Source organism: Trichomycterus rosablanca, chromosome 12 (assembly GCF_030014385.1).
Source record: "Trichomycterus rosablanca isolate fTriRos1 chromosome 12, fTriRos1.hap1, whole genome shotgun sequence".
NCBI classification, from domain to species: domain Eukaryota; kingdom Metazoa; phylum Chordata; class Actinopteri; order Siluriformes; family Trichomycteridae; genus Trichomycterus; species Trichomycterus rosablanca.
Genome location: NC_085999.1, coordinates 6,226,312 through 6,347,467, shown reverse-complemented (window position 1 = coordinate 6,347,467; position 121,156 = coordinate 6,226,312). Strand labels below are relative to the sequence as shown.

At 38.8% G+C, this 121,156-nt stretch overlaps 1 protein-coding gene across 1 annotated transcript; it reads right to left on the bottom strand.

Moving 5' to 3' along the window:
- Positions 1 to 5,636: 5,636 nt before the first annotated feature.
- LOC134323874 (potassium voltage-gated channel subfamily H member 7-like) lies at positions 5,637 to 77,498 on the bottom strand. Its single transcript, XM_063005435.1, has 17 exons — positions 77,423 to 77,498; positions 71,195 to 71,425; positions 53,020 to 53,181; positions 41,960 to 42,394; positions 41,148 to 41,168; positions 37,718 to 37,932; positions 31,637 to 32,062; positions 23,372 to 23,771; positions 23,052 to 23,251; positions 22,181 to 22,183; positions 20,681 to 20,933; positions 16,828 to 17,033; positions 16,565 to 16,649; positions 14,757 to 14,972; positions 9,954 to 10,119; positions 6,769 to 6,928; positions 5,637 to 5,834 (listed from the first exon to the last, which is right to left on the bottom strand). Exons 1-17 carry the CDS (start codon positions 77,496 to 77,498, stop codon positions 5,637 to 5,639), a joined length of 3,453 nt encoding a protein of 1,150 aa, XP_062861505.1.
- Positions 77,499 to 121,156: the final 43,658 nt, after the last annotated feature.

The following is a 121,156-nucleotide window of genomic DNA, read 5'->3' as shown; positions in this document are numbered from 1 at the left end:
CTCGCACTTACGTCACACGTAACCTGGTGTCGCGATCTCGTCACCATGACTACCATTACCTCAGTTCGGAGCAACTCCATCGTGTCATTAAGGGAAAAGCCATTCAGTCATCGTAGTAATCAGGATAAATTAGCAACTTAAGAATTAGGGCCACCCAGACCAAATTTAAACATCAAGCATCTACAAAGGGGAGAAATCATATAAGTTACAAGTAAGTAATGTAATTTTTTAATTGTGATTGCAATTATTGTATCTCCCAAATTGTTTAATTGTACTTCTTTATTCATTGCACATCAGCCCTGATGATCTTTATTCTGGATCTGCTGCACCTAAAATAAAATGCTATCTGATGAAGACTGAATTGAATTGTTAGTGTGAAGGCTTTACTTCATTTTATGATCAATGGTAAAGCTGGTTTCTCTCCATGTTCAAAGTTATTTGTAAGGGCAAACTGACAGATGACTTAAGATGTTAATTATTTAAGCTTTAATTTACCCATTAAACGGGTCACCTTGGCCATCATCACAACAATTGCCCCCCCTGAGAGATTTGGCAGGAGCTGCCACTGCTCTACGGTGGTGGGGAAAACCCTCCAAGTGTAACCTTCTACTGAAAAGAACTTAAATATATACACGTAATCCAGGTACCACAAAAATAGCTTTGCCATAATTTAGAAGCTAAAAGAACACAGGTGAGAATGTCCACAAACAGGTTTCAGATAAGTCGTAAGGCGAGGGTGATGATAAACCAAGTATTCCACACCCAAATGCTTAAGAAAACTAAATCTCAAAACAGCAACAACACAATCAATGTGTGATTGACAGAAGAAAGAGAGAAATAAATATTCAGAGCAGAGGTCATGTTCATTCCACAAGAAGCCGATAACGCTGATCTGGCTGCGAATAAAAGGAGGCAAGTATCCCCACAAATAAACGCGATCAGCCCTCGGTCATCCTACACTAATCACGGTCATGATTCTTCTAACAGATTAATAAGTAACTTATTTAAACTTATTTTTTCTTTGCGCAAAACCGATCATCTAGCTTACCGGCTACGTGAATGTAAAACTTAAACACAACAGCGATCGCGGTCAAATCCCACGCTTAAATAGTGCTGGTGCAGGTGAAGCTAGTGAACTTTGATGAGCGCTGTGGGAAATGTAGTTCATTTAGAACTACAACGCGTCGATCAGCGCCTCCTGTTGGTGAAAGCTGTGGAAACAGGCCGTTCCATCAACATGAATTTAACAGTGACATAAAACACAGTTTATATTGGTTAAAATTAAGCTTCTGGAATATTTGGGAAATAAGGTTGGCTCTGTGGTTTGTAGAGCTGGGCGGTTCCTGAATCACCCGGGTTATTATTATTATTATCAGTAGTAGTGGTATAGATTAGTAATGCAGTATATCTTTTTGTAAGCAAAACAACAAATATATTATTATTAAAATGCAAATGCTAATAATAATTAGCATTGTTAATTATGCTAATTATAATGCTAACCCCCCCTTGTCCCTATCCCCCATGATCAACATTCCACTTAGAAAAAAGTGTCAACTTGTCACTGACAAGAGAAGTGTGAGGTGCCAAGAGAATTAGGAGAGAGGGATTTATTTATAGACGATGAGTGCACGGAAGACAAGTCAATCCAGATGTCAGTACAAGTGACTCAAGTGACTCAAGTGAACCAGATCACATTATATATATTATATTTTATATATATATATATATTTTATATATATTATATTATTATATATATTATATTATATATATACATTATATATATTATATTATAATATTATATATTATATTATATATATACAGTATATATATATATATATATATACTGTATATTATATTTTATACATATGAGTGACTCAGAGTCCATAAAATGAACCAAATTTACCAAGTTTGGTGGGAAGTGCTGTCGCCTCACAGCAGGAAGGTCCTGGGTTCAATCTCCAGGCGGACTGCACCGGGTCCTTTCTGTGTGGAGTGTGCATGTTCTCTCTGTGTCTGTGTGGGCCCCCTCCGGGAGCACTGGTCTTGCACAGTAAAAAGACAGAGCTACCAAATTTTCCCAAGATGTGTGTGTGTGGCTGCCCTGTGATGGACTGGTGACCTGTCCAGGGTGTTTCCTACCTTTCATCCAGTGACTTGTACCCACTGTGACCCTGAATAAAATAAAGCAGTGGTAAAACAGACAATAAATTAATATTTGGAAATAAAACAAAATGAAACAGTAGATAGTTACCATTCTTTTTATTTGCTTGATAATTTATACCATTCTTCAAAAAGTATTCTCCTAAAACAAACGTGCTATATACATTACATATTTGTATTAATTTAAGTTCAAATAATCTGTATATTGTAGTGTATAAAATATATGACGCCAAACATTAAAAATACATACAAAAAATAAATAAATAAAATAAAACAACCTGTGAAACACACATGGGTAAAAGTGTCTGTCTTGTACAAGTTTGGAGAATATGTGCAAAGGTTTGCAGTATTTTGTAACATGTAAGTTAGCGAACAAAGTTCTCTGAGCTAGCCCACTTACTCTCAGTAGACTATACATTCCAACTTTTATATAGTGTGCATTGTCACATGAATGGAGAGAGTATGACAGAAGTCTTAAATATGTGTGCTTTTACTCTATAGCAGTGGTATTTAATTTTTTTTTTTTTTTTTTTTGCAGAAAGCCCAGCCCCCCTCTCCCCATGCATAAACATCACTACCTTCATATTTATACTGGGTATAAATTACAAGAGTCAAATCTATTTATTGTATTATTCAGGTAAAGGAACATTCAAGCTAAGTGTTTGTCTCCGTCTTCATGACTTTACATAAAATTTCCCAGGGTTCTCTAATAGATGTAATATAACAGGGCATTCACTAAATGACCGCAAGTCCAAAGACATGCAGTCAGGCCAACTGGAGCTACTAAAAATCGTTGATAATAAATCCGACCCACTAGGACCCTGACCAAAAAAAACAAAAACAACAATGTGGTAAAACAATGTTTGAATGAATTAATATTGCTAATAGGTGAATAAAATAAAACAAATGATACACTTTTGTGTCAACAGTTTAGAGAATGTCTTTTCCTGTTCCTGTATAACTTCTGTATGCTGTAAGGTTGACAATAAATTATATGAAAGTATATGAATCGTAGTGTAGACAACTCCACACACAGAATGTACTGTAAAACATGCTTTAGTATAATTAAGCAAGATGATGTTAAGACTTACAAAGTCTTGTTGAAGCATATAAATCCAATACGAGTGGATAAAATAAATAAACAAATAGTTAAATACATGTTATGTATAAGTAATGTAAAATGTTTATTGCTGCCTTAATTTTTCAGTGGAAGCTACAAATGTAAATGTCCCATGTAACTCATTATTTTCAGCAAAAATCTGGTTCGGAAAACAAAATGACTGTTGCTTTGGAAACTAAATAGACATTCACATTGTGTGTGTGTGTGCGCATATAAACTTTTAGAGCTACATATGTGGTGCCAAAGCTTTGGTCATTTAAAATTGTTCCAGGCATTCTAAAGCCTGGCTTATGTGCAAAAACATGACTAATAAAAAGTACAAATTTGGTAAAACATACAAGAATCATACTCGCTTTCCAGTATGTTGCAGAAAACATGCAACGGATAATGCTTTCATGCACTTTTCTACAGACAGGCTCACCACATGCTGCTTGACCTTTAAAACTGGAATGTTCTGTATCATATATGATAATTACATGTGATAAAATCTTAACATACATATAATTTTACTGTCTTTTACTGTCTTCTGATTTATTTAGATTGAGAAAGAGAGGGCTGTCTTAGTATAAACAGCAAAAGCTTGCTAGTGTTCGACACTTGCAGTAGTGCTGTTGATTTCCAAAATAATTATACAGTAACTAGAGTGTACCATAGTGTTACTCAGGGGTGCAATAAGGTCTGCTTTGGAAGATTTGTAGTAGCCTTTAAGGTGGTTACCAAGTACAAGGTACACACACACATTTATGGTGCGCCTCTCAATCATCACGCATAGGTAATCATTCATTTTTTACTGAGAGCGTCATCCTGGTCAGATTTGCAGTGGGTCCAGCTACCCCCTTAAACACTGCCCCAGGACCTTAATAAATGTTATTATAAAAAAAAGTTCAAATTTGAATTGCTGGTGCTGAATTACGCAATGTGGTGTCAGTGACAGTTTTCACTTTATATTATATAATATTTGGTAACTAGATGGCAAAGAATAACAATAGGTGCCACTTAGTCGATCAAGTGTATTTTTAGTTTTTGTAAAGGTACCAGGATCAGAAATGTAATGCTTACTACTACTACCACTTTTTCATACCACTAAATTACCAAAAACTGAAAAAATTAAGTTGGTTTCATTTTTGATCCAGGTACGCAGTGGCATCAGATCAACCCCAATGCGTGACACTTGAAAGTATTGCTTTTATTAGGGGCAGAATTTGTACGGTTGGATCTACACGGCAAACCAATCATAAAAATCCAAACATGATTTTTTCTAGACCTACATTTAAAATTTGTGAAATTTTTTGATAGATATTATTGAAGATAAGTAACATTTTAGTAATACATTTTTCTGTATATTGATTTTAAAAGCAAGTGAGTTTTACTAGAGGCAAATGATGATAGTGGATTAGATAAGGTCCAGTCTAACTGAAGCGTCAATTAACTAAAAACGGTAATGCCAAAGACTATAGTAAAACTGACCACACATAAACCATTGTTGAAATGCCCTCTGTAAGTTATTTCCAGGCATAACAATAACATACTTAACATTAACATTTGACATAAGTTGTATGGTTTGTGTTTTGAGTCCATATAACATAAATATATATTTTTAGGTTGTTTTAAGTTTTGTTTCTCTGAAGTTAGGGAGTCTTATTGAAGTTTATTAAAGTTTAAACTGAAGCTGAAGTGTAAGAACATGGTAGACTGGCTTTTAAGGGTTAAATGGCTGGAACTTATCCCTTTTATCCCTAAATGCCAGTATTACACTATATCCCTATTATATTTCTAATGCTAATGGAAACCAAACAACTCCAGTTCCTAATACATGCCTGACTTATATTAGCTTATTTTCTTCATTTTTTTTTTTTTTACCAACCAAGTTTATCTTGGGTGTACCCCAGAAGCACTGAAATCTCTGTGCGCCACATATATTGCATACCCCTTAGTTGCGCCCCTGGTGCTACTGGCAGCCTCAAATCTGCAGAATTTTCCAGTGCTCTGCAGAAAATATAAAATACAGCAGTAGAATCTAAAAAAGAAGGCTCATAGAATGAAGATGTGATTCCACCCAACACTATGCATTTAGTAATGTAGTTACAAACCAGACCCTGAGTCCTTAAAGGAGGTTACTGATTCACTTCCAGCAGGCCAGCACGGAGCGAAAGCTACCGAGAAGGTCAGAGCAGAGACATCAAGATATGTGACTCTGACAAAAACAACAAACAGACAGAATATTCAAGTTTCACCCAAACAAATCAAAATTCTAGCTCCGAGGAGTCGACCTTTAGAATTCAAGTTTTTCCTGGCCTTGATTATTATTATTCTTACAGAAACAAGTCTGATGTCCTTGAAAGTAAAAACCTTATAGTCATGGATGAGAGTCTGTGCTACTGCTTGGAAGTCCAGGGTCAGATAGAGGCCTTTGGAGTCCTGCAGCTACAGTACTGCTGACGGGCGCTTCAGTGGGCGAGAAGACGTGGATTGGAAGAAGTGATTTAGAATTTTGGTGTCTGAAGAGAACAGTCTGGTTTGATGTAGAGCTGTAAGGCTGAGACGTCCCCTGACTCTGTTAAAAGAGATAAAGAATTAAGACCAACATACATAAAGGCTTTGTCATTTAGCATGCTACACTACATAGTGAAAAGTATGTGGACACCTGACAGTCAGCATGTTGGACATCATAATCTAAAACCATGGGAGCTTTAACAGTATACATTATTTTTGGAAAGACTTTGTACATTGACATTTGTCCAAATACTCTTGGACATACTTAAATGTCTTATTCCATTTCACATGCTGTTTAAGTAATGTTAATAATCAGGGTTCACCATAATAAATGAGTCAACCTCCAAGTAAGATCCTTTGCATAAAAATGACCAATAAGTGATTTCGGGCTGAAATAACCATGACCAAGGTATGATTGATGAAAGCCTTGTTCTGGCTAGTAGCCACCCACATATGGATGTGAAGCCTGGACACTGAAGAGCGGAAAACAATGACTCATTCAGGCTTTTGAGAGCAAGTGCATCAGAAAACTGCTGAAAAACTCATGGTAGAAGACAATGACCAATGAGTATGTTTACAAGATGGCCAAGACAGAAAAGGAGCTACTGAACCACTTTAAATTCTACAGGTTACATTACTTTGGGTGTGTGATGAGGCACCCACATTATAACACTGATGGCAGAGTTATGACAAGAATTGTTGGAAAACTCAATAGAAAAAGGACACCAAGAATAAGCTGGATTGACATAATCACAACGGTGATTGCATTATCAGGGGCTAGTCAGCTACAAACAACACAAGATAAAGTCATTGGGAAAAGCTGACCCATCTGTGCAGCCAACCATTGCAAAGCGATGATGAAGGGGTAGTGACGTGACAGGAACATTAATTATAATAATCATCTCCTTTGCTTTGACATCAACATCTAGAAACAAGGATTTAGTGTTTATTTTTCCTGCTGATGTGTAATATTTGTAAGGGCTCTTGTGTGTTACCTCTGGGGCAGGTGGAGTAGTTGGCCTTTGGCTAGTGTTGGCTGCTTTCTTGTAGTCCTGGCTTGCAGTGACAGCACTGTACGTAGGTGGGTATGTGGATGACTGTCTCTGCAGTAAGCACAGTATTGCCTTGATATCTGATGTCATCTGAGACTCCAGTCTGGAAAAAAACAGCTCCGAATGAGACACTGGAACATTAAAATAACTTGAAAGTAAATAAAAAATGACACTAACAGACGATTAATCACTACTTTCGGAAAATGAGAGTGTTCAATTATTTAAAATACATTTAGGAAAGTAACGCATCATTAATAAAGCAATGTGTTGTACTAACTGAAATACAAGTAAAATATAAGTTCCCTCATGGTCATCTTTTTAAATAAACCCTGTTGTTAATTAATTGTTTGATATTAACAGGGACACCAAAAGTTTATCTGATGGGTGGCCCTAGATCTTTTTGGAAAACACTAACACAGTCTGTTTCAATAATACCATTATTTGGTACTTATTTTGCCCAGATGGTGCAGTGATAAACTATGCTTGCTTAACACTGTAGTGCTATTTGCCAGTCAGGACCAGACACATTTAGCTATTTTAGCTATTTTACTCAAAAATGGAGAGACCAAATTGAGTGGTGTCACAGGCCTGGTGAGCTGCTTAACAAACCTAATTGCTCATGTCTTTGGCAAAGAAAACCCGACTGGGGATTCACCTCTTTGCCACAACTTCTACTGTCTGGATAATATGCTGGCATAAGTGGTGGAGGAATACAGAGTGCAAGGCATGATCCTCTAAACGTATTAAGATTCTCTGTAGAAATCTACCAATATTGGGTAATAAAAGGGTTTGAGGCATGTACCATTCTGCAGCTCTCCTTAATCATGGTGTGTAATGCATGCTGTAGAGAAATTGCAACATGTAATTGCAAATCAATACACTGTGTTCGGCAGCACAGGTATAATTTTGTGTGTGCTTGTGTGTTACTGTGTGTGCATCTTGTCCCTAGCGTCTGACCACCCTCTTCGTAACAGGACATGCTATGTTTATACAGCAGCAAAATAAATGTAAAGTAGGGTGGGTAAGCATAAAAGTGAGAGGGAGAGATAGAAAGACAAAAAAGAATTATGGTGGTCTGGGACTCTAATAGAGATCAGAGACATGAGGCTCAGCTGCTGAAGGATTTCTACACCCTGATGCCTTTTTTTTCTCTCAGCTAAAAATACCGCCTGCTGTTAGTCGGCATAGACGGCTGTCTGCTAGTGTAAATGAGTGTGACTGTGTGTGTGTAATGATACAACTGCTCTGTCTGAGTCAGGTTTTTACATGTACGCTTGTGAGCATTAACACTGTTCATTTATAATACCTAGATAAATTTAATGTGTAGGAGAAGTGTGAATATGTATTAATATGAAATATTAAAATAAGGGCCTTCACTAGTGGAAACCAACTGCTTTGTGAAACCCTGTTGAAGTTTTTGACCTTTTCACACAGATGAAAAAGGTGTGATTAGGTGGATAAGGGTGTAGATTTGGTTGAAGTTTGCTGTTTTGAATATCAATATACAAACAAATACAGCCCTTCCCTTTACTGTTCCCTTCAAAGTCATGGTTGAAAATACCTCCAATTGTTTTTTTGCATATGTTTACTGACAGCTGCTTGAATAAGTAAATCAGTGTAAACATCACCTTTGAAAGACCCTACAAAAGTCAGCTTAAACAAATGATCCATTAAACCAGTAGTTTGTGTTTAGTATTATCATGCATTTGATAATATAAATATAGTTTTCTGGCGGTACGGTGGCTTAGTGGGTAGCACTATCGCTTCACAGCAAGAAGGACCTGGGTTTGATCCCCTGCAGAGTTTGCATGTTCTCCCCGTGTCTGTGTGGGTTTCCTCCCACAGTCCAAAAACATGCAGTCAGGTTAATTGGAGACACTGAATTGCCCTATAAGTGAATGGGTGTGTGTATGTGTGTGTGTCTGCCCTGCGACAGACTGGTGCCTCGTCCAGGGTGTTACTGTGTGCCTTGCGCCCATTGAAAAGCTGGGATAGGCTCCAGCTACCCCCCCTCCCGTGACCCTAATTGGATAAGCGGATAAGAAAATGAATGAGTGAATAAATATATTGTTTTCATTTGTCTAAAGAAAGTCATAATCATGTTCAGCAGTTAATGTGACTACAATAAATATTTACTTGCTAATATTCATTTAAAGCAATTACTAAAAATATTTTAGGCAAAGATTATGCTTTCTTTGTAACAACCTTGTCCACAAAAGCCTGGATTGTTAATATTTTGCTGAAGTGTTGGGTTTCATTATTGTGTCAAAGTAGGAATTGATTTATTATAATATTGCTTTAAATGCTTTCATCAAATTACCCACTCATATGTTCAAAATTCACCCTTCAAGAGAAGAGAAGGTTACATACACCGACCAGGCATAACATTATGACCACTAACAGGTGAAGTGAATAACATTGATCATCTCTTCATCATGGCACCTGTTAGTGAATGGGGTATATTAGGCAGCAAGTGAACATTTTATCCTCAAAGTTGATGTTAGAAGTGGGAAAAATAGGCAAGCGTAAGGATTTGAGAGAGTTTAACAAGGGCCAAATTGTGATGGCTAGACGACTGGGTCAGAGGATCTTCAAAACTGCAGCTCTTGTGGGGTGTTCCCAGTCTGCAGTCATCAGTATCTGTCAAAAGTGATCCAAGAACGGAACAGTGGTAAACTGGCGACAGGGTCATGGGCAACCAAGGCTCAGTAATGCACGAGGGGAGCGAAGGCTGGTTTGTGTGGTCCGATCCAACAGACGAGCTACTGTAGCTCAAATTGCTGAAGAACTTAATGCTGGTTCTGATAGAAAGGTGTCAGAATACACAGTGCATCACAGTTGCAGGGCTGTTTTGGCAGCAAAAGGGGGATCAACACAATATTAGGAAGGTGGTCATAATGTTATGCCTCATCGTTGTATGCAACAGTGGTTTCACGACCAAGTGAAATACTTCCAGATGGCATTACAGACCCTAGTTCATACAGCCTGAAGCACACTGCCATCTGCTGGTACTAAGGACGGAATTACATGTACATTTTTTTAAATCATTTGAGACGTACCTAAATACATACTTGGCATTTTTAAATACAGGAAGTGTTAAGTGTGTTAATGTGTAAAACCCTTGAGACCTGTTTAGATGCTCCTGCAGGTGATCCAATCTCTGCTGCACTTCTCCATATGTAATATCACTCTCTAGATCCTCATCTTCCTCTTCCCTCAGCTCACATGACTGTGCTTGTGAGTTATCTGTTGAATTTCTTTGCCTCACACTCTCCCAGTCATCGTTATGCCTGTCTAAATACACACAGACATACACACACATCACATTTTATACACTTACAAATCTTTCTATCCTTTATTTTTTTGTACAGAAAAGATGATAATCACAAAGAAACCTAAACAGAGCACTGTTATCCCTCCTCCTGTGGGTCTGTTGAGAGCTTTACTGCTTTTCTTCTGCTTATTGCGCTCCTATCTTTGAACAGCAGGCCTAACAGACAGACACCTCAGACAAAGGTTATCTTTTATGGCCACCTGCATATGCAAAACACCAGGCAGAGTTGCTGCTTCAAACTGATCTGAAATCAGACACTGGGGTCAGATGTGAGGTGAGTCATGCTATTTAATTAGATTGTTCCAGTTAAAATGCCACTTGTAGCTGCATACACTGTACTGGAAATGTAGTGCACTGCATGAAGTGCTCTGATTTCACATACAGTATTAAATGCTTATGTAGTATTAAAAACAGTGGTATCTTGGTTATATATGTTTTATTCTTTTGTTTTTATTTAAAGTTTAGTTGTATTTAGTGGTTACTGTTATTTTAATCCATTTTATATGCAATACAGTGGACCCTTGACTTACGAATTTAATTGGTTCCGAAGGACTGTTCTTAAGTCAAAATGTTTGTTAGTTAAACCTATTTTTCCCATAAGAAATAATGTAAATAGAATTAATCTGTGCCAGACCTCCCAAACCCGCCCTTTACCTAACCTTTCTAATGTCTTAAATTGTCTTTTTTGTTATAAATACAAGTATATTTTTCCTTAAATCTTAAATTATAGAATAGACATTACTGTAATAAACAATAATAAACAACAATACGCAGTAATAGTACTGTACTATACATAAAAAAAACACACCACATTTTAGTACAGTACGTGTGCAGTACCATACACCATAATAAATTTCCTTTTTTTTTAATAAAATGTATCTGCCAGAAACAACAATAACTCTCATATTTCTCTATTATTTTCTTCTTTTTTTCAGTAGTGTTGTATTTTGTAGGTGTAATTGCACAAAATACTTTACTAAGCCGAATTTCTTCTCCTCTCTCTTACTCACTGTCCCCTCTGTCTGATACACAGTGACAGCTACTGGCAGGAGTAATTATACAACAAATAGTAATAGATTTTTTCATTTTCTCAACGCTGCGCTTTCTTTGCACATTCTTTTGGGACATTTTAATATTGAATTTTACAAAATATAAAGAAAACACCGGAAAAACACAGTCCACTGTCCGAATGTTTGCTCACTGTATATATACTGTATATACAGTGCCTTGCAAAAGTATTCAGCCCCCTTGAACTTTTCAACCTTTTGCCACATTTCAGGCTTCAAACATAACGATATGAAATTGTAATTTTTTGTGAAAAATCAACAACAAGTGGGACACAATCGTGAAGTAGAACGAAATTTATTGGATATTTTAAACTTTTTTTAGAAATAAAAAACTAAAAAGTAGGGCGTGCAATATTATTCAGCCCCTTTACTTTCAGTGCAGCAAACTCACTCCAGAAGTTTAGTGAGGATCTCTGAATGATCCAATGTTGACCTAAATGACTGATGGTGATAAATAGAATCCACCTGTGTGTAATCAAGTCTCCGTATAAATGCACCTGCTCTGTGACAGTCTCAGAGTTCTGTTTAAAGCGCAGAGAGCATCATGAAGACCAAGGAACACACCAGGCAGGTCCGAGATACTGTTGTGGAGAAGTTTAAAGCCGGATTTGGATACAAAAAGATTTCCCAAGCTTTAAACATCTCAAGGAGCACTGTGCAAGCGATCATATTGAAATGGAAGGAGTATCAGACCACTGCAAATCTACCAAGACCCGGCCGTCCCTCTAAACTTTCAGCTCAAACAAGGAGAAGACTGATCAGAGATGCAGCCAAGAGGCCCATGATCACTCTGAATGAACTGCAGAGATCTACAGCTGAGGTGGGAGACTCTGTCCATAGGACACAATCAGTCGTACACTGCACAAATCTGGCCTTTATGGAAGAGTGGCAAGAAGAAAGCCATTTCTCAAAGATATCTATAAAAAGTCACCTGGGAGACACACCAAACATGTGGAAGAAGGTGCTCTGGTCAGATGAAACCAAAATCGAACTTTTTGGCCACAATGCAAAACGTTATGTTTGGCGTAAAAGCAACACAGCTCATCACCCTGAACACACCATCCCCACTGTCAAACATGGTGGTGGCAGCATCATGGTTTGGGCCTGCTTTTCTTCAGCAGGGACAGGGAAGATGGTTAAAATTGATGGGAAGATGGATGGAGCCAAATACAGGACCATTCTGGAAGAAAACCTGTTGCAGTCTGCAAAAGACCTGAGACTGGGACGGAGATTTATCTTCCAACAAGACAATGATCCAAAACATAAAGCAAAATCTACAATGGAATGGTTCACCAATAAACGTATCCAGGTGTTAGAATGGCCAAGTCAAAGTCCAGACCTGAATCCCATCGAGAATCTGTGGAAAGAGCTGAAAACTGCTGTTCACAAACGCTCTCCATCCAACCTCACTGAGCTCGAGCTGTTTTGCAAGGAAGAATGGGCAAAAATTTCTGTCTCTCGATGTGCAAAACTGATAGAGACATACCCCAAGCGACTTGCAGCTGTAATCGCAGCAAAAGGTGGCGCTACAAAGTATTAACGCAAGGGGGCTGAATAATATTGCACGCCCCAATTTTCAGTTTTTTATTTCTAAAAAAAGTTTAAAATATCCAATAAATTTCGTTCCACTTCACGATTGTGTCCCACTTGTTGTTGATTCTTCACAAAAAATTACAATTTCATATCGTTATGTTTGAAGCCTGAAATGTGGCAAAAGGTTGAAAAGTTCAAGGGGGCTGAATACTTTTGCAAGGCACTGTATATATATATATATATATATATATATAGAGAGAGAGAGAGAGAGAGAGAGAGAGACGGTCGGAGTCAACTTGTTCTTGACATCACGTGTTTCGCAAATTTCGGTTCATAATCCGAAATTTGTTTGTACATTAAGTTGAAAAAGATCGTTCGTAACCCAAAATGTTCGTATGGTAAACGGTTCATAACTCAAGGGTCTACTGTACTTTAGTATTGGTTTAAATCTTGGTAATTTAATTTTAAGGGACAGATTACATTACGTTTCTAAGTTATTTTTTCCAAAATAATTTTTGAGAAAAAAGTCCAAATACAATCTGCACACTGAAGGCATCACATGTCCACAAAGTCCACGGTTCACCTCTGTGGGGGCTGTCAACTACTCTAAGAGGTGCCTAATTTAAGCCAAATGTACATTGATATACATTGAGATATATGGATACTGGTGTGTGCCTGTTTTACATAAATCATAGGTCATTACCATTAGAAAGCCAAAGGGGAATCCCATTCAAAAGCAGTTGGTTTGTTTAGTCATGTAAGGAAGGGGAGGGCTGCTCCTTAATGGCTTGGTGGTATTAACTTAGTGGGCGGTGGATGAAAGACGTGTGACATTATGTACACATTAAAAAAACAAAAACAATACAATGAGAAGAGCAAACCAGAGTATTTTCCTGTGATCCTGTAAGAGAGCCACACTGTGACCTAAACTTCTCAAAGACTTGCTTCCCTGAGACCTAAATTGCTCCTTATTTCTTTTTTTTTCATATTCTGTCATTCTTTTTTAATAAGGCATGGATTACTTATTCACCCCAATAAAACCACAGTGTGACTGATCTAATTATTTTCTGTTATTGCATTTAAACATAATGTGTAGTTTTTATACATAATGTGTAGTTTTTAGGGCAAATATAAATTAGTTATTTTTTAACAATCAGAGTCAACGCCTGTTCAGGCTAAATGTAATGCATTTTTTAAAAATCATAAGGAATCATTATTCTGCGTTTACTTTAAGGGTTGGCATATACAAAACCAGTCCATATTTATAAAAATCCCACCTGGATGACCCAGAAATTTGCCCCTCCTAAAAGTTGCTGCAAAACAAATAAGCTGCTGCAGTCTAAAGCAATTGCACATCCATGAAATTAGTAAGAGGTCAGGTAAAGTAAAGTCCAGTTGAAATAAAACAGCCAGACCTCTTGTGGACAATTTGGTAAAAAAGGAGAGGGGCACAATATCATAACCAATTCAATTTAATTTAACTTCACTGTCATTACGCTAGTACAGAGTTAGACAATATAATGAAATGCTGTCAAGATACTTCTCCAGTGCAGTGATAGAGAATGAAAAATATTAAGAAGTTTCAAGAAGCTCAAAAATAAGATATATGATATATACATGCATAAGAAAATACACACAATATATACTTAGTGCAAAATGTCCAGGATCTCCAGAATGCCAGATGTGCATATAATATTGTATTAAGTGTTGTGCAATGTTTGGATATGAATTACTGAGTACAAATAATGACAGTATGTGCTAGTATTTAGTATGGTAGAACAGTGAGTGTGCAAACATGGGGACGAACCCCTTGGTTGTTAGTGTTCAAGTGTTCAAGTATTGAAATAACTACAGCACCAATTCACTTTTCACATCAGCTTCAATTTAACTTCACTGTTTTGTCTATTGCCATTGGACACGTGACCCTCAGCGTCTGACCACAAAGGATTTGATCTGAGCCATGGGGGGAAGGCATAAGGACGAAGGTGTCGCCTTACCATTAGAATACTTGTCTCGCTCCAGCTTGCCAATAGATGGGCTGCAGTCACTGGGTGAACTAAAACCTTCTGCAGAGGGATATCCCAGAATTCCTGCTGACAGAGTACTCTGCTCCTCCCTAGAAGCCCTGCATTCATCAGAGCCTCTCTTTAAGCTCAGCCTTGAATCTCGTCGCTCCTTTCTGCTCTCGTTTACCAGGTCCTTGTTGCTTTCCCCTGTGGGACGTCATAATCATATGTGGTTAGAGAAACACTCTGTAGCGAGAGACCCAGTCTCCACAGGGAACCTCCAGAGTAAACAATACTACAACTTTAATTACACACACACACACACACACACACACACACACGCATGCATGTATTAAGATGTAAAAAGACCTATTTAAGATACTAAAGATGGAATATGCAGATAACAGTGTCAGGGAGTAACCTGAACAGACATCTTAGTATTAAAATCCCCAAGTCATGTAATTTATTAATGTTTTGTAGCTAAGCTTTGTCATAATTGTATGAGTAAGGAGAAAACGTTGGGTTATTGTTATCACTATTAAAATTCATAATCTGCATGAGATTAATTAAACAAGCTACTAACAAACGAACACATACAGGCAGTGTGAATCAATGTGGCCTGTGAACACTAGGTAGTTATATGCTTTTAAAATACTTAAGTAATAAAGGTTTTTTTTCCAAAATTAAAACCCTAAACTGTACATATTCTCTGTGCTGTTGCAAATTTTCCTGCTACAATTCACAGCACATGAATTCAGTTGCCAAAATTAAAATTGGGGAGAAAGTCTAAAATGCTACCTGAATGGGAATTTATTTGTTAAGAAATTAGTATAAACTTAATATAGTTATAATATAGATATAATATAACTAGTTATTACATTGCTAAAGTGTACACTTGTGCATATGGCTGTACAGTGGACCCTTGAGTTATGAACCATTTACCATACGAACATTTTGGGTTACGAACGATCTTTTTCAACGTACAAACAAATTCCGGATTGCGAACCGAAATTCGCGAAACATGTGACGTCACCAACAAGTTGACTCCGTGACCGTCTCTCTTTCATTCGTACTAAGTTTTAAGGGAAAATATACTTGTATTTATAACAAAAAAGACCATTTAAGACATTAGAAAGGTTAGGTAAGGGGGGGTTTGGGAGGTCTGGCACAGATTAATTCTATTTACATTATTTCTTATGGGAAAAATAGGTTTAACTAACAAACATTTTGACTTAAGAACAGCCCTTCAGAACCAATTACATTCGTAAGTCAAGGGTCTACTGCAGGGGTGGGGAACCTTTTACCCACTGAGGGCCAGACTAATACTTACATATCTGGTCACGGGCCACAGACTACAATGATGCAACATACAGCCAATAATATAATATAAAGTTTTAACTTTTCTGAAGCTAATATTTTACACATAATTTATACACATCATCATTAATTGCGGGGACAGAGACGCCTGGGCTGCTTTGCTTGCTTTGTTGCTACCGCGACCCTGAATGGATTATGCGGAACAGATGATTATGATGATTAATTGCATGAAGCCCAGACAATAAAATCTAGGAAATATATGGCGGGCCACATTTGATTGAGCGGGGGGCCATATACAGCCCACGGGCCGGAGGTTCCCCATCCCTGGTCTACTGTATTTACAATTGAAGGCTTTATTAGCAATACACATTTCAGGATTTTTAAAGACAAAAAAGTAAAGCTACTGACAGACAAGCAAACATACAATAGTATTAATCCAGCACCTTAAAATACTGAAGTCTCTATAAAATGTGTTGTATTACCTTTGGATGGCTCAAGACTGAAGGAAATCTTCCTCTTGCCTTTATTGTCCTCTTGATCTGTGTCACTGCCATGTGCAAAACTGGCCTTTGTTGAGACAAGTAATATGCTTAACAGTCAGTCTAAAATACACAAAAATACTACAGAATAATTAAACCCCTACCACTAAGCTACAGCTTCATTGGATCTATCAGTAGCCTGGACTTATTTATAATTTAGTAATAATATTTATTAGCACTCTAGCCTGGTGTTGGTAAAGACCTACCTTGGCATTATCATCCCTCAGGTTAAACGTGAGCTCCAGGTTGGTAAGGAAATGGTCAGAAAACTCAGGATACATATCCAGCACTTCCAGTAGATCCTCTCTGGTGATGGTGTGTAGATCACAGTAGCTCAGAGCTCTCACATCTGCATTCGACTTTCCTGGTTTTGCATACAAGTGGATCATCTCTCCGAAGATGTCATCTTTACCTGATGTGAAAACAAAAAGGTCAAATTAGTGACTAATGCAGCTGCTCTCTATATGCCAGACTTTAAAGACTGTGCATCCCACTTTGATCAGAGTCGTAAGATAAAATTACAAAACAAGACTAAAAAAAGACTAAAGGGACATGCAGCCTTTTAACCACCAAAATATGAGGGTTCTTCAAAAAGTTTCTGCACTTTTAAAAACTATTTATTAAGAATTTTAAAAACAAATGACATCACTTTTCTACTTTTTAATGGCATCAGCAAAAAATGTTTTTGGTTGAGCGAGTAGCCACTGATGCAGCACTGCTTTCACATCATCATCACATGAAAATCTTTTTCCCCTTAAAGCTTCTTTGAGCATCCAAAATGGTGGAAATCAGTGTTGCTAAATCCGAACTATAAGCTCTCTCTCAGTCTCTCAGACACAACCAATTACTACTCCTCCCACCCTCACCGTTTCCAATCAAAATATAAAAGTGCGGAGACTTTTTGAAGATCCCTCGTATTTCATTTTCATCCGGAAACACTGGACACAAAGCAGGAAAACCCTTTCTCAGACACAGCCAATCATGTCTTGCCAACAGCCCTGTTGAGATTTAAACCCAAACCCTGGTAGGCTTATAGACTGCAAATTATACTAGGATAAACATGATTTTGCACACAAAATTTGTTACAAAATACTGGTGTGACCGGAGTTTTACTTATGCAGTTTAAACCAATATTTTTAGTAAATGAATAAAGTAAATCCTTTAAGACAGCCTTGACTGCATTGAATAGTTTATGTTTTAAAATGTGCTATTTAATACAGAAAACAACATAAATAAATGATGTCTATAATATAGTGAGGTGCTGTGAAGCTTGCCGTGTTTGTATACGTGATTGCATTTAGTCTGGGTCAATCCAGGCCAAACGGTGCACACAGATTACCAGAGCTCATTCTCTGCTGGGATTATTAGGACAGATCTAGGTCCTGTTTTCCATCAGCATCACAGTATGACAGTAATCAGAAGATAGTACAAAGCATGAGCATGACTCAAACCATTTCATTTGGAAAAATCCAGGTTTCCTATAGTCTTCGTTCTTTTAGTCTCCTGTTTACTCTTATTAATTATTTAAGCACAGACTGACCTCATGCCTCTTCATACTTTGATGTCCACAGACATGCATGCTGTGTTCTTACTTCAAAAGGAATAGGAACACTTTTGAAACCCAGGCTAAATTTATACTAACTGTAAACGCATTTCTATTTTTGCAGAATTATTTACACTGAGCACCACAGAACATCCCAGATTGAAAGAAACTTGCTCTTAGACAATGATGTATGGTGTGATGAAAAAATAGGTCCTAAAATTGTTTTCACAGTACCGGGCCTGAAGAAAATGTCAAGCCCTTAGTGATCTAAAACACTTTGATTTAATCATTAAAATGTTGTTTTTTTTACATAGTTTTAGCCATATTGCTATTAGCTCTGTAATTAGTCCACACTAATATATTTATACATTAATCTTTATCAACATAAAGAGAAACTAGAGCTCAGGGCTAAACCTGTAATGTTGTAGCTGAGATGTCCCAAGTGTACCTAACCACCTGCTGAACCACAATGCTGTCCCTTTATCCATTAAAAACATACATTCATTCATCTCTTGGTCCTGGTCTGGTTGGGATTGCTTCTGAAACTAACTGGACTTACTGGATGCAAAGCAAAAACACCCTAGACAGAGCATCAATTCATCACATTACATGAACAAGCCATTAAAAGCTAATGTATTATCATTTCTGTATTCTTAACCAAAGTGTATAGATCACATTTAATTATATTGGGGGAAACCCACACAGACACGGGAAGAACATGCAAACGTGAACCTTCATGGAGAAAACATAAGTCTCTTCTTTCTCTTCGAAACCCTGTCTGTTTAATCACTGATATATACCACGTCATCAAATGCCTAGAATTGCACATGTTGGCTTTAGTCTTGGTGGTGGCTGCTTAAAAACACAATCTTTAATTCTTCTATTAACTTTAAACCATATTTGTGCAAACATTTTCCCACAGGCCATTAGAAACTAGGTAGCTTGTTATAAAATTAAAAACGGGGTGCTTGTTACCCTGACTTCCATGGCATAAAACCTAGCAGTTTAGCAATAGCAGAACTTACAGCTGACCATCATAGATCATGGCAGAAATTCAGGTAACATCCCAAAAATCATATGTAATTGCTATAAGTTATTTTAGGCTGTTAATTATGATGGTGTGAGGCATATGATAGAGACATTTTTAGCACCTATTATGATTCAGTTTATGTGCACATGTGTTTTCTTATCCACTCAACAGAAGTATATTTTGAGTATCTCATTATCCCAGGTCTGCTTTTTGCACATTTTGTTCTAGTACCAAGCTGAGTTTCCTGCACATGACTTGGCATCGTCAGATGATCATTAGGACAAGTACTCAGTGGTGAAAATAGAACTTTATAGGATGCAGAGCTCCCACCTGGCAGACTCACACTGCGACTCTGACACTGAGGAAACACGTTCACTAATGACAGCTGTCAATAGTGATCTCTAACTGAGAAAGTTAGCATCAGCAGCTGCCTGAAATAGAATAAACAGCTCAATGAAGCTAGTAAATATGGGTCCTCCTGCCAGTTGCTATCTTTGTCATTGTCTGTCTCTCATTCTCACACCCCACTGCCTTCCAAGACAGTCTTTGCTATAAAAAGCTTGTCCAGCTTTATGCACAAATAGCTATTTTCTCTCTGGTCTTGGGCTCAAAAGTCTCATTTAAAACAGACAAGTTGACAGGCCAAATACATAATCCTGCATCTTTATTTTGCAGATTTACTGAGAAATATATAGACATCTCTTCCAGTTTATGGGTACAGCTATATTAGTGCCAAATGGTAGCACAAATGCTAATAGGTTCATAAACCTAATCGTACAGCCGGGCAGTATTACAGTCCACACTCCAATCAAACAGACCTTTCAAAGTAATAATGTATTTAGCAGCACTATTATCTAAATGTCAGACTGGCTAAATAAAATTATACAAAATAGAAAATTAAATATCCATACACAGGCTCTAATGCAAAAAAAGGAAGAACATTTTTAACACAGCATTTATATTAAAACGCACTGTGAATGCCAGACATCACCATTAGTACAAGCTTGCACTTGGTCCGTGCAGAAAGTTTACTTGTGATGGAGTCTTAATTATTGTGCATAAGAAAACCAATTAGAGTAAAAAAAAAGCATGCCAATTACAAACAAAAATGTCCAGGCCTCATTAATTAAATTAAGGCCCAGCCAATTTTAAAACATTGAATTAGAAACTGGCAAAATACATATAATTGGAATTACTGTTAAACTAGTTTGACATTGACTGTGATGCATTTGTTTGCACCTGATGCTACGTACATACAGAATGACAGCAGAATATAAAGTAATTCTGTATTAGAGTGCAGGTAACAGAATCATGCCCACCTGACAAGCCACATAATCTACTGTAGAGCTGTCCAGTTATGAGCAATTAATTCACATTTGGCAGCCAATCAAAAATGTGCATTTTTGAATTAGAAGGGATGTCTCTATACTTTTTGATAAATTTCCTTTTCTCAGCATAAAATATCTGCAATTTAAAACACAATTACCAAGAATGGCCACCACAATGTCGTCCTTCAGGATCTCAATGGAACCTCGGGACAGGAAGTACAGAGCGGTGAGGACATCTCCGGAGTGGACGAGAGTGTCTCCTGGGGGAGCATGGGTTGTGTTAAAGCGCATGGCCAGAGCCCGCAGGCAGCCTTTAGTTGCACCGCGGAATGCTTTACAGCCCTGAAGCAGACTTTGGTTTAGATGGAGACAGATATCTGCCTGCAAGCACTCAGGAAAGCCTTTTAACACCTAAATAAAGAGGAAATAAAGAGAATCAGTATGCAGTCAGGATCTTCTGTTTAAAGTCATACAAATATGTTCTAGCTACGAAATCACATGCATCTTAATTATCATACAACAATATTTATTTAGAAAAAATAAGTCTGTATATTCATCTGTTTTTTAAAAATCTAAAGCTCATAGAACTTATAAAAAATGTAAAATGTTTAATTGCTAGGCAAACAGATAAGAGTGAACATCACTATGTTATGACTAGTAAACAGTTGTAAACCTAGCTTGTACATATTGTAAATGGCTATTTAACAGGCACATCTACCATAAAGGGACTACCATAAGGTTTAGTAGTGTATTTAATTATTTATTTTAACTTATTATTGTTTGGAGGGTGGTTAGCCCAGCACCACACCAAATTACTAGAAAAGAATACACACTCTTGACAGGGTGGCAATTCATCACAGAGCAATATACAATCTACACTCAGTGTGGTGACCCCTGAATATGGGAGTTTATTAGAGAATATTGGAATCTGTATTTCTTCATAGTTACAAGCCACTTGTGGTGGAATTACATTTTTCTGCACTGTTATTATTATTATTATTACATACATTATTATTACAATATTTCGTTAAGTAAAATATTAAAATAAGTAAAAGACAATTAAATATCAGAATACATGTATCTATCAGCATAGATACACCCCCATATATATATATATATATATATATATATATATATATATATATATATACAGTATATATACTGTATATATATACTGTATATATATAAAGGTGCCCACAATTTTTTTTTGCACTGGGGCCAATGAGCTCCTAGTTACGCCACTGAAAGCAGTAAAACACTTGCCTCTGACTAATTCCCAGAATAAAATCACAGCCATTATGTTTTTTGTGTGCTAGCACTTTCTCTTTCATGTTTTATTGCCTTACTTTATGGTAAATGTACCTGATCAATAAGTACATACAAGGTAGCTGTACCTAACTGGCAAATTATGATGTACAGAAATCAGCAGTGCAAAAACAATCGACAACTCAGCAAAAGATAAGCAACATGAGCCGTATAATACACCAGTAAAGAATATAAATGAAAGCAGATGCAAAGCTAATATACATGTTTATTAAAAACAGAAAATAAGATGAAAGTGTTTGATGAAGGAAAGGTCTGGAGTGCAGGCATGAACAGGCAGTGAAGGGGACATGAATGAAATGATTAAGAAGAATCCTCCACATTTTTATAAATACCTCCTGCTTGTCCCAGGGTGATGAGGTTAATCCATTTCGTATGAGGCAAAATGGAAAAAGACAAGTGTTGCATTCAGTACACACACTTACAAATACATTATGTGATTCATTCGCATACCATACAGGAGCTATATTAAACCAACAGTACACTTGCAATTCTGCAACCATGGTGACATGTTTAGAAGAAAAGTGAGTTCACAAATTCCATCCTGAGTGTCACAATTTGCAAATGAGTCCCATGTAGTGAAGGAATTTGGAATCAGATGTGAGAGATATACTGGTATTTAAGTGAATACTGGTGTGTTGTTGTCCAGTGATGGATATTTTATCATACAATGAATGAATACTGTGATAAACCCAAAAATAATAAACCACCAACAAGTATGACATTGACATAACATTTAAAAGCTTAAATAATTCTAATAAAAGTTATTTTAGCATATAATATTATTCATATTTATCCTGTTATACTTGATAAATGATCACGTAAACAGAAAATGCTAGAAATATAGACAATAACTGCCAATATCATTTTATTATAACAAAAACGCTGACCTAAACAAGACAGAACAACTAAACTGGAATTTCTGGAATTTCTAAAATTTAATGAAATTTGTGTTGTTACAAAATTACTAGAAAAAGAAGATATTTAGAGAACAAGTAAAGAATAATAATACATTTAAAACAATACAATAAAACATTTATTGACATGAAAAATGCATAAACAACATATTTGTATTTGTATTTTATCTTGTTCACTATGATGTTTCATCATCATTATTTGAAAACTAGAAAATGTAATGAAAACTAATTAATATTACCAGCCCCTTTGGGATTTTGCCACTAAATATGTATAAACACGCAAACATACCATGTTCATGTCAATGCCGTTGGTATAGTTCCAAGAGTGCTGAAAGTATTCCTCTAGCCTCTGTCTGAGTGGGTTGGGGATTTGGTGGAAGCGGATAAATTCTTTCACGCGCAGCATCTGTGTGTGATACCGTGCTGTTCCAGAGTACAACCGCTGGATGATGGCAGACACATTTCCGAAAATGCTGGCATACATTAGGGCTAGCCAGGACAGGAACAGAATAAAAATAAATATATGTATAACAAATAAAAGTATAACAGAAGCAATTTATTCATTTATTTAACATCCTTTAAGTAAGTAAATGTTAAGTTTATACTCACATCCGATGAGCATGACACAGATTGAGAAGATCTTCTCAGAGTTGGTATTTGGTGAAACGTTGCCGAAACCCACGCTGGTCAGACTGCTGAATGTGAAATACAGCGCCGTAACATATTTGTCCTTAATGGAGGGTCCAGAACTGAGGTCACTTTGGTTGTAACGCTTTCCAATAGACACACCAAGATTATCCAGCCAGCCAATTTTGTGTTCCAGATAAGGCTTCTCCATGTTACCGATGGCATACCAGATACAGGCCAGCCAGTGGGCGATGAGCGCAAAGATGCACATGAGAAGCATGAGCACCGCTGCACCATACTCAGAGTAACGGTCCAGCTTCCTAGCCACACGGACCAATCGCAGCAGCCGGGCTGTCTTCAGCAGACCAATCAAAGTTGTTGTCTAACATAAGAGACATAAGAGACATTATTTATTAAGGTCAGAAATGTGACACTATAATTAATCTGTGCTTATTGCTACTAAGTATTCACATTAAAGTATTCTGACATAAAAACATCAACCCAGTTTGACAGTACATGTGGCTCTCTGACAAAACTTTGGGTTATGTCAATCAACATTGTACGTTTTCATGTACAACTGAAAAGTAACACAAATGTCTTACACAAATTCTAAGTTTTGTACAGGATAAACAAGTGATTATAATGAACATGTTATGTTTAACATTGCATTGGTTAAGAGTTAAAGATGTAATTCTGTAAACGATAAATTATGTTTGTTGATTAGTTTAGATTGAACCTTTTGTAACTCTTTTTTAATTTATTTTATTTATGCATTTTCTCCCATTTTCTCCCAATTTGGTGTAGTCAATTTATCTTCCGCTGCTGGGGGATCCCCAATATCTGGGTCCTTACACAGCGTTTTGAAGATCCCACCCACATAGTCCAGTCATCCCACCCTAGCAGAACCATGTCTGCTGAAGAGCTAAGGCTGATGGACAGACACGGACAGACCTTTTATGTGAAATAAACAATAAGCAGCAATTAAACTCCTATAATTAGAATTACAGTAAATTAGAAATCATTATAATGGTTTTACATTTTTTAAAGTTTATTTCATGCAAATTCTCTCTAACCAAGCTTCATATATCATCATGTCAGTCTAGATATTGTAACTTTTTTTTTTAATAATTATTAAGATTTAGACTTTTCTAAATATATGAAACCAGTTTTTATAGGGGATTTAAATCATATGATTACAGTTGAAGGTTGCACATATTGAGCAATTTCTGTCTGAGTGGGCAAAACTAAATAGTTCAGTCTGCAAATTTGTGTGAAGTAAGCCAGGGGATCTGTCAAATATAAATAGAGTCAGAGTTTAGAGGTTTTGCCTTAAAAGTGAAAAACTGTCTGGTCTGAGGTTTGGTATGCATTTATATTATTGGAGAAAAAGACTGGGGGAACAAAAGAGAAAAAGCACACCACTGCTGACATCTTGAACTCATGAGTTCAGATCTCAGCTCTGCTACCTATGCGGACAATGATTGGGTTGTCTGCAGGTGGGAATACCTGAGGGGATTCCTCATGATTGCTGCACTTATGACCCCTGCTGGCTGATCGATGGTGCCTGCACAGAGATGGTGGATAATGGAGATCGGTGTGTGACTCTCTGTGTGAGATACGGATCCTCAAATGAACCCGCCTCATGCAGGTGATAAAGAAGCAGTCTGCTACTGGATATGTGTCTGATAGGGGGTGTGTGATAGTCAGCAGCAGTAAAAAAAAAAGGTAAATGTGATTGGGATAATTGGATATGACTAGATTAAGAAGAAAGTTGCTGGAAAAATACAAAAACGAAACGAACAGCAAATGCACTCAGACGTGTTGTATTTTGTTAAATAATGTGCGTAGTGGTCACTTCTTTATTGCCTACTTCCACAGTAATGTCTCAGAACAAATGTTGCACTGATTTGATTAACAGTTTGATAATTATGTGTAATTATGGCCTATTATACAATAATGTCGGAATGTTTTGCCACTCGAGACCAACATCTAACCAGCGTCCAAAAATAAAGCAAGCCACTAAAACAAATTAGCAAATGTGAACTAATTAAGTCTGCTCTGAGCACTTTATTTGAAATATTTTCTGAAAAGCTTGGCATCATCCGCCTGATAGATACAACCCCAAATCAGAAAAAGTTGGGACAGTATGGAAAATTTAAATAAAGTAAAAATGCGTTCCTTACATTTACTTTGACATATTTCATGTTTTACCTGCTCAGCTTTATTTTAATTGTTAATAAACATCATCACCTGCATTTCAGGCCTGCAACACATTCCAAAAAAAGTTGGGACGGGGGCAATTTAGGGCTAGTAATAAAGTGAAAATACTAAATAATGATGTGATTTCAAACAGGTGATGTCAACAGGTGATTGTAATCATGGTTTGGTACAAAAGCAGCATCCAGGAGAGGCTGAGACTTTGATGAGCAAAGATGGCCAGAGGATCTCCAGTTTGTCAACAAATGTGTGAGAAAATTACTGAAATGTTTAAAAACATGTACCTCAAAAAAAAATTGGAGGGGATTAGCATATTTCTCCCTCTACAGTGCATAATATCATTAAACCATTCAAGGAATTGGGAGGAATTTCAGTGCCTAAAGGCCAAGGGCGCAAACTTAAGCTGAACGTCTGTGATCTTCGATCCCTCAGACAGCACTGCATCAAGAACCGCCACTCAACATTAGCTGATATAACCACATGGGTGAGGGATTACTTTGGTAAACCTTTGTCAAGCACTACAATACAGAGTTACATGCACAAATGCCACTTAAAACTTCACTGTGCAAAAAAGAAGCCTTATGTTAACCATGACCAGAAAACTCCTCTGGGCTCGGAGACAAAATAAAAGCTGAAACACGCGGTGCCAAAACGTCTTTTAAGTGTGGTGAAAAGGAACGGCAACATTACAAAGTGATAAATGCTTTACTGTCCCAACTTTGTTTGGAATGTGTTGCAGGCCTGAAATGCAGGAATGGATGTTTATTAATAAATGAAATGAAGTTGACCAGCCAAAACATGAAATATCTCAGGTTCATCCTGTCTGCAATCAAATAAAAGTCAAAGTAAATGTAAGGAGCTCTGTGTTTTTTATTATTTGCATTTTCCATGATGTCCCAACTTTTTCTGATTTGAGGTTGTTTATAGATAGAGACCTACTGCACAAATAACAAATATTTCAATATTTGAAAGACTTTTATTTGGTAAACCCAGCAAATGAGTCTCTTGGAGTTCATACCATGTAAGGTCTCATTTAAAAAGGCTCCTGTGGCACTTTAAACTGGCCCCTGGCAAAATATCATTTGTTTACCTGTCAATTATACACTGGCTCTGCAAAAGAACTGAGAACAGATGGTATTTTTAAAAGCTTTTTTAAATAGCTTAGTCTGCCAAGAAAATGTTGCCTTCATGTCGGTGTTGACAATGTGTTAGCACAAAAAAAGCGTTCTGCTGTTATTCTGGGCTGTGGAGCACAAGCAGACAGAGGATGCTGAATGTCACAGGTAGGCCATTAAAAACTCATTAGCAGTGGACACAGTGCCTGTATAGTGTTATATCTGGACAGGAGGCTGGCAGGCATAAACAGTGTTAGTTTAATCATTTCACACTTATTAGTAGCTTTAATAAATAACAGCTGTATGCAAAATCAAAAGTTTGACCAGCCTGACTGCAGTCCAGATCCTCACACATTGTTTTCACACTGTAAACTGAAAACTGGCCGTTTGGTAGCACCACTAAGATTCATAATAGGTCAGATTTATTCTGTTAATTGTGGGTTTGGGGTTTAGTTTACACTGGGTTTAAAATCTTTGGTCCAACCCCAGATCTGTTTCTGTGCTTGGTTTAGGGACTGCATCATCACGGCAGGATTGTTTTCACACAGATGCAGTTAATCTGAATCATGGTGCGATTGCACAACTCTTTAACATTATGACTACTGCTACTGTTAAATGTTAAATGATCTAAAGAGTTTGACCGGCCTGGCTGCAGTCCAGATCTGTCTCTGTTAAAGGTGTATAGCCATCATGAACAGGAGGATCAGACAACAGCGACTACAGCTCTTGTATAAAGTCTTGTAACAAGAAAAAATTACTGCAACAATTACCCTCAGTTTCCAAATGATAGTGGGTGTGTTCGAAAACCTAGTGCTCTCTCTACATAGACAGCATTTTACATCATCCTACGTGCGCTCCCGAGAAGGAGGCTGTTCGAAATTCTAGATGCCTTAATACCCTCACTAGTAAGGTATCTTAAAATTTCAACGGTATTTGGACTCAAGAATCAGGGAGCATCCGATGCTGCCTTATGCCTAGTTCACACTACACGATTTTTGCCCTGATTTTCGCTCGCCGACTGGTTGCCGCTAGATGTGGCAGCTCGAGAGCAACTCGGCGCTCGCTCTGCGCTATGTGTGAACTACTCAACAACTCGATACAAGCGGCTGAGGAGAGATATCTAGCATGTTGAATATCTGGATCAGTCGGTTGCGACTGGCAATGAGTGTGGTGAGGGGGATAATATAGTTTCTATCAGAATACATCCGCACACAAACAAGTTTTACAATATTTGTGAACTTATCGTCCCCGCCAAAGCATAACACCAACACTGCATTACAAAAATATTTATTAACATCCAACTGCAGAACAATCCCTGCTGGTCGCGTTGCCAAATCCACTCGGATTCATTTATTTTTCTCTTTGATTTTACGCTGCACATCAGCGCACAAACAACTTTGATCGCTCGCTACTTGTTGACGTGCATTTTTGGACGTGGTATCATTAAACCTTTCATCACTTCTCGCGTTTGTTTTCATGACAAAACGTAGTTTGGGAGACCAGAGAAGCTCGCCTGCAATTCCAGTTGGTGATAGACGGTGTAGTGTGAAACCCCCCTATCGCCGATCAGTCGTGTAGTGTGAAAGCCACACCGACTCCCGATTACAAGAGATCTAGTTGTGTAGTGTGAACTGTACAGCAACCTGATGACTTGGAAAGTCGTGTAATGTGAAATTGGCATTAGCGGTGAAGGCGATCCCAGCACTCTTCCCGGCACAGCTTTTCTCACAGAAAAATAAAAAACATGGTGGATGGTGCGGAGAAACAAACTGAGTTATTTTCAAACGTAAATAAATTATTATTGATTTTTAATTTGTCCGTGAATTTAACCCATTTTCAGTACACGGAGGGAGATGTTAGTTGACATGCTAGGGCGTTGTGCCACCCCATCCCATTGGTTTGAATGTCAGAGGCTAACTGTGTTAGCTTAGTTAGCAAAAACTGATGGAATCGCTAAATAGTGCGTTTGAATACCCTGCCTTATAAGTCAATGACTTATTAGAATCCTCTCTTCTTAGGCAGCTGCTTATGTAGGCAGTAAGACAGCAAGGCAGCTCACTAGGTTTTCGAACACACCCAGTGTGATTAACTTATTTAAAAAACAAACCAGAAGATATTTTGGAAACCCAGACGTGTTAGTTTGAGCGTGATACTGTAATAGAATAAAACTATTGCAACATGTCAGGTCATTAAATTTTTTTTCCTCCAGGTGCTAGTGCATAAAAAACCCAAACGCTCTGCTGACTCAGTAACTGCAGAGTTCCAAACCTCCTCTGGCATTAACACCAGCACAAAAACTGCACGTTGGGAGCTTCATGGCATGGGATTTAATGGCTTAGCAGTTGCATGCGAGCCTTACATCAACCAGCACAACCCCAAATACATGGAGTTGTGTAAAGCATGCCACCACTGGACTCTGGAGCAGTGAAAATGCGTTCTGTGGAGTAATTAATCAAATGTATGCTTCCAACTTTGTGGGAACAGTTTGGGGAAGACCCTTTAATGTTACAGCCTGAAGTCCCAGTGCACAAACCAAGATTCAACCTCAACCCCATCGAACACCTTTGGGATGAAGTAGAATGGTACTGTATAAATAGATTGAAGAACAGGCCCTCTTATCCAACATGAGTGTCTGACCTCACATATGCTCTTCTGAATGGATGGGAAAAAATGACCACATATATACTCCTAAAATCTTGTAGAAAGCTTTCCCAAAAGAGTGGAAGCTGTTGTAGCTGCAAAGTGTGGACCAACTCCATACTAACTGCTATGATGACCAGTTCTTGGGTGTGTCATGAAAGAAAGCAAATAGCATTGTGTATGTGTATTTAGGTTTTGGGTGGGCATTTGTAAATTAGAAATGTAGATTAGTCACTTCATGTAAATCTAGTAAATGAGACGAGTCCTGGTGCCACCTGCCATCTGTCTCTCTGTTCTTTACAAACCATGTAACACACACTAGTAACCACAGACTGCACAACAGCCCCATCTGCCTAACCATAGACATTAAAACACAAAACACACACAAACACAATGCAGATATACAGTATGTAAAGCAGTCAAGCAAGGCAAAGCTTTTTAAAAGACAGGCCACTTTAGGTTTAGTTTAGCCCTAGAATGGGATTCTAACTGCACATTATCTAGTACAGTGTAAACATTGAAAAGTGTTTTTTTTTTATAATGGATACTACAGCATATACAAAAGAGCAGGGTTATAGCAACCCCCATTCAAACACATCAAACACACTTCGACTTGAACAATGCACATTAGTAACCTGGCACACTTTCTCACTCTCTACCAGCCATTAAGCAGGCTTTGCTTTTTGGAGAAGACACAGAAAGCAGTGGGTTGGCACAGTATTGCACAAGAAACTAAAGCTCTAGGTTTTTAATGCACTGTAAACAAAAATATGATAGATGATTCTAGCAGTAAGCAGCAGCAGAATCCAGCACCTGGTGCCTGATTTTCTAGCAGGCTCTTAAAACATTAGCCAAATAAAATGCATTACCTCTCTCCAAGTCACGACAGATCCTACTGCTTTTCTCTAAGTTAATCAATAAGCACATTCAAATAGTCTCCAATTAGCTTTTTCGCTGCACCTGGGTCATCTAGTCGCACTACATCGGATATGTTTCAGAAATCCTTACGCCTGAAAACCACTCCACAATGAGAGGTGTGCTGGCACAGAACACTCAGTCTTATTTAATTGGACTTTTACTAATCTTTACTGTTGGAGCTTGGCAAAGCTGAGGAGGTTAACAATATTGTATAATAATATAAATGATATTGTTTTTTATAGGGGAACATTTTTATGATACACAGCATTAACAAGGCTTTCTCACCATTTTTAAGGGTGGAAAAAGCACCTATTTTTTCGAATAGTAAGGACTGCTTCTAGATGTATTGATAACACAGTGTGATTTTTTTTTAATGCATTTTCTTCCCATCCATTCTCCCCCATTGTCTTCCGCTGCTGAGGGATACCCGATTGCATCCGAAGAGAGCACATCACTGTACAAGCCTCTTCTGACATGTACACAGCCCTCCTCTTCTTGCTCCTCCTTACACAGCGTATGAAAACCCACCCACCCACCCACCCACATATAGTTCGGCCCCCACCCTGCAGATACGGTGGCCAATTATGCCCGCCAGATTGGGCCCAGCCAACTGGTGGCAACACCGAGTTTCGAACCGAGGAGTTCAGAATCTCGGTGCTGGTGTGCTAGCGGAACTTCCCGCTGCGCCACCTGGGTCCTAACAGTGTGATTATTGAATCTAAATATCACATTGTATATGGGTGAGTATACAATGCTGCTTGCACTGTCACACACATCCTGACACAGGCAGTTCACTGCTGCTTCTTAGATGACCGACTGTGCCTGACACTGGCCGTTTGGTTCTCACTAAGATTCTTAATCAGTCTGATTTTGTCTGTTATTTGTGGGTTTGGGGTTTAGTTTACACTGGGTTTAAAATCTTGGGTCCACACCCAGAACTGTTTCTGTGCTTGTTAGAGGGACTGCATCATCACTGCAGTATTGTTTTCACACATATGCAGTTAATCCAAACCATGGTGCAAAACGTTTTATAAAAGATAACCATCTTTATTACACAAATAATTTGTGATGTAATCAGTGCATTGCATATTTAATATGTGCTTCTTTACTTTGTTTGACCATTTATGTAAAGCCTGTAGTTTAAAGCTTCATTCTTCATACAAATAAAAACACTGCTATATTCATCAATCAGGCAAAACAATATCTACAAAGATTTGATAAAGGCTTCCAAGGTTGTTATAACTCTGTTTTTGTGGTATTTTTAAAGAAGTGTTTAATAAACCTATGCAATTAACAAGTGAGTTGGCCAGCTGGCCAGTCAGTGTGCTGCAAAAAAACAATAATAGCTATAACTTACTTCATCAGAGCCTGATCCAAAGATGAGCAGGTCAAAGGGAATGGCTGCTACCATGTCTATGAGGAACCAGCCCTTGAAGTAATGCACAGCGATCTTCCCCGGGTGACTCACCACCTCCTCGTTTAAGTTCACGTAAGTTGTGCGGAAGTTTATAAGGATGTCAATGATGAACATGATGTCCACCATTAAGTCAACAACATTGAGGGGACTGCAGGAGTAGCCGCACTTTCTCCTCTGCTGATCGTCACGATCGTTGAGCAGGAAGGCGGCGGAGTACGGTGTGAAGATGGCAGTGTAGATGACCAAAAGCAGGATGAGCCAGTCCCACATGGCTTTGAACGGACTGTAGTGCAGGATGGTGAATTTATCCATCCGTGAAGCCTGGAGCTTGTACTCGGGTAATACATCTGCACCCAGTGACAAGACCTGGACCAGGAAAGAAATTCTGTCAGATAGGAATGTAGTACATTCGAATGTAACACATGTTTTATAAGACTAAAAACTCCTTTATGCTTCTATCTTTAGCAACCATTACTTATACTCATGGTCAAAAGTGGAACAATGTTCCTGTGTGTTAAATACATTTTGTAGGTCACCAGTGAAACTAGTTCCTGTTTATAGTTAGTTTTAGCAAATATAAACGTTTATTTCTTATCACTGTTGCTAGTTTTTGTTCTCTGCAAGACTGAAGGCAGAATTGCCTTGTAGCGTTAAAGCCATGTTTTTATATAAGGCTACATTAAATGATGTAAAGAAAACATTAAATGTGGATAAGTATAATACTGTATACTGTACACTGATCAGCCATAACATTAAAACCACCTCCTTGTTTCTACACTCACTGTCCATTTTATTAGCTCCACTTACCATATAGAAGCACTTTGTAGTTCTAAAATTGCTAACTGTAGTCCACCTATTTTTTTACATACCTTTTTAACCTGCTTTCACCCTGTTTTTCAATGGTCAGGACCTCCACAGGACCACCACAGAGCAGGTATTATTTAGGTGGTGGATCATTCTCAGCACTGCAGTGACACTGCCATGGTGGTGGTGTGTTAGTGTGTGTTGGGCTGGTATGAGTGGATCAGACACAGCAGTGCTGCTGGAGTTTTTAAATACCGTGTCCACTCACTGTCCACTCTATTAGACACTCCTACCTAGTTGGTCCACCCTGTAGATGTAAAGTCAGAGACGATCGCTCATCTGCTGCTGTTTGAGTTGGTAATCTTCTAGGCCTTCATCAGTGGTCAGAGGACGCTGCCCACAGGACGCTGTTGGCTGGATATTTTTGGTTGGTGGACTATTCTCAGTCCAGCAGTGACAGTGAGGTGTATAAAAAGCTCCATCAGCATTGCTGTGTCTGATCCACTCATACCAGCACAACACACACTAACACACCACCACCATGTCATTGTTACTGCAGTGCTGAGAATGATCCACCACTCAAATAATACCTGCTCTGTGGTGGTCCTGTGGGGGCCCTGACCATTGAAGAAGAGCATGAAAGGGGGCTAACAAAGCATGCAGAGAAACAGATGGACTACAGTCAGTTAGTGTAGAACTACAAAGTGCTCCTATATGGTAAGTGGAGCTGATAACATGGACAGTGAGTGTAGAAACAAGAAGATGGTTTTAATGTTATGGCTGACCAGTGTATATACTGTATGTCAGATAGCAGGCACTGACCTATTTGTCAAAATGGTCTGTATAAGTAAAGCGGATGCATGAATGTGAGATGTGTATTTGTGCTAGACAGGCAACAATTTCTTGTTGCCTCTAGGCCAGTAGGATTTGTGCTACTTTTTCTAGGTCTCAACATAACATATTTTACACAGTCAGCAAAGTGACACTTGTTATATTTCAACCTGGAGGGACTGAAACTGCTGCTGTGCACTTTAAATTGACTGGTGTAGACAATCTGTAAGTTTGGTAGTGTGGGACTGGCTAAAGATGCTGAATACACACACATACACTATTGGGACAAGTATTGGGACACCTGCACAATCACAAAAGATCAGATACTCATGTTGGACAAGAAGGTCTGACTTGCAGTCTCTGTTCTAGTTCATCCTGGTGCATTGATAAGATTGAGGTCAGGGCTTTGCGTGGGCCACTTCTTCCACACCAAACTCACCCAATCATGCTGGTTAAGAAAAGGGCCTTCCCCAAACTTTTCCGACAACACTGGAAGCATTCAATATGTCTTGAAGTGTCAAGATTTCCCCTCACTGGAACTAAAGTGCCTAGGCCAACCCTTGTAAAAAACAACGCCTTAGCATTATCCCTCCTCCACCAAACTTTACAGCTGGCACAATGCAGTCAGGCAGGTAACGTTCTCTTGGCATATGCCAAACCCAGACACATCCACCAGCCTGCCAGAAAGAAGCGTGTTTCATCACTCCACAGAACACGAGTCCAGAGGTGGCATGCTTTATACCACTCAAGCTGACTCATGCCATTGTGCTTGGTAAATTAAGTTTGCAGCTGCTCAGCCATGAAAACCCATGCCATGAAACTCCCTGTGCACAGTTTTTGTGCTGATGTTAATGGTCTGTTACTTCATGGCAGAGTAGCTGTGGTTCCTGAACGCTTTCACTTGTCAAGAATACCACTCACAGTTAATCGTGGAATGTCTACAAGGGAAGAAATTTCATGAATTGACTTATTTTAACAGTGACATCTTATAACAGAACCACTCTCACATTCAGAGAGCTCATTAGACTGATTCATTCTTTCACAAATGCTTGTAAAAGCAGACTGCATTGCTAGGTAATGGGACTGAAAACACCTGAATTTGATGCTTAAGAGGTGTGTCCTAGTACTTTTGTCCATACAGTGCATTAACCTAAACATGTGTAAATGTATACACATCCTACATCTTATTATTACTGCTGACAAACAGCAAATAAGACCTCCTGCCTTGATTTATATATCATGAATCATTCCTACAACATGAGCCTGTTTTGTTTTCACATCCCTCTTTGGGATTTTTTTTCTTTGCCCAGCAGGGGATGAACAATAGACCAGTAACTAGTATCTGTATCTCACACACGCAGACAGTCACTATAAGGCAAAGCAAGAATAATTTACACATGACAAATGCAACAAATGTAAGCGAGAAGACTAGAGGCAGACCGGACAGAAGCAGACTGGACTTCCTGGCGTGCACACAAATGAATACAGTACAGAGATTGTGTGTTAAGTACTTCTTATTTCTTCCTAAGGAGGTGGTACTTATGGGAAAGGCTCTTCTCTGATGCCATTTCAGAATAAACAATGAATCTGGCATTACTGGAAAATACTTCCCCACACTTATCTTTGTCTGAATTTAATCATCTGTCTGTGAAAGCTCCTAAATTACATTTTTAAGGTGCCAATGAGAAAAAAACATGAATAAAAAAAACACAATCACTAACAGAAACAACAGAGGGATTATTTGTGCTAACACTTTGTGTCTGCCACGGTACTATTAAGCTCTGTGCCAATATTGGTTTAGACTTCTGGAGAAAGGTATTACAGCAAGTACAACTCATCATTATAAACTAATCTTAATCATTTTTGTTAATCTATTCTTATTTTTAAGAAAACAATCAGAAATTATTTTAAAACTGAGCTGTAATGTGACAAAATATGCTTTAATTTGATTTTATTAGTTTGGAAATGTGTTGCAATTTCTCATGATTTAAGCTTAATTCATTCATTTATTCAGCTATTCATTTGTTCGTTTATTTATTCATCTATTGATTCATTTATTCATTTCCTAATCAGGATTGTGATGGGTCTGATTTATTAGGCAAAAGGCAGAAACTGCTGCTGTCGCCAGTCCATTACAAGGTGCGCACACACACACTTAGGACAGTTTTTGCAATTGGGCTGACTGCATGTCTTTGGACTTGTGGGAGGAAACTGGAGCACCCGGAGGAAACCCACACATGCATTTACATTTACATGCAAATTGTAATATGGCAAGAATGCCCTATATTACCAAAAGTACCTGAACACCTGACTAGAAGCTTGTTCAACATTCCATTCCATTTAATATAATTAAATTGCACTCTGCAGCTATAACAGCCTCCACTCCTCTGAAAACTCACTCATTCACTCACTCACTGTCTTAACCGCGTATCCAATTAGTGTCGCTGGGGGGTGCTGAAGCCTAGCTTTTCAATGGGCACAAGGCACACAGTAACACCCTGGACGGGGCGCCAGTCCATCGCAGGGCAGACACACATACACACATACACACACCCACAGGGCAATTCAGTGTCTCCAATTAGCCTGACTGCATGTTTTTGGACTGTGGGAGGAAACCCACGCAGACACGGGGAGAACATGCAAACTCCGCACAGAAAGGACCCGGACCGCCCCGTCTGGGGATCGAAACCAGGACCTTCTTGCTGTGAGGTGACAGTGCTACCCACCGAGCCACTGTGCCTCCCTCTGAAAAGTTTTTCCACAAAAAGAGTGTGTCTGGTTCATAATTAACAATTTAGATAATTCTAAATTATACAGATGTTGTTCATTCGGGTTGGTCAGGGCTGTTTTCAGGCCCCTAAAATTCATCCAGACCAAACTTGTCAAATTGTGTCTTTTTGGACCTAGCTGAAGACCTTATGCAAATTTTACCACAAAGTTAAAAGTGTATAATTTATTTTATAGAATTAATTTAATGCATGTTAGCAATGGGTGTGGCTAAAACTCTAAACCATTTAGTGTGAGTCAGTACCATAAGTCACATGTAACATTTACATTTCACATGAAGCTATTCTTACTTTTACTGTTTACGATTTTATCATACAGAAAAGACCACAGTATTTACATACAGCATTTAAAATCTGCAGGGTTAAGCCACATTACTATTACATCCAGGATTTGCATACATATTTCTCTTAACCACATTTCTCACCCACTATTGGAGTGAATTTATAGGGGATGATTAACGTGGGAATTTGTAGTGTATGCATTATTTTTCTAATAGTGTAATATTTTCTGTCTCTGGAAAATTTTAGAACTATTTTAACAACATGAAGCACTTAGCACATGTTTAAAAATATATAAAATATATAATATTCCCCTGCGAAATGTACATTTAATTAGTACAAAAATGAGGATCATTTATTCTAAACAAACCAATCAATTCATATCTATAGCAAGAGTAGGTAGGATTAAAATAAAGATTGCATCTTAGTTCAAAACTGCATTTAAATAAACACTTAAGGTCATATTTAAGATAGATTTGCTTTGCAAATTAAACTTTAAACTTACCAGCATGTTAGACATGTGTGAAGGGAAGAGTTCAGTAAAATGAGAAGTGAGCTCCATTCTTTGTGATTTTGAATTTTTCATGTGCCCTAAGTCATGAACAGTCTAGAGCCGATATAAACAATACACACAAGAGATTATGTAAAGACTATGACTTTTTTTCTTAATATTTCTCCCAATGTTGCTGTTGTCACCTCCCCAGTTCTCCTGCCCAGTTGACCTCTATCCCTCAGGCACAGCCAACAGTGCCTGTTTGGAGACCTGAGCTCGATAGAAAAACCTGGGATTTTAACTTGAAATCTTGAGATCTCAGCACTGTTTGACACTTTGACTTTTAGTTGTTTTCTTTACCATGTTAACTTTGATTTCTGCTTAATTTCTACTTTTAGATTGATTTAGAATTACAAATGTCCAATAATTACAGTTGACTTGAAACAAGGGTTTTAAACAAATGCTGAATAAGATTTTGACATACAGATATAGCAGGTACATATAATAGCTTCATATACTTAATGACCCATAGTATTTCATTTACCCTCTAGAAATATCAGTCCTATACATACAGTAAATCTATTTATATAAATATCAGATGATGACATACATTAGCAGAAATATTTGCATAATCAGAATGAGCATCACTTTACACACATGTGAGGTACAAGTTCTGAAAAAGGTCATTTTGCATATCTATTGCTATTTCTTTTATTACTTAAGTTGTCAACTCAAGTCACTATATATCTAAACAAAAACCCTTACTGGATAACACACTTTCAGCTAATCTAACAACTAGATTGTTAAAAGCACCACCATGGATCTTACCTGGGTGACTTTCTCTGTGACATTGTGTGTACGATCTTTAACCTTCGGCGCAATAATGGTCTTCTCAGACCCAGGGGGTGAGGGGGCTTTTCTGTCATTGTTGGTCTCTGAGAAGCTGAGCGCAATAAGAGGGATTTTATTTATGGTGCTGTACTTGTTCAGGTTGGAGTCTGAGGTGGAACCCAGTAGGCTGGATTTGAGGTGGTTAAAAGGACCTGGAGGATAAAAAAAAAGAAATGAAAATGGCTTTAAAACAGTGTAATAAAACACAATATAATGGGCACTGAAGTGTAGCTCATTAAAAGAATTTGACATCTTAAAGGTTGCATTTCCTGTAGAAGCTGTCTGGTGTTTAATAAACACTCTGCATAGAAATGAATGCATGTTACATCACACTGCAATGAACAAGAATACCAGCAAAGCCGGTTATTAAAATGGTTTGGAATACTAAAATTGTACTTTACAAAACATCATTTTGTTGGCATTTTTCATGCAATGGTAAATATAAGGGTAAAACATTCTTAAAGAGGGAAATGATTAGACTGGTTGGTATAAAGAAGCATGCAGAATTTAAAGATAAGGTACAATTAATTTCCTGTAAGAACTGCTAAATCAGTCTTAAGGGGGATGGGGGCTGTCATCAGGTCCCTAGGTAAGGTGTAATTTATCACCCCAAAAAAACCCCAACTTTTAATATGCTCCTACCTTATTTTTTTAACACCAGTAAAATAATTACTTATTATTATTTTCACAACATTGACATCACCCACCAATTTATCATATTATTGAAATGTTACAATATACAGAGAGTTAAGTAATAAAACCATCATATATTGACAATAAAACTGTTGGGCCACCACAAAACAAAAGCGTCAATGCACCTTATCATTGATTGCATCACTAATTGTCTATAAAACACCATATTGGACTCCCTTAGTTGGTGATTTGATAATAAGTGGTAGCAAGCGCTGTCTAACACATCAATAATAAAATCCAATATTTTATTCTAGTGTTTAATTAGGGTGTGAATGAGACTGTGAAGGCCATATAGGATTATGTCGTTATAAGTAACAGTATTTTATTTGTGTCATTTATATTGTCAGTAACAGTACTTATACCTGGTATAATAACATTGCGTTTAATTTAGTCATAATTATAAGTACACAAGTCTTCATTCTCCTTCCTTTATTTGATTTACGGGGGTAGAACATATAAAAAAACCCATAATACTAGAATTATCTGTAAAAAACAAACAAACAAAAACAAAATACTGGTTCAAGCACAGGACTGGAGGAGACACTGAGACCTGGTGGGATTAAAAAGCCAGCCAAAGCTGGACTGGATACTCAAACTAGAGGACCAGCAGGACTAGGGGACAAGGGGGCCGACTGGGACAAAGACAGAACTAGGGGGTAAACTAGAATGGTGACAGAACTAGTGGCTGACTAAGAAGTGGGAACAGGAACTGAGGAAAGAAAACTGTCAACCCCGATGGGCACAGGAAGTGGGCAACATCCGTAACAGGGAGAATGGTGAAGACCACATTACTGAAGGCAGAGTGGGAACCGCAAGGCCATGGGGAGGGACCAATACTGTGACAGTAACAGTACTTTTACTTGTGTTATTATTATTATTATTACTATTATTATTACTATTGTGTCATTCTAGTTATTATAAGTTACAGTACTTACACTTGTGTTGCTAAAAAGGTAAAAAGTACTTTTAACTGTCATTATTTTTATAAGTAACAATGCTTGGACTTATAGCAGTTGTGTTGCTTTTATAAATTACAACACTTTTACTGGTGTCATTATAAGTAATACAGTACAACATGTCATTATCAGTACTGTATATGTCAGTGTATTTACTGGTATAAATATTATTGTAAGTAACAATACTTTACTGGTGCCATTATTATTATAGTAACAGCACTTTACCTGAGTAATATTTCTGACTCTCTACCTACAATAGGTCTGGTAATGCTATAGTAATCTCTCAAACAAAACAGCACAGACTGCTATGATTTCTTAGTTAAAACTAGAGATGGGACGATCGATCGGCTATGAATCGGTATCGGCCGATTTTTAATCAAAATATGCTATCGGCCGATATCTCCTAAAAGTAGCCGATCCGATCGTGTGATATATAAAGATCATGTTAAGTTAACAGCTCAGTGGAATAACATCATTAACTTTGTGCATCATACATACGATGTAATTTTGCTGATTGTAATATTTACTTTAAAAAGATAATTCAACCCGGTCACATCTGAGTCGATTCTATCAGCACGTTATATAAACTCCTGGTTCACTTTGGTAAATCGTAAGCGGTTCTTACTTGTGATGTAGATGAGAACAGAAAATGTTACAGAGCCAATCAGAGGCAAAAGTTTATTCATTAGCAAATTCGTTAGTTCAGGATCATCTGCTGAACTTTTAGCTCCTTAGACGGAACGAGTCTGACGGTCGGTTACAGATCTGTGGTAATAGCAGTTTAATTAAGCTTTTTAATTAAGCTTTTTAATGTAAGAGAGTCACACAAAATGTTCTGTAGTAGCTGGTGTTTATTTAAAACCACGACATTTAATTAATAACAGTAAACACGGAGAGATAACTGAGAAGAGAAACTTACGCTTGGCGAAAAATTAATCGACTCATGAATCAATGAATCACTTATAGCGATACTGTGAACAAAGCGTATCTTCTAAGGGCACACACACACACAAACACACACACACGCGCGCTGCTCCGGTTTATCTTCACTGTGAGGCTCTTTTTAAGTTTATTTATTTTATTTATCGCAATCGGCTATCGGCCGATGTCCCTGAAAGGAGATCGCAGATCGGAATCGGTGCCAAAAACCCCGATCGGCACATCTCTAGTTAAAACAGTAAAAATCTATTAAAATGACAAACACCCACATGCATAGATACTTTATCATATGATGTACCAACAATGCAGGAGGCAAACTACTGGGTGACTGGGTGCAAACCAAAAAAACATTGAGCTTACATGCCGAAGCTAATTTTCTGCAACCTTAACACTAGGACAGAGAGTCCTCAGCCACGTCTCTGGGGACCCATGGTGTTTCCACATACTGTTTTGCCTTTACAACACCAACAATACAACAGAGAATTGATGTTTGTGGACGAGGTGATGTCAAGCAGAAACTGTGAAAGGTTACCCTACAGACTTCAGGGATAACTCAATTTCTAAATCTTCATGATTAGCAGAATGAATGTCTTGAAAAAGATTTAGCATTTTCTATAATGCATCATAATTCCAATAGTATTTAGACGGCATGTGTTATAGTGTATACATATTAACTCCTGTGGCACATCATGAAGGAATCAGACAATCATTGTCCTGCTTTAAAACATGCACCAAGCAATCCAACACAGTAAAACATTCCAGCATTAACACACTGTTACCTTTCAGACTGCGGCCATGGTCTGAAATGCAGAAGAATAGTGATCAGTGCATACAGAAACCAATACTAAAACTACAATGTATTGTTAAAAGTATGTGGTCACTCCTTTCCATTAATGAGTTTGGCTTTTCAGGAACCCACAATGTTATCAGGTTTAATCACACAATCATACCAACTCTATTAACATTGGAAGTAGAATACCTCATACCAAAGAGATTAGTAACTTTCAGAGTGGCACTGGATGCCTGGAGCCTATCCCAGCTTTTCAATGGGCACAAAGCACACAGTAACACAGCGCCAGTCCAGTGCACACACACACACACACACACACACACACACATACACACACCCATTCACCTATAGGGAATTCAGTGTCTCCAATTAACTTGACTACATGTTTTTGGAACATCTCCTGGAGGAAACCCACGCAGACACGGGGAGAACATGCAAACTCCGCACTGAAAGGACCCGGACCTCCCTGCCTGGGGATCAAACCCAGGACCCTCTTGCTGTGAGGCGACAGTGCTACCCACTGAGCCACCGTGCCGCCCATATACTGGACTTATACCTGTATTAGCATAGGATGTTCTAAAATAGTTAAATCAGATTTTTTATAAGAGAGTTTATAAGTAATGTAGGTCTGGATCAGGTGAAGTTGGACTGTGGATGGGACCCTCCATGATTTCTCTTTTGTGCTTTGTTTGTATTTTTAATGTCCCAGATGTATCTCTGTATTTGATTAACTTCAAACTAGTACACTGTACACTGTCCTTCCTTTCAATTCAATTTCATCAGTGAGGGGGGTTCATTTACCTTCACTAGCATGCCGATCCCTTAACCAACGTTTGGAGTTGTTGCTGAGACCCTCAATATCATGCACAGATGAGGCTCGTCTTCTGCTATATACAGTGTCCTTGGATATAGATTGTGCCAGGCAGGTACTGGACTGGGCTTGAGACAGGCTAGGACGATCCCACAGCTGTTTAGGCGATGAGTGGTCGAGGGGTTCGGACGTGCTAACGGGGGATGAGTGGGGACTGGAGCTAATGAGGGCTCTTGTGTCATTGGCATCAGCAGGACTGCAGCTGTCCTTAGTGGGAGAAGGGAAGTCTCTCAAGGGCACAGAGTCGTCACTGGCTCTCGGTGAGTCCACCATCACTGTGTCTGGGTCTTCCTGTGGCAGAGACTGCTTACTTGTACCCAGCAGGTTCAGAGATGGTAGCCGGAATCTAAAAAATCTCCCTTTCCCTGCAGAAGAGAAAGACAAAAATATATATAGGCAATTTTAAGAGGCATAGCTTCTAGGTTTTCACAATTTGCAATCATCCTGAAAGAAAATGGAGATGGATAATAACAACTGCAGTGGAAAATAGGTTTGATATGGAGATGGAACAATAGGAAAATGCCCTTGGCTCTACCCTGGGATATATTTAATATCCTTATAAGGGAAAATCTAAAAGCAGAAATAGGCAATAAAAAGGAAAAAAGAGAATATTACTCTGGGCAAAATAACTTAGGCATTCAAGGTAAACTAATTACCTGTAAAAAAACAAAAACAAAAAAAAACAAAGTACATTCACACTACAGGAGGGAATGAAGGGGGGAACTGTAAAATAAAAATCAATTAGAAAAAAAATCTTGTTATTAACATGGGTAGAACGCTTTCTTAAAATAAAAGTAAAACAGACAAGACAAAGTAACCATTTATTTATTCAACTATTTTTCACCGACATACACTGATCAGCCATAACATTAAAACCACATTCTTGTTTCTACACTCACTGTCCATTTTATCAGCTCCACTTACCATATATAAGTACTTTGAACTTCTACAATTACTTACTGTAGTCCATCTGTTTCTCTGCATGCTTTTTAACCTGCTCTCACCCTGTTCTTCAATGGTCAGGACCACCACAGGACCACCACAGAGCAAGTATTATTTAGGTGGTGAATCATTCTCAGTGACACTGACATGGTGGTGGTGTGTTAGTGTGTGTTGTGCTGGTATGAGTGGATCAGACACAGCAGCGCTGCTGGAGTTTTTAAATACCGTGTCCACTCACTGTCCACTCTATTAGACACTCCTACTTAGTTGGTTCACCTTGTAAATGTAAAGTCAGAGATAATTGCTCATCTATTGCTGCTGTTTGAGTTCTAGACCTTCATCTGTGTACACAGGACGCTGCCCACGGGGGGATATATTTTTGGTTGGTGGACTATTCCCAGTCCAGCAGTGACAGTGAGGTGTTTAAAAACTCCAGCAGCGCTGCTGTGTCTTATCCACTCATACCAGCACAACACACACTAACACATCACCACCATGTCAGTGTCACTGCAGTGCTGAGAATGAGCCACCACCCAAATAATACCTACTCTGTGGTGGTCCTGGGAGAGTCCTGACCATTGAAGAACAGCGTGAAAGGGGGCTAACAAAGCATGCAGAGAAACAGATGGACTACAGTCAGTAATTGTAGAACTACAAAGTGCTCCTATATGGTAAGCGGAGCTGATAAAATGGACAGTGAGTGTAGAAACAAGGAGGTGGTTTTAATGTTATGGCTGATCGGTGTATAATAATTCTTTTCTTAATGCATTGAACACCAGATCCTATTCCAGGAGTTAATTGCATAAACTCTTATACGTGTTTTCTACTTTGCTACTGAGATGTTCCTACTGAATCAGCTATTCTTATAAAGAATGCCCCAATTCTTCAGCTGCTGCAGAAAAATGTGCAGCCTTGTTAAAGAACCCAGAGGCTGCCTCAGTCAATACAACTTCCCAATGTTAACAAGATGATGAATACAGCAGTTTTTAAGTAACAACACATAGAGAACATTTAGTACCCTGGGAGTTGGTGTTTGTGTTTGATCATGTCCTGATAAAGCACATATCATATTAATAAAAGTGTTTAATTAAAAATCATGCTAGCAGTTTTGGTAAGGAGTGAATAATGGGTAAAAGCAGCTCAGGATGTGTAAGTGAACATTTACAGAGACTGTGATCGAGTATAGGTACCACGAAACGTGCCTAAAAATTCAATACTCTAGTGTTTACAGTCTTATTATTTCATTCCCATGAGCATGTATTGTTTTAATAATTAATTTATCACCTTTTGTATCACTTCGTCCTGACATGAGTCACAGCAGAGAAGTCTTTCTCTCTAATCTATGCTTAGATACAGTATACTATAAATTTAAACAAGTAAATAAATAAATATTATATCACTGAGTTAATGAACGTGTAATGGAACCTGCTTGACAGGTTCAGTATCCAGGGTATGTTACGGAGCTCTGACACTGAGTGGAGACTGTTTTCCCTGTATTCATTAATTAATTCATTGTCTATTTTATTTAGACCCACCGTGACCTTGACTAAGATAAAGCGCTGGTAAAACAGTGTAAATGTTAAGCACATTTGAATCATGTTAGTTTAATAAAATCTACAATCAAACATTTACTGAAACTAAATGCACAAGCATTAATCCTATATAAGTCCTATCTGCTTTTGTTGGTGTGTTGAAGTACACACCTTAAAGCATCATTGAGTAACACTGCTTTAAACTGATATTTCAGTGATCTTTTGGCAAAGGTTTGGCAGGTACAGAACATTCAGTCATGATTCACATGGGCTTGTTTTCTTTCCATGTGCCCTTGGTGAGAGGAGTAAATAAAAAAAGGAAAATGAAAGAAATATGGCTTGGTTAAATAATTGAAAAGCACCCTCAGTTTGGACACGAACATAATGAAGTGGAATGTGGAATTTCAGGAGTGCTTTAAATCTTCCACACTATGCTTAGAGACATGATTTATAATGCACTAACTGGTACACTATATAGAAAATCAGGTGTGTTTTAAACATTATACTATGTATTATTATAATGTTTATTATATATTATTATTATTTTATAATTATTATAATTACAATATATTATGCACGTTATAAAATAAAGTTTTTTAAAATACATATTTAGCTTCACCCAAGAGGCGTTTGCTTGTATTACAATGTTACATTAGTCTCCAAATATAAGACATCTGCTAAATAAAGAGGGATCTTCAAAAAAATTTCTGCACTTTTATATTTTGGTTGGAAACAGTGAGGGTGGGAGGAGTGTTCACTGATCGTGTCTGAAAGACTGAGAGAGCTTATAGTCCGGATTTAGCGCCATCCGATTTTCACTGTTTTGGAAGCTCGAAGAAGCTTTAAGGGGAAGAAGATTTTCATGTGATAATGTTGTGAAAGCAGCATAAGTGGCTACATGCTTAACCAAAAACATTTTTTGCTGACAGCATTAAAAAGTTGGTACGACGCTGGGAAAAATGAAGGTGACTGTGTAGAAAAGTGATGTTATTTGTTTTTGAAATTCTTAATAAATAAAGAAAAAAAATGTGGAAACTTTTTTGAAAAACGCTTGTAATATGTTAGTTTTGTACGAAAGTAGCTCAATTAGGAAGTCAAAGAGTTTTCCTGTCAGATTAGTCTGAAGGGTCTAAAAGCCCTTCTAAGCAGGAGTGTACTGTAGGGTGGGTTTTAAAAAAAAATCTAGCTTTGTAAAATACCTGCAGTGTTGTTATGTCAATGATTTGACTCTGAGAAAAACATGATGCCTACGCCTAACAGACCATTTCTCAGAGCTCATTTAAATAAATCATAAAGAAGTGGAAAAATATAAACTTTAAATCCTAAAAATAATAGAATTGCGCTGTATTTTAAATCTCTACCAACCTATTTAGTAGACAACAGCCCCCTATACACTGCAAGACCTAATGCAGCTCTGTGTGACTCTGAATGATATTGACAGAGGACATGCCAAGCTGAGCAGTGGAACTTAATAATGTATTAAGGGATATTAAACCATCTTGCCTGCACATTTTCTTCTTGCTGAATACATCACATCAATTATCACATTCAATCAAGCGCTTTTACATTTAATCTAAAAAGCCTCTATGAAAATACTTATAAAATGCCTGGAATTTGACTTACAAACAAAAACTGTAGAGAAAATACAGTACTAGTGCCAGAGAGCTGTTCATTCCATTGTTGAGAGAACAGTTTGTATAAAAGGAATCAGTTCATATAAAAGGTGTAAGGTTGCCGGAATGGCTAAGCAGCACTATATTTCTGTTGCAACATCATCAAGTCTGCTGGTTAGCTATCTCATTAGCTCCAGATACAGGGTGGTAAAATCTGGTAAAGAATTCACCACAGAGTTATAACATGACTTAAAAGCAAAGCTATTTCAATCATTTCCCTCAGGATAAATAAAGTACATCTATCTAAATAAAATGGAACCAAACTAACACTAAGTAAAAGAGAGAGTTCTGAGTGTAACTGCGACTGTGATCAGCACACCAGCCAATTTGATTTACCAAAGCACCAACTCACAATCACAGTCCAACATGTCTCTTTTGGCACTAAATAAGTTTGAAGAACTGAAATGTAATTCAGTTCACTGATTTGATTCCTCATTCGGCTTGAAATTAAGCAGAAGAAATAGTAATTGCTAAAAAGAATGACTCCAGCGAGGGCACAATAAAGCAAGCTAATGCACACCGGCCATCTACCCTACCGACTGAGGAATAACTCAGTGTTGCCCTGGTGTTTATACTTCCTTTTTATAGTCCTGAGACCAGGTGGAATGAGTTAACTTTGATGAAAATTACAGCTCCTGGGGTCTGTAGTTTTTCTCGAACTACGACAAGTCGATTTACACCTGACTCCTGGTGGAGGGAGGAACAGATGAAGCTAATTAGCCAGTTTCATACTGAGAGTTCTTTGAAAATATTCAAATATATAAAATATATATACAACAACTTGTCAGTTTTAGTGGTGCAAAAAGTGATCTAATGTCACCTTAGCCATTTATAACTTGATGAGTATGATTCCTTACTGCTGATATTTGTGCCCATTTAAAGAGAGCTAATTTGACTGCATTTTGAAATCTGAAAGATTTTCAAACAGGGAATTTATTCTATGGTTGTTTTTCAAGCTAAAATGACAATTCATTTCAGTGTACAATTAAGTAAGAATGAATCCACATTTACTCTAAATGTCTACCCTGACAGAGTTTCACTTCAATTTAATCCACAAACTTAATCAAAAAAACAATTATAAGTCTAGCACATAAAATCTTACTACTGCCCTACTCAAAAATTCTATCAAAAAGCCCATTCTAACACTAACTGACACTATAGCTGCATATACCACAGCAGGCTTTTTTCTCTGTGAAACATTCAGTCAGAGCACATTAGCATCAATGTGCTAAGGAACTTAATTTGATCATTTGCAAGGCAGCCTTGTAATAAGGAATAAAAAATACTGTGAGATGAGGATGACTGACACAATAACTGACCAATATTAGTTAATTAAACAAGCTGACAATCAAATAAAAAAGGAAAACTTTATTAAGATTCCACCACCGACATCTATACTCACAGTCACTGTATTAGGTTTACCTGTCTTGTACAAACATTTATTGGCCATTTTATGAGCTACGCCATACATACGGATATACCTTGTGGTACTTATTACTGACTGAAGCCCATCTCTAGCTCCTTCCACCCCATTCATTATGTAAGAAAGAACCCCATAGGAGACCCACTGACCAATTTTCATTTAAGGTTTTTTTTTCTGCAGTGTATATCCAACAAACTAAACTGTTGCACATCAGGGACTGGTCCTTTAGCAAAATCCTTAATCTTAACTAGGGCTGGCACGTCCGATATTGGCTCAAATCACTGGATCGGATATCAGAAGTAAAAAAACGTGTAATCCGATACTGTTGCTTAATGTAAATAAAACTTAATGTAAATAAGGCCATTGTTTCTGTGTAAAGCAAATAACACACAAAGATACGTTCCAACAGAGTGCCGTTTATTGCCAGCTCACTCGGCAACAGCTATAACAAGGTGCATCTTGATGACATCATTAACATGTGCAGTTTTGCATAGAAATGACAGTCGGTTTGGTATCGGTACCGGTATAAGACATAAAAAGTGGTATCGAGCCAGCCCTAAACTCAACACTATTAAAATTCTGTGGTGAGACCTAAAGATGCTGTACAGCACTGCTTCTCATGTAATCTGACAAAACATTAAATATATATGTATTTAATATATATATATAGTATATTAATATATATAAAATATATATTATACATATTTTTTCTTATATATATATATATATATATATATATATATATATATATATATATATATATATATATACAGTATATATAAGAACAAAGGGCCAAAATGGCTTCATCACTTGAAAAATTGGGAATTAACCCAAAAGATTATTGGCTGTAATTGCTGCCAAAAAAGGACAAATACTGATCATTGAAATTCCAGATTTTTCCTATTTTCTAGTCAAATTAATACAAATGAATGATTTGAATCATACTGTGTATATATGATATACGATTACACTTATATACTGTGGTGTTTAATTACTCTTCTACAATGTTTTACAAAGCAATTTTTATACACCTGTCAGGGGTAAAAGTATTTCTGTTTAGCCTAGAAACCTGAAGTGGATCTACAGAAACTGAAAAGATTAATTTATACAGTATTAATCATATTATATTGTTGCAGTGATACTGTTTGTTGCATCATATGTGCATTAGTTACTGTTATATTGCTGTCTAAGTGGATTTGTAATAAGTTTAATTTGCTGTATGGATGGGGTCTGGCGGGCCACATGTACAGATAGTGGGCACTTAATGATGCACAAATAGCCAAAACTTAAAACAGCTGCCACACACACACTTCTCTAGGAAAGCTTCTCACAAGCTGCAAGTTATAGTGACTGTTATAGCTGTATAAGGGTTGAGGCCAGATGTCCAAATACTTTTGGCCATATAGTGCAAATATACATTTCTATTATAACAGACAGGCGATTTTATTTGGCTCCTAACCCAATGTTTATTTATGCAATATTTAAAACAATAACTGCTCATATGTGGGCTAAATGTTATTACATGGATTATATGGATCATACTCACATCTTACAGAAAGTCATTTAAAAGAAGGTAGACTAAATGAATTGAATCCAGTCTCTTTTGAAGAGGTTTGAAAGGGTTTTTACTCACATCATTACACAATGCTTTAGTTTTGCCTTATCACCCAGAAACATTGGAAGGATCAGCCAAGGTGACACAGTATTTTATCTAAGGAAACCAAGTGTACATCATCGAGTACCTCCTCTTTCCCCTTATGTAAATGAACATGTCCAATCTTTATCAGCACTAAGACCAATTCCCCTTTTGCTATTGCTTTACTGAGTGAGATTGGAATGGTGTCGGTTCACTCACGATCAGGGTGTAATCTCTCTTACAGGCTGATGTCTGATTAGCACACTCGAGAACTGACCTTACACCATGCCACTGCCCTGCTCTGTCAGTGCTCTACACAAGCACACATTAAACCACATCAAGCAGGTTTTCACCCATGGGAATGGACAACAGGCTCAATACAACAGCTACATTAAAATTCACTCTGAGGAACTGTCTATAGAAAGCCCCGGTCCTCTGGGGCTAATGTGTCCTTCCGCAGATTACTCTATAAAAACCTAATCAAGACTGAGGTCACAAGGACAGGTAATGGTACAACTGCAGTGAATGTGCCAGCACAACAGTGTCTACAAAACCTAGATGTGCTTCATAAGAAATGTTTAAAGATCTCTGGGAATCCATAAACTTGGATTTTCTACCTCTTTTTGCTATTTGCCCCATTTTTGGAGCTCAAAATTTGAACAAGCCCACCACAACAATTAGTTTTTTTTCATTTAAGAAATATAAGCAAATTGAGATCTATAGTTTAAATGCTGACCTAGAGATGATTATACATGCTTTTATTTCATCTCGTATTGACTACTGCAATGCCCTGTTTTCTGCTCTTAGTATGTCTGCTTGTGATCGGTTGCAGACAATACAGAATGCCGCTGCTAGATTACTTACTAGCTCAAATAGACGGTGTCACACAACCCCACTGTTAAGATCTCTACACTGGCTTCCTGTGCAGTATAGGATCCAGTTTAAAATTTTGACTTTTACATACAGAGCATTGCATGGTCAAGCTCCCATCTATATATCAGAGCTACTTCACCCATATGTATCGGGGAGCTCTCTTAGGTCTAGCAAGCTGAACTTGCTGTCTGTCCCACGCTCCCACTTAAAGACTCGTGGGGATCGCACGTTGAGGTCAACGCTGCAAAATTATGGAACGCACTACCCAACTTTTTAAGATCTGCAGATTCTGTAGATTCTTTTAAAAAACAACTAAAGACTTATCTTTTCAAGCAGGCATTTGCATAATGTTGAATGAATTATTTATTCATTTTTATTTATTTATTTATTTATTCATTTATTTGTTTTTTATTTATTATTATTATTGTTTAATTTATTTTTGTTGTATTTTATTATGTAGATGAGTGTATATATTTTGTTATGCAATGTTTTTGTAAAGCACTTTGTGATTCTTATCTGTGAAAAGTGCTATATAAATAAATTTTACTTACTTTACTTACTTACACAACTCCACTGTTCATACAATGGGCTTGTACGGCGCAGTATTATAAATAAGCACATATTCCACATCCCAAATGTTACCTAAGTGACATTCTAATTTAAATATTGAAATGCAGTGGCAGGATGCACACACAGATTGTTAGCTGTGTCTGCGGGTGGAAGTGTTTAAATGGGTTCCTCACTGCTCATGCAATTGCAAGTGGGAAATTTCAGGGGGTGGCTGAAACAGCCAAACCATTGGGAGGTGCACTTGTCAGTGCGCTCTCAGTGCTGGTCCCAAGCCCGGATAGAAGTAGGGATGTGTCAGGAAGAAAATCCTGCCTAAACACCAGTCTGTTATGCAGACTAGACCTGCTAGGACGACCCCTTTAAGAGCAGCCAAAAGATAAACAAAATTGTAATCCTGTTACCTCCATCTGTGTTTCTTCTATGACCAAGGATAATATTTATCTGTGGCTTAATTTAAAATTTTGTTTCCCCTGGTAGGGTTACTATATAGGGGCTGGATAATCACTTGCTTAGCAAACAGTAGGTGATTTAGGAGTAGGCCAATGTTTTTAAAAACAGTCATGAGTATAGGCACGTGGGAGACTGCAGATTGCAGTGGGAAACAATGATGACTCCATGCCCTTACATGCCCGTTTGCACTGTAAACTCAATATTCCAACACATTCAAATACAAGCTCTTTGAATATTGAAATTGAAATTTGTCTATAAAACTGCCAACATGAAGCTGCTGTAAAAAAACACAATTCTGTCATTGTGTAAAACAAATCAGTGTCTAGTTTCTTAATGGCCTGTTTGATAAAATCCTTTTTGAAATGTCATCAAGTTCTTAAGGGTTTTTATTCAAAATGTGCATAAGACAGAAAAAATTTGACTTGAAGGTTGTGTTTCAAAAAACACTTAAATTCTTAAAAGCTCCAAAGCTTGGACCTTTGCTGTTTTGATGTAACTTTTATATTAAAATCTATGCTTCAGTGAGTATAAGTGTGGTTACTTTTGCTATGAGCTATGAGCTTTTGCACAAGTCTACTATTAAGCTTATCACTTATACTGATCCAGGGTTATTCAAGTTGGAGTGATACTTGTCTGTTTGGCATCTCCAAACGTCCCCCAACACCTCCAATAAGGACGAAGAAACTATATTTTACAGACATTAATATAATAGTACCATAACACAGATAATATAATATAAAGCATTTGTGGCTTAGACACGTTAACAGTTCTGGTTGTGTTTTCTGATGCTCCTCTGTAGGCTGCATGTGGTTTTAGAGGCCACCCCTGCTCAACACGTTCAAGTTCTCACCACTACCTTACTATGCACGATTCAAAAACACAAAAAAACTGTTGAATGTATTACGTATTTGTTTGATGTCATATGTCCATATTTATTTAAATACAATATTCTAAAAATATCATATTTTATTTAATTGACTAATAAACTAAAGCTTTTACAAGATCTTTTTACAAACTTTTGTAGATCCAAGCAGTAGACAGGTTTTTTTTTTATGCATTTGTTTTCTCTCTTTTTAGCGCATCCAATTGCCCGATTGTGTCATTCTTCCTCTCCACCAATGCCAATACCCACTCTGATTGAGGAGAATGAAGCTAACCCACGCCCCCCTGACACGTGGGCAGCAGCCATATGCATTTTGTCACCTACACTTTGACGAGTACAATGCGGATCAGCACTGTGTATGGAGAGACACACCCTGACAGCACTCTTTTCCCGTCTCTGTGCAGGCGCCATCAGTCAGCCAGCAGAGGTCATAATTGCATTAGTTATGAGAGAGTCCCTTTCCGGCTTTAATATCCCACTAATATGTGGTTTCCCAGCCCAGCCGGCAGGCAGAGCTGAGACTCAATGCGATGAGATCCTAGCTCTGGTGTTCCAGTGTGTGTTTTTACCGCTGCGCCACCTGAGCGGCAGGCAAGGTTTTAAAGGCTAGAAATAAAGTGTAGACTCAGCAGTCTACAGTAATGTTTGAAAAACCTCTCCTCATGATTTAAATGTCATTGGAAAATCCGGGCAAAAAAATCTGGTATGTGTGACGTTTTGTGGCTCCGTGACAGTGAGAAATAAAAAAAGACATAAATCACAAATATCCATAACATTACCTGTCAGTTTATCTCCTCATCATGCTCTGTTATTTGGGTGTTGGGCCAAGAGGGCAGCACACCTTAGTTTTGATGGTGTGCCTTTACTGAGCACTAAAAGGAGGAGCTGTATTTGTTTCAATTTTGAGTTTCAAATGAGCTAGCTTCAGATACCTTCTCCAAAAATCATGCCTACACCCAAAACGTGAGCTCTGTTAAAGACCTTAACTGTTGCCGGAAGATAACTTACTGTCTTCAGTTTTAGCAGAAGGTGTAAGGTTGAGTTTCTCAGGTGAATTGCTCCTTTCCTCTTCCTCCTCCTGAACGTAGTCAAAGTTCAGAATGAACATCATCACCACACCCTCCTCGTTCTTCACCGGGATGATGTGTGTACTGCAGAGGAACTCCGAACCTGGCAAAAGTGAAATAGATAAAGGATGAAGAAATCTCTCAAATCCTGATAAGACATCACCCCGTCCTGCTAATTTCTCCCCAATTCATTTAGACTTTCTTGTGATTCACCATCTGCTGCTGTAATTGAGTGTAGAGTAGATAGGCCTAATGAAATTTCTAGGCAAAATTAAAGGAAACAAATGGAGGGAGGCATTTAGGCAAAAGAGGAATTTGGGCATCCAGCATTGTCATGGTTTAGTCATTGTTATAAAATGGATAGTTCCGGTCCTAAAATCTGATTGGCTGAGCCGCGTTCAAAGCTGTTGTAAAATCCCCAATATACGCACACCTTTGACCACCTCACATCATTCCATATTAATACGCCACTGAAAAGAAAAAGTACAAACTTGGTTGAACACTATTTTAAGTCATGTACTATACATGGAAATGTCCAGATTAATATAAACAGTAATCCTAATCATTAAGCGGGTGTTTCGTCCAAGAAATAGTGTAATAGTGTTTGTGGAGGGATATTTATTGCGAATGTTATGTTCGCCCTCATGTTGCCTAGCAACACTGTTAACGGACTACCTGATTTCACGGAAGAATGCTTTTTGTAAGTGTTTTTGTAAATAAAAACATTTATAAATTGAACATTGTTGTATTTTCTTATATTTTATGTTGACCGCCGTTTTATACAAGCAATAAGCCACGAGAGACCGTGCGTTACTGCTATGATTTTATCACGGGGAAAGATGTTTTAGGCACTCCGCTTCACATCGTGTCAAAACATCCTTCCCCGTGATAAAATCGCAGTAACGCACGGATACTTGCCTTTAATCAGTGTCTATGAGAGGTTTGGTTTGTTCTCTCTATAGCAACCTCACATCTATAATCTGTAAGCTTCAATATTTCCAAAACATGAAAAGAAAAGCTTTGAAATTGTGAAAGTTTGTGTGTTTATGACAGCGGTTTTTAACCTGAGTCTGTTGGACATTTGCAGCCTGTGACGCATGTCATTTTATTTTACTACAGTATTATGCATAAGTGTGAGCAGCAAGACCAAATTTAGTCCACTGATGTGGCTTATTGCAGCCTAACTAAAGGTTAGAGAACACTAGTCTAGCATTTCTTCCCACCTTGCACAGTGTTTAAGTGTCTGCAAACCTGACCGGAATCAAGAGATTGGTAACATTATATAAACATTATATAAAAATAAAGTCAGCAGTAAAATTTACTGGTTAGCCGAGTGTGCCTTCACAACTAAAAACATGTAAAGCGCCTCATAAACCTATCATGTATATCACTCACCCACTCAGGGTTAGCCTTCAAGGTTTCTGGTTTGGCGCAAGTGTATCTTAATTTAGGACACGTCCCAAACTAAAATAACAAATCGATTAAAAGTAAGGGAACGAAATGAGGGTGGTATGTTGGCACAGCAGGGACTCTGGGTGCCACACATTATAGTACTTCTGGTCAATGTTAGTGAGGTTTTGGAGGTGTCTGTGTGGGTTTCTTCTGATTGTATTGGTTTTCTTCCACCTGCCAAAAACATGCTGAAGGTGGGTGGATTGGCTACTTTAAATTGGCTGTAGGTGTAAGCGAGTGAGCAAAAGTTTGGGTGGTTATCTTCTGTGATGGATTGGTACAGGATAGTGAAAACACTTAAATCAATAAATAAATAATAAAGTAAAATTTAGCAATAGTTATATAAAAATGGCCTTTGATGACATTTGGAGTGACACACTATTCCAAGACCATTGGTCTATTTTGTATTGATTTTCGGGATCAGTATGCCCCTAATCATTTAGCAGATGCTTTTATTCAAGTGATTTACAACTTGACGGAGGTGGGGCTTAAACCCGGCAACCATCTGATTACAAATCCAGTTTGTTTGTTTGTTTATTAGGATTGTAACGTCATGTTTACACTTTGGTTACATTCATGACAGGAGCGGTAGTTACTCATTACACAAGGTTCATCAGTTCGCAAGGTTATATTGAACACAGTCATGGACAGTTTTGTATCTCCAGTTCACCTCACTTGCATGTCTTTGGGCTGTGGGTGGAAACCGGAGCACCCGAAGTAAACCCACGCAGACACGGGAAGAACATGCAAACTCCACACAGAAAGGACTAGGACCGCCCCACCTGGAGATCGAATCCAGGACCTTCTTGCTGTGAGGCGACAGTGCTACCCACTTAGCCACCGTGCCACCCACAAATCCAGTACCCGACCCACTGAGCTACCACTGCCCACACCAGTGGTATGTCTGTCTTCTTAACGCAGTGTAAAAACATGCTTACATGTACCAAGCTGATGTATGACAAGCATAATTGCCGATACAAGCAGTAATGTGAACAGAGGTCAGAGATTTTGACCTGTCATGTTTTTTTTCTGTATGTGTAGCCCTTTCTCTCTATCTGCTCACATCTAATGCAACAACATCATACTGCTTCAGGCTCAGAAAAAAACAGAGCACCATGAATCTGTCCCATTTTATGTCATTCTTTCATTGTCTGTTTTACCACTGCTTTGTCCTGTTTAGGGTCATGATGGGTCTGATTCATTGGGTGAAAGGTAGGAGACACCCCAGACAGTTCACCACTCCATCACAGGGCAGACAAGCACACACACACACACTTCTTTGGACTTGTGGGAGGAAACTGAAGCACCCAAAGGAACCCACACTGACAAAGGGAAAACATGCAAACTCTATGCTGAAAGGACCCTGGCTGCCTGGTACAGGAATCAAATTCAGGCCCTTCTTGCTGTGAGGAGACAGGGTAACCCACTGCACCACTGTGCCGCCCCCTTTGACGTCAGTGTTCCTCTTTGTCTTCAGCTGGGTCCAGTCTAATGTCTTTTGTTCATCTGCCTGGCTTTCTCTTAGCAACCTAATTTAGTCTGTTTTATTCAAAGTACCCTTCTGCCGGGCCCCCTAATGAGGATATATTTACAGTCTTGAATGCTTGTAAAGTGTTTAAATGCTTGTGTAAATGCAATACTTTTACGCAATTGACTTTTGGCATAAGATTGAGCTTTCTTTCTAACGTCGCCAAGTGACCACTGTTCCAAGTCATTCTAATATGTCCTATATGAATTTTAACCATGCATATTTTAGAAAAACCCACAAGGCTCCTGAAACAAGGCATTCTATATAATAATGGGCATCACACACTTCTGTGCACTCCTACACAACATTTTGGCAGGTGGAAGGAAACCAGACTATCAAGAGAAACTTAACATAAACAGTAACCTGTTGAACTTGGGTCACTGGATCTGTGCAGCAACAAACTGATATGCTAATGTGCTACAATATATGCTATAAACCATAGCATTGCATGTCAATGTGAATAACAAGAACAGACATACATGTTATCATTCACACCTGCACAATGTACACTAGCCATGGGACTTATATGCATAGTTCTGAAAGATGAGAGAAAACCAAAGTAACTGGAGAAAAAAGTAGGGCATGAAAGAACATGCAAAACCCCACACAAATAGTAACCAAGTGCATTTAGATTGCTAAAGCTGTGTGACACAGCACAAAGTATACAATAGACATACATGTACGTTTATTAATTTCTATATTACTCAATAGTTATTGGTAACTGCTTTAGACTGTCTGGGTCCAGAGTTTTACCCAAAACTCTGTGCCCTTCTGGAAGGACATATGATGTGCAATAAGTGAGAAGATCAAAAAGATTTCTGTACCACACTTCCTGTCTCTGTGTCATGGACACGTGGCTCTCTCACCTCTCTCTCTTCATTAGCACTACACTGGCTGTGCGACTAAATATAACCAGCCGCTGTTGGAGCACATTAGCCTTGTCAGAGCTCAATAGTGAAGAAAAATCTTTTAAACAGAAAGAAACTGCACGGATCTAAAAGCAAGGTGGTGAAAGGTAAAGAAAATGAAAAATGCTGTAGACACTCAACAGTGGAACATCAAATCCAATCTAATCATGGGCATTTAACAGCCTTCACTCTTCTAACAAAATCTTTTTTATTTATTTATCTTCAGCTAACAGAACATTAGATGATAAGTTAGGCACTAATGCTGGGTGATGAGATCTGTCTGGCAAATCATTTTTTGGGATAGGTTAAGGTGAGGTCACTGTCTTTCGGTCAATCTTTATCCTGTTACTACCCTTTTACACTATGAAGCCACCAAACTTGTAAAGAAAGATGTTTTGCCAATGTGTTAAAATAATAAACTCCCAACACACTCGTCTGAGTGCATGTGGGTGTATCTGTCTAGATGTATTCTGTTTTGCAATGCTGCTGGATTTCAGGATGATTGATGACTTATGTTCCTCACAGAGCAGTAAAGAGACGGTCGATCTGGATATTGTTTGTAGCCCTCCAGAGTACTAGAAGTTACTCCAGCCATAGTGTTAGTCGTGTCTGAGGTCCTTTAACAACTGCTCCACACTTGTTTCTGCTCAATTAGGATTTATATTACAAGTATCAGAAAAGAAAAGATTGTTATAGCTCAGAATAGTTCAGAATACATAACATTGTGGGCAATAGATACCATATGGTAGAATCAAAACTGTCATACTGTCATGCATTGTGAATATTTTGTCTGTGCAAAGGTCTAAAAGTGTATGAATGCAGACATAATACTGGGTGGGGGTGTTTGTTTCACCCAGAACTGAGAAAATGTCAAGTGTCAGGCTGCAGGGTGATGCAAATCATGACGACTCTCATTTTTCCACTTGGCTACACCTCTTCTCCTAGGCCATTTAGCATTGTGTACATCAATCCAAAGGAGAAGCAAGCACTTGGCTGTCAAAAGGCTTTCCGTCTTTTTAAAATCCACTCGTCACTGAGCACATCAAACTCAAGCTGTCTTTTACTGTCTTCCTCTGTTTCCTCAAATATTGCACTGCTACTCTTACTACTACAGTTCATTATTCTCAGTCCCATTTACATAGTTTAATGGTTTCCTTTGTTACCTAGTTCAGTATATTAAAGGCTAGATAATTGGCTATATGTGATGACTTAAGTGCCCCAAAATCAATCTACTACTGCAAGGTTAACTAATCAATGTATCCAGTCGTAAGGAAACATATGTAAGGAACACTGAACTAATTAAAGGTCTAAACTGCAAATCTGGCATGACTGAGAGATGAGTTTACGGCTGTACAGATCAAATCCAGCATATTATTGCTTTACCTTCACGGTTTGAGATCCACAGAGCAGAGGCCAGTGATCTGAAGCCTTCTGCCCTTTCAAGATGGTGGAAATTCAATTAGATTCCTATTTCCACCATCAATAATTAAACCGAAGTGACCCATAAAGCCATCAAGTGTCAAGCTTTCACTGATGAAATAATCAAAGAAGTGTTTACTGTTCAGACAGTTATGGTGTCCTTTGGGATACACAGATATTAAATACTGATATCAGAAATGCACCCAATGTCAATTAGAAGTCAAAACACACATTACAAAACACAAAGTCATTTTTTACCAGTTGCATACAACAACTGAAAGTGGCTCTGAGATATCTACAATTCAAATACACTTTCATCTGTTTACATTTGTTAACAAATGTGCATTTTTAAGGAAAAGACTTGGCATCATGTTAATTTTTAATTGATTCATAGCTGAGTCTTACAACACTACAGTATTTGTTTCAACCTTACTCCAGACTCTCTCTCCCATGATGTCTTGCAGTAGTGTAAACAACCTACTAGACAACCCCACAGCCCATAAGCTTACCTGTTTTTTGTTATATATTTATTTTTTTCTAGTGCCACCCAGAAACATAGGGCACAGGGCAGGATTATACCCTGAACATGCCAGTTAATCACAGACTAACACACAATTACCATTTCACTCAGTCACTTACTTACACACTAAAGGGTAAATTAAAGTAGTCAATCCATCTTCTAGATTTGTAAGAGGTAGCAGTAGTACCTGAAGGACACCAGACTACTTGAAGGACACTCACATGGACACAGAGAACATTAGACAGGGACAGTGAACAGAGGTGAGAAACACGGGTCCTCAGTTCTACTGTGCTGTGTAGCGCCCATTCTATAGGTGAAATAATATGAACACTGTTTGCTATCTATTTATATAGGAAACTGGTCTCAGTGTATCCAAATTCAACTTCTATGATAGTAAGGTGCATTAAAAACAGTCTAAATATACCCCAGTCAAATCCATTCAATCAGTGCATGTCAACGTGTTATAAAGTCTCTAATAAAGGTTTTTTTTGTGAATAGTGAGACTTTTTTTTAGTGAATTCTTTTTCTCCAATTTTCTCCCTAATCTAGTCGTATCTAATTACCTTGATTGTGTTACGCTACCCCTCTACCGATACAACCTTCCACAGCTGACTGAGGAGCTTTGCAACTAACACACGCCCCCTCCGACATGTGTGCAGTACTGACTGCATCTTTTTACCTGCACGAGGTGAGTTCATATGCGGATCAGCCTTGTGCACGGAGAGCCACACCCTGATCAGAATTATTCCCCAACTCTGCGCAGGCGCCAACTATCAGCCAGAAGACATCGTAATTGCACCAGTTATGATGGTGCTTATCCCACCCTTTGAACAACAGCCAATCGTTGTTCATGTAGCCGCCCAGCCCAGCCGGATGGCAGAGCTGAGATTCGATATGATGTATTCGAAACCCCAGCTCTGGTGTGCTAGTGTATTTTACCGCTGCTCGACCTGAGCTTTTCTTAAACAGTGGTAGCTCTCCCCTTATGGTACTGGACTGTAGTGATAACTTCATATCACAACTGAGATATATTCCTTTTTTACTGTTCCCAAAGAGATCTGAACACTACTTTAAATAAGCACCATCATAGTCACTTAATCAAATCTTCAAAGCATTTTATTTATAGCTCATTAATACAAAAATAGACAAAATGAAACAAATGATTTTTCTCAGGCATAAACAGTATCTTCAATTTTGGGTTCACTGGACCAGGTTTATTTCTTGCATTTGGGTTAAATGAGTATTTAATTGCTTTAAGGATTGAATTGTAGTTGGACCACACTGGGATTTGCTGGGCAAAGTGGGTTAGGACTGGTTATATTGGTCAATACTTGGTGAGTCTGATTTCTTAAATAGGAACAAACGTGCTTAAATGGGAATTAACACAACAGGGTTTAAAACAGAATATTTTCTGCACATCTGTAATACACTGTAAGCTTTCCATAGCTGCTTAATGTACATGGGTTAGTAACCTGATAAGTTTATAAAGAGTCTGTAGCCTCTGGCACGAGTATCATTTGTTTTGGCAAACTGATTGGAGAGAAAACTTTGAATAATAAAAAATAATGTATTTTTTCAAAGCATAATTGTTCCTGTCTTATTGTTTCAGTCTTTTTTCCTATTAGGCCATGTTGACCCTGCCACAAGTCTCTGCCACATGTTTATGTTCAAGTCTGCCTGAAGATTTGCATGTGCAGCCTTTGCATCAGCACTTTTGGCTTAAGTCTTTTTGCAATTCCATCCTCCACCTGTCAAAAATAAGGTAACTATAGGGCACACAGAGGCCTCCATTCTGCTTAGTCACTGTACAGACTAAAAATGAACATATACTTCTTAATAACCAAGTCCTACATTATGACTACCATAAAAATCATGTATTTAAAAAAAATCGAAATAAAAGCAGTTACATAATGCAATATACAACTATTCAAAATACAACAAAATCATTTTAATCTCAGTGGTGCTATCAGCCAATTGGGCATCTACCAGGCTTTATTAAGGTGTAATGATGTACTGTACAATGTCCACATTAAAGGTTTATAAGTGTTATCACTGGGGAAAAAGTCTGAGGACATGGAACACAACCAGCATGGAACACAACCAGCTGAAGTTGCAGCCCTGTCTCAGAGATTCCTGTACTGAGCCCAGTGTTTTCCAGTGGAACAGCCATGAACATCAAGGCATCTCCCAGGCCTTATTAAGGTGTAATGATGTACAATGTCCACATTAAAGGTTTATAAGTGTTATCACTGGGGAAAAAGTCATGGACATGGAACACAACCAGCTGAAGTTGAAGCCTTGTCTGAGAGATTCCTGTACTGAGCCCAGTGTTTTTCAGTAGAACAGCCATGAACCATGACCAGGATAAAGTGCTGATAACACTGATAAAAAAAAAAAATGTAGTTAGTGGTACATTACACTACTAAAACTTTATTAATTTCAGAATACTAGATGCTCTTTGCATGGTTCCCTAATCAAAGCTGCATCAGCCCCATAAAATGGCACAGGGACTGATAAACAGTTGGATTATAACTGTCTCTAACTGATAATATAAATCCAATGTTTCTTTAAAAGGATGATCTACCTTATAATTCTCAAATGGCAACAAAGACAAAGGAAAACCTGGAACAAAATGTGTCCACAGGGAGGACGTGCCTGGCAGGGGCACTTATTAAACTATTAGCTGCCCAAAAATCTACTGCTACCCAAACTTTTATATATAACCTAATTGGAGTATAAATAAATGAATAAAGCCTGTAAAACCAATAAATGCTTCAGTGGTGCAGTTGTTTATTATTCTAGCCTGTAGGGTGTGGTGTAGATTGATTTTCAAAGCCCTGCGATGGATTGCAGCACTGTCCAGGATATTCCTGTCTTGCATCTAGAGTTTCCCAGTGGAACCAGGCCTGCTGCTACCCTGCACAAAGTGGTTAACGTGAATGATAAAAATGAAATGAAAAAAGAAAAATGCTCACAGTTGTTTTGTGCATCTCCAGGAATAAACTATTGTGTTTCATATGCTGAGAGACTTGCAGGCATTCAAAGCGTTATGGCTAAAAATAGCCCTATTGTAGCTGTTCCCTCTGGAGTGGTTGGCTGGGGTTCGATGGACTACGATCATGCTGAGGGAAAGCTCTCCATTTGACGCTTCACCATACAAAGATAAATCAGTCAGTGGACAAGCCATTAGGACATAACGACTCGGACATAACGCTTGCGGCTAAATGCCCGCCGGACATGCTCTTACGTGTAATTTGATTTGACGAGAACATTTTAATCTTTATCAAAGAACATTGTGTAGATAGTCTTTGTAATAAGCAGCTGATTTCTGAATGAATGGCTTTCATAAGTGCACTCAGACTGAAGGGTACACTAACTTAATCTCCAGCAGATGTTTAAAACCAGTTCTTGTAAACATTGAGCATGTAATGTGCAGCTATCATAATGCAATACAAATGCTTTGACTGCATACAGGACATCAAGCACCTAAACAAATACACGACTGGTTTATATTTAAATACTATATCTCAAAGAACTGACTATGCCCAGGACAGGGGGGTCCCAGTGGTAAGGAACCAGGAGCAAACTTAAATGAAGTAATGATTAAATTTGTCATCCAATGGCAGAGATTTTAGATTAGGCACATCAAGAGAAAAGTGCTATAGGTACTGTTTTTTTGCTCTTTGCAATCGTAGTGCTCTTTCAAAATTTTTGTTATACCAAATTTCAAAAAAAGTTGAATCTTTAGCTCATACTTCAGTCTCAATGGCTGGAATTGAAGTAAAAAAAACAGTCTAAGGCACCCATAGGGTGGCGCAGCGGGATATTTATGGGATTCTGAACTCAGATTTGCTACCGGTCGACTGGGCGCCCTCTAGTGGGCACAGTTTGCAGCAGACAAAATTGGCCACTAGTCTGCTGGGTGGGAAAAGACCAGACTAAAAGGGAAGCGGGGTCTTCAAACGCTGTGCAAGAATCCTGGTTAGCAGCCCGATGCGCCTGTACAGAAGTGAAAGAGCATGGAGATCGGTGTGTGGCTCTCAGTACGTGATATCCGGCCTCTTGTGCGAATCCATTGAAATATGGGCGAATAAAAAGTGGTCGAGAGACTGCGCACGTGCCGGAGGTGGCGTGGGGCAGGTGAATATACCCTCCTCAGATGCATAAGAGTCTAATCACAATACTGATTCTACTAGAATTTGAAGGTTTTTGCATGTTATGGACATGATTATACTGGGCACCCGACACACTGCAGTCTGTGTTTTTTGACTTTGAGCACTTGCTTCTCCAAAGGTCTTCATTACCCTGTTTAGATGGCAAACACAGATATGAGAGGTACACCTGTAGCATTGTCTGTTTTGTGAATGCTTTTTTTAATGCACCACATGGAAGCCTCAACCACTAATGCAATGCAAATTGCAATGTTTTGCCCAAAGATCCATAATAAAACACATAATATCTGAAACAAGCCACTGCAAAATCAGCATCTTGCAGCCGTTCTGTAATTGTTGCAAATGCATGTACTTGGTGTGGCTGAGCACAACATTCTGTTCTTAAATATAAAAATACACTGATAAGCCATAACATTAAAACCACCTCCTTGTTTCTACACTCACTGTCCATTTTATCTGCTCCACTTACCATATAGAAGCACTTTGTAGTTCTACGATTACTAACTGTAGTCCATCTGTTTCTCTGCATGCTTTGTTAGCCCCCTTTCATGCTGTTCTTCAATTGTCAGGACTCTCCCAGGACCACTACAGAGCAGGTATTATTTGGGTGGTGGATGATTCTCAGCACTGCAGTGACACTGACATGGTGGTGGTGTGTTAGTGTGTGTTGTGCTGGTATGAGTGGATCAGACACAGCAATACTGATGGAGTTTTTAAACACTTCACTGTGACTGTTGGACTGAGAATAGTCCACCAACCAAAAACATCCAGCCAACAGCACTCCATGGGCAGCGTCCTGTGACCACTGATGAAGGTCTAAGATGACCAACTCAAACTGCAGCAACAGATGAGCGACCGTCTCTGACTTCTACAAGGTGAACCAACTAGGTAGGAGTGTCTAATAGAGTGGACAGTGAGTGGACACGGTATTTAAAAACTTCAGCAGCGCTGCTGTGTCTGATTCACTCATACCAGCACAACACACACTAACACAGGGGTTTTCAATCTTTTTAGGCATGCGCCCCCCTTCGTGTGCCGACAGCCGCTCGCGCCCCCTCGGGCAAGTACTCGCGCCCCACAGGTTGAAGACCCCTGCACTAACACACCACCACCATGCCAGTGTCACTGCAGTGCTGTGAATGATCCACCACCTAAATAATACCTACTCTGTAGTGGTCCTGGGAGAGTCCTGACCATTGAAGAACAGGGTGAAAGCAGGTTAAAAAGATATGTAGAGAAACAGATGGACTACAGTCAGTAATTGTACAACTACAAAGTACTTCTATATGGTAAGTGGAGCTGATAAAATGGACAGTGAGTGTAAAAACAAGGAGGTGGTTTTAATGTTATGGCTGATCAGTGTATATTATGTGATGCAATCCTTCTTCTGTATGCTAAACTGTTATATCTACACAATCAGGTGGGTAATCCTTCAGCTCGCCTGTGTAAGATGCACCACTGGACGTCTCTTTTATCTATTCTGACAGAATGAGCATTGATTTTGCTAAGGTAAAGCACAACCTCAGAGAATGGACCAATCACATCTTATTGATGGAGCCACTGTAAGGAGGGGGACTAAACCTATTGTCTCTGATCTAATGGCCATGTGGCTCACTCCAGTCTTACCGCTAGCCATTCACTCCAGCCTACTTTCATTTCTAATCAGTATCACTAGAAATCACTGGGTGGTGTGTGAGTGGTCAGTAACGGTGCTGCTGAATTGTGCTTTATTATCCAGACAGCAGAGCAAATGATATCAGGCAAAACCTTGTTTAGTGGTTTCCTAGTGTGAGTGATGATGCACTGCATTCACAGTAACATACCGTGGTTATTTTGTAATGGAGCCGGTAGATTTTTCGCTCTCTCTGTTTTATGTTTGCAGGTTAGTTTCACTGAAGCATGTGAGGCAAATCAGTGATTCATTCATTTTTTCTATATATTTTTTTTTCAATCCACTGTAAATACCAATAAGAAATGCATGGAAGCATGAATCGGGGGTTGTCCCTGACAGAATTGGTAGAACAGATGGTCAGGATGCCTTTGCATAGCTTTCAAGAGGGTGTATCTGAGCTGGCCAATGCTTGCTCATATTCAGAGGTAATGTGACGTTTTGGACATGCAAATGTACTCGATAAGCTGCCCTTTACACAGTCCTGTACATGGGTTCTGTTATACATGCTGACACACAAATACAAGTGATGAATCTCAACCATATTTAAATTTACATTTACTGCATTTAGCAGACGCTTTTATCCAAAGCGACTCACAGTTATCCATGAATACATTTCAAGCAATTGAGGGTCAAGGGCCTTGCTCAGAGGCCCAACAGTGGCAACTTGGTGATGGTGGGGCTTAAACCGGCAACCTCATGATTACTAGTCCAGTACCTTAATCGCTGAGCTATCACTGTCCCTAAATGAAACACAGTATACAGTTCAAATGTATTTCTTTTTAGCCACAGAGTCAGGGTGCATGGGTGGCGCAGTGGTAAAACTTGCTAGCCCACCCACCAGTGCTGTTATCTCAAACTCTTAAGTTTTAATCTCAGCTCTGCTATCAACCAGTCGGGCTTCTACACAAACATACGATTGGCCGTGTGTCTCTGTAGAGGGAAGGACTGGCTGAAAGAGGGATCCTTGTTGCTGGGCAAGCATGAACTCTGCTGATCGGTCAAGGTGCCTACACAGGGGCAGCTGATCACAGATGGCAGTGTGTGGTTCTCCACATGCAATACTGCAGTCTGTAAGACCCCCAAGCAGGTGACAAGAAGCAATCTGGGTGTGAGAACTTTACCCATACATACAACTGAATATTTACTCTTTACTTATCTACAAGTAGTGATCAATCTTAATCCATATAAAGACAAATAAAACTGTTTTCCATACTAACATACTAGCATCTGTCTACACTCTCATTAATGTAGAAGTAATTGCCTAGTTGAATGAATTTAATTCAGACCTTCACTCCTGTCCATCAGTCTTCACTCTCAACATGCTTACCCACTGGCTGAACCAAACAGATAATTGTTTTACAACAGCAGCAGAAGTAACCAAAGAAGCTACACTGCATAAATAAATGATGATGTCTTTTCAGAAGCAACCATCCGGCTTTCAAAAAGCACACCTAGCGTAAACCCCCACAGCTTCTTCACTACCATTAAATGTGGTGGACAGTGGAGGCTGGCACTGTGGGTCCGCCGAAGAGTCCTAAATGAGGGATTACGAAACCCAGCACCCTTGCTCACCACATGTCGTTTCGTCATCAACATAGCCCTGCAATAGCATGGCAGTTGCCAACCCATTATTTTTTTAGCTCCTCCACTTACATAGCTCCGGTATCATTTTCTGCTGTTACAAGACATTATGTACTATTACACACAATGCAACATAGTTACACACACATTAGCCCAATGTCTTTTCAAGTTACACATCAACTATTGTCCATGGCAAAAAACAAAGGTAATAAGAGATAAGGGATTTATATGGTATATATTCAAGGATTGGGTTAGGGTGTTTTTACCACACCTGAGTTCCTCTAACCATTTCAGGTACAGTATTACACTTGGGTTTACAAACAGTTTGACAGGTTTCTAATTAATAATGATCTTTTAATTCCTCATTTTTGTGGGTCCCTCTTTTCATTTGTGTCAGAAGGTATCAAGCAGGATCATCAATAAAGCCACAACACTTAACAGAATCATTAATATCATTTCCAGTTTCTTCTCACTTCACCTTTAATCTGTCTGTCTTTGCTTTTCACCTTCCTATTCCCCAAACTCACCCCTACTTTCATTTCTGGTCTTGACTTTTCCTAAACCGCAGCTGTAATTCATCAGTAATTATCCTGACATATCAAACCTTCTGGCAGCATTCTGATTAAAGAGCCCTAAATCCAGTTCCATTTCTATGATTTCTGTCAAAATAAAGAATATGGAAATGCTTGAAGAATCTCAACTCCAAAAGAAAAACCACAAGGCATATAGGCATATACATATATAGTTATTTTAGGTTTTTATATTTAACAGGACACAGTTCATTTGAGGCAGCTTGGTTATTTGCAATCCAGTGCTGTCTGAGGATGTCTGAAGAACAGCAGTGCAGCGTAAGCAGTGGGGAGCGTCGCTGCGCCTGTACTCGTGAACGACAGTGTGTCACATCTGCATGCTGGTTTGCAAGATCGAGTTAATTCTTTGTGACTTCATCAAGAGCTGCAGGAGGGTCTGTCTATTCACCTCATCACAGCTGAGATGGGCAGAGGAGCATGCCGAGTCCTGTAGAATGACATCCAACAAGAGGAACTCCTCACATACAGTAACCACAGAAAGGATTAAATCTAACTTCCTGAAGCTATGCAGCACCAATACTATTTTTGACAGCACACTTGCACAGTAAGCAAAGGTGCACTAATAAAATAGAAAATTCATTATTAAATTAAGGGTTCAGACCTGAGTCATCCTCTGAGTGTATGGGACATGCCACACATGCTTCTACACTCGAATTTACATGGTAATGAGAATATTATAATAACAAACCTGTTATTTCATTCATATTTTTATGACCAATTGCACAGCTGATAAACGATCCTAAAGAACAGAATGATGCTCTCCGATAATGAACACACTTCACAAGTGTGAAAATATCTTTAGTTTTTGTTTTCACATGTATGAACAGTTTGTTGTTTTTACACCAATCTAGCGATCCTGTTAGGGCTGGCTCGATACCACTTTTTTATGTCCGATACCGATACTGCAAACTGAGTATCTGCCGATACAATCCGATACCATCATTTCTCCTCTCAAACAACTAAGCAGTAATAATACGTCTCACTGCACCATGGTTAAACTAGCTATCTAAATAACAACGCTCAGACTGTGAAACTAATATTCTAAAGGAATAAATACAGAACCGACAACATCACACTTATGCAAAACTGCTGTTTTTATTTTAACTTTTACACAGAACATTTAGCAGCATTTTTGGTTTCACTTCACACGTTCGAGCTGTTGTTCACGTGACACATCTCGTTTTACGGCGTGTCGTCCAAAGTGTCTACAATTGGAAGATGTGGATGTCAATCAAATGTGATGGACCAATTAGAATTGACGCAGAGTTGAGATTTTCCGTTAAAGTTCTGTCACGTTTTTAGATGATTAAACCCTGCTGGATTTTGAAGAGGATGTCTGCGGCTAAACGGAAAATGGTGTAGCTTGTTTTATTTCATAACACTAATGGATTAATCATTGATGATGTGAGATATCTCCAAGCCGGGACACCTTTAGCTCAGGTGAGCGATTTATCATTTATAAAGCAGTTTTTATTGTGTTTAAACAGTGTGTTTAGATGTGGCAGTAGTAGATGATTTTGTGTTTAAACAGTGTTTTTAGATGTGGCAGTAGTAGATGATTTTTTAAAATGCTAAAAGTTGAAGTAGATCAGTGTGTTTTAATTTCTGAATGGCTGTTGCAGATGAGTTGTAGATCAGTGGCACATGTTAATGATGCACCTTGTTACGGCAGTTGCCAAGTGAGTGGCAATAAACGGCACTCTGCTGGAACGTATCTTTGTGTGTTATTTGCTTTACACACAAAAAATGGCCTTATTTACATTAAGTGTTATTTACATTAAGCAACAGTATCGGATCGAATTATAAGTTTTTTTCCTTCCAATATCCGATCCAGTAATTTGGGCCAATATCGGACCGTGCCAGCCCTAGTTTCTGTCAAACCTCTATCGGTTTTGTTATGCTCACTTCAGTATAGACTGAAAAAGACTGAGTGGTAAAATCCATCCCTGAACTCATGAGATGGGGTGTCAGGACCTGCAGATATAATGAGTCAATTATGTCAGCTCAGGACTGACATCTCCATGCTGTACAGCCCTTACTTGTCAGTGGAGCTCATTACACAACAAACATCTTCATTCCTTTAACTTTATTTCAGAGACAGATAAACAAAAGTATCCTCTTTTCACCGGGATGGTTTCACAGGGCGGCTAGCATGAATATTGCATCAGGGCAGATCCAGGAAATTCCGGATTGTGTTTTGCCTTATCAGTGAAGGGTGCAGGGTTTTGTTTTTACTAGGAACTGGCAGTGACCCATGAATTTAAACCTAAAGTGACATAAGGATTCCACTTAAGGTGGCCTAGCAGTTAAAGTACTGGACTAGTAATCGAAATGTCACTGGTTTAAGCCCCACCAATTCCAGGTTGCCACTGTTGGGCCCTTGAGCAAGACAGTTGACACTTAATTGCTTAGACAGTATACTGTCACAGCATTGTAAATCATGGATAAAAGCTTCTGCTAAGTGATGAAAATGTTAAAGTAAAAAATCAATTTGCAGTGTTTCCTTGAAATACATGCTACAACTAAAACCCAGCATCTTAAATAATTCTATCTGTCTATATAAAGATTCACTGCTAAAAGCACTTGTCACCGTTTCTTTAGCCCTGTCTATCTTTATTGAATTCCACTGGACTGAACATTGGATTATTAATCCTCCTCATCCATAATTCATATATTTATTGTAAATAGTCACCACAAGCAGTAAACACTTTTTCAATTGATTGCTTGCTGGAATGCCCGCAAAAATATCCAGCTGCTCTTGTTAGCCACATGGAATTTGTGTATTTTTTCCCTATGAAGATTCAGTACCAGCAGTAACAAAAGCTCCACAGCAAAAATAACTTTCTTTTTTTTCTTATTTCCTTCATCTGTGCTGGATGCTGCTAAATTGCAGTTGTTCAGCTGATAGCTGCTCTACCTGCCCAAGCCAGTGATAATAGTTCCACTATTCTGCACTTCCAGTTTTATTTCCTAGCCTGGCATGATTGTTTAAAAGTTCTCTTGTGCTGTATGGAATGCTCCCTCAGCTATGTATCTCATTATTTATATAAAGTAACCTTCCCCTGAAGCAAAGTTAAGCATGAACTATTAAACAGATGAGCTGTCAATTCAACTGCCAGCAAATGACTGACTTGCCAATAACCCAAGGTCAATCGGCTCAAATAAACTTAAGCAATTAACCAGAATATCAAATAGAACCTGGATTCACATTTCTGGACCCATACCCTGCAGACTAAGGGCAACACTATATGCAATTGTTAATCAATATTTCAGTATGGTAAAAGAAGCAATATACCGTTGCACTTGTGGGAGCTCTGCAGACACCTATGCTAAGAACTGAGAGCTTGCTTATGAAGAGATTCTGAGAACAGATGTGTGTATGCAGTTTGATAGACTTTTAGATGGGTGTGTAAAAATCTAGAGAATGGGGTTGAATCTATTTGAGGATATAAGAAAACATGCTCCCATTTAGGGGTAAAGTATATGATGATATATACAGTTTAATAACAGAAATCAGTCTTTTAGTAGAGGTTTGGATCTTCTGTTTATACTGTTTTACTGTTTATGCTGTAAATAATTTCAATACAGTGCTGTTTGTATCAAATGTACGAATCAACTGCTGTACATAAAATCCATGTAAGGGAATCCGGAAACTTGACAGAAGATGAGGTTCTATTCATTCAAGACTCCTGAATATAATCAGTTTGTATTTAAAAAACACACATTTGCTACATGATCACATTTTAGTTTTTAAATATCTGACATCAAGCAAAAAAACTAACAAAAAGTAACCCTTTCTACAAAAATGTATCATCTTGTGTATTATTAATGTGATAAAAATAAAGTACACGGTAATAGAGGATTTTATCTATAACGCCCATCTCGAATAGCATTAGTGTTCTAGCTGTACTCGCCTCAGTGCACACATTGGTAGAAAGCAGGCTTCTGATAAAATGACATATTATGGGATGAAACCAGATTAGCAGAAAGGATGGAAGGGAGAAAGGGATCAAGATCACCATAGTTATAAGATGCCCTGCTACCAATATAAAAAGGGTTAGTCTCTCACTAGCACTCTCTTGCTTTTACACTTTATACAAAGTGGTGGGTAATGATGCCACATTACCACTAAAAAAGCTTTTACCGCTGAGAAGTTCTTTTTTCTCTTTCCATTCTCTTATCTGCCTTCCATTCGGAATCTAACTCACTAATTCAAGTGTCCTCTAGAAACAAGTCTGAGCGCCTCAGAGTCAAACACTATAGCCGAGACATACCATCTTTGCGGTGGTAGGTGATCTCCACCCTGCATTCATTTGATCCCAGCAGAGCCTGGGCGACCTCGGTGATGGAGTGCCGCTTGGTCTGTTCCCCGTGCAGGAAGTCGCAGATGCAGGGCCGCTGCATGACGTCTGGCCTGGAGAAACCGGTCATCTCACAGAATCCATCATTACAGTAGATGATTGCGCAGTTCTGCACTCGTGCATTGGCTATGACAAAATTCTTATCTGTAGAGAACACAACAGCAAATGTTACTTTTTTACATAACTATTTAAGTGATTAATAACTAAGCTACTGGTTAAAAAATCAGAATCAGCCAAGGTCAGAATCTGGTGGGTTTTTTTTATTAGTTTTTTCCGTAAACAGTGAACTTAGCAAATTGTACATATGAAAATCAGACACATTGTGTTCCACTTTTATTATGTTTAAGCTTAAGAACTTCCAGAATAGTGGAAGCTGTCATAGCTTCAAAGTGAGATGGAGGGGACAGGACAATTTTATAGTCATTGGAATAGGTTGTTTAACAAGCTTATGATTAGAAGTCAACATACGTTCGGCATTAGTGTATGAACCTTTTAAAAGTATAACAAGATGTAAAGTGCCGAAGCATAGTTCTACATTATGTTGTTATGTGCAAATAGCCCCCTCCTACTTTAGACTATCCACGCTATATTATGTTAATTATATAATAATTTATTTAAAAAATTTTAGATGCTGTTTTTTTCTCAAACAAGCACAGAAAAATTAGCTATTGTGTTTCAAGTGCTTAATTTTTTTACTGTAAAAATCAATGAGGAAAAAATGAAAATAAATGAAAATAAAATAAATGCATATTTATATAAACATTAGCATGTAAAAGTACAGCCAATCTGTATTAAGTGAAATGAACATGATTAAGGCATTGTAGTGAAATAATTTGTCATAATTACAGCAAATAATGAGTATAATTAGTATACATAATTAGTTTTGCTCTTATTGTGCAATTGTAGCATTTTAGTGGGTCTGGCTGAAGAACACTGCTCAATAACCCAGCTTATGACGTCTGACACACTTCACTTTTTCATTTACTGCAATTTTCCTTCTTTCTTTTACCCTGCTCAGACACCTTTCAAACCTTCAATACACGAGTCTCTAATTGCATGAACCGTGACTATTGTGGAATGCAAACTCATTCAGATTCACTGACTTTGTATTTGTGAATGTAATTTCTATTATTTAATTTCACCTCACAACACAGCTGTGTGAAGCAATTACACTGACCAAAATGTTTGTTCGAAAAAAGTAGAATTCGAGCCCTGCCTAAATTAAGTTCATTTGCATGTGTATTGGCAGTATTTGAATTGGAAATCGGATTTCAAGGTTAAAAATTCAGTCACTTTCAGTCACTTTAGTGACTCATCGTCTAACCTAACCACTGACACACAAAAACACCTATGAAAATTTTCACAAATCGGTAAGGTAGTCTGGTGTTCACATCACATTTGATGGTTTTATTGTTCCATGCAATCATTTTCACCAGTAATGAATGTTATACAGTATTACATATACTTATATATGAGATACTAAAACAAATATAGTTTATATTGCTTATATATGAGATACCAAAACAAATAAGTTTAGGTGAAAAGTTTACATAAACTTGTAAATGTTAGGGATGGCAGTTTTGAAAAGGAGAGACATTTAAATCCAGCAACACTGTAGATACTGTCAGGCAAAATGTTGGTAGTATTTTGCAAGAAGTGAGCAGAATAATAAAGAAGAACGTTTACCTCAAAAGCCCTTATTCTGTTTGTCCATGGGCATACAAAATAAGGGCGGAAAATAAACATCAGTACTGTAGTTATGCCAGAAGATTATTGATGACAACCATAAGCAAGATAATGTAGTGAAAATGCTAAGAGAACAAATATTAGGTGTGCTGTAAGTAGATTTAGCCCAGCAGATTTTGTCACAAACTTATTAAGTTGTAGAAATCATTAAAATTACATAACTGCCATGACATACAGTGTATCACAAAAGTGAGTACACCCCTCACATTTCTGTAAATATTTCATTATATCTTTTCATGGGACAACACTATAGACATGAAACTTGGATATAACTTAGAGTAGTCAGTGTACAGCTTGTATAGCAGTGTAGATTTACTGTCTTCTGAAAATAACTCAACACACAGCCATTAATGTCTAAATAGCTGGCAACATAAGTGAGTACACCCCACAGTGAACATGTCCAAATTGTGCCCAAATGTGTCGTTGTCCCTCCCTGGTGTCATGTGTCAAGGTCCCAGGTGTAAATGGGGAGCAGGGCTGTTAAATTTGGTGTTTTGGGTACAATTCTCTCATACTGGCCACTGGATATTCAACATGGCACCTCATGGCAAAGAACTCTCTGAGGATGTGAGAAATAGAATTGTTGCTTTCCACAAAGATGGCCTGGGCTATAAGAAGATTGCTAACACCCTGAAACTGAGCTACAGCATGGTGGCCAAGGTCATACAGCGGTTTTCCAGGACAGGTTCCACTCGGAACAGGCTTCGCCAGGGTCGACCAAAGAAGTTGAGTCCACGTGTTCGGCGTCATATCCAGAGGTTGGCTTTAAAAAATAGACACATGAGTGCTGCCAGCATTGCTGCAGAGGTTGAAGACATGGGAGGTCAGCCTGTCAGTGCTCAGACCATACGCCGCACACTGCATCAACTCGGTCTGCATGGTCGTCATCCCAGAAGGAAGCTGACGCACAAGAAAGCCCGCAAACAGTTTGCTGAAGACAAGCAGTCCAAGAACATGGATTACTGGAATGCCCTGTGGTCTGACGAGACCAAGATAAACTTGTTTGGCTCAGATGGTGTCCAGCATGTGTGGTGGCGCCCTGGTGAGAAGTACCAAGACAACTGTATCTTGCCTACAGTCAAGCATGGTGGTGGTAGCATCATGGTCTTGGGCTGCATGAGTGTTGCTGGCACTAGGGAGCTGCAGTTCATTGAGGGAAACATGAATTCCAACATGTACTGTGACATTCTGAAACAGAGCATGATCCCCTCTCTTCGAAAACTGGCCCTCATGGCAGTTTTCCAACAGGATAACGACCCCAAACACAACCTCCAAGATGACAACTGCCTTGCTGAGGAAGCTGAAGGTAAAGGTGATGGACTAAACCCAATTGAGCACCTGTGGCGCATCCTCAAGTGGAAGGTGGAGGAGTTCAAGGTGTCTAACATCCACCAGCTCCGTGATGTCATCATGGAGGAGTGGAAGAGGATTCCAGTAGCAACCTGTGCAGCTCTGGTGAATTCCATGCCCAGGAGGGTTAAGGCAGTGCTGGATAATAATGGTGGTCACACAAAATATTGACACTTTGGGCACAATTTGGACATGTTCACTGTGGGGTGTACTCACTTATGTTGCCAGCTATTTAGACATTAATGGCTGTGTGTTGAGTTATTTTCAGAAGACAGTAAATCTACACTGCTATACAAGTTGTACACTGACTACTCTAAGTTATATCCAAGTTTCATGTCTATAGTGTTGTCCCATGAAAAGATATAATGAAATATTTGCAGAAATGTGAGGGGTGTACTCACTTTTGTGATACACTGTACATGTTTTATCATATAACTTTAATTGTAAATGTAAATGTCACTGCATGAATAGTTTTGGTTACCATTGGTTCTCTACCACTTAAATTGGAGCCTTTGCTCATTTGCAACTGCTATTTTAGACATATTCGGGGAGACATGATTGAATTTAAAATACAGGTAAGACATTTACCCAATTGGTCCAAACTGTAACAAGTAGTTCCAAAAAAAAAAACAAAAAAAAAATGATGGAAACTAAAACATTTCATCGTGTGTTACAATCCTATCAATTCACCACCCACAGAACACAATATCACTTAACTGCCCACTTTTCCCATACTGTTACCTCTATTATTTCTCATTGTGCTATTAGTTACTACCGTGGCCATAATGTGCAACGTAAGTTAGTCATAAAAATAAAATGATAAAACAAAATAAACCATAAAGCAAAGTTAAAAAACAAACCACAATAAACAAAACCTAAAACACAAAACAATTTATCAAATCAGAAAAGTTAACAAACCACAAAACTCATACATTATATAAAAAAAATCATTAAAAATGACCAAATCTTTTGGGGTTGGTTTAATGACCAAATGAATGCAGACACCTCTTTATTATTGAGTTCAGGTGTTTACAATCAATTATATGAATTATATACATTACCAACAGTTTTGTGCAATAGTTTTAGACCTTTAGTGCAACCAGTTTTAGACCAATAGTCAAGACCTTTTACTGTTCCAGCATGGTTGTGTTTCTGTGCAGAAAGTGACGCCGTAACCCTACTAAACATCTTTCTTTGATTAAAACACTGGTCTTTCTTGTCCAACATCAGTGCCTGATCTGACATACATTAAATATTACAGTTTTCACATGTACAGGTGTTATAGGTGATATGTTGTTATCTCTGCTAGTGTTAAGTTGAGCATGTGTTCACTTAAAAAAGCTATTTACAATGCGTGTATCATAAAAGCTTGTTTTTGGTGCAGTTTATGTTCATAATTCATTCATCACTGAGAAGCCTGGTTCCTGGAAAGTTTTAGTTTTTAATTAATGTTTAATATAAATTGTTACTTACATAAACTACATGGTCAGAAAGTGTGTGGACACCTGACCGTGAGCTTGTTTCAAAACCATTTGTACTCTGGCCGTCACAGCCTTTCCACAAGATTTGGAGTGTCTGTGGGAATTTGTACTCATTCAGTCATAAGACCATTTCTGAGGTCAGGCAAAGATATTAAAGAAAAAGGCCTTATTCACAACTGACCTTCCAATTCATCCCAAAGGCCTTCAGTGATGCTGAGGTCAGGGTTCTGTGCAGGCACTGAAGTTCTGTATGTATTTATGAATTTCACTTTGTGTACAGTGCCACATTGGTGTGGTAAAAGCATTTTTTATGTATAATCAAGACCATAATTACAATATATATTGTTGGGACACACCCCTCCCAGATATTCAGCTGGTCAAAATGCCCACCCAATATACTGATGTAAAAAAAAAATCCTAGGATTCCTACCATATCCAATCAGTTGTTGATATGGCAGGAAGGTTTTCGAATAGCAGGAACCCCCTCCCCTTATTAGATTTAGTGTCCCCGCCCCGTCCCCCAGTGTTCAATTCATGGCTACGGCCTTGTGTATAATTCATTTTATACACTGTTACCAATGGGTGTGGCTAAAACTCCTGAACTCTATATTTAAAAGGAGGATGATTACATACTTTTGGTCACATAATGTAGGTGCGAATCTAAATTGGTAATTTGTTTACTCTGCTCTGTAAAAATATTGGGAAGCACTGTTCGCAAGCTTGTCGTTTTCACTTACAAAGCAGAGAACTTAATATTAAATAGCTACATATGTGAGCTTTACTGTAATCATAATAATAATAATAATTTATCATTTGCTTTGTAATTTATTAAGTTGTTTTGCACCTTTTACAGACAAACAGGCCACTGTTACATTTGCAACAGACTATAACTGAAAAAGGCTTAATAATACCATGGTTGATATTTTACTTTTGATTTTAGAAAGAAATACATACTGAAAACATATAAACAAAACAATTCAATCAAAGTAAGTCTATAACAATAATAAAATAATAATTAAAATAAATAAATAAATGAAACACCAAGCAGGACAAGGTGGTATACATTCCTCCTAGTCATATTATGAATTTGCCATTTCACCATAATCTGCTCAGAAATCACAAGAAGACAGATTCCCTACATATTCACTTGTTAAAAGGTTTAAATACTATGATTGAAGTAAAACACAATCTAGTTCTGTAGTTCACCCTGTACTAAGTACAGCCAGATTTCTACCTGCACCTTTGTGTTTGTGTTTTGACTCCTCGTCTATTCACTGCCATTGTGTACTTTCATTTTCTCTCGACTAGACTCCACTAATTTGCGTTAATCCTAATAAAACAAACCTGGTATTAGAATAAAGGTTTATACAGATTTCATACAGAGTGAGTGTGTTAGGGATTATAACAGACCTTTGTTTCATAAACGTACACAAAACTAACAAAGCATAAACGTGTCCCATACATACATGTCTCCAAACAGAGCACCTCTCAGTCACACTGGATCTGAGTGCTTTATAAACATAGCAAAGAAATAAAACTATTAAATACACGATTTAATACTCACTCTGTCCCTCGAATTTCCGTATTATTAGTCCCAGAAATGTGTTTTGCGGCGCAACATGACCTCGTCGCACAGGCATGATTAAAACAACCTCCGCGTCTCAGGTTCGAACGCGCTTTTACTCCGAACTAAAGTTAAAGTCGTGGTCGGGTCGCACTCCTTCGGGTTGAAAGCATGCTAGTTCCACACAGTCCGGTCCACTTTCATTCAGCTTTGTTATTGTAAGTTAATAAGCCCGGAGATGAGGATACAGACAGCGCGTCCTGGGTTTAAACGCCTCTCTGATACACACACAGATCGCGGAAGATGGAGCGCGGATCGGGTTGGAGTTGGAGTTCGGTTCCAGCAGCAGCAGCAGCAGCAGCATCTCTTTGTGCAGGTGGACTCGGTTCCTCCGCACTGACCGGGAGCGGCTGAGGGAGTGAATGACTGAGTGAGGATCATGTGGAGGCGCTCACACATCTATACTGATACACACAGAGAGAACAGAGCTCTGGATGAGGAAGCGAGCCAAGCTCCAAGCATCCCGAGAGTCTCCTCCTTACACACGCACGCGTGCGCGCGCGCAGAAACACACACACACACACACACACAGCCTCTCTCACTCACACACACACACACACACACACACACACACACACACACACACACACACACACACACACACACACACACACACACACACAAACACACACACACACAGCCTCTCTCACTAACACACACACACACAAACACACACACACACACACACACACACACAAACACACACAGCCTCTCTCACTCACACACACACACTGTCTCCCCCTACTCACAAGACCACTCAAACACACACACACACACACACACACACACAGCCTCTCTCACTCACACACACTGTCTCCCCCTACTCACAAGACCACTCAAATACACACACACACACACACACACACACACAGCCTCTCTCACTCACACACACACACTGTCTCCCCCTACTCACAAGACCACTCAAATACACACACACACACACACACAGCCTCTCTCACTCACACACACTGTCTCCCCCTACTCACAAGACCACTCAAATACACACACACACTCACACACACACACACACACACACACAGCCTCTCTCACTCACACACACTGTCTCCCCCTACTCACAAGACCACTCAAACACACACACACACACACACACACACACAGCCTCTCTCACTCACACACACTGTCTCCCCCTACTCACAAGACCACTCAAATACACACACACACACACACACACACACAGCCTCTCTCACTCACTCACACACACTGTCTCCCCCTACTCACAAGACCACTCAAATACACACACACACTCACACACACACACACACACACACACAGCCTCTCTCACTCACACACACACACTGTCTCCCCCTACTCACAAGACCACTCAAATACACACACACACACACAGACTGTCTCCCCCTACTCACAAGACCACTCAAATACACACACACACACAGACTGTCTCCCCCCTACTCACAAGACCACTCAAATACACACACACACAGACACACACACACACACTGTCTCCCCTTACTCACAAGACCACTCTCAAACTCAAACTCAAAAGAAGCTTTATTGGCATGACAAATAAGGACATTCGTATTGCCAAAGCAAGTTACAGGGAAATATAAACAATAAAAATAAGAAAGAACAAAAATATACAGAATAGTTACATGTGCAAAAAATTTAGAATAGAATACAATATTAATAAAAACAGTGCAAAATAATAACAATAAAAAGTATAATATTTACATTAATGAGGTAGTAAAACAATCAGTTTGTGCGTGTGTGTGCGTGTGTGTGCTTGTGTGTGCGCGTGTGTGTGTGTGTGTGTGTGTGTGTGTGTGTGTATGGGACATGGTCACCCACTGTCCCTCACCTGGTGGCAGGTGTGAGTATAGAGTGCTGCTAGTGTGCAGCTCTCTCTGTGCTCCCCCAGTAGGTGGGGCAGTTTGTCGGGGTCTGGGAGGGAGGTAAAGTTGGGGATGATGTTATTAAATTTAGGGAAGAATTGGGAGCGGACGTGGTGGTACTTGGTACACCGGGTGAGGAAGTGCAGCTCCGTCTCTACTGTACTGAGAGTGCAGTGCTGACACGACCTCTCCTCCCGGGGCAGCCAGGACCGGGTGTGTCGCCCCGTCTACACGGCCAGGTCGTGTGCGCTCAGTCTGTACCTCGTCAGGGTGTTTCTTAATTTAAAGTCGGATACTGTGCTCAGATAATCTGCTGCACTGTAGTGTCTGTTTAGGGTCAAATAACACTGCATTTTACTTTGAGTTTTAGTTTCAGTTTCCCAATAATTCAGATATTTAGTTCGGAGTTTTTGTGTAATTTGGTTTATTCTAATTGGGTTTGCAGATTTCTTCTGTTCCTGAGTCTTTATTGTGTTAGTGTGTGTTATTAGTGTGTCGGTGTGTGTTAGCAATGTGTTTGTGTGTGTTATTAGAGTGTCTGTGTGTGTTATTGGTGTATCTGTGTGTGTTAGAGTGTCTGTGTGTGTTATTAGTGTATCGGTGTGTGTTAGTGGTGTATCTGTGTGTGTTAGTGGTGTATGGGTGTAGTGACTCAGGACCAGTTGGATGAGGGGACTGGTATGTTTGCTCAGCTCTTGGTGTTTCAGGGCTTTATAATGATAAGATTGGGGGTCGCTCTCATTTAGATGGTTCCAGAAGTTGATTGCTCTTCTCTGTATGTTTATAATTAGTGGAAATCGGCCTAATTCTGCCCTGCACGCATTGTTCGTGGTGTGTCTGTGCACCTTTAGGATGCTTTTACAGAACTCTGTGTGCAGGGTCTCTAATGGATGTTTGTCCCAATTATGGAATTGATGGTGTGTAAGCGAACCCCAAACTTCACTGCCATATAGAGCAATCGGTTCAATTATTGATTCAAAAATTTTAAGCCAGATTCGAACTGGAATTTCCACGAATGTTTGACGTTTTATAGCGTAGAAGGCCCTGCGAGCTTTTTCTCTCAGTTCATTTACTGCCGGATTAAAGTTTCCTGTGGAGCTGATGTTTAGTCCGAGGTAAGTATAATCTTTAGTGTGCTCAATTTCGTGCTGTCCTAATTTATATGTGTGTTTGGTTCCCTGAGATCTGGCTCTTTTCTGGAAGGTCACAATTTTGGTCTTTTTGAGGTTGACGGTCAGGGCCCAGGTCTGACAGTACTGCTGCAGCAGGTCCAGTTTGTGCTGGAGACCCTGAGCGCTGGGGGACAGCAGGACCAGATCATCTGCATACAGCAGGAGTTTAATCTCTGAGTCGTGTAGAGTGAGACCGGGCGTGGCTGAGTGCTCTAACATGGAGGCCAATTCATTAATATAGATGTTAAATAGAGTTGGACTTAAACAGCAGCCCTGTCTCACTCCACGCTCCTGAGAGATGAGATGTGTTCTCTTACTGCCGATTCTTATTCCACACTGGTTTTCTGTGTACATGGATTGAATAAGATCGTATGTTTTACCCCCTACACCACTCTCTAACATTTTATAAAACAATCCTTCATGCCAAATGGAATCAAAAGCTTTTTTTAAATCAATAAAACATGCAAATATTTTAGAGTTATTTTGAACTACATATTTTTCGATCAGGGTGTGTAGGGTGTAAATATGATCGGTAGTGCGGTAATTTGGTAGAAAACCAATCTGACTTTTACTCAGGACGTTGTGTTGGGTAAGGAAGTGTAATAATCGTGAGTTAATTATACTACAGAATAATTTCCCCAAATTACTGTTCACACAGATGCCCCGGTAATTATTAGGGTCGAATTTATCTCCACTTTTGTAGATGGGTGTTATGAGACCTTGATTCCAGATTTCAGGGAAGGAACCGACGCTCAGAACCAGGTTAAAGACTTTTAACATCGCCAGGTGAAATTTGGAGCTGCTGTGTTTGATCATTTCATTCAGGATCCCGTCAGGTCCTGATGATTTCTTTGTTTTTAGTTTTTTAATGTTGTCTTTAAGTTCTTTTTCAGTAATTAAGGAATCTAGAGGATTCTGGTGGTTTTTAATAGCTCGTTCCAGATTCTCTAATTTACTAATAATTTGATTTTGTTCAGGATTTGAATCTAATTCTACATTTTTAAAGAGTGATTGGAAATGGGTTGTCCAGATATCCCCATCCTGAATGGCCAATTCTTCCTGTTCTCTATGTTTTAATTTGTTCCAATTGTCCCAGAATTGATGTGTGTTGATTGATTGTTCAATAATTGTTAGTTGTTTTTGGGTGTACTGAGCTTTTTTGGTTCTGAGTGTACGTTTATATTGTTTGAGGGTTTCACAGTAAAGAAGTCGTGTGTTACTGTTGTTTGGGTCTCTGTGTTTTTGGTTTGATATTTTACGGAGTTCTGTTCTTAACATTTGACAATCTTTGTCGAACCAGCTGTCATCTTTTGTAGATTTAGGTTTTGATTTAGATTTAATTTTTAATTGAGCTTTATTTGCTGTATTTTTAAAGATCTGATTAATATTTTTAACTGCCTGATTTACTCCTTCTTTACTGTGAATGTACGCAGTGTCCAGAAAGTTATCTAAGCTAATTTGGATTTCTGTGCTGCTAATTGCTTTCTGGAACTCCTCTGCGCTGTTCTCGGCCCATCTGTAGGATCTGGAGATGCTGTACAGCTTACTGGGCCGTGTGTGTGTGGTGGGGTTAGTTTCTGTCTTTTTGATGAACACAGTAATTTGGCTGTGATCAGACAGAGGGGTTAGAGGTTTAACAGTAAATGCACTGAGAGAGAAAGGGTCTAAATCTGTTATTGCATAGTCTACTGTACTATTACCAAGAGGTGAGCAGAACGTGAACCTTCCTAATGAGTCCCCTCGTGTTCTACCGTTGACGATGTACAGACCTAAAGTTCGGCAGAGCTGCAGGAGGTCTTTACCATTTTTGTTAGTAACATGATCATAATTGTTTCTGTGGTTTAGGGTGGAATTGGTATTAAGAATTTGGTTGTTATTGATGAATCTGTTTCCCTGTTCATTTATAATATCAGGTTGGGTTCCTGTTCTGGCGTTCAGGTCTCCACAGACGAGCACTTTTCCCTGGGTTTGGAAATGGCAGGCCTCTCTCTCCAGCTCTGAGAACATGTCTTCAGAGTAGTATGGAGACTCTGACGGAGGAATATAAATGGCACAGAGAAACAGATCCTTCTGTGATGATAGTATAGTTTTGTTTATTTTTAGCCAAATGTGGTATTTTCCAATTTTCATAATGTTTATTAGCGTGTGTAGGTGTGATTTGTACCAGATTATGAGACCTCCTGAATCTCTGCCTTGGCGCACTGTGCTAAGTTTTTGGGAGGGTAATATGATTTCTCTGTAGTCACGGGGACAGTGGGTGACCATGTCGGCCTTGCACCATGTTTCCTGTAGGATGATGATGTCAAGGTTTTTAATGTGTGTGTGGAAGTCAGTGTGTACGCTTTTTTATCCGAAGGCTGAGGAGCTCAGGCCTTGGATGTTCCAATTACTAACGGTAAGTGACATTGTGCAGTTGCAGTGTATAGTGTTTAAAATGAGATAAACTTTGTAAAAATATTTTTTTTTTTTTTTTTTTTTGTTTATACATATGTATATACTTATGTTTATCTTTAAATATAGATATTTATATAACTGTATATATGTGCATATACATTTTGTTACATTTTTTCAAAGTGGTTATTATTCTGTCCAGTGTTTTACTTTAGTTTAGTTTATTGCAGATGTACTGTAATAATTGTCTGATCTCACCCATGTCGTTGTGTTGTGCTGGTCCTCTGAGGGCCTCAGCGTAGCTGCGCTGCGTTTCTGAGGTGTGGGTGAGGCGTTGCAGGGTTGCTGCTGGGGTTCTCTGTGGTTGGTGGTTCGTTGGTGTAGGTGCTGATCCGGTTGGTCCTGGTCTGGTTGGGTGGTTCGGTGGGGTTGGAAGGATTGGGGGGCGTCGAGGTGCTGGTCTGGAGTGCTGTGCAGGTCCAGTTGAAAACGGGTGTGTCGGTGGTCTCCTGATGGGTGTGCTGTGGTTCTGATGTGGTCGCTGTCCTGGTGTGTGTGTGGCTCCGTTTATTCCCTGTGCTGCAGTTTTCAGAGTTCTTGCGAATTCACTGATGCTGTGTTTGTTCAGGTGTACGTGGTGATGGAGCGAGATGTTGGTGTGGTGGGCAATGTGAATGTTAGAGATGTGTGCACATCCTCTGGTAATGTCCGTGTTTACTCTTTGTATTGTGTCTGGGTGAAAGTCTCGTCGTGGTAGGAGAGTAGATATTATAATTTTAGTATTTGGGAAAGTCTCAGCGGTCCTCTTTGCAGCTCTGCACACCATCGCTCCGACTCTCTCTTGTTCCGCCCTCAAGTCACTCAAGCCACTCAAACACACACACACACACACACACACACACACAGCCTCTCTCACTCACACACACACACACTGTCTCCCCCTACTCACAAGACCACTTAAATACACACACACACCATTGTTTTTATACAGTTGTACAGTACAGGGTAAAACTTCCAACAGTTTCTGGGTTAATGCTTTGGGTCATGTAGTTATTTATTTTAAAATTATTTCTAACTTTGTGTAAAAGTATATATATATACAAAATTGGTAAACAAGTGTAAACTGGTTTATGTATGAACATAACTAGCTTAAAATACATAAGAAAAAGTATTTTTAGAAAAATTCTGCTTTTCGGTTTGCCCTGTGATGGACTGGCGACCCGTTTGAGGTGTTTCCTACCTTTCGCCTAGTAAATCAGACCCACTGTGACCCTAAATAGAATAATACAGACAATGAATGAATAAATAAATGTTTTTGTGCTTGTTAAAGTAAAGCATGAAACTATTTTAGATGATATGTTTTATTTTACACAAACATGTATATTATATTATTTAAATTATTGGTTCTATAACATAAGCAAACTGAGAGTCAAATTGCACATTGTACTCTTATATAACCACATTTTGATTGAATAAAAAATAGATTATGTTTTTTTGTAAAACATAAGATAAGATAACATAGGGCAAGCTGTAGCCTAGTGGTTAAGGTACTGGACTAGTAATCAGTCAGAAGGTCACTGGTTCAAGCCTCACAACTGCTAGGTTGCTGCTGTTGGGCCCTTGAGCAAGGCCCTTAACCCTCAATTGCTCAGACTGTTTACTGTAACTGCAGTGTAAGTCGCTTTGGATAAAAGTGTCTGCTAAATGCCGAAAATGTAAAAAAAAAAAATGTAAATAAGAGCACAGGAGGGACCAGACATGCTTTTAGTCACATTTATCCATTCATTCATTTAATGTCTGTTCCAACACTGTCTGTTTTACCACTGCTTTATCCTGGTCAGGGTCAAGGTGGGTCCGATTAATTGTGTAAAAGGTAAAAAATACCCAAAACAGGTCGCCAGTCAATTACAGGGCAGACACACACACACACACACATTCACATTTACACTTACACTTATGGCAATACCAAAGAGTATGCAGGGAGAGTATGCAATCTCCACACATTAAGGGCCCAGATCAGCCGGCCTTGGAAATTAAACCCAGGCCATTCTTGTTGTGAGGGGACAGCACTACCCACAGCGCTATCTACCATGCCACCCCCTTTACCACAATTAATTATTGCCAATAGTCACAGTCTGCCAGTAATTTGGTATGTTCTCCATGAGTTGCCATGGGATTATTCCTTGTACTCCTCTTGAAACATACAAGTTTTAAATGTCTTCTACTCTAAATTGCAACTAGATATAATTATATATATAAGGACGTGATGACCTGCAGTACATTGGCACCTGGTCCAAGGTGTAATCCAGGTTTTTGCTGAACCCACTGTGACAATGGTCAGGATGAAGCAATTACTGAAAGTAAATGACTAAATGAATGAATTAACAGATAAAAAGCATTTTTTTTTCTTAGCTATCTACAGTAAAAAAACTCAATGTGAGTTGCACTAAATGCATTGTGATCTGTCCATGGTGCTGATAGTAGTGTTTTCTATAAAAAGCTAAATGTCCCATGTTTAATGAACACTTGGTTTTAAACGCTGTAAAAAGTAAATAAATCAATGTTAAATTAATGTCTGTTGTCTATGTGCAGGCAGAGGACTTTCTGTGGATACATTTTAGCATTGCAAGCTTATACAGCAGGTCAAACCAACATTTGCCTGTGTAAACATGATGCTTATTTATTGAATAGACATTAACCCTCCTCACACACACACACACACACACACACACACACACACACACACACCATGTCCCTCTAATCTCTATCGCTGTGCTTACAAATGCAAATTTGTTCAGAATGAAAAGTCTGACTGACTGTAACATCTGTCCCAGTATTTCTTAGCACCCATCTGCTCCATTCAAATAAAAAAGAAAAAAGGGACATGAGGCATGAAGACACAAGCCAACGCAGCTTTAACTGAACAAAGAATTTCCCTTCTGTCATAAACTACACTGTATAACATTTTTATATTATATTGTTTTGTATAATCAGTACTTTATCTTAATCAGGGTCACAGTGGGACAGGTATCACCAAGAATCAATAAGAGCAAAGGTAGAATAACACCCAGGACAGCGTGCAAGCATCGCCACAAATCACACTTTTAAATTGTCTGGCTCAAACCTTCCTTTTTTACTGGTTTCCTCCTATTTTCTCCCAATCTGGTCACTACCAATTCCCCATTACAATTTTATTGCTGCTTACACCTCCCTGTTCTGCCCCTCCAACAAGCATGCAATCAACGTCTGCTTTTTTCACCTGCCAACACAGAATTCTCAAAACACTTTATGTATGCTATATTGCATACATAGTCATGCTTTACTGTTCCATGAATCATCCCTCTCTCATACATCATGTTCCTCTACATGGCTAAGAGTGTCTGTTGGATGCCTGGCCAGGTCGATAGCACAGCTAAGATTCAAACCCGCAAGCTTGAGATCTCAGCAGTGATAGGCTATTGCTCTCACTGCTGGGTGCCCTCTACCTCAGACTCAGACATTTATTTCAGATTGGACTGTAAATATTTAAACAATGTGTTAATAAAGTGACATTCAATGTGACATCAATTCGCGGTGGGGTGGGCGCTGAAGCCTATCCCAGCTTTTCAATGGGTGTAAGGCACACACCCGGGGCGCCAGTCCATCACAGGGCAGACACACACACACACCCATTCACCTATAGGGCAATTCAGTGTCTTCAGTTAACCTGACTGCATGTTTTTGGACTGTGGGAGGAAACTGGAGCTCCTGGAGGAAACCCCCGCAGACACGGGGAGAACATGCAAACTCCACACAGAAAGGACCCGGACCGCCCCACCTGGAGATCAAACCCAGGACCTTCTTGCTGTGAGGCGACAGTGCTACCCACTGAGCCACCGTGCCGCCACACATTAATTAATTAATTAATTCATTTATTCATTCATTCATTCATTCATTTATATTTAAATTACTTTATCCTGGTTGCAGTGGGTCACAGTGGATCAAATGGTACTCAGAAACACCAGTCTGCTACATGTTTAATTATTCACTTACAAATAGGGACAAATTAGAGCAGACAATCTACCTTCTGCATTTTTTGGAAGGTTGAGAAAACTTGACCTAAATCCAAACAGATATGGGTTGTTGGTTAAATGGCAAACAATCTACACCAAGGGCAAATTACCTGCCAACACAAAATAAAATAAATATTATCTATTTATTTTTTTGCCACTTTATTAGTGATCAATGTTCAACCATCCTAAACAGGGAGTCTCTAAAGAATCCCTTTTAAATGTAATTGCTTCCTCCAAACTGTTATAAACTGTGCATGATGTACTTTTAGCAAAGTAGGTCTAAATGCTGCCATTACTGTCTAATGCCTGACAGCTCATAGCAGCTTAAGTAGGATAGTGTTGCTGTTAACAGATGTAAATGTGAAGATAAAATGTAGCACTGATGTTGAGATAATACATCCACAATTTGGATGAAAAACACTTCGGTCTGGACTGAGGTGAGTTCATTAAAATCAGTGGTGGGCTCAGACGGGAGGACTGTCTGTGGCATCATGACTTTCACAGAGCTACTTTGCAAATGTTACACATTTGTTCACTTTGTGGGGTTTTACAGAGGTCATGTAAACAGGGACAGTGGTAGCCTAGTGGGTAGAGCTTTGGGCTATCAACCAGAAGATTGGCGGTTTAAATCCAGGCTTTGCTATGCAGCCACTGTTGGGTCCTTGAGCAAGGCCCCTAACCCTGTCTGCTCCAGGGGTGCCGTAAGGTGGCTGACCCTGCGCTCTGACCCCAGCTCCCAAAACAAGCTGGGATATGCGAAGAAAGAATTTCATTGTACTGTACACCTGTATATGCATATATGACAAATAAAGTATATCTTCTTCTTCTTCTTCTTCTTCTAAACTCCTTTATCAAAAAATAGTGAAACACGGGCATCAATAATCTGTCCATACAAAGTCTGCAGAAATCACATACTCTATTAGATTTTTTAAATATTTTAATTTAAGAGCCATGTATTGAATATTCTAGGGCTGACTCGATACCACTTTTTTATGTCCGATACTGCAAATTGAGTATCTGCCGATACCGATACTATCATTTCTTCTCTCAAACAACTAAGCAGTAATAATACGTCTCAATGCACCATGGTTAAACTAGCTATCTAAATAACAATGCTCAGACTGTGAAACAAATATTCTAAAGGAATAAATACAGAACCTACAACATCACACTTATGCAAAACTGCTGTTTTTATTTTCACCTTTACACACAGAACATTTAGCAGAATTTTTGGTTTCACTTATGTTCGAGCTGTTGTTCACGTGACGCATCTCGCTTTACGACATGTTGTCCAAAGTGTCTACAATTGGAAGATGTGGATGTCAATCAAACGTGATGGACCAATTAGAATTGATGCAGAGTTGAGATTTTCTCATCTGCGGCTAAACGGGAAATGTTGTAGTTTGTTTTATTTCATAACACTAATAGATTAGTGGTTGAGGATGTGAGAGATCTCCAAGTCAGGACAAGATAGGTTCTTTATTTCAGGTGAGTGAATTATCATTTATAAAGTGATTTTTATTGTGTTTAAACAGTCATTTTAGATGTGGCAGTAGTAGATGATTTTGTGTTTAAACAGTGTTTTTAGATGTGGCAGTAGTAGATGATTTTTTTAAATGCTAAAAGTTGAAGTAGATCAGTGTGTTTTAATTTCTGAATGGCTGTTGCAGATGAGTTGTAGATCAGTGACATGTTAATGATGTCATCAAGATGCACCTCGTCACGGCAGTTGCTGAGTGAGCTGGCAATAAACGGCACTCTGTTGGAACGTATCTTTGTGTGTTATTTGCTTTACACACAAACAATGGCCTTATTTACATTAAGTGTTATTTACATTAAGCAACAGTATCAGATCGGATTATACGTTTTTTACTCTCTGCTATCCGTTCCAGTGATTTGGGTCAATATGGGACCGATACCGATACAGAGTATTGGATCGGTGCCAGCCCTAGTATTTTTTTCTTTTATTATGATATAATATTAATATTAACTCTATATAGTATTATGTTGTTTCCACAATGTTAAAATTCCATTTTTATTCTGATTTTGGGAAAAAGTAGCAGGGTAGTGTCACAAGAGGTCATTTTGTACAGATGCAAGACTTTGCAGGTTTGCAAACCAATCCCATTTCCACAAGGTTACATTTAATAAACATTTTATCATATTACCCATCAAAAGGAATCTAGCACCTTAGTTGTAATTATAGCCCAACATTTTAGAGCTTAAATAATAATAATAATAATAATAACAAAAATTATGACTTCAAAATGTTTCCTGTTACTAATACTAGATATTTTAATGAGCTTATTAAAAGAAGAATTTAGAATTTCTGTTTGTTGTATTTCTTTATTGTGGATTTTTTCTTTATTCTATAAATAAAAAAGATAAACTAAATAAAACTTAATAAACTATGTAAATAGTGTGTTGGTATTATACAGACTGCACCAATTGGATGTTTTAATCCCCATTTAATTACAGAAACCAGGAGCTTCATTAACACAAGAAGTGTTTTCCCTGACACGTTAATAGAGCTCTGGAAGTTCTGTCAGTCATCTTAATTTATGATAGAAGATACTGTAGAGCTTTGGATGTTTAAGAGGCTGTAATTTTCTCCTGAAATTAGATGAAACTTCTGTGGGGAAAATGAATGATGCTGTAAACACCACTGTAAATCATTCTCATCTCAACTATAAAAGTGCAAGAAAGAAAAATAAACATACAGTGCTACTGCATGAACAGTTATAAGTCAAAACATTAGGACTATGCTTATTTTGTAACAATAGTGTATGCCACTGTCAGGAATATAATAATTGTTGGGCTGATAGTAGTTTCTCGTATCATACTACATGGGTTGAATGCAGTAAACATAGGTGGGTATTAAGACCTGAATGATTGTGATAAAAGACAAATTGTTATGTCCAGACGAATGGGTTGAAGTATCTTTAAAAAAGCAGGGGGTTCTTACAGGCCTTGACTCATTGATACCATAGGTCTTGAAGGCTATGCCGTATGGTATGGACTAACAGAAGGGCTACTGTAGCTCAGATTGTACAGTGCATCAAACCCTTCTGTGTATGAGGCTGTGTCATCCAAGTCCAATCAAAATTCCTGAACACCAGTGAAACAACTGCAGTGGGCATGCGGGCTTTGGAACTAGCCTGGATCTCAGTGCAGTGAAAGAAGGTAAATTGGTCTAAATCTGTTTTCTCCAAGACCATGTGGACAGCCGAGCATGTGTGCATCATACTCATGGAACAGATGGCACCAGGAGATGCTGAACAATGATCCAGCTTGCGATGTACAGATGTCCTGCTGGTAATGTTCCCAAACCACATACCACAGGGATACTTCAGATGTGCAATATCTTATGCCTAGTTCACACTACATGATTTTTGCCCTGATTGTCGCTCGGCGATTGATTTTCCGGGTCGGGAGCAACTCAGCGTTCACTCGGCGATCAAAACTCGGCTCTCAGTCGCTAAGTGTGAACTATCCAACAACTCGACCCGACCGGCTCGCCGACCGCTCGGCGACCGGATCGAGTTTTCTAGCACGTCAGATATCTGATCTCAGATGGGCAACTGGGAATGAGTGACACGTCGAACAGCCAATGAGAACGCAGGATACAGCGTGAAGGGTAATGCAGAAGAGGATATAGTTTATATCCGGATACACCGGCACACACACGTAGTATTTCTGATTTGATCGTCCTCTACAAAACATAACACCCACGCTGCATTACAAAATTATTAATTAACATCCACTTTACTACAGAACAAGCCATATACCGTTCGTGTGGCCAAATCCACTCAGATTCATTTATCTGATATTTATCCTCTTTGATTTTACACTGCACATCAGACCACAAACACTTTGATCACTCGCTACTTGTTGATGTGCATTTTTGGACGTGGTATCATTAAAACCCTCGTCACTTCTCACGTGTGTTTTTGTAAAGAAGAAAAAAAAGGAGACCAGAGAAGCTCGCCTATGATTCCAGTTGGTGATGGATCGTATAGTGTGAAACCCCCTATCGCCGATCAGTCGTGTAGTGTGAAATATACACCGACTGAAAGACTCCCGCGTGCAAGAGATTCAGTCGTGTAGTGTGAACTGTACAGCGACCTGACGACTTGGAAAGTCGTGTAGTGTGAACTTGGCATTAGTGGGCCAAACCTTATGTTCTGGTTCATCTGTGTATAGTGTAGTTGAGATGTAAAGATCATTTTTAAGATTAAGACAAGAACAAAATCACTTGAGCCCAATACTAGACTTTTAATTATCAAAACCAACGTACGTATAACCAAGATTCTAAACTATGACAACTACAACTGGAGACTGATCATAGTTAAAGCTAAATAAACTAGACTGATAATTTTTGGAGCAAATATTGGGTGATTAAACTGATGGGAAACTGATAGTAATAATGGTTGAAGTTCTGCAAGTGACATTTTTACCCATATTTTCTTGATACAGCACATGAGCTGCTCAACAGTTTGTGGTTGCCATTGTATGATTTTCACCATGATGTGCCATACATTTCTAATAATAGACAGATTTGGAGTGCTGACAGGCCAGTCAAGCACATGCAGCCTGTGACAATAATGCAATCCTTTAGTAGCTTATGCAGAATGAGGCCTGTCTTAAACCCATTCCAAAATAACTATGGTCTACCTGGGGGAAAATATAGCACTACGTCTCTCTAAAATCCCAGTATATGTATCAGTGGTGCCCGCACACATATGCAGATCACCCATGCTGTGGACCCTGATGCACCACCATACCATGACAGATGTTGGCTTTTGCACCTTTTGCAGGTTGGTCAGTAAAACACAAAAAAGTAAAGCATTTATTTACATTTTTGTCAGTTAAATAAAGGTTTTAAGAAAATTAACAACTAACAGATAATTGTTTTTATTGCATTTTACGAAATGTCCCAGTAATTCAAAGTAGTAAAACTTTTTTTTCTTTTCTTTGACAAAAGACAAGAATAGGTTAAGACCAAGGACAGATTTAAGAACGACAGCACTAGTATGCATCATCACGGTGTATGTAAGAGTGGGTCAGTATTGCAGTGTCTTTGTCAGTACTGATGTCTCAGCATGGCTTCCAGGTAGTACAACGTTTGCTTCAGGCTTTACAGCATTGCTTGAGCTTTCTTTTTAAATCCTACTCAGTCATTTACTGCACTGACCGATTATTAAAACACACACACTCACTAAGCATGTGGTCAAAACATTGACACTACATATGTAAAAACACCTAATTTTGTGTGTCAGTGTTTAAAAAAATGCTCAGAGCCATAGCTCAGAGCATCCAGGACCAACAGACCAAAAACCCCCTTCTGAGCAAGCTGAGGGTGACAATGACAGGACGAAACCTTGAGAGGATCCAGACCCCAGACTTAATTTACTCACATTATTTATGATATTTGCTTGGTATATTGGTATTTTTGTAATTTCCCACCAATTTCTCACCAATTGCAACACTGGTTTGCACTTTCAAACACTGTATACAAACGCTGTACTGCCTGGAAGCCATGCTGAGACATCAGTACTGGGCATTGGTAAAGGTACTTGACTAATAATTGAATGGTCGCTGGTTGAAGCCCCACCACTCCCAGGTTGCCACTGTTAGGCCCTTAACCCTCAATTTGTTTGGATAGTTTTTTCCATTTGTTAATTGGTATTAATGTGACCGGGCAGTTGTAAAAGCATTTCACTGCTAGTTATACCATGTATGACCTGTATGTGACAAATAAAACTTTAAAACTTTTATACCCAATCGATTTACTTACTGTGGAATGTTTTTACTCTTATTTTGCCCCTGTTTTTTCTGCATGTCTTGCAGGCATGTAATACAATCTAGCTGGTTATGGCTAGCTTACACTACACGATTTTTGCCCTGTTTTTCGCTCGCAGACTGGTTGCCGCTAGATGTGGCAGCTCGGGAGCAACTCGGCGTTTGCTCTGCAATCTAAACTCGGCTCTCAATCTCTATGTGTGAACTACTCAACAACTCGATCCGAGCGCTCGGCGACTGAGGAGAGATATCTAGCATGTTGAATATCTGGATCAGTCGGTTGCGACTGGCAATGAGTGTGGTGAGGGGGATAATATATTTTCTATCAGAATACATCGGCACACACACAAGCTTTACAATATTTGTGAACTTATCGTCCACGCCAAACCATAACACCAACACTGCATTACAAAAATATTTATTAACCTCCAACTCACTACAGAACAGAACAATCCCTGCTGGTTGCGTTGCCAAATCCAATTCATTTATTTTCCTCTTTGATTTTACGCTGCACATCAGCGCACAAACAACTTTGATCACTCGCTACTTGTTGACGTGCATTTTTGGACGTGGTATCATTAAACCCCTCGTCACTTCTCGCGTTTGTTTTCGTGACAAAACGTAGTTTGGGAGACCAGAGAAGCTCGCCTGCAATTCCAGTTGGTGATAGATGGTGTAGTGTAAAACCCCCTATCACCGGTCAGTCGTGTAGTGTGAAGGCCACACCGACTTGAAAGACTCCAGATTACAAGAGATCCAGTCGTGTAGTGTGAACTGTACAGCGACCCGACGACTTGAAAAGTCCTGTAGTGTGAACTTGGCATTAGTCTAAACTTCCAGTCTTGGTCTGTCAAATTAAGTTGCAAGAGAATGAACAAATTAACAAAAGATATTCTTTTTTTTGTTTTGTTTTTATAGCATTTCTAAAATGTCTCAACTTTTGTGAAACTAGGGTGTGTAAATTTCAAATAAAAATACGAATTTAAATGTGTTTTAATATGTAAATGATGATGCCAGTTTTAAATAAAGTTTTTAAAACTACAGCCACTGACCTGGCCTCAACTCTCCCCTAACTTTTGTGATTTTTCATATGAAGCAATTCGTGCAAATTCTTGCAAATGTTTAAGCTAGAAGCCATATTTGCTTTAGGCTGTTTTTGGAATTAATTTCCCTAAAAGGAGCAGTCACACATGATTCATTATAAGAAGTGATATGAAAGCAGATGTTCTGGCTCATGCAGGAAAGGAAGATACAGTGGGAAGGCATTATGATTGTAGCGTTATGATTCCACTTAGTCTGGCTGACAGAGAGAGAGAGAGAGAGAGAGCTTTTAAGTGATCCCTCTGCTACAGACACATTCTACTTTTCTATTATTGCAGCTAGGAGAAAAATTCCTGCACATCCTGCACATATTTGATATCCGGGCCCTGATTCATGCTTTGATAATATTTTATCACAGACAGTTCCTCAGTCTTCATAGCTTGATATTTGTCATGGCAATGAAGTGTAATTTCAGGTCCCCTGTAGACCGAGGTATGTGCTTCTCCACACAGGAAACACAGCCTAAACGGGGTACCAGTCCATCACAATGCATCTATTTATAGCAAAAGCTGTTCATGATACATGTGTTCTATATAATTCTACTCTGTGTTCAAAACACAATGCCAAACCCAATTTGCTTTCCCTTATTCTTGTCTTCTGTACAAAGTCAGTAAAGGTAAAATAAATCTGCCATAATATAGATCTAATGGACATGCAAACCTTTGTTTTAAATGTGGCGTATCCTTCTAGTATCAGGGTGTGTTTCACAAAAATATAGGATGCAGCAGTGACGAGCTTCTCTTGCTGCATGGCTAGACAACATTTCCCTAACAAACTAGCAGTTTTACTCACATTCTATTTATTTTCTCTCTTACTTACTTTCACTTTCACACGTCTTGATTGAACTAATTAAGTCCTATTGCATTGGTATTGTTATTCTGCCCAAGCTAGAAGAACATTTGCTAGTTATTTAACTGTTATTGCTGGATATTACCTAGTTTAAAGATTGTGTCCAGCATGGACTTTCATTTTGCTATTCCCCTCCCTTGCCACATTTCCAAATGTACTGTACATTAGGGGCAGTGTTGGGCAGTGGTGTCGTTACAAGGTACTAACAAAATTAACGGATTAAAATCAGACTTACACTGATCAGCCATAACATTAAAACCACCTCCTTGTTTCTACACTCACTGTCCATTTCATCAGCTCCACTTACCATATAGAAGCACTTTGTAGTTCTACAATTACTGACTGTATTCACTGTTCATCTACAGTATTTCTCTACATACTTTTTTTAAACCTGCTTTCACTCTGTTCTTCAATGGTCAGGACCCCCACAGGACCATCACAGAGCAGGTATTATTTGGGTGGTGGATAATTCTCAGCACTGCAGTGACACTGACATGGTGGTGGTGTGTTAGTGTGTGTTGTGCCGGTATGAGTGGATCAGACACAGCAGTGCTGCAGGAGTTTTTAAATACTGTGCCCACTCACTGTCCACTCTAGTAGACGCTCCTACTTGGTCCACCTTGTAGATGTAAAGTCAGAGACGATCGCTCATCTATTGCTGCTGTTTGAGTTGGTCATCTTCTAGACCTTCATCAGTGGTCACAGGACGCTGCCCACAGGGCGCTGTTGGCTGGATATATTTTTGGTTGGTGGACTATTCTCAGTCCAGCAGTGACAGTGAGGTGTTTAAAAACTCCATCAGTGCTGCTGTGTCTGATCCACTCATACCAGCACAACACACACTAACACAACACTAACACCACCATGTCAGTGTCACTGCAGTGCTGAGAATGATCCACCACCTAAATAATACCTACTCTGTGGTGGTCCTGTGGGGGTCCTGACCATTGAAGAACAGGGTGAAAGCAGGTTTAAAAAAAGTATGTAGAGAAATAGATGGACAGTGAATACAGTCAGTAATTGTAGAACTACAAAGTGCTTCTATATGGTAAGTGGAACTGATAAAATGGACAGTGCGTGTAGAAACAAGGAGGTGGTTTTAATGTTGAGGCTCATTGGTGTAGTGTGTGTCTGTCGGAACTTTTTTACATTTAGGTAGAGAAGTAGTGTGTGAGACCAGGTACTTATTTTGGACAAAAAGACCCTCCTGGAAACATCTTTTCTAAAACATCTATTGTTATAAATATTTTTTCTCCCTTCCCTTCTCTTTTGATTGTTCTAAAAGCCAGTATTTTTATTCTATGACCACCTGCTGCTGCCCATTCATTTCCCTCCTAATCTGGGTAAATGTAGAGCAATTTTTCTCAGCAGGGGAGAGAAGAGCACCTAATTCAACCCCTCAGAGCAGAAAACACAACCAGACAAGCTCCTGTTTTACCACACTGGCTCTCTTTCACTCTACTGCCTCATTACTTCTTCATTCCTTCAATTACTCTCCCTTTCACAATTTAACCGAGACTCATTCACTGTGTTACTTTTTCCTCCTCCTCCCCCATTCTAATTTTACCTTCCCACCCCCAAATGATTTCATTTTCTCACTCCTCTCACGTCTCTTATGTCCAGCGTAATCAGGATCAGCCTGTTTAAATGCAGCACAGACACCAAGAGTTTTTTTCTCTCTACACCTTTTTCTTCTCACATCGCTATCGGCTTATATACAAGATATAGATAAAGAAAAATAATAATAATCGAGGAGTGAAGCATAAGTTCAGAAAGGTGAATAGCATAAAAATTGAGCAAATAATCTTCTACTATGCTCCACAATGTATTAAAATACTAAGCAGATCAGTTTGTAAATAAAATAAAAAAGACAAGTAAGTAAGTAAGTAAGTAAAAAAGACAATTTATTATTGGAGCTTTAGTTACAGTTACTGCTGGACTGGCTAGTGTGTTATGGCATACACTGACCAGGCATAACATTATGACCACAGGTAAGGTGAATAAAACTGATTATCTCTTCATCACGGCACCTGTTGGTGGGTGGAATATATTAGGCAGCAAGTGAACATTTTATCCTCAAAGTTGATGTTAGAAGCAGAAAAAATGGGCGAGCGTGAGGATTTGAGTGAGTTTGACAAGGGCCAAATTGTGATGGCTAGACGACTGAGTCAGAGCATCTCCAAAACTTCAGCTCTTGTGGGGTGTTCCCGGTCTGCAGTGGTCAGTATCTATCAAAAGTGGTCCAAGGAAGGAACAGTGGTAAACCGGCCAAGACTCACTGATGCACGTGGGGAGCAAAGGCTGGCCTTTTTTTAGAAGATATATGATATATGATATATGATAAAATACTAGTTTTTAGAAGATATATGAACCATGTATCTTCCATACAAGTCAAAGATTACCATGAATGATGTTGGGCATAGGCCAGAGTGGTGTAAAGCACACTACCAAAATAATTTTTTGTTTATGCATTTTCTCCCCTTTTTCTCCCTTTTAGCGCGTCCAGTTGCCCGATTGCGTCATGCTTCCTCTACACCAATGCCAATCCCTGCTCTGATTGAGGAGAATGAAGCTAACCCACGCCCCCTCCGACACGTGGGCAGCATGCCGTATGCATCTTATCACCTACACTTTGACGAGTGCAGTGCAGCTTAGCGTTGTGTACGGACACACCCTGAAAGCACTATTTTATCATCCCTGTGCAGGCGCCATAAATCAGCCAGCAGAGGTTGTAATTGCACCAGTCATGAGAGAGAGACCCCATCCGGGTTAGTCCCACCCATATCTGCACAACAGGCCAATCGTTGTTCATGTGGCCACTCAGCCCAGCCTGCAGGCAGAGCTGAGATTTGATACGATGTATTCGGGATCCCAGCTCTGGTTCCAACATGTGTTTTTACCGCTGCGCCACCTGAGCAGCCAGAAATGCGTTCTTTGGGGTGACTAATCCAGAGTTGCTATCTAATAGTGTGACTGCTGATCTGATCTCAGGAGAACAATTGTTAACTGTTGTTGTTACAGTGCACAATCACATTAAAAAATACATTTAAATATTACATGTAAAAAATGTTGTGCTTCCAAAAATTCTTCCTTGTTTTGCATGACAGTACCCCTGTGAACAAAGAGGGTCCACAAAGAAATAGTTTGCTGGGCTTTGTGTGGAAATAAATGTAACTGTTTTCCACAGAGCACTGACCTTAACCCTAAACCCCCAACATCTGTGAGCAACTTCTTCTATCCTCCTGTGGCTGACTGGAATTACAGCCCTTCTGTCATGTTGCAAAATATTGTGGACAGCAGGTTCAGAAAAGTGGTAGCTGTTGTAGTGGCAATGTCATAACGATGTCAAAGATTTGAATAGAATGTTCAGGTGTTGGTTGTCAGTAAGCTTTTAGTGTGTACAATGTATACTATTGCACACAACATCTTAAATAATATTTAATTTAATTGGCTGTATAGGTGGGCACAGTGGCTTGGGGCGCACTGTCTCTCAGCAAGAAGGTCCTGGGTTTGATTCCCAAGTGGAGCGGTCCGGGTTCTTTCTGTGTCTGTGTGGGTTTCCACCAGGAGCACTGGTTTTCTCCCATAGTCCAAAAACATGCAAGTGAACTGATGAATCTTATGTAACCAGTAACATCAGTTCCTGTTATGAATGTAACCAAAGTGTGCAAAACATGACGTTAAAATCCTAATAAATAAAAGTAAATAAATAAATAAATTTGGCTGTATAAAAAGCAATATCATCAGTCCTAGCAATGACTGCACTGCTCCCTGTTGTAGCACTTAGACTTTGTTGCAGGCACATTGTAGCACTTGGTAACAACCAGCAACACCATCAAGACCACTTTGTCATGAGTGCTGAAGCTGTGTTGTGTTCATGGCACACACCACTCCCCCATGAATGCATTTTTCCACTTATTTGGAGAGGTGATAAATATGGCACTACTGGTTTTGAGTGCTGCTATCTATATAAAGTTAGGTGTGAGTCCTAAGGGAAACATGGCACAGTGCAAGCTTACTGACACACCGATACATTATCCCGACAACCACTGTTACATCCATAAACCTATTCTTTTCCCTTATTTAAGTGTGTACATGTATCTGGTCTGGTGTGAATCCACTGATAAACTTTAGGTCAGTCATATTAAAGAACTCATATTGAATAATTACTGTTTGTCTCTGTGTTGTGCTGCCAAGGCCACACATAAGTCCACAGCTCTCATCCCTGGCAAACCTCCAATTCTGTCACCCAGGTCAGATCCACTGGAGAGAAAACATGTCTATGCACTTCACATAACAAGTGATTAAATGTACAAGTTCAAATAGATTATCTCTACCCCCTAGTACTGCCCGAAGTATGTTCAAAACCCATGGCATCACAGAGAAATTATTATCTAGGAATGTGCACTGTGCCGGAGTGTAAACTCTGTAAACTTGACATATACTGTACACTGATCAGCCATAACATTAAAACCACCTCCTTGTTTCTACACTCACTACAAGATGAGTGAATGTCTCTGACTTTACATCTACAAGGTGGACCAACTAGGTAGGAGTGTCTAATAGAGTAAACAGAGAGTGGACACTGTATTTAAAAACTCCAGCAGCGCTGCTGTGTCTGATCCACGCATACCAGCACAACACACACTAACACATCACCACCATGTCAGTGTCACTGCAGTGCTGAGAATGATCCACCACCTAAATAATACCTACTCTGTGGTTGTCCTGTGGGGGTCCTGACCATTGAAGAACAGGGTAAAAGCAGGTTAGAACTTCAAAGTGCTTCTATATGGTAAGTGGAGCTGATAAAATGGACAGTGAGTGCAGAAACAAGGAGGTGGTTTTAATGTTATGGCTGATCAGTGCATATATATGGTCTGAATACCAGTTTTTGAGACGGATGTCCTCCCTGAAGCAATCCTTCTATTTTTAGCCATGCTTGAGACACTGAGAGTGCACTGACAAGTGTAGTATGGAGATGCAGACCAGCAAATAACACCACTGATATTTAAACCCTGTAAGGCCTTTTAGAAAAATAGTTTAAATTTAACAATAATAAAACCCCCCAAAAACTAATGTGCATTATTTCCTTTAATCCTTTTTTTCAGTAAATACCTTAATACTTTGTCATTTATGGAAATAAATATAATTGCCATATGCATATATTGAAAAAGAACTGTCACAAACATCTGTGCCACTTTTGGCACAAATATATTCATCTGGATAATGAAGACATGAGATTTCTGGTGTGGGAGCTTAAACGAGATTATATGGGGGATTATTGCTGTACGACTGCCAGGTCTGTCTTTAGATGGATGAGAATATGGGAAGCTTTCATAGCTTCATTCATTAAACATGTGAATAAAGCAGCGAGTCGGGAGTGTATGGCTCTTGAGTCCTTCCCTACACTGACCCGCAGAGCTCTTCTCATAATGAGAGTCTATATATAGGTCCAACTTTAATCTTGATGTGTAATTCTTCATATGGAAAGGCTCTGTGTCTGCTCCTTTAACTCACTCACTTTTACCATGGTACAATCTGGTTGAACACGGTGATCTAACATACATTATGTTTTTTGTTATTTATTATACACTGTATGGACATGTGTATGTAGACACATTTCTTAATTAGTTATCCAAACAGATGCATAAAATTAATGATCCTAGGAACTGCGCAATGTAGCTAAAAATAAAAAGACACTTATTTAGTTAAAGCTGAATATGTTTATAATTTAATGTTTCAGCCAGTAAGCTACATTTGAATAGACTAAATACTGATCAGCCATAACATTAAAACCACCACCTTGTTCCTACACACACTGTCCATTTTATCAGCTTCACTTACCATATAGAAGCACTTTGTAGTTCTACAATTACTTACTGTAGTCCATCTATTTCTCTACATGCTTTGTTAGCCCCTTTTCATGCTCTTCTTCAATGGTCAGGACCCCCACAGGACCACCACAGAGCAGGTATTATTTGGGTGGTGGATCATCCTCAGCACTGCAGTGATACTGACATGGTGGTGGTGTGCTAGTGTGTGTTGTGCTGGTATGATTGAATAAGACACAGCAGCGCTGCTGGAGTTTGTAAACACCTCACTGTCACTGCTGGACTGAGAATAGTCCACCAACCAAAAATATCCAGCCAACAGCACCCCGTGGGCAGCGTGCTGTGACCACTGATGAAGGTCTAGAAAATGACCAACTCAAACAGCAGCAATGGATGAGCGATCGTCTCTGACTTTACATCTACAAGGTGGACCAACTAGGTAGGAGTGTCTAATAGAGTGGACAGTGAGTGGACACAGTATTTAAAAACTCCAGCAGCGATGCTGTGTCTGATCCACTCATACCAGCACAACACACACTAACACACCACCACCATGTCAGTGTCACTGCAGGGCTGAGAATGATCCACCACCCAAATAATACCTGCTCTGTAGTGGTCCTGTGGGGGTCCTGACCATTAAAGAACAGAGTGAGAGCAGGCTAAAAAAAGTATGTAGAGAAAAAGATGGACTACAGTGAGTAATTGTAGAACTACAAAGTGCTTCTATATGGTAAGTGGAGCTGATAAAATGGACAGTGAGTGTAGAAACAAGGAGGTGGTTTTTTAAATTTTTTTTTTATTATAATTTTTTTTTTTAATTTTTACCCCTTTTTCTCCCCTTTTTTAGCGCATCCAACTGTTCAATTAGCATCGTGCTTCCTCTCTGTCTATGCCGAACCCTGCCCCCTGCCCTGACGGAGGTGATTGAAGCTAACCCGTATACCCTCCGAAACACGAGCAGCAGCCAGATGCATCTTTGCCACCCACACAGTGACGAGTTTGGCGCCACCTAGCGTTGCATGCGGAGAGACACACCCTAAGGGCACCCTCTCCCATCTCTGTGTAAGCGCCTCCAATCAGCCGGCAGAGAACGCAATCGCATTCTGACAGAGAGAGACCCACATCCGGTTCTTTGTCCCACCCCCCACATGAGCAACCGGCCAATCGTTGCTCATATAGCCACTCAGCTTCGAACCGGTAAAGCAAGGCTGGATTCGATACGACGCTTCTCAGAATCCAGCCCTGGTTGCAGCGCGTTTCTTTTTACCGCTGCGCCACCTGAGCGGCTCAAGGAGGTGCTTTTAATGTTATGGCTGACCAGTGTATATAACATGCTAATCTTTCAGCTTATATATACATCTTATATAGTTATTTAAATAGTTTTACAAATTAAAATTCTAAACACTTTGTGTTTTATCTGTATAAATATTTCGTGTCACTGAGAAAACAGGTGATGTAGCAGTCATAAGTGCCTTTTGAGGAGGATATCAGTAATCCTGCTAGCATGAGCGAGAGAGAAAACTGAGATGAGCATCCCACCGCAAAGTTTGAAGACTAAGCACTTTAATTAAACCACATACTGAGCACAGTGCTTGCTCACTCCTGCTCTCTCTCTCTTCCCCTACATCGTGTGTGTGTGTGTGTGTGTGTGTGTGTGTATGTTTGCTCAATGGACGCTCTCTTATCCCTGCCTCACCAGACCTCTGCCATCACATGTAACCATAGTAACCATCCTTCACCACCTTAGTCTGTTTTTTTCAATGTAAATGGTCTGTGTTTTAAAAGGGGCCCGAAGCCATCAGCATCCAGTAAAGCTAAAACCTAGACAGGCCACAAATAGTCATAAATTCTGCCTTTGTGAATGGTTATAAACACGTGAGTATGATGCCTTTGAAGGTATCTCTAATCCATGTGTGACAGAGATTGGTTGGCACATTCTGTGCTAGGAAAATATAAGAATAAATGTATGTTCTGCCAGGTTAGGATGTCTGACTGGGTTGCGACCAGGACTCTTACTTAAGGCTTTTATTTTTATGTAGCAGGCTTTTATTTAAGTTCTCGCTGTAATGTCCAGCATACACTGATGAGCCATAACATTAAAACCACCTCCTTGTTTCCACACTCACTGTCCATTTTATCAGCTCCTCTTACCATATAGAAGCACTTCGTAGCTATACAATTACTGACTGTAGTCCATCTGTTTCTCTGCATGCTTTGTTAGCCCCCTATTATGCTGTTCTTTAATGGTCAGGACCCCCACAGGACCACCACAGAGCAGGTATTATTTGGGTGGTGGATCATTCTCAGCACTGCAGTGACACTGACATGGTGGTGGTGTGTTAGTGTGTGTTGTGCTGGTATGAGTGGATAAGACACAGCAATGCTGATGGAGTTTTTAAACACCTCACTGTCACTGCTGGACTGAGAATAGTCCACTGACTATATAAAAATATATCCAGCCAACAGCACCCCATGTGCAACGTCCTGTGACCACTGATGAAGGTGTAAAAGATGACCAACTCAAACAGCATGAATAGATGAGCGATCGTCTCTGACTTTACATCTACAAGGTGGACCAACTAGGTAGGAGTGTCTAATAGAGTTGACAGTGAGTGGACACGGTATTTAAAAACACCAGCAGCGCTGCTGTGTCTGATCCACTCATACCAGCACAACACACACTAACACACCACCACCATGTCAGTGTCACTGCAGTGCTGAGAATGTGGAATTTCACCACCTAAAAAATACCTGCTCTGTGGGGGTCCTGACCATTGAAGAACAGGGTGAAAGTAGGCTAAAAAGGTATGTAGAGAAACAGATGGACTACATGGACTAATGGACCACTAAAATGGACAGTGAGTGGAGAAACAAGGAGGTGGTTTTAATGTTATGGCTGATCAGTGTACATTTTTACCACCAGTCTAAACCTACTGGTAAATAGCATCCTTACAACACAACACTATGGCCGCCCTTTTTAACACTGAAGGTGATGTTACCTTACACATAATGCTTAACAATTAAAGTTTAATATTAGTCTCTTCCATAAGACTTTCTGCCATATTGTTGGGGAGGCTTTTTGTTAAAGATATTTTGGTGTAACACTTTGAGTATGGCTGATCACATTCGCTTTAGATTTAGCCACTGACATCTTAGGCAGTATCACAGTACACAGTCTAACAACCAATTCTGTAGTTCTTTAACAATGTTTAATATGGGCAGTCTGACCTTGACAGTCTGGCTATAGATAGATTAGATATTTTCATAATCCAATCTGTGCCTTTGCGTTTGCATTATATCCATTTTCAAGTCTGTGCTGTTGTATGATTTGATCTCTGATTTGTATTGATTTCTTTTTTTTCAGATTCTTCTGTGGGTATTTTCTACCTTTTTAACACAATCCGGACAAAATGCCAATCCATCATATCCCCCCTACGCCCCCCTAGGAATACAGTATATGTAACTCAAATTGAATATGAAAAAGAAAAGGACTGAATAAATGACATTTAAGCAGAGCAAATGGTGATTCGTTGATCTGTTTACATCAAACTCAAGAAAATGTAGACTGAAAACTGCATAAATAAAATGTTGAATTCTATTGAATATCGACTGTTTCCTCTTAATGCCCACAATGCACATTTGGGCAGAAAGTAATTGGCCCCTCTAACATAGCCTCTGGTCTTTATGTAGACGTCTGACCGGCCAAATTGGGGATTTGAACCCTGGATCCCAGTGGCAGTGGGCTAGCATACATTACTGATGCACCACTTATATAAGTGAAAATCAAATCAATTATATATGTGAGATATCTTATGCAGTCTTAATACGTTGATCAGAGAGACGTATACGTTTTCACATAATGTATGTGTGCGTGGGTGGGATGAGAGAGAGGAAATAAGATGTTACATTAAAGCACATGAATATTATAATGACACTTGACATAACCTCATCTGATACTCGGACTAAAACCGAGTGGAAGCTCGAAGGTGAAAACAGTTTTAACTTGTAAAAGTAATGAGCATCTTTATCCGAGAACTCAGACGCACACACACACACACACACACACACACACACACCTACAGACATACACACAAACACACACCCCTCTCACTAAGGCTCAATAATGGTACAGTGGCTGGGCTTTGTCTGTCTCTACAACAGCATGTCTGGCTGGCGGCCAAACACCCATCTCTCTGAGCCATCTCTCTCCCTTTGTTCTGTCTGAAAGGAGATCTGCCTCGGTCATTTCATATCAACTGGCAATACGAGGACTTGATCTGTTAATACCCCCGTCATAATAGCTATCATGTTCCTTCATATCTACCATTCAGTCATTTACAGTGCACTTACATTGTGGGGTAATATTGTGGTATGGACTGAGATCATGCGATATTTCATTTAGCACTTGTCAGGGCAGTAGTAAATCTGTAGCTAATGTACTGGAGTTGTGATCAGAAGTTTGCTGGTTCAAGCCCCAAAACTGTCAATTTACCACTGTTGGGCTCCCTAACTCCTTGCTTTGGATTCAAGTGTAATTCACTTTGGCTAAAAGTTTCAGCAAAATGTTTGTGTTTTTTAAAACTAATTAGTTAAACGACATTATTGATTTATCCCTAGACACTTTATCCATTCCAGGGTCACAGAGATCTTATGATCCTATACAAATCCCAAGAACACTAGGCACAAGAAAGGAATAAAACTTTAATGGGGCATTATCTTTCATGTATACAAATAACAGTGCACCAATAAAAACCAACTCAAACACAGAGAGAACATACTACTATCTCTCCATCCAGCTCTTCATACTGCACCAACAGTAAAATTACTGAATGAACTGGGCGCAAAGACGATAAAGGGTCAAGAAAGGGTTTGTCAAGCACTAACAGAAAATGGCAATTCCTGCACAGGAATACACCCTTGACAAGGCACTAGTCCATTGCAGGGAATCACATGATCACTCATTTATTCATGTTCAAGAATAATGAATGTATGATCCTCTGTCAGTGCAGCATTAGTGTAAGTTGGCTCGTTTTGTTTGGCTCCTCAACACAGTGTTAAAAGCAACCCCAAAACATATGTGAACCTCCATCATTTCTTACTTGGAAAGCCTCATTTCATTTTCTTTAAATCATACAATGACATGCTTTAACAAAGAAAAACTTCTGTTTTGGTTTGATCTGTCCACAGGATGTTCTGCTAGAACAATTGTGGCTTTGTCAAGTAATTCCTGGAGCTCCAAGTAGTGATCCAACTGTAATCGGCACGTCAGCTAATCAAGCCACCAGCATACCATAACATGACCACAAACCAATGCTTCTACATCAAGCCCTAACTATAAAAGAAAATAGACTGGGGAAGGGGGGTTGCACTGGAAGCTTGTGCTACAGTGCTGTGAAAGAGTATTTACTCAATTTCTCCTATTTTTGCTAATTTGTAACAGTTAAAAGTTTCGAATCTGTCTAACTAAATTTAATTAAAGACAGCATTACAAGTAAGTTTAATTTTAGTGTAGTGTTTACTTTCTAGTGTCTTGATAAAAAAGTTGTTATTATTGTTTTCAATATTCATTTCTAGTTTTAGAGTTTAGACTATTTGGTTTTAAACCCTGAAGGTAAAATCAACCTTAACCAGCTACCTTACAGGCTGTATCAAGCACAATGCAAGGACTCAGTTCTGAACCAAACTTTAATCCTATTAATTTAGCATCGAGTTCAGCTGCTGATGAGCACTAAAGCTCCTGGGATCTGTAGTTTGTCTAGAATAGATCCAATACTTGTTGACCTGCACTTCCCTCTGCTGGTGACAGATGGTGTCACAGACCGATACACAAAGGCAGGTTTGGTAGCTCAAAAATGCTGACACCTACTGCTGATCCAGTCTAATTCATTTAATTAATTATAAATTAGATCTTTAATTAATCAGATTGGGGCAAAACAGTGGCACAGCAGGCAGTGAGCGTAATGTCACACTGACCCTGGTTTCTAATCTCAACTCTGTTTACTGAGTTTGGTATGTTCACCCCACGTTTGTTTGGGTTTTACTGGGTACTTTAGTTTCCTGTCCTCTTTCAAAAACACGTTTAAAGTCGTGCTCTGCATGGCCTGGACCCCACCAAATCTGAGCTTTACCAGCAAATCTGTCCACATTGGCCCACACAAACATTCAGAAATAGTTTGAATTATGGGCTGCCTGAGGGCTGTGCAAGCAGAGGCAGCAAATTAAATAAAGGCCTATAGAAGGGCAGAATGTTTGGGTCTCTGCAGGTAATAACCAGGCAGCCCAGTGTCAGTTAAAGCTGAATCAGAGCACATGCTCATGGGCCCATACAAGTCTAGTTCAAACCCATTCACATTCATGAACTATTGATCCCTCCTGACAGCATAAACACTAAGGCTGGATTTAAATAATAATAATAATAGTAATGGTAATAATATTATTATTATTAATAATAAATAATAATAATAAAAATAAAGTTTTTGCTGCCCCCTAGTGGATATATACTTTCAGTGCAATTGTAAATTGTAAGTCATAACGTCAGCCTACCACTGTTCAGAAGATTTTAACATGTCTTCTTGTTGCCATGTAGTGGATTTTACAAACACTAACTGTTTCTGTCATTAAAGCCATCACTCTTTTAGGAAGGATTTTGCAACATCACTGCAGACATATTCCTCCATATATAAACAATAGCATTACTAAAGTTGGCACTGATGTTGGACAATTTACATTTTCGGCATTTAGCAGACGCTTTTATCCAAAGTGACTTACAATTATGACTGAACACGATTTTGAGCAATTAAGGGTGGTGGTGGTGGTGGTGGTGGTGGGGCTTGAACCGGCAACCTTCTGATTACTAGTCCAGTACCTTAACCACTGAGCTATCACTGCCCATATAACCTGGCACAAGTCATCATGTATAACCCTTTTTTAGTGTGGTGCATTGTTGTGCTAAAATAAAACATATTTCTTTCTCAAACACATAGTTGAGAACTTTCTTTAAAATGTTATAACGTACTGAATTTTGACCACCATTTACTGAAACTAACAGCCCAAGCACAAACCGTCACACATAGCCCCATGACAATATTTATTTCCATGAAATAAATTTATCTAAGACTGCAAAAGAGCAAACATGATTCACTACTCAGTTTGGAACAGTGAAACGTGCTATAAAAAGATGATTTTTGCAGTTGCTGAGCTTTAGTCTTTTGCTTTCCTGTTTATTAAGCTTTCGGGACATAAACAATAGCTACATTTCCTTTATTTTATTTCATGTCTGCATAATTAAGTTTTTGAATTAAAACTTAATTAAGCATTTATTGTCTCAGTATCTCAGACGGGATTTAAAATCTTCCATTTTCTTTATCAGGTTCATTAAGCTTTCTAAATGTACCTTTACAAAAACTAATCTTATCAAAACTCTCACTTCTGTTATTCAAAATGATCCCTATAATGACCAGTAATGACCATTATTAATAGTCAGTGCAATAACTCTTAATACAGCGGGTGAATTATAAAAAAAAGCCGAATGTTTACTGGCCAAAATTACAAAGAGTTGCAAGGCAAAAAACCCCCCCAAAAAACACGTTGTCAACATCCAGTCAATTGGGAGGATTAATGGGAGCAATAATGTTAAAAAAAGATCTAATACTGAATTATTACACAACACCCAAGCACAAAGGCATAGCCAACAATATTTAATTCATTTATACTGCATTGTCAGGACAAAACCAAGTCATGTATTGTACAAAACTGTATGTGGGGCATCATGATCGATCAATGCAAAAATATAAAAAAGTATATAAGGCTATAAGTGGCATCACCTGGCTAATAATATCCTCATGATAAAACATGGTTGTGGCAGCATCTTGTAATGGGGTGTTTCCTAATGGCAGGGACAGAAAGAGTTCTTTTAAGAATTTTGGAGGTGAAGGAATGAAGCTAGGGCGGCACGGTGGCTTGGTGGGTAGCACTGTCGCGTCAAAGCAAGAAGGTCCTGGGTTCGATCCCCAGGCGGGGGCGGTCTGGGTCCTTTCTGTGCTGAGTTTGCATGTTCTCCCCATGTCTGCGTGGGTTTCCTCTGGGAGCTCCGGTTTCCTCCCACAGTCCAAAAATATGCAGTCAAGTTAATTGGAGACAATAAATTACCCTATAGTTTTGTGTGTGTGTGTGTGTGTGTGTGTGTGTGTGTGTGTGTTTGTTTGCCATGCGATGGACTGGTGCCTCTTCCAGGGTGTTACTGTGTGCCTTGCACCCATTGAAAAGCTGGGATAGGCTCCAGCATCCCTCAACTCCCCTGCGACCCTAATTGGATAAGCAGTTAAGGAAGTGAGTGAATGAAGCTAAAATAGGAACATCTTGTAAAACCTTGTTTACATGTTTTTTTATTGTTGTTCAAGAAGTTACATAGCATCTATATTATTTATTGTATACTATATTATTTATTTATTGATTGATTTTAATTTAGGTACATTTGCAGTATTATAGGGCAATACATATTCAAATACACTGCTGTGTTTGATGTAATATGTTATTAAATAATAAGTAAGTTAATTAATTGGGACAAATAAAATTTTTTTGTCATCTTTTTATTCAAATTATGGCTGGTCATTTTCTTTCATTAAAATATTTAGCTTGAGTGCTAAATACAGTTGTGCTTTTTCATTCTAAACAACATATTATGCACATAAAACTGAATATTGTTTACTTCAGATTTTAATTGCATTATCATTATTTTCCAGCCCTATTGGTATGCAAAGTTAATATTGAACACAGGGTAACTCATTGTTACCCTGTAGTACTATCACCCCCATTAGAGCAATGAAAGAGGACTCTGATGCATAGTTAGGGCCAGAAAAAGCACACGACCCTGCCTGAAACTCATGCAGCTTACTGACAGCCTGCAACTATTACTTTTAATAAAAAAGAAAGATACCAGTCATAAAGAAAATAGCCTCTCTTACAGAACAGTTCATTTTCCCCCTAGCAAAAATGCTATTAGTTTCGCCCACTGCAAAGCAATTTACAGCTTCATAAACAATTACAGTCCTGCTTGGGCAATTTACTAGGTTGTTTTAAGGACATTGTGCCGCCAAAATTAATATTCTGATGCACTGGAGCGGAAAGGGAAGGGTCATTAGCTAAAGCAGAGGCTCTTATAGTCTGACTGCCTGAGACAAAACTGTAATGCCCCTAATTGTCGCCACAGTAAAACACATTTATTTAAAGAATCAAGATTCATAATAGTAGCATAAGAACTTAATTGATGTAAATTGATGTATATTTAACAAAACAAGGTTTGTGTGGTTCATTTGCCTGAATAAAAGATTTTAATATTATTGTTAACCACAGTAACAACCAATGAAGCAGCTACATTTTCATTACATTTTGATTTTGATTAAGTTTAGTTTTTGGTTTAAATAAAATGGTATTTTGTTGCAGTGTTCCAGTACTTAATAATACAATGCAATGCAAACAGTGGATATTCTCAGCCATAAGAAGGTGGGATTGTTTAAACTGATAATAAGTTATTGGCTTTAACCACTATCACAAACCTGATTGAATCCGTTACTAAAGATGAAAAAATATGTTGCTCTGATTAGGGTCAGGATTGTTCCAGACCCCAGCCTGAAAACACTGAGTTTAAGTTGGCCATTACATGTTCAATGTTCACATGTTGATATGTAGGAGCAATTTAAAGTAGCCACTACAGTTATATGTTTAAAAAGAGTGGCGAGAACTTGAGTACCTCTGTAAATCCTCATTGACATGGACAATGAAAATGTAGGAGGAATCTGATCGGTGGCAAGGTGATGATGGTGCTTTCTGCACATCAGCAGCAACAAACTTAGTTCAACTCTAGTTGTCATCTGTAAAGAATCTGGTATTTTCTCCCCAAAACACAGGGCAAATTAGGTGGGCTAATTTTATTTGCCATTAGGCATAAATGAGTTGATGTGTGATGCACACAAGTAAAGGAAGGAAACAAGAAATTACAGTCTGTTAATGTGGCTAAAATTATTAAAATATCTCCCAGCCTTTGTTTAGCTGATTTCAAATAAATTAGAACTCGTCCTCTGACAATAAAGAAAAAAAATGTGAAAGAATGGAGCTAAAGTTTTGCTAGCTACAAAATTTAACCAGCAAATAAAAAACCTCTAAAAATACACAGCCTGAAGTGACCAAAATTCGTCCAAAATCTCTCAAACTTTCTCTCTCAATTCGTGTCATTTTCTGCTCTCTAATAACGCTCCGGCCGTCTTAACCCACAATGCACAGCCAGCTTCCGGCGTAGTGATAAAGCGTCGCTCCCTGCTCCCTACTCCCTACTTTAATTATGAATCTCACTTAAAATGGTGGAATACGTAGTGCACTTCACAGTAACAGATAATCTGAATGAAACGCTCTTACAGAATTTGCGCTAATAATTGTAAGAACCGCTTTCTGAACCAATCAGACCTGATTTTAATTTTTAGTAAGAAATGCTGTTATTTGCATGTATTTAGTTTGCAGCGTCACACAGATGATTGTCAATGAAACGCTTGATCGGCTTTCTAACGAGTTCGTGTTTTACTTCACAACTGGGAAAAGTTTGGAGGTTTTTAATTATAAGCACACTTACAAAATAATGGGTTTTATTCCTTATTGGGACACACGATTATATATTTAATAGCATCTGGAACAACATAAGCTAAGATAAGCAGTGGTTTTGGATATTTTGCTGTGTTTGGGATTTTGCCCGCTGTGCCGTAATTTGCAATGAAAACAAAACGTAACAGTTTAAGCTTTTAACTGGTACCTAGGAAAATAAAGGCACTAAGTAATACGGCAAAATACGGTCACTAATCTGTTGTTTTTTATCTATTGCTTATCTATCTTTTTTATTACATATTATTTGTTTATTTCTATGCTACATTTCCAATATATGTTTTGTGTATATTATATTGACTCGTGACTTGACTCGGACTCTAGCCTAAAGACTCGTGACTTGACTCGGACTCTAGCCTAAAGACTCGTGGCTCGACTCGGACTCGTATTTTGTGACTTGTGAACATCTCTGGTTTATACACTGATATTTAGTTGTGCTCATTTTTATTTTACACTAAACTGTTTTTTACCCACAAGGGGGTAGTGCATAACAAACCAAAATCATCTAGATCCCCTCTTATCCCTCTTGGGTGTCTGCCCACTTCACTAAGTGTAAAAATCAAAGACATTTTCATTTCTCTCTCATCTGTGTAACTCGTCCTGATGATATGAATAAATCTTATTGGCTTTACCAATATTTTATGTTTTTAATGTTTTTTTCAATCATTTCCTGGCTGAAGCGGCTTTTGAAGCAGCGGAAATGCCATCGCACATAATGTTCATATTATTTGAATAATAAATCAGTTGAAGTTTATGAATATGTAACGAATGCAGTTTACAGATCCCAACCTTGACAATGGATGAATACTAATTTATTTTGCTCCGTGTCTGAAGAGGATGTTAAATAGGATGTTGACTGAATAATTTATTTTCTTTTTTTTGGTCTCTTTTACACATTTGATAGGCTTCTTTTTGTTTGGCATTTTAGGTGCAATTCTAAATTTTATCAGGAAAAAGAAATGACTGAAATATTCACCTATGGTTAACAGAGAATACAAATGAGAGAGCATTTTGATTGGTGATCTTTTACAAAACAGTTCAGGGTTTATTAAAACAGTTTCTCTCTCACAAAATAAATGTATGTTGTAGGAAATATGGCCAGCAAAACTGTGTCTGTACCTAGATTCATTTTAAACCTTGGTTTGTAGTAAGAAAAATGCTTATTTTATTGATTGCTTCCACGTAATAGCAGATTATTCTTTGCAATTCCTTATCTGTGATGGCAGATAAATAAAGTATTTCAAAGGTATTTCTGACAAAATTTTTTGTTGTTTCTGCATTATGTAACAACTCAAATGTCTATCATGGTGGTATAAACTATCAGACCCATGTAAAATTCAGTAAAATTGCAGTCTAGGGAAAAATACCTGTGTTTCTGTCACAGTGACATCAATGGTTTAGTCTTTTTTTCTACATTAAAAAATTTATGCATGTTTATAATTCTGCATTACACAACGATATACTCTCCAAAAAAACTCTCCATGTTTCTAATGCATTCCCATCTGAAGACTTAAAGGTCGTGCACTGGTTTCCAGCCTTGCCCTACATGGACAAGATTTCTCCAGATTATCTGAATCTTTTCACAATATTATGTAAGATTAATGTAAAAAATTCTCTCATGAAGTCTGGAACAAAGTAGTGAGCCATGACCCTCAGAGACTGAACTTTTTGTGGATCCTATCTTGCCCTGTCACAACTTTTTTGGTTGCAGTCATTACTTTCAAAATTTCAAAATTACAATAATTACAACATATAATTAAGTTGGTCAGCCAAAACATGAAGTTTTCTCTGAATTGTCAGTTTAATAAAGTTTTAAGAAAAAAAAGAGAAATTCTTGTTTTAGTTGCATTTTAATGCCCTAACTTTGTCCCAAGTTAGTAAAAAAGCACAATTTTATCATTTATTATTATTATTTTTAATATATTGTTTATGCATTTTCTCCCGTTTTCTCCCGTTTTCTCCCAACTTTAGTGCGTCCAATTGTGTCATGCTTCCTCTCCACTAATGCCGACCCTGGCTCTGATTGAGAAGAACGAAGCTAACCCACACCCCTTCTGACACATGGACAGCAGCCATATGCATCTGGTCACCTACACTTGACGAGTGCAATGCGGATCAGCACTGTGTACGGAAAGACCCTGACAGTGCACTCTTTCCCCGCCCCTGTGCAGGTGCCATCAATCAACCAGCAGAGGTGGTAGTTGCATCAGTCATGACAGAGACCCTATCTGGCTTAATATCCCACCCCTGTATAAACAACAGGCCAATCGTTGTTCATGTGGCTCCTCAGCCCAGCCGGCAGGCAGACCTGAGACTCAATACAATGGATTCGAGCTCTGGTGTTCTAGCGTGTGTTTTACCGCTGCACATTTATTATTGTTAATATAATAATAATAATAACAACAATAACAATAATACTGTTTATATGTTTACATAAAGAGGATAGTGAAAGACACAATTCCTTTACAGGAAATGATGGAATTCATATTCTTAAACATATATATTATTATTTATCTTAAATTATTTACATTAAATGTTTTTTTTTCCTTTTGTCATTACTTTTTTGTATGACTACTCTTACTTGAGTAACATTTGGCTACTCTACAAACCTCCACTGAGCTGCATATAAAATAATTATGGCTAACTAGTCTGAAGGTGGCTCAACTGGTGAACCTGGCAAACCCTGCTCTTTTTGTCATAATCCATCCTGTTTTCATTAAAACTAAAAGTGATTTGTTAATCTGTCCAGGCGATATATAGAACGTGAGAAAGGAAGAGAGACAGAGAGATGGTGTCAGAGCAGGGAAGGAAATCAATACAATGTAAATTATTAAGAGCAGAGGAATGTGGCTGACCCCAGCAGCGGTCTGAGCTAAGCGTAGCAATGAGAGACCTCTATCTCTCTCTCTCTCTCTCTCATTAGTGGCTGGAAGTCAGGGTTCCCTGAGACTGGGGAGGCAGGGTGCTCAGTGGGGAAGAGATGGCCCAGGCCCCTCACATCCCCAGCAAGCCCTGAGCTCCTGCTCCTTCGCTCTCCCTGGAAGCTCATTAGTAAGAGCACTGATGCATAAGAGCTAGTCATTAGTTGAGCACTCTCCTTTTTCCTTTTTCGCTCCCCCCCCCCACCCCCCTTCCCCTTCACATGCCTCCATCTTATGCTGTCTCTCTTCTGCACTGACTCCCTGGGTGGCGGGGTTGATCAGTGAGACTGCTGGCATTGCAGGTTGAACAGATAGAAGCGACCCACTCGTTTTCTCGATCTCTTCTCTCAGCCGGAGCTGTAATAAGATAGCCATGCTGAGAGGATTTGGACTTTTCAGATAGAGTCCATCCAGAGTAAACATCAGTGTCTGACCAGCCATTCTCTCTCTTTATCCCTCCCTCCCTCTCTTTTTCTGTCATATCGTCCTCTAATACACACACATACATGCTGGATCTCTGTCTGGCCCTGTGCACAAGGCTGATTAATGCTGGCTGACTCTACTCATGAACTTTCTTTGCCTTAAAAGTACTAATAACAGAGTATCTGTGCATGTGTGCACACTCTCAAGCCCCAGCTCAAGCTCATAGCCAGTAAGTGAATTGATTTGCTCATTTATTTAAGTCAATATAAGTACATTTGAAATAAGGTAGAGGGAATAGACTTTGTTTCTACTGTGTGCACATTTCTGCCATTATGACAGTTACTTTGGCCATATCTGACTCCAGGAATTGTCATACAATAGGAAAACCAAATCTGGTTAACACAGCATTGACTAACAAAACACCACATGATCAACAGCCCGTGGTTTTATTAAAGACCCCAAAAACTTTATCTTGTTTGAATGGTTAATTTTAAATGCAAAAATGTTGTGACAGTAGATGTAAATAAATGTAAATAGAATGTAAATAAAAACACAATGCAGTGATTTGTAAATAGTCATTTACATGTATTTAATTGTTAAACATTAAATACACATATTTGCTGTGGGTACGATTCACTGGGCAAATAGTAGGAAACCCTCTGGACAAGTCGGCAGTCCATCACAGGGCAAATAAACACACACACATAAATAAACATAAACACAACATTTTTGATCTCCAGTTAACCTGACAGCATGTCTTTGGACTGTAGGAGAAAACCGAAGTTCCCGGAGGAAACCCATGACACAGGAAGAACATGCTCTACACTGAAAGGACCCGGACCACTCCACCTGGCAATCAAACTCAGGACCTTTTTGCTGTGAGGCGACAGCGCTACCCACTACCATGCTTTTGTTTTTAAATTATAAGCTTTTTATGTATTATTTTTATGTATTCTAATTCTTTATTTACTGCCTGCAACACATTTTAAAAAGGTGGAAATGATCAAGAACACAAATTTAATACAACATTTTATATGAACCAGCATATTATTGTTGTTACCAAAACAATGTGGGCCTTGTGCAAGAACCCTGCAATAACCGCTTACCAGAGTGTGGTTTAAACCAGCAACTTTCCGATTACTAGTGCAGTACATAAAGGCTTAAACTACAACTACTCTGTTTTGAACCTACCTATAGATAAGTATAAATGTATTCATGTCACAGAGACAAATTATGGTTTAGCATTAAGTTACCAACTTGTCCCATGTGGCCTTGGATTTGTCACAGTGTTCACATCTGATTTTATACATCTGTATTTTCTTATTTGCACTCATGTACAAAGCAACTTAAAAAAGATTTAGGTTCTGTATTATACATGAAACTTTAAAGGAAACCTAGAACCTTTAGCATGACCCAATAGCCCATTTTTAATCTAATGTAAAATGGATAGAACAATGAGTGTTTTTATTCATAACACCGTACCTAATTCTTCTTTTTTGAGCTTCTGTGTTTCTTCTTAATATGCAAGGTTTAATAAATGCACGTTTTCGTAAGGCCACAAGGTAAATAGGTGAGTTTCTATATATTTTTTCTTTTGCCCCAGATAATAGTATAAGACTTATAACTTGTAACTTAGACTGTTTAAGTTATCTCAGGAATCCTTTGGCAATTCTTTATGAAGGGCAGCCTAGGAGCTCTTTAATGCTTATGAAAGTAATTTGATATCTTTAATTCATCTAACAGTCCTTGCTGACAGCATCTAAAATACCCTGAGTATATAATGTACATGATCCTAATTAATACAGGTGTTTCATGTATGTAAGCACTGACATGAAATAAATAATAGACTTCCAAAACTAGTGTAGTGACAATAGTTTGGAGAAGGCCCCCTTCTGCTCCAGCATGACTTCAACCTAACTATGTTTTCTTGAGGTTCATGAGCACATAATTTGATGGATTTGGTGTGAAGCTCCAGTGGCCTGCACAGAGCCCTGACCTCAACCCCACTGAACCCCTTTGTGATGATCTGAACATTGATTTCAAGTCAATAATAATAATAATAGTAAGATAAGATAAGATAAGATAAGATATCCTTTATTAATCCCACAATGGGGAAATTTGCATCGTTAGAAATGGTAATACATTGGGAGAGTAGGAGATAAAAAAAAAAAAGAAGGGTGGCACAGTGGATTGGTGGGTAGCACTGTCGCCTCACAACAGTTTGCATGTTCTCCTCATGTCTGTGTGGGATTTCTCCTGGTGCTCTGGTTTCCTACCCCAGTCCAAAGACGTGCAGTTAGGTTAATTGGAGACACAAAATTGCCCTAAGTGTAAGTGTAAATGTGTGTAAATGTGTGAGTTAATGTGAGTGTGTGTGTGTGTGTGTGTTTGCCCTGTAATAGACTGGCGACCTGTCCAGGGTTCTACTGTTCGCTCTGTGAACTGCATCCACTGAGACCTTGAGCAGGATAAAGCAGTGACAGACAGGGAATGAGTGCATAATAATAATAATTGAACTCTTTAAGTGAGGCCATAAGCTTAGTGTTTAACATTTAAAAATAAGGATGATACACCAAAAATACACCAAGTTTAACAAGTACTTTTTACATATAGATTTAAAAAAACTATGGCATAAGTACATAGTGTAAATTAGGACACCAGAGTTTAGTAGTAATGTATTAATAAATAAGAATGGAAAAAAAGTAAATAATCCAAGGCACTACCAGAAGAAATCCCTTATATGAAATAAGTTTAGGCTTGGGCTATACTGCTTTTTAATATCAGCAAGACATCTCTTTTTCTTTCTCTTGGGCTTGTTAGTATCTACTGCATGTCAAATAATTGTCCTCCAGTGATGCCTATCCTTTGTTAAATGACTCTATGTTGCAAGGCTGGGACGGATCTGTTTCACTATATCCTGAATCTACTTTTATTTTGGTCACCCATTATTGCCACACAGAAATGAGCTGATTGAGATTTTATACATAAACCTTGACAATATTTTCTCACAATATTTTTGGTCACCCAAGTTTTCCATCAGTTATTCTGCATGTACACCGACCAGGCATAACATTATGACCACTGACAGGTAAAGTGAATAGCACTGATTATCTCTTCACCTGTTAGTGGGGGGGATATATTAGGCAGCAAGTGAACATTTTATCCTCAAAGTTGATGTGTTAGAAGCAGGAAAAATTAACAAGCGTAAGGATTTGAGCGAGTTTGACGAGGGCCAAATTTGTGATGGCTAGACGACTGGGTAAGAGCATTTCCAAAACTGCAGCTCTTGTGGGGTCCAGGGTAGGAACAGTGGTAAACCGGCGACAGGGTCATGGGCAGCCAAGGCTCATTAGGGCAGCGAAGGCTTGCCCGTGTTGTCTAATCCAACAGACGAGCTACTGTAGCTCAAATTGCTGAAGAAGTTAATGCTGGTTCTGACAGAAAGGTACCAGAATACACAGTGCATCACAGTTGCAGGGCTGTTTTGGCAGCAAAAGGGGGACCAACACAATGTGAGGAAGGTGGTCATAATGTTATGCCTGATTGGCGTATGGTACAATCCAATACTGCAGCCCTACTGAGGCTTAGAAAGTCACAAGCAGGACTTTATAAGCAGTGAAAACTGAATAAGACTAGTATAGTATGATCTCATTTTCCTGGCAAGTTCACAAATTGCATATGAACATGACTTCACTGCTGCTATAAATTACATTTAGCTGAAACTGCTTTTAAAGCACAATATAACAGTATTAATATTGTTAGGGCATGGAATATAACCCATACAGTGACAGAGCTTCTTCTCAGTACTGATTTGGTCTCAGAGGACGAAAAAAATTCTCTACTGGACAGTAAGTCCATACGATGGAATAATGATGATGAGCACATCCCTAATATCTTGGTACACAAGGTTCATTCAAAGTCTTAAACAAATGGGTTTCATTTACAGTTAGAGAATTAAACAACTTTATTTCACCTGTTTGAGTCTCTTTTAGCTGTAATGTTTCACACAAAGGACTTAGATTAGGCTTTCAGTGCATTTAGTCTTTTTGTCGTTTGCTTATAAACAACACATTCCTTCAGTATTCCTATTTGCTGTGGCTGTATATGTTTAAAAAGGTGGTAAAACAAGATAACTAGGTGCTAATTGGTGCAGTTAAAAGCTGGATTCTGTTATACTGAGCTGTTCATCACTAGTTTTTAAGCTAGCAACAAACATGAGAAAATATTGTGAACATTTTTGTATAAAATCTAAATCAGCTTAATTATGTGTGTCACTATACAGGCAGGAAACTCTCATGCCAATTCATGCAGCGTCTCAGTTTTGCTGCCTCCTGCTGGTAATTTTAAATCAACTGCTGACTGACTGGCTCCTTGTTAGGGCCCCAGCTAGTCAAACCCAGGCCTGTCATTGTGTGTGAGCACGGATTGTCAGCAATTAGCCAGAGCAGTGGGGTGACGGGACAGGGCACAGCCATTACCATGCATGAGCTGGCGTGGTCTTACACACAGCCTGAGAGCCCTGACAATGTTTGTTAACCCTAAAAGTCAGAGCTGATTCACACTTACAGAAAATAGATAAATCAGATAAATATGATTGTTGTGTTTACAGTGAAGTGAATAAGCTCCCTCTTTATGTGTGATTGCATTTGTGGGTTTACATCCTTTATCACTGTGCAACACACGTAATGATGGATTTTTAGACTCAGGTAAGGCAGAGGCGCTGAGAGACAGGCTTTTCTAAATTTATTGAAGCAAATGTATAAATACAGCAGGGTCACTAATGCTGTTGGGCTTGATGACATTTCTCTGAGCTTATTTATCAGCAAATTACCCACAGATCTAGCTTTAATAAATTAAAATCAGTCATTTGCATCTTTCAGGCTGGATTTCAGGAGGACTATTGACAGTGCACAGAGATCTGATTTTGGCAAGAAACTTCATTAGCAAGGCTACATACATTTCACTAATAAGATGGGAAAATTTGAGTTTACATGAGTCAGTGTAGTAATCACGCCGCACTGTGGCACAGTGGCACTGTCACCTCACAGCAAGAAGCAAGTTTGATTCCCAGGCTGGGTACCCAGGGTTCTTTCTGTGTAAAGTTTGCATGTTCTTTCTTTGTCCGAGTGGGTTTCTCCCATTTTCTCCCTATTTAGCATAGTAAATTTGTCTTATGCTGCTGAGGGATCCCTGACTGCAGTCGAGGTGGGTATATTGCTGCTCACGCCTCCTCCGACCCACGTGAAGCCCTTAGCGTAACCCTTTTTCACCCATGCACTCTGCACAGTCACCTCTCTGTCTGCTAATCAGGGTCCTTATACAGCGTTTGAAGACCCCACCCACTTAGTCCGGTCATCCCGCCCTAGCAGAAACGTGTCTGCTGCAGGCACTGCCAATTATGCCCGCTAGATGGTGCCCAGCTGACCGGTGGCAATGCCGAATTTCGAACCGAGGAGTTCAGAATCTCAACGCTGGTGTGCTAGCGGAATATCCCACTGCGCCACCTGGATGCCTCTTGTTCCAGTTTTAACAACTGCCCTGAGTTTGTGTGTATGCATGTTCGCCCTTTTGGACTGGCGACCTGTCTAAGATGTTTCCTGCTCTTTGCCTTATGAATCAGACCCACTGTGACCCTGACCAGGATAAAACATTGGTAAAACAGACAATTAAGAAATATAGTAAACAGATTTTAAGTCAGTTAGTGTGGTGTGAAACCAGTAGTGAACCTCTCTATTGTCTACAGCATCATGTGATCAATAACGGTCCACTGACATATTACATATTAAAAAGAACAATATGTGTAGCTCAGTGCAGTTGTAGCTCAGTGGTTAAAGTCATGGACTAGTGATCAGAAGAATGCTGGTTGCAGGTTCAAGCCCCACCACCACCGAATTCCCACTGTTAGGCCCTTAAGCAAGGCTCTTAACCCACAATTGCTTGCGTTTGTATTGGGCCAGTTCAAAAACAGTGTAGGCTAAATGCTGTAAATGTACAAAAAAAGAACATAGCAATAATCGAGCAGTATAATTCTACACCTTCAACATGTGCTAACAGGGTATGTGTGTTTAATAAAGTGGTCAGTAAGAGTAAGTTGTATTTAAGGACCACAGATTTGCTGCTGGACTTAATTTGCACACACTCTTGCAGTTTTGAGAACAGTCTGCTACAAAAAAATTATTAGTGGTGTTCCTATGAGATCCCTTTTTATATTTATTCTTCATGGTAAAAAGTAGCACTTAATATTGTCCTGCTAAACTGACCACATCATTTTGATTAATACTTGTACTAAACAGCATGTAAACTTAATGACAACATTTGCCTATTATTTTAAGTCTTTGGTGCCCCACATACACTGAATGGTCCAAAGTATGTGACCTTCTGACAATAAGATTTTTGGAAATAGTATTCCAAACCCTTTGCCCTTATAACAACCTGTACTTCTCTGGTAAAGCTTTAGACAAGATTTTGGAGTGTGTCTGTGGAATGTCAGTAGTACATACCTAAATTGGTACAGCAACCTCAACTAACTGACAGCATGTTAAAAAAAAAGTGGTAATATTGAGGTTCGAGTTTTAGTTTACTTCTATTTAAGTCTCTGTACACAACCTCTA

Excerpts from the sequence above, each read along its gene's own strand:
- LOC134323874 (XM_063005435.1), bottom strand. The coding sequence starts at position 77,498 with ATGCCTGTGCGACGAGGTCATGTTGCGCCGCAAAACACATTTCTGGGA. Across the intron at positions 16,650-16,827 it reads TGAGGGATGATAATGCCAAG|GCCAGTTTTGCACATGGCAG; the intron begins GTAGGTCTTTAC and ends GTCTCAACAAAG. Across the intron at positions 14,973-16,564 it reads CAGTCTTGAGCCATCCAAAG|GGGAAAGCAACAAGGACCTG; the intron begins GTAATACAACAC and ends GACGTCCCACAG.